The 121,896-nt window shown below is 39.6% G+C and overlaps 2 protein-coding genes across 4 annotated transcripts; one reads left to right on the plus strand and one right to left on the minus strand.

Moving 5' to 3' along the window:
- Positions 1-16,520: 16,520 nt before the first annotated feature.
- Positions 16,521-17,418, minus strand: RPRML (reprimo like). Its single transcript, XM_070726746.1, has one exon. The coding sequence runs from the start codon at positions 16,953-16,955 to the stop codon at positions 16,620-16,622; it is 336 nt and encodes a 111-aa protein (XP_070582847.1). The 5' UTR covers positions 16,956-17,418; the 3' UTR covers positions 16,521-16,619.
- Positions 17,419-22,839: 5,421 nt separating this feature from the next.
- On the plus strand, positions 22,840-116,578 carry ITGB3 (integrin subunit beta 3). 3 transcript variants are annotated; one of them, XM_070727991.1, is made up of 15 exons: positions 22,840-23,363; positions 49,202-49,287; positions 67,679-67,868; positions 69,177-69,429; positions 70,492-70,663; positions 71,844-72,005; positions 75,364-75,459; positions 75,737-75,826; positions 79,030-79,164; positions 83,803-84,232; positions 92,130-92,358; positions 101,933-102,033; positions 109,277-109,396; positions 112,662-112,828; positions 113,522-116,578. In XM_070727991.1, the coding sequence occupies exons 1-15, from the start codon at positions 23,297-23,299 to the stop codon at positions 113,588-113,590; spliced, it is 2,367 nt and encodes a 788-aa protein (XP_070584092.1). In that variant the 5' UTR covers positions 22,840-23,296; the 3' UTR covers positions 113,591-116,578. The 3 variants fall into 3 exon arrangements, 2 of the variants coding, with proteins under 2 accessions (XP_070584092.1, XP_070584093.1); XM_070727992.1 differs by lacking the exon at positions 22,840-23,363 and adding an exon at positions 48,969-48,992; XR_011556872.1 differs by lacking the exon at positions 101,933-102,033 and having other exon boundaries at positions 23,228-23,363.
- The last annotated feature ends 5,318 nt before the right edge of the window (positions 116,579-121,896 follow it).

Below are 121,896 nucleotides of genomic sequence, written 5' to 3' on the forward strand. Positions count from 1 at the left end.
TACTGAGGGTCCATTAGAAAATATTAGTGGTCCACAGAAATATTATTTGCATTTTTTATATTACGTTAAACCAGAAGTCCTTAAACTACGGCCCCTGGGCCAGATATGTGCAATGAATATTTGTGTTGAGAGTTTGTGTGGACCAGAGGCAGGGGAGAAATTCCAACTTGAGGTTTGCTTCAGCATCCTGGTGCAGGGTTTTGGGCAAAGGTTGGGGGGAAGTGCCACTGATGGCAAAGAGCCAGAGGGCCAAGTTCCAGTGGGACTACATCATGGCCTGGAACTGGCTGACCAACACACAGCCCGCTGAGCCTCTAGGCATTGGTACCTGGCCTTGCACTCCCACAGATCTTCCCTCTGCTTGGGAAGTATGATTGTCATAGTCTTCAGTGATGTGTTTCTGCTAAACCTCTTTCTTGATCATATCAAGCCAGCTGTTTTGCCAACTCTTTTTTGTGGCGGTTGCTTAGCTCCAATAATTGTTGAGGGCCTAAGGAGCCCAGACAGGCAGGAAAGGAGTGGGCGGAAGGGGCAAGTAGAGGCTGGCGAGGTACCCCTTGATGTGAGTGACATTGAGTTGGTCATGCCAACCCAGTCACCTAGCCATGCTCACCCAGCCAGTCATTAAGCTGATCATAATAGAGGTCTGCAGAATTTAAAATTATGAATTTAGTGGTCCCTGAGGTCCAAAAGGTTGGTGACCCCTGGTTTAGAATATAGATCCCATTATCCTAGCTAGCACAGCCAATGGACATAACAGCTCTGAACAAAAGAGAATTGGAATCCAGGACTTCTAGAGAGCAAATGTTTCTGAGATTCCTACTTATCAAGTGATAATCTAAAATTTCTAATTCTCTTCTCAGGCCTTTCAAGAAAAGAAACCTAGAATTTCAGAATTAGAGAAAAGAAATAAAAGGTAGGCTAAGACAACTCTATTTTATGCCTAATCTGGGAGGCCTTGCCATTTAATATGCAAACGCAGATAGTTGTGAATGAAACCATCAATCCAGCCAGCCAGGGTAGCCTAATTGACAATAGCTGCCCAGGGTTTCAAGCATGAAGATGCAAGGAATTCAAAGTCTTCTGCATATGAAGCTGGTACTGTACTACTGACTACAACCATGAGTGTAACAGAGTATGTATATGTGTGTATTGTATGTACACACATAGACACACAGTGTGTATCATCCATCCACCCACCCATCCAGTTTGAGGATATAGTAAAACAGGTAGTGGCAAAGGCAGGGGTGGGATGGCATGTCTAAATCCCACTAGCTGTCGACAGGTTTCGTAGTTAGGATGTGAACAAGGTCATTATATTCTTAAAACCCTGTAAATAAAATTGCTTTGATTTGACACTATAGATATAATTCATTCCTTATCTTGACTAATCCAAGATTGGGATGAATAAATACCCAGGCAACACCCAGATAATTAGCTAATCTCTCTCCCTCCCTCCCCCTCTCTCCATCCATCCATTCATCACCTACCTACCTACCTACCTACCTACCTACTGACCTACCTACCTACCTACCTATCTATAATTTATCTATGCCTTATTTCATAAAATGGATTTAGGTATATGTGCACATGTTATAGCTCCCTGTGATTACATTTTCGTTGTGCTAGAAGTGCAATTTTGTCTGCATCTCTGATAATGCTGCAATAATTGTGATTTTTCTAACCATTTTGTAGATGTAAAAATATTTGCAACCTAGGTTGTTCTGATGCTTCTGAAATTCTTTAGTCTTTGTTGATTTGTAACCTGTTTAACAAGAGCTTACTCTTCATTAAAGAATCTAGGTCTAATTTGTATGCCTATTTTTGGCTGACCTTTTCTCACTGTCTTGAGGGCTTTGTGGGAGACAGGAACCAATTATGCCAATCTGTCCCACAAGTTCTTTTTCAAGTGGACTTTCTTGTTTTTCCGTGAAGATGTTTCACTTCTCATTCAAGAAGCTTCTTCAGTTCTGACTGGATGCTGGGGATTGAAAGGGTATATATATTCCTTGCAGATAGCTGGTCATTTGCATCCTTTTATAGATTGAAGTCACTTGGAGGTTTCAGATTTACCCGAGGATAAACCTCCAATTGACTGCAATATCTATCTAAAAGAATGGAAATGACCAGCTGTCTGCAAGAAATATAAATCCTTCCATTCCCCACATCCAGTCAGAGCTGAAGAAGCTTCTTGAATGAGAAGTGAAACATATTCAAAGAAAAACAAGGAAGTCCAGTTGCCTCTTGAAAAAGCATCTTTGGGACAACCATGGCTTGGATGACTGAGAATCTCCATAGACATATACCAATCTATCTTTGCTGATAAATATAAGAGGCTTGTTTCTCTCTTCTATTTGGTTCCAATTTTATTTTATGAACCGTCAGGAATTTACCATCAGGTGTCTACAGGTTGCTATTTTGTTGGCATGAATTGCTCTTTTTTTTTTCTTCAGGGAGTTTTTGGTCCTTTCTTTTCTATCTCACAGAACAGCAATCAGTTCTAAAAAGTATTGCATTTGGTTTGACGACTCTTTGTCTTCTGCACATCCATCAGGGCCAAAATAACCATGTAATGAGAGAGATGACAGTTTCCTGGTGCGTTTAGATTTTGTCCAAATGAAAAAAAATGTTCTAAGTAAAAAGTTTTTTTTTTTAATGAAACCTGGAGTGGAGTGGAGTGGTATGGGGAGGGGAAGGGAAGGAAGGAGAGAAGAGAAGAGAAGAGAAGAGAAGAGAAGAGAAGAGAAGAGAAGAGAAGAGAAGAGAAGAGAAAATTAATTATTTCTACATGGACTCCTCTGATTATAAATCCTGCTTGTTGAGTTCAGATACTGAAAAGACAGAAGACTGGTAGTAAAACTTCAGCTCTTTATTAGTTATAGTGAGCAAACATCAGCCCCTACCTACTTTTGGCAGGGATTTAAATAGGGAACCCTTTTGGAAAGGAGCCAATCAGAATTTCCCTGCTCCACTTCCTTGTCGAACTGGAATGAAAATTTCTCAGCTTCTCAGGACATAACATCGTTTCCCCTTTAGTTCAGTGCATAAATTAGCATACATAATCATCTAAATACTAGGACATTTAACTGCTCTAGTTGATCTGCGCAGTTCAGTCGGGGTGTTGGCTGAAGCTGGAGAGGACTTGTCTTCCCTCTATGGCTCTCTGGAACCTTCTGGAACCACTCACCTCGGATTTGGCCAAGAAGGACTCTTTGTTGTCGCTGGTGCCTCCAGATGAAAAAATAAGTGCACCGGTTCTTTGGGAATTAGTTGTAGCTGTAGGCGGGTGGGCCTGTTTTCTGGTCGGCATTTAATGGCCGGTGGTCCCATAATTGGGCCACATGACGCCACCAGGTTCTGCCACCCCCAGGCCTATTATGCATGATTTTGGGCGTATTATTTCCAGGACTTTCCCAGGTAGCCACAGGGAACCCTTGGCAAAGTTACTTGCATATACTGGATCATTTATTTCAATTTTTTAAAATTTTCGCCATATTGAAATTTTCCTTCTCATTTGAGTTTCTTGGGTGTAACCTTTCAAGGACAGACTGGAGTTTCTGGCCCATTAGAAGTTCTGCAGGGCTTTTCCCTGTGGCTGTACTAGAAGTTATGTGTTGTGTCTCTGCAGGCCTGCCAATCTCTCAAACTGATTTGGCCTAGGGCCTCCTTGTTGGCCTTAACTGTGTATTCTGCTAGGCCATTGCTGCTTGGCTTGAAGTGAGCATTCAATATGTGTTTGATTCCCAGACTAGCTAGGAATTCTTTGAATGGTGTTAACATCAGTTAATGCAGTTAACATCAGTTAACTGCAGCCCATTGTCTGAAACTATTATATCCAGCAACCCATGTGTAGCAAATAATTTTCTTAGGACTCTAATGACCACTCTGATGTCGTGCAATGCATCCTTTCCACTTCCAATCATTTTGAATATACATCGACTACTATTAGAAATGTTTGCCCATGAAATGGACCCCCAAAATCCACGTGTATGTGTGACCAAGGAGCCTTGTGTTGTTCTCACTAGTAGACAGGGGACCTTGATGGAAAAGCTTTAGATTCCTGGCATGGCATATACCCTGCAACCCAGTCCTCTATGTGTTTGTCCATATTGGGCCATCACACATAGCTCCATGCCAGTGGCATCCACCCCAGAGTTCTTAAAGAACTCAGATCTGTCATTGCTACCCCCCTGACTGATTTGTTTAACCAATCCTTGTTAACAGGTGAAGTTCCTGAGGATTGGAGAATGGCCAGTGTTGTGCCTATCCACAAGAAGGGCAGTAGAGAAGAAGCTGGTAACTACAGGCCAGTTAGCTTGACATCAGTTGTAGATAAAATGATGGAGACTCTACTCAAAAAGAGGATAAATCAGCACCTAAAAAACAATAACTTATTGGACCCAAATCAGCATGGCTTTACTGAAGGCAAATCATGTCAGAACTAATCTCATTGATTTCTTTGACTATGTCACAAAGGTGTTGGATGAAGGTGGTGCCGTGGATATTGCCTATCTGGACTTCAGCAAAGCCTTTGATACTGTTCCACATAAGGAGCTGATAGATAAATTAGTGAAGATTGGACTTAATCCCTGGATAGTTCAATGGATTTGCAGCTGACTGAAGCGTAGACATCAGAGAGTTATTGTTAACGGCGAGTATTCTGAGCAGAGTCAGGTTACAAGCGGTGTGCCACAAGGGTCTGTTCTGGGTCCTATTCTTTTTAATATGTTTGTGAGTGACATAGGGGAAGGTTTGGTAGGGAAGGTTTGCCTATTTGCCGATGACTCTAAAGTGTGCAATAGGGTTGATATTCCTGGAGGCATCTGTAATATGGTAAATGATTTAGCTTTACTAGATAAATGGTCAAAGCAATGGAAACTGCAGTTTAATGTTTCCAAATGTAAAATAATGCACTTGGGGAAAAGGAATCCTCAATCTGAGTATTGTATTGGCAGTTCTGTGTTAGCAAATACTTCAGAAGAAAAGGATTTAGGGGTAGTAATTTCTGACAGTCTCAAAATGGGTGAACAGTGCAGTCAGGCGGTAGGGAAAGCAAGTAGGATGCTTGGCTGCATAGCTAGAGGTATAACAAGCAGGAAGAGGGAGATTATGATCCCGCTATATAGAATGCTGGTGAGACCACATTTGGAATACTGTGTTCAGTTCTGGAGACCTCACCTTCAAAAAGACATTGACAAAATTGAACGGGTCCAAAGACGGGCTACAAGAATGGTGGAAGGTCTTAAGCGTAAAACGTATCAGGAAAGACTTAATGAACTCAATCTGTATAGTCTGGGGGACAGAAGGAAAAGGGGAGACATGATCGAAACATTTAAATATATTAAAGGGTTAAATAAGGTCCAGGAGGGAAGTGTTTTTAATAGGAAAGTGAACACAAGAACAAGGGGACACAATCTGAAGTTAGTTGTGGGAAAGATCAAAAGCAACATGAGAAAATATTATTTTACTGAAAGAGTAGCAGATCCAGCAGACGTGGTAGATAAATCCACAGTAACTGAATTTAAACATGCCTGGGATAAACATATATCCATCCTAAGAGAAAATACAGAAAATAGTATAAGGGCAGACTAGATGGACCATGTGGTCTTTTTCTGCCGTCAGACTTCTATGTTTCTATGTTTCTAACTACCCCTGGGTCCCCCTTGTGTAATGCCCTTAGAATATCCTCTCGTAGTGACAAACGAGCAAGGACACAATCATCCCATAATTGGCACCTCCCTTGTACCACTATTTCATGTTGTCTTTTTGCATATGGTTGGAGGTCAGGTTTTACCAGCCCCTGTGGCAACCCCCTCCTCAGCCAGTTCAAAATAGTATGGAATTCCATGCCTTTGGTTGTTTCTGCTGCAATGTCTGCAGCCGTGATCTCCACCAGCCTGGCAGAGTCAATCAATAGGATTGGGATGCCCAGAGTGGGGTCGTCCACCAAGTCTGGTAAGGGGCAGTGGCTCAGGACATCTATGTTCTCCATGGCCCTGCCCGGTCAGTATTTTAGTGTATAAGAATAGGCAGCAAGAAATAAAGATTATCTCAGCATTCTTGGAGGAAGAGCATCTGGCATGGGTTTGTTCCCTGCTAGGACCTCTAATAAGGGCAAATGATCAGTGACCAGCTCAAAATGCCTCCTGTAAAGGTATTCATGGAAACCTTTTACCCCAGCTATAACAGCAAGGGCCTCCTAGTCAATTTGGCCATAATTTCTCTCACTGTTCGACAGAGTCCTGGAGAAATAGGCAATGGGGATATCATGGAAGTCTATGGCTCAGGACTGCCCCCACCCCCAAAACGTGATGGATTGCACACTAGGCCCACCGGCAATCTCATTAAATTGTATCAGGAAACCTTTTTCCAAGAGGAGATCCTTTACAGCGCCAGACCCCCAAACCATGTAGGTTTTTTTGGATAGCAGTTTGTGGTGGGGCTCTGCAATGGTAGCTTTATTTTTTAGAAAAATACTGTAGAAGTTTAGCAGTCCTAAAAAACGCTTGCAAATTGGATTTATTGGTGGGCACCAGAGCCTCCCTACTGGCCATAAGCTTGTCTTTAGTGGGGTGCAGTCTGGATCCATCTATCTGGTACCTCAAGAATTCTATCTCAGGAACTCCTATCTGGCACTTGATCACTTTAGCTAGCAGCTCTGCAGCTCGGAAACATGTTAGCACTTCTTGCAATTACTTCTTTAGCTGGGTGACATCCTTTGCCGTTATTAATATGTCATCAAAATACAGGACAACACCTGGCAATTTAATTAACATTCATTCATTTATTCCTTGGAAGATCCCTGGGGCCACGCTAACAGTGAATTGTAACTTGTTACATTTAATACCCCTGCAGTGGGTAACTATCATTTAGGCCTTTGCAATCTTGCAATCAACAGGAAGTTGCTGATACGCCTGTGCAAGGTCCAATTTTGCAAAAATGGCATCCAGGCCTATTATGTGTAATAGATGTTGGATTACAAGTACCAGGTATGCCTTATACAATGTGTATTTATAGTTGGCACATAAGTGCAGCGCTCTTTAATATTGGCACTATTGGGGTTTCCCATTTAGCATGATTGACCAGTTCTAAGAGTCTCTGAGCTATTAGCCCATCTAAATTTTTGTTGATCAATGGCTTAAGTACAAAAGTGCTGAGTTGAAGATATCCTGGAACTCCTCTAATAGGTTATCACAGGTTATCACAGCTGCCCATAACCATCACATTAATGGTCTTCTCATCTCGAGTCACCTTCATTCGGAGAGTTCTGAACCAATTTTGACTCAGTAGGCTTAGAATGTGATCATGGACATTTGTCAGCACAGGCTTGCTTTTCGGTCATCATATTTTATGGTCACTCTTTTTATTCCCAACACTGGGATTTGGTTTGCTGGGCAGTCTGAGATCCTCACTGGTTGAGTTCTTTGTTGTCCCAGGGTGAGGTTAGACATGGACCTCTTGGCAATTTCCCAGGGAACAATTGTTATCGATGAGCCATATCTATGTCTCACATGGGGAACCTTCCACTAACACTGTAATGCAGATCGGTGCACTGCTCTGACCCCTCACTTGGTTCACACTCATGTAATTTACCTCTGGTTGTGGAATGTGGCTGCTGACTCATCTCTTTGGGCCCCTCTCATCTCTCCTTGGCTCAGTCAGGTAGTAGTTTCCCCCAGAACCGCTTGACGGGAAATACAGTGCCTTGAAAACTCTCACTGTGTGTCCAAATTTCTCACATCTGCAGCAAATGGTGTCACGTAATGGCAATTTGCTCAGGGATGTTGCCTCCAAAACTAAAACAAGATATTGGCCCTGGATTCTGCGCCTCCCTTCTATGGCCCATCTGGTATATCTCTTTGTCATCTTCTTCATGTTTGGGTTGTTCAGTAGCAACATCCTTTTCTTGAATCTTGCAAACTTCAACATCCCCTTTAATTGGAGTGTTCCTTCAGAGCAATGTTTCAGCAGCCTTAATAGATGTCACTCCTGTCCTAGCTTCTTCCCTTTGCTAGGAGTGTTTTTTGTAACCCCATATAATGCTCCCCACGAATGAGCTGGAAGAGGAATGCTTCACCTAGATTCTGAAATTTGCAATGGATTGCAGCTTTTCTCAGTTCAGCCATGTAATCATTTATGTTTTCTCATTCCTGCTGCAAGCGTTCACTGAATTCATACTGGCTAATGAATTTTGAAGGGGCTGGATCATAGTGCCTCTTGAATACCCCCTGTAGCTTTGTCCATGTAACTGTTTCTATAGTTTTTGGCTCTGCTAACACTACAGCTCTATCAAAAACCTCAGGCCCACAATGGCTCAGGAACATGTCTCTCTAACTATTATCTGTAAGATTCATTAAATCATTAGCTCCCGGGAAACCGCAGAATCTTGCCATATAATCCCACGATTCATTTTCTCCATAAAATGGGGTCAATGGATTGTAGGATGACATCATGGTGCTCTAGTTGGTTGTTTCTTATTTTATTTTATTTTATTTTAAAATTTATTTTGTCAAGTACGTATTGATAATATATATAGATATAACAATGTTTATATACATGATACTAGCAAGAGAGAAACATTAGGACAGGGGACGGAAGGCACGCTGGTGCACTTATGCCCGCCCCTTACTAACCTTTTAGAAATCAGGAGAGGTCAACAGTGGATAGTCTAAGGGTAAAGTTTTTGGGGGTTAGGTGATGATACTACAGAGTCAGGTAGTGAGTTCCTTGCATTAACTACTCAGTTACTAAAGTCGTATTTCTTGCAGTCAAGTTTGGGGCGTTTGTATCTGTTGTGTGCTCATGTATTGTTGTGGTTGAAGCTGAAGTAGTCATTGACAGAAAGGACATTGTAGCAGATGATTTTATGGGCTATGCTTAGGTTGTGTTTAAGGCTATGTAATTCTAAGCTTTCTAAATCTAGAATTTTAAGTCTAGTTGCGTAGGGTATTCTGTTGCGAGTGGAGGAGTGGCGGGCTCTACTATTAAAGTATCTCTGGACATTTTCTAAAGCGTTTATGTCCGAAATGTGGTGTGGGTTCCAGACAGATGAGTTGTATTCAAGGACTGGTCTGGTGAAAGTTTTGTATGTTCTGGTTAGTAGTGTGAGATTAGCGGAGCAGATGCTACATAGGATTAATTTAACAACTCTTGAAGCCTTTTTGGCAATGTTGTTTGCGGTGGGCTTTGGCACTTTTGATCATTTGATATGAGTCTTCCAAAATCTTTTACGGAGTGAGGGTTGTCTGTAAGGTCTTGTTTGTTCAGCTTGCATCTGGTGTTCTGATTCTTTTTGCCAATGTGTAGGACACAGCATTCTTTGGTTGAAATTTGGAGTTGCCAGATGTTTGACCATTCAGACGCAAAGTCAAGATCTTTTTGGAGAGTAGCTGTGTTTTGGTGTTTTGAAAAGTTTTACATCGTCGGTGGAGATAATGCAGTTGCTTGTAATATGATTGCATAGGTCATTTATTTATTTATTATTTATTTATTATTTATTAATCAGATTTGTATGCCGCCCCTCTCCGCAGACTCGGGGCGGCTCACAGCAATAATAATACAATGTAAACAAATTTACATAGAGTATGAAGAGTGTTGGTCCAAGTACGCTGCCTTGGGGTATACCACTGTTAGCCGAAACAGGATTAGATATGGCCCTTCCTATTTTGACAACTTGTTGCCTGTTTGATAGGAATGCAGTTATCCAACCATGGAAGAATCCTGAGATGCCATAGGATTTGAGTTTTAGAATAGTTTGTCATGAACCACTGAGTCAAAGGCTTTACAGAGGTCAATATAAAATGTATCTATTGATTTCCCCTGATCGAGATGTGTAGTCCATATGTTTGATATGTTTGATATGTCCATATCAAAGTTCTTCTTTGACCAATTTGAATCTGGTGCCTTGTAGTCCGATGCTTCCATCCGGCCAAGCTGAATTGCCTTTGTTTAAAAATTCTCTTCAGTATTCCACCTTCATCGTCAATGTTGAGTTCAGATACTGAAGAGGAGGAGATTGGCAGTATAAGTTCAGCTCTTTAGTGGTTATAGTGAGCAAACATCAACCCCTGCCTGCTTTTGGGAGGGAATAGGGAGCCCTTTTGGGAAGGAGCCAATCAGAATTTCCCTGCTCCACTTCCTTGTCGGATTGGAGTGAAAATTTCCCAGCTTCTCAGGACATAATAAAAAAATCTGCTCTTGTGAAGGATCACGTGCCTACCTCTCTTTATTCTCTCTGGTAACAGAATGAAAAGTAAGCCCCGAGTCTTCGGAGAGGGGTGGCATACAAATCTAATATATTATGATTATGATGATGATGATGATGATGATGATGATGATGATGATGATGATGATGATGATTATTATTATTATTATTATTATTATTATTATTATTAAGCTGAGCTACACTTTTCCCCTCAGGAGAAGCAAAGGACAAATCAGTGTTTTGGAAATGCTGCTATCTCATAATAATAACTATAATATAATAACTATCTCACCCAGGAATTCCAACAATCCCTGTTTCTCTCTGGAAGTCTAAATGCAATGAACAGTGAAGATGAAGCTTTGAGGGGATGTGGCATAGTTAGCTTCTGATAACACTTGAGAGGAATACAGTAGACCAGTGATGGCGAACCTTTTTTTCCTCGGGTGCCGAAAGAGCGTGGGTGCACGCTATCGCATGTGCATGAATGCCCAAACCCATAATTCAATAACTGGAGAGAACAAAAATAGCTTTCCCCCACCCTCCATTGGTCCTCTGGAGGCTGGAAGTGGCCTGTTTCCCAACTTCTGGTGGGCCCCGTAGGCTCGTGTTTTGCCCTCCCCAGGCTCCAAAGGCTTCCCTTTCCCGAGTTGTTCCTTTCCCGAGACTTCAGAGAGGGGCTGCATACAAATCTAATAAATTGAATTGAATTGAATTCCCTGGAGACTGGGGAAGGTAAAAACACTTTCCCTCATCCCACTGGAGGCTCTCTGGAAACCAAAACCACCCTCCAAGAGCCTTTATGTGAGCCAAAAATCAGCTGACTGACACACATATGCACATTGCAGCTGACTAAGGCAACAGCTCGTGTGCCAGCAGATATGGCTCTGCATGCCACCTGTGGCACCCGTGCCATAGGTTCGCTATCACTGCAGTAGACCAAGGGTTTTCAACCCATGGTTTTGGGACCCTTCAGAGGCTGCAATGTCATCATAGGGGATCTGTGAAGCCTTGAAGAAATTTTATGGCTTAAATTTTATATTAAGTCGGTGTGTGTGTGGCCATGGTCTGTTGCCAAAAAAAAGATATTTAAAGAGGTCCGTAGTAAAGAACAGCTTGAGGCTGAGAACTACTGCAGTAGACAATTTAATGATTGAAACAAAAACTACCATGTTGCTGGTCAGGAAACAGTTTTGAGAGGAAACAAAATATTTAGAACTTTTGACTTGACTAGAATTAAATGACATGTTACATGCAGAAGCTGACAATGACCACTCATGGGGAACTGAGGCATCATCATACTATGTTTATAAGATTGTATAGCTACAAAACAATTTAAAAGCATCTGAAACCCTACAAAACAAACAGATCTTTAACAGTTAAAGGATACTATCAAATGCTAAGGTTTGTGGGTCAACAAGGGAATTGAGCACAGAAAGTAGTGTTTAGCAAAACAATTAAGCTTTTGTTGTCTACAGTATTATAATTAGAGATGAGAACCTTTAGGGAAACACAAAATACATAAATACAAATATTTTTCACAAATCATTGAAAACATACATCATCTAGTTATCACTAGATACCATCTCTAGGTATCCTCTACAATAATCCTCTACAATAATTACCCTGACTTTAGTTGATTTTTTAAAAAGGTCCCCCCCCATCATTGTAAAGAATTTTGTTTGTTCATATATTCATCATTGTAAATGTTTGCTGTAGAAAGACTTATGTAGAAAAATAGAAACAAACCATAGATTCTAAGTGTGAACTTCTTGTCTATTTTGACAGGTCCTTCCCAGTATCTTTCCTCTCCCTCTCCCTGACCCTCTCCCTCTTTGGAGAAACATTGCAAAGTGGGAATTGCAATATAATATAAATTAAAAGATTAAACATATTGAAGATGCATAATTTATACATCCAAAGCTAACTTTTATTGGCACAAAATTTAGATTCCTATAAATTATTGTAGTATCAACTACTATAAATGAATGACACTGATGTGAAAAGCCTCATGTGTTTTATGGAAATATTGTCAATTTGGCTACTGTGTTTTCTCTGGTGCCTCTTTCCTTTCTTTTCAAGCTATAAATGCAACGCAACAAGCCTGAATTTGTAATCCCTGCTGTTAACTAGCTAAAAATTACAGATGTCTTCTTGCATTTATTATCCTATCATCTATTAGCTCCAGCCCAGTTCAATAGTAATATCCTTTTTCTGTTTAATGAAAAAAAGACTCCTAAGTACAAAAACAATTTCCTCTTATTAGTTGAATATTGTCCTTTCTTATTTTGGAAATTAACCTCCTGACAATATATTTCTAATCACTTTTTTATTCGCATAAGGCTTACACATAAGATATTCTGTGTAATATCGTAATATAATATCATTGTTTGCTATGGGTGGAAAGGAACTCTGGGTCTAATGTACTTCTTTTATTAGAAGTATGCACTCCCCCCCCCCCCAGGGCAGAAGACGCTTGGATACATTGGCTTCTTTGGGTTCTCCCTTTATTTAAGCCATCTATTCTATCCCAAATATCTGGTATTGGAAGCAAAATTAGATGTTACATTAAGTAACACTGATTATACGTGTATTAAAATAGCCACTTATGGGGGAAAGGCAACCTTGTCTAATTCTTAGTCATAGCTTTATTCCTAATATAGATTATAGCTTTCTCACTGTACTCACTTTAAGTGGAGTTCTAGACCCCTATTTTAGTAAGGGTCTGGGAGGATATATTCCCTCGAAAAGTGATCTGAAGGAGAACCCAAACTAGATCAGGCTCTTGTATTTATGATTTCTTTTTCATATACTGAGATCTTTTTTTTTCTTTTTTTTTAAACTGCTCTGCTTGTAGTTCTGATATAGCCAGAAGTTCATATAGTCTACAGAGTTGCCAAAAATTGGCTATAATTATGCAATTAAAGCACCTTGCCTTTTTATATGTGTAACAACATGCACAGACACACACAAAAGGGAGGCAACTTTAGTTACATGGTCGGGGCTGCCATATTAATTTTTTAACCCCTTCCTGTAGATACATCTGGATGGCATTATACCTTCTAATGGCTGAATGTGTCATACATAACTTGTAATTATGAGTGCAATATTATAAGAACCATCAGTTTCTAATATATGTAGACCACACGAGACTGGCTTTTAATCAATTAAATAACTTGACTGGGTTCTATGGAACTTTCATTCTCTGACTGCGTAGTTCTTCAAAACCTAGACTGTGTACAGATTGCCATCAATTGTAACCATTTAGGCAACAGGAGAAAGGTGTTATTAAATTTCTGAAAAAGTTAACTATGATTTAGTTTTTAACTGGATTGGAAGCTATCAGGAAAACGCCTGGCCAAACCTTTGTGTGGGGAATAGAAAAATGTTCCTGAAGAAGAGAATGATAAACCTTTCTGTTACTTTCTGTTACATGGATCTGTTCATAAAATCATCAAGAATCAAGTTTGTCTCAAGGGAATAATACTAAATATTTTGATTTGTTAACATTCAATTTGGATTTAATCTTAATTTCAATTATATTTCAGTTTTTCTATCATCCAATTTCTGGCCAATAATACATCGCTTGAGAAAAATGCGGATTCTAGTTATCTAAGATGTTGGGCATCATTTAATCTTATGCTCTTGATTCCTCAGTTTATCTATATGCTAACTGAAGAAGGATGCCCTACTAATTCTTTAGGGAAGAGTTTAGATCTTGTGTTCTGAAATTCTATCTTGAAGATACAGGAGCTTTTGTTCCTCAGCCTGAAATGAAAGTATTTGAGATTAAATTAGTAAAGTTTCATGACAGGTTAAGAGTGTTCACCCTACATATTTATTCTTTGTGCTCACAAAATAGAGAGTAGACCTGGGATCTGAGCAATGTTGATAATGAGCAAGTCTGAGGTAAGGCCAGCTCTAAAGAGTAGATAAAAATCAACACAATTTAAATACAAACTGTTAATATGACAGTTTCTTAAGAATAGCATCTACCTTTGAATAATTTCTGCCTTCTGAAATTTTAGTTCAACATCAACCTTTGATGAAGCTACTGGGCTAAATATTTTAGATCTCATAGAAATTCATTTTTTATCTTGGAAAGAAATTAGAAGTGTAGCATGCAGTTCAGAAGAGCCTTGAAATAGGACTTGGGAATAGTTTAATTGGTGAGCTTGGAATAATGTTAATATCAATATATCAATAACCAAAGTTATGGCAACTCACTCTGATGATATCAAGAATGAACTTAACAATTCTAGTTAGGCTATGAGATTTGTGTAATCATACTTGAGATGGATAACATGGAAGAAGATTGTATAATCAGAAGACATAGTCAAGCAGGGTGAGGGAGGTGACACGTTAATAACACTGGAGAGAAAAAAATTCTTCAAAAAGTAGACAATTCAATTCAATTTCATGAAATGATAATATACCCATTACTTTTCTTTCCAGGAGCAGTACTGAGGTTCCACAGTCAATTTGTCAGATAGTTGAACTGAGATTTGCCTTATAACCCAATGCTCATGTCTTCTTAGAGATTAGTCTCATGGACCATAATTTATGTCCTTAGGAATTCAGAGTAAAAGTAAAGAGTTATAAGACTGTTCAATTAATTGTGAATGTATAAAAAAATAAAGGGCACTGAAATAAAATCTGTCTCAAACAATGTTCGATCAGAAATGTCAGACAATACTGCAATGTAAAACAAATATAAGAAAAGGCAAGGGTCCAGCTGATTGTATACCAAAATGAATGTAAATATTTTTTTTCTTCCAAAAATGAGATACAAAGACTCAAATTTCCACTTAAGAAGGGATGTCCAAAGAGATATGTTTGTTCATCATAGCTGAATGAAGTTTTCAATCTGACTTTTAATCAGTAAATCTCCACTTTAAGTTTAAAAAGCAAGTTTAGACAAATTGTTCTTCCTTTGTAATCGTTTACAAGGGTTTTAAGGCTACAGTGAATAGGTTCTTTTAAGCTTCTTAGACAAAGGGCAATATGCAAATACTAAAAAAAATGTAAATGTGATAATTTCACATTTCAAGGAGCTTTATACAAAAGAAAAGTCCAAAAGTGTAAAATATGCATCAGTAGGTGTTCCTCAAAAGAAGTGCCATTTCTTTTGTGTAGTGGGATGTGAACATATATCTCATTGTAAATACATGTTGAGCATATCTCACAATTTTGCAGCACCTATTTCTGTTTGGCAAAGGCTTAGTTCCTTCACTCTTTTTCCCCACCTTCTATCCCCACAATTATGTAACAACCAAAACATATATAATTTCCCCCCCCCCCATCCAACCACAATGCTAATATGGATGATAATATAAAAAGAGGCTAAGAGGCTTAATTTGCTATGTTCTATCATATCCTAAAACAATATTTTAAATCTGCAGCAAATTAAGTGGACTCTTCGTTTATCTCTTTACTTTCAGATACTTTTTGAATCTGATTAACTGAACTATCTCGTATTTCCTTTTAAAAATCAGAGGAAAACCATTTTAACAAGTTCATTAGGGCAATAAATAATAAATTTTTGAAAGGGTAAAATACCAAAAAAACCCAGCTGCTTTTAAAAACATATATTTTTTATACTAAATATCCCCACAACCACTTTTTCCTTATTGCAAGGCACTAACATAACATTGTATCTGAAAAAAGATCTTGTACCATAATATTTTTGAAAAACACATGCTATGACTATGGATGCTTCCAAACATGCAGTTCCTAGCATTATCGATCAAAGGCAATAATGTCCCTTGTAGATTTCTGAGATAAGAAAAATGAAGGAAGAGTTGAGTTACATTTAAAAGAAAACAATATTCGAATCCTCCAGTGATTTCCATAAATGAGACTGTATGTTGTTTCAGTAAAAAGCTTTCCCTGAAAGCACTCACTGAGCAGACAAAACAAAACATCACATTACTTATCACTTTAGGGAACTTAAGTGCGTCTTTGTCTTGCAGTCTTGACTTTAAATTTTGTATTTAGATATGAATATCCAGCTCATACAACAAAAGCTTATGTCCAGTCACTTATGATCTTATAAGCTCACGTCCAAGAGAAACAATGTAAAAGACTTGGACATCTTCACTTACTTATCTTTATACATAGACTAGTCATGCAAACAATATGACATTTCTACAGGCAGAAATTTAAAATTTGCACAAAACTTGCTGTAAGAATATTTCTTTTTTCTCCTCATTTACATCTGTAATACACACAGAGTTTTTTTTACTTTCTCTCCTCCCTTCCCCCTCCCTCCCACCCCCTTTCTTTTTTTGTAACTCCATCTAGTAACATGCCACCCCAGGTTCCCCTTTTTCTTGCCACAACAATATTTGCATCCTATACTTGCAGTGAGAAAGCTATTACTTGAGTCACCCACTGAGAAATGCTCCACAATCTTTGCTCAGTAGAGTCCCATGATTGCAATGCCAACATCTTTGGATGGTCTGCGGTCTTTGACCAAAAAGTTGATCATGCTCTCTGATTTGATGAGCAGGTTGCAGCCTAAAAAGAACACCCCAAAGATGACAGTCAATGAGAGGACACAAAGAACAGCAATCTGGACCACTCGGTTGATGAAGAGGTTCCTTTCATCTGGGAGCAGGACCGATGCCCCTCCATCGCTGGCCACCACTGTTCCTGTCCCATTGCAGCAGCCAATCAGAATCCCCAGATCTTGGGATCGATTGGAAAACATACCTTCTTCCAACAATGTTTGGTTAAATAAAGTCCCATTCATTGTATTTCAATCCAATGGAAGTTCCAGAAAAAAAAATGAGAAGAGTGAGCTTTCTTTTGCTGAGTGACCCTAAATGATATAAGAACTCCTCAGTAATCAGCAAGGCTGTCTCCTGCTTTTTGATCTTTTTGCACAAAGGCACTGTCAGCACAAGAAGGTAGACAGCTGTAAAAGGACAAGGAAACAGTCCCACCAACACCACACCATCCAATCTTTAAAAGAAACAAAGGCAATTCCAAACGTCAGATTTCCAAGCAGCTGGGAGCATGTGCTGTCAAACAGGCTGGAATCTCTAGAGATGCACGTTGTATTGTACGGCAAAGTCTCTAAGCAGGATGATAAAAACAACTTGCAGAAAAAAAACTCCACCCCAAACTGATCCTAAGCACCACCTTCATCCACCACTACAGGCAGAGAGCTGCCAGTCTGCTAACAGTCCTCTATCCAGGAGAAAACCCGTTCAGTAAGAAAGAGTTGATGTGCTGATATGATGCACAAGCATTACCAAACACATAGAAACCCTTTCTCCAAAGAGCTCCTGAAGTGCTGTGTTTAAATCCATTCTTTCCTGTATCTAAGCTTATCAGCTGCAACTCCAGATGACAACTGTTCTCCCTGAGATTAGCAAAGAATATCTCTCCTTACAGTTTTAAAGGGAAAGACCCTGTATGGGCTTTGAACCTGAGAAGTTTCTTTTTTCTCAGAGTTTCTGCTAATCACCTGATCAATCTTTTCCCAGTCTTTAAAAAATAAATAAATCTTTTTTCATAGCCTGATCTAGTTTTAGTACATCTTATTAGTGTAATTTCAAATGGATAGTTGCAAGCAATTTTCCTTGCTGTGAGACTGTAAAGGATAGGAAGCTAATTTGAGAATTCTTGCGTCAAAATTCACTGTAGATTATAAATGCAGTATGCAAAAAGTTTACCGTCATTTCTTCTGCATCATAAAATGTGTTTCCCCCCAATAGTGCTTATGATTAGAATGAGATTCAGGTACTTTTCCTAAGCTAGCACTACCTTTTTAGATTATCATGTTTGTTTTATTTAACTATTATGTTTATGGAAAGCTAACCTAAGAAAATTATTTTCTTGTCTATTTTTACCCTGGAGCATGCAACAGTTGTACTATAATAGCACAACTGATTAATGTGACTAAATCAGAGTAGTATTCTGGTAGACCAATAGTTGCAGAATAGGAATCAAGCTGTGTGCTGTCATATTTATATGCTGCTCTTGGACTTCCCAGAGACAAATGTGATCATTAGAAAAACAGAATATTATTTTATTTATTTATTTATTTTATTATTTATTTATTATTTGGATTTGTATGCCGCCCCTCTCCGAAGACTCGGGGCGGCTCACAACAAGTGAAAAACAATACAATACAATACAATTAATTAAAATATTATAAATTTAAGAAAATCCCCTATACTAACATACACACATACAAGCATACCATATATAACTTCAACGTGCCCAGGGGGAGATGTTTAGTTTCCCCATGCCTGACGGCAAAGGTGGGTTTTGAGGAGTTTACGGAAGGCAGGAAGAGTAGGGGCAGTTCTGATCTCCGGGGGGAGTTGGTTCCAGAGGGCCGGTGCCGCCACAGAGAAGGCTCTCCCCCTGGGGCCCGCCAACCGGCATTGTTTAGTTGACGGGACCCGGAGGAGGCCCACTCTGTGGGACCGAATCGGTCGCTGGGATTCGTGCGGCAGAAGGCGGTCTCGGAGATATTCTGGTCCAGTGCCATGAAGGGCTTTAAAGGTCATAACCAACACTTTGAATTGTGACCGGAAACTGATCGGCAGCCAATGCAGACTGCGGAGTGATGGTGAAACATGGGCATACCTGGGTAAGCCCATGACTGCTCTCGCAGCTGCATTCTGCACGATCTGAAGTTTCCGAACACTTTTCAAAGGTAGCCCCATGTAGAGAGCATTACAGTAGTCGAACCTTGAGGTGATGAGGGCATGAGTGACTGTGAGTAATGAGTCCCGGTCCAGATAGGGCCGCAACTGGTGCACCAGGCGAACCTGGGCAAACGCGATTGTGATCTGATCCAGGACCCACAGTTGTTCTTATACCCTTACAATGTAAAATTCTTAATATCATACAATAATGTGGGATATAAATGGGCTTTTTTGCAGAAAAAGTTCTTAGTAAAATTAAAGCAGTGACCAAGTATGCCCAGTCTTCAGAAAAGTATATATTGATGTTTTAAAGCATCAAACTGTTTTAAAATAACATTTTAGTATCTGTTATGGTTAGCTCTGGCCCAGCTCCTGCCCCAAGGAATGTGCAGGTGGATGTGGGGGAAACATCCACATGCCGCAGGCCTGTTTTGCTCCCGATGGAATCTGCCGACGTAGCCTCCTCTGACCAAGGAAGCATGAGTGACAGGAAAGAGGGGAGTTTGGCAGACAGCCCAGGAGGAGATCAATCTGTATCATCCCCAGATTCTGAATAAGAATTAATGACACATCCACGCATGTGTAGAGTGATGCATAGGAGACAACAACTGAAGGATTATTACAAGAGAAAATGAGGCCACCTGTGGTTGGGTGGGGCTGCTGTAATTAGTGCTACAGATAAAAGTTCAGCTTGGTGTTTTAGCCTCATGGCAGTTTATCTGATTCACTGTTTCGTCAAGATCGTGGTTTTTGTGCTGTTCAAGATTGTGTATGGACTCTCTGGACTTTAGAATTGGACTCAATTTCCCAGTTATTGGGTGAGCAATTGGATTGCATTTAACCTGTGCCTTGTGTGTACCAGAAAATCCCCTTGACATTTAAAAAGGGAGCTGTTTCTGTTTTTCTGTTTATAAAAACTTTTGGGTTTTCCTTTTATCATGTGGTGTGTGTCTTCCTGGACTAATTACCCTGTAATTACCGGCGGTTGAAACATGCCGGCAGAACAAGTATCAAAATTCCTAGCATGAATGCTGCAGGAAAGCATCTTCTAGGAAAGAAATACTACAATGATTATGTCACCACTAACTTGACTTTGCCTCTAATAATGGGTCTTTCATTTGCTGAGAAATCTGCAACAACTTCCTTAAAGGGGACCTCATAATTCAATATTATAAGTGAGAGAAAGCGATCCTTCAGAGCTTCTGGGATTAGTTGAAATGACCCTGAAATCTTAGAAAACAAAAGAAAAAGCTAAAGACAAACCTTTTCTCACCTGACAAGTCCCCTATGCATTGGACTAAATCTCATTCAAACCTCATTCTGCATTAGGAAATTGTTATATTGGGTAATTATAATGAAAAGCGTACTCCAACATATGTAATTCAGAGATGGACTTCGCATACTGTCACAACCAGTCCACCCAGCACTAGAAATGTGAGCACGTGCAGGGGCATGCTCATTTCTCTCATGGGTGCCTCATGCGTGCATGCGTGCAGCATCACAAAACATGCTGATTCTCTCACACGTGCCCGCTGCACATGCATGTGGCATCAAAAACTCAGCTATTTATATGGGATTTCACCCAAACTGGTTAGCATCGGCTGAATACCACCTCTGGAAAACTGGTGTAGACACATTTAGAATGTATAGTTGAAAATTATGCTAAATAATCGAGAGGTGAGAATCCTGTTGGATACTGGTCTGGATACATTTAGAATGTATAGTTGAAAATTATGCTAAATAATGGGGGGATGAGAATCCTGTTGGGCCAACATGCAATGGTCTTAGTTTCACTTTTTATAGGCTGCCGAGGTAGAAAAGAAGTTCTGAAGAAACAAATGCCCTCAAGGAAGGACAACGTCCTACCGGTCAATGACTATTTCAGCTTTAACCGCAACAACACAAGAGCACGCAACAGATTCAAACTTAATACGAACCGCTCCAAACCTGACTGTAAAAAATATGACTTTAACAATCGAGTTGTCGAAGCATGGAACTCATTACCGGACTCAATAGTGTCAACCCCTAACCCCCAACATTTCTCCCTTAGGCTATCCACGATTGACCTCTCCAGGTTCCTAAGAGGCCAGTAAGGGGCGTACATAAGTGGACTAGTGTGCCTTTCGTCCCCTGTCCAATCGTCTTTCCTTTATCTCATTTATCATGTATATTTTCTTCCTCTCATATATCTTCTCTTCTATTTTCTTTTATCCTTACATATATATATTACTTCATGTTTATTTTCTTCCTATGTATTTATGTACAGTATTGGATAAATAAACAAATAAATAAACAAACAAACAAACAAACAAACAAATAAATAAATAAATAAATATTCCAAGTGATCCTACTCACAAGGAGAACTGAAACTCTCAAGTAGCCCTTCGGCTCCCAAGAAGACTCCTATTTTGAAGGCCTTAGATTCATCTTGTTGCCAAAGATATTATACTATACAAGAGTATAGTAATAGAGTATAGAGATACTTATGAGAGTGTAAACAGGTTGAATTAAAAAAAACCTTTTTATTGCTTGGAGCTTGGTCCACTATAAGTAATCAAGTGATATGCCAACATGTTCTGGTTGGGAATTAGAATTGGAGGTGTTGGAACACCCACCACATTCAATTCAATTCTCAGTATCAGTTGCATGCTTAAAAAGAAGCTAAGAAAATGGCTTTGCCTGACTACAAGAATTTTATTTTTGCACGCAAGGGGGCAGCAAGACAACAGAGACCAAATGAGACTAAGGCAGGCTACATGTGATGGTGAAAACTCATCTGCATGTACATTGAAGAAGCCCAAGTGCTTTTAGTTTGTTTTGAAGTCCTTTACCAAGAGTTTCCAGACATACTATTTCCACATCCCATTATGCCTTCTTTCAATAATGTATTGAGTGTATCTTATTTAATTAAATAGGTAGCAAGCATCAGGAATGTTTTCTTGCATTCTGTTTTCCAGAGATAAGGCATTCAGATGAACATTTTGTAGGCTAAAAATATTCAGGATATCATCCAGAAAATAATGAAATATTAGCCCCCTCCCACTCCGCTTGTCTACATTCCAAGTTACATTTCTTTAGTCTTGGTTAACATCTAGTCCCTTTGCCTTGACTTGGAAAGTTGTGAAGAATGTCTGTTGAAACATCAGAAGGAGGGGATAAGGGACCAGTTGTTTCCGATGTTCAACACAACCAGAAGGAGCCAATAAAATTGTATAATTTGTTTATATTTTATTTACTTTATGTGGTTTATGTTGATAGAGGAATTTGGTTTTTCTAAATTAGAACTGCAGAATGCAATTTTTAAAGTAAGTTATACATACCATCTTACTTATTCTATGCTTTGTGAAGAATTAAACTTTCAACCATCACAAATTTCTGAATTTGTATGATACTTCTTGTTCTGTAATTATCTCTAGTGCAATGATTGCTATACAGATTCTTCGATAAATCAAGAGTTTTGAGAGGGTTGTGCAAAAACTCTAGGTGGATATACAAAATAACCCATCTAAAATACTGTAGTTTCAAAGAAGAGTGTTTATGTAAACATTTCTCCAAGGATTACATATTTTTATGAGATTTTTGCCATTTGTACATTTGTAAGGGATGATGGGAGATGATGCCAAGGTGGTATAAGTTGCTTGACTAAGGTATACTTTGTTTTCTCCAGGTAGGTAGTGGGTTTTTAAAAAAAAAATAGGAGGAAAATGCTATAGCTTCTCTCAACTTCCTCCTTGATCTACCTCGACCCCCAATGGACTACAGTTCCCATTTCCCAATGATCGAGGAGGAGGAGGAGGAGGAGAAGTAGTAGTAGTAGTAGTAGTAGTAGTAGTAGTAGTAGTAGTAGTTGTTCTTTGCGGTTAGGAATTGGCGCCAGTTTGAATAGGATAATTGCTGCTGTTTCTTTAAATTTGTCATTAAACCCAGAGGGTCAAAGAGGTTAAAAGGAGGGGGGGTTGTCTTTCTCTCGTTTGATTCGTGTAGTTTTCTTATAGTAGCTCTACTACAATACAATAATTAGATGCAGGAAGAATAGGGAGGTTCAGTTCAGGGTTTATTCCGCCACTATTAAAAAAAAGGTGGAGGGGAAAGTGGCCAATGAATTTAGGCACTGGGGGAGGAAATCTTTGCCAGGGATTAAGGGTATATAGCAGTGGCTGGCAGAGGTCGTCTCCTCCCCTGACAAGCCCCCCCCTCCGTCTTTCTGGGAGGGGTGGAGAAAAGGCTCATACGAAGTTGCGACCTCGGCCACCGGCGGGGGCATTCCGTGACTCCCATCTGACAGTTGTTTGCTCTGTCTGGCCGCGTCTGCCCGGTCTTCGGATCTCTCGGCTATAAAGTTTGCTAGAACTTGGCTGATCTTCGGGGCGGACCTTTCGGGAACAGACTGTTCCGCTCCGTTTCGCAGTTTTGATAAGTTGAGATCAGGATGGGCAAATCTGCCTCCCCTGCGCTTCTGGTCTTTAGCCTGCTTCTGGTCGCCGCCGGAGTCTGCGGTAAGTTGGGAAGACCCGCCGCTCCCCTCCAGGGTTCAGCTGTAGAGCGCTTTCGAAGGGCTGCTGATTTTCCGCTCCCTCCCCACTCCCCATACCCGGTTGAAAGAAAACGGGGAAGGTCTCTTTCCTTCGCGTTTGCTGGCTGCGAAAGGGAAGTTCAAAACTTAATGAAAAACCGCTCAGGCGTTACTTTCCTCTCTGCTTTCCAGGACAACTTGAGGCACGGTGCAATGTTATGCTTTCATACTCTGTCTACACAATACTCAAAAGAAAGCTTGTTTTGAGTTCAGTGGCCCCTTACGTTCCGGTCGGTGTGTGCCCACGATTGCTGTCTTATATCGAAAGGGGTGGGGATATTTTTACCTTTGGAAACAAAAGCCTGACTGTCAAACGTGATATTTAAAATATAATAGGACAAGTTTGTTTCCAAGTAAAATCTATATCTAGTTCCTTTCGTCCCAAATTTGATAATATACACTAACCATATACAATAATATATGATTATTTGATACTAATATACAATGACCTGTATACTGCACGAGTCAAAAAGAGGGCGCTCAAAATATTTACTGACCCCTCCCATCCTGGACACAAATTGTTTCAACTCCTACTCTCAAAACGTTGCTACAGAGCATTGCATACCAAGACAACTAGACACAGGAACAGTTTTTTCCCAAAACGCCATCACTCTACTGAAACAAATAATTCCCTCAACACTTTTTATTAAGTCTGCAAGTCTATTTCTACTAGTTTTCCCCTCATCATTCCTATCATCCTTTTCCTCCCACTTAGGACTGTATGACTGTAACTTGTTGCTTGTATCCTAAGATTTTTATTAATATTGATTATTTCTTCATTGCTTATTTGATCCCTATGACAATCATTAAGTGTTGTACCACATGATTCTTCACAAATGTATCTTTTTCTTTTATGTACACTGAGAGCATATGCACCAAGTGTATCCAATCATACTTGGCCAATAAAGATTCTTTCTTTCTTTCTTTCTTTCTTTCTTTCTTTCTTTCTTTCTTTCTTTCTTTCTTTCTCTTTCTTCCCATCTATCTATCTATCTATCTATCTATCTATCTATCTATCTATCTATCTATCTATCTATCTATCTATCTATCTATCTATCTATCTATCTTATCCATCTAACTATACAGTGTTCCCTTGATTTTTGCGGGTTCAAACTTCGCGGAACGTCTATACCACGGTTTTTCAAAAATATTAATTAAAAAATACTTTGCGGTTTCCCCCCCTATACCACGGTTTTTCCCGCCCGATGACGTCATATGTCATTGCCAAACTTTCGTCTCCCTTTAAAATAAACTTTAATAAATAAACATGGTGAGTAATAATCTAAATGGTTGCTAAGGGAATGGGAAATTGTAATTTAGGGGTTTAAAGTGTTAAGGGAAGGCTTGGGATACTGTTCATAGCCAAAAATAGTGTATTTACTTCCGCATTTCTACTTCGCGGAAATTCAACTTTCGCGGGCGGTCTTGGAACACATCCCCCGCGGAAATCGAGGGAACACTGTATATCTAACTATCTAACCAACTCAAATCCGAAGGCTTGGAAAAGATTCTCACCCTACCTAGCTTCATAATTCAAACTAGAACACTGCCCCACCCAGAGGTATACATAGATGGCAGGGTGGGAAACTACCATCCTCTAAAGAAGGTTGCTACATTTTTTCCCTACATTATTTAAATCCTAGTTTTATAACTATTAGAGCAGTTCTGGATAATTTTCCATTTTCCAGACTGATCCACCCACCCATCCTCTTAGCCATGAAGGTTAAAAAAAATACAGGATTGGCCTGTCCAAACTTGGGCTGGAGCCTGATGGAGGGCAATAATTAATAGAGTTATTTATTTATTTATTTATTTATTTATTTATTTATTTAATTAATTAATTAATTAATTAATTAATTAATTAATTAATTTGTATGCTGCCCCTCTCCATAGATTCGGGGCGGCTCACAACAGTGATAGAAAACAATATATAATACAAATCTAATAATTAAAACTAAAAACCCATAATTTTAAAAAAACATGCACACAATATACCATACATAAACAGTATAGGCCTGGGGAAGTTATCTCAGTTCCCCCATGCCTGATGGCAGAGGTGGGTTTTAAGGAGTTTACGAAAGGCAAGGAGGGTGGGGGCAGTTCTAATCTCAGGGGGGAGCTGGTTCCAGAGGGTTGGGGCCGCCACAGAGAAGGCTCTTCCCCTGGGACCCACCAAACGACATTGTTTACTTGACGGGACCCGGAGAATGCCAACTCTGTGGGACCTAATCGGTCGCTGGGATTCGTGCAGCAGAAGGCGGTCCCGGAGATATTGCCTCTATTCTTGCAGACAGATAGATATTCTGTAGATACTCTACAGCAAGTATGGACACAATGTGATCTTTAAGTTCCTTTAGTTTTATTCAAAATATATTAGGATTTAATCTCCAGAGTAACAATTGACAGAATTAGCCATAATTGGTTAGGTTCACACAGCAAATTAAGGCCAAAACCATGTGATCCATACCATGAAGTTTTTGGGGAATGGAAATAGAAACCTCTGTGGTTTATTTATTTTTTAATTTTATTTATTTAATTGGATTTGTATGCCGCCCCTCCCTGAGGACTCGGGGCAGCTCACAAAACAGAACCATAATATGAATCCAATTAATAATATATTAAAACAATCATTAAAATTCTAATTAAAAGAGAACCTATCAAACCAATCATTCAACAATCATACTGAAAACATTCATTGTTCAAGGGGGGAGATCTAAAAACCCCAAGCCTGGCGGCAAAGATGAGTTTTTAAGCTCTTTTGGAAGATGAGCAGTGTGGGGGAAATGCGAATCTCTGGGGGGAGCTGATTCCAGAGGGCCAGCTCCCCCACAGATAAGGCTCTTCCCCTAGATCCCACTATCCGACATTGTTTGTTCAATTGGATCCCAAGGAGATCAACTCTGTGGGACCTCACCGGTCACTGGGATTCGTGCGGCAGAAGGCGGTCTCGGAGATAGTCTGGTCTTATGCCATGTAGGGCTTTATAACCAGGACTTTGAATTGTGCCCGGAAACAGATCGGTAGCCAATGCAGTCCGCAGAGTGATGGTGAGATATGGGCATTTCTTGGAAAGCGCAAGACTGCTTGCCCAGCTGAATTTTTGATGAGCTGGAGTTTCCAAACATTCTTCAAAGGTAGCCCCATGTAGATAGCATTGCAGTAGCCAAACCTCGAGGTGATAAGGGCGTGAGTGACCTTTAGCAAAGACTCCCTGTCCAAGTAGGGTCGCAGGCCCACGCAGACGCCCCTCTCGCCACAGCCGAGAGATGGTGTTCTAAAGTTAGCTGTGGATCAAGGAAGCCCAAGTTGTAAACCCTCTCTGAAGGGGTCAATAATTCCTCCCCCCCAGGGTGATGGATGGACAGATGGACATGTCCTTGGGAGGCAGTACCCACAGCCACTCTGTCTTGTCTGGATTGAGTCTGAGCCTGTTGGCAGCCATCCAGGCCCTGATAGCCTCCAGACACCAGCACATTACTTCCACTGCTTCACTGAGAGGACATGGGGTGGAGATGTACTGAGTGTCGTCAGCGTACTGATGGTAACTCACCCCATGCCCTTGGATGATCTCACCCAGTGGTTTCATGTAGATATTAAACAGCAGAGAGAAACGACCCCTGAGGGACCCCACAAGGTCAAGGTCAACCTAGGAGTTGACCTCTGCCCCCCTGCTAACATCGACTGCGACTGACCAGAGAGGTAGGAGGGGAACCACTGTAAAACGGTGCGTCCCACTCCCAACCTCTCCAGTCAGTGCAGAAGGATACCGTGATCGATGGTATTGAAAGCTGCTGAGAGGTCAAGAAGCACCAGGACAGAGGATCCAGAGATCATCCATCAGCATGACCAAAGCAGTTTCCATGCTGTAGCCAGGTCTGAATCCTGACTGCTGAGGGCCTAGATAATCGGCTTCTTCCAAGGACCGCTGGAGATGGAGCAACACCACCTTCTCAACAACCTTCTCCATAAAGGGAAGGTTTATTTATTTATTTATTTATTATTTGGATTTGTATGCCACCCCTCTCCGAAGACTCGGGGCGGCTCACAACAAGTGAAACAAATCATAAGTAATCCAATTAATTAAAATATTTAAAGATTTAAAAAACCCCATATACTAACAGACACACACACAAGCATACCATGTATAAATTAAACGTGCCCGGGGGGAGATGTTTCAATTCCCCCATGCCTGACGGCAAAGGTGGGTTTTAAGGAGTTTACGGAAGGCAGGAAGAGTAGGGGCAGTTCTAATCTCTGGGGGGAGTTGGTTCCAGAGAGCCGGTGCCGCCACAGAGAAGGCTCTTCCCCTGGGGCCCGCCAACCAACATTGTTTAGTTGACGGGACCCGGAGAAGGCCCACTCTGTGGGACCTAATCGGTCGCTGGGATTCGTGCAGCAGGAGGCGGTCTCGGAGATATTCTGGTCCGATGCCATGAAGGGCTTTAAAGGTCATAACCAACACTTTGAATTGTGACCGGAAATTGATTGGCAGCCAATGCAGACTGCGGAGTGATGGTGAAACATGGGCATACCTAGGTAAGCCCATGACTGCTCTCGCAGCTGCATTCTGCACGATCTGAAGTTTCCGAACACTTTTCAAAGGTAGCCCCATGTAGAGAGCATTACAGTAGTCAAACATCGAGGTGATGAGGGCATGAGTGACTGTGAGTAATGAGTCCCGGTCCAGATAGGGTCGCAACTGGTGCACCAGGCGAACCTGGGCAAACGCCCCCCTCGCCACAGCTGAGAGATGGTTTTCTAATGTGAGCTGTGGATCGAGGAGGACGCCCAAGTTGCGGACCTTCTCTGAGGGGGTCAGTAATTTCCCCCCCCCAGGGTAATGGACGGACAGATGGGATTGTCCTTGGGAGGCAAAACCCACAGCCACTCCGTCTTATCCGGGTTGAGCTTGAGTCTGTTGACACCCATCCAGGCCCCAACAGCCTCCAGGCACCGGCACATCACTTCCACCGCTTCGTTGACTGGGCATGGGGTGGAGATGTAAAGCTGGGTATCATCGGCATATTGATGATACCTCACCCCATGTCCTTGGATGATCTCTCCCAGCGGTTTCATGTAGATGTTAAATAGCAAGGGGGAGAGGACCAACCCCTGAGGCACCCCACAAGGGAGAGACCTCGGAGCCGACCTCTGACCCCCCACTAACACCGACTGCGACCGGCCAGAGAGGTAGGAGGAGAACCACTGGAGAACAGTGCCTCCCACCCCCAACCCCTCCAACCGGTGCAGAAGGATACCATGGTCGATGGTATCGAAAGCCGCTGAGAGATCGAGGAGCACCAGGACAGAGGATAAACCCCTGTCCCAGGCCCGCCAGAGATCATCCATCAACGCGACCAAAGCGGTTTCCGTGCTGTAACCGGGCCTGAAACCCGACTGCTGGGAACCTAGATAATCGGCTTCTTCCAAGGACCGCTGGAGCTGGAGTGCCACCACCTTCTCAACAACCTTCCCCATAAAGGGAAGTTTGGAAACTGGACGATAGTTATTAAGTACAGCTGGGTCCAGGGAAGGCTTCTTGAGGAGGGGGCGCACGAGCGCTTCTTTATAGAGTGTTGGAAAAACTCCCCTCCCCAAGGAAGCGTTGGTAATCTCCTGGGCCCAGCTCCGTGTCACCTCCCTGCTGGCCGAGACCAACCAGGAGGGACACGGATCCAGTAAACAGGTGGCGGAACTCACAGCTCCAATGGCCTTGTCCACTTCATCAGGTGTCACCAGATCAAACTCTTCCCAGACAGGTGGACAAGTACGTGCCCCAGTCACCTCGACTGACTCATTGTCAGTCGACTCTGTTTTACAATTGGAGTCGAGGTCGGCCCGGATCTGAGCGACTTTATCAGCGAAAAACGTGTTAAAATCCTCGGCACTACTCTGCAAGGGCTCCCCAACTCCCCCCCTGGTTAAGAAGGGAGCGGGTCACCCTAAACAGAGCGGCCAGGCGGGATTCCGATGATGCAATCAAGGCGGCATGTTACGCGCATCTTGCCGCCTTGAGCGCCACTTTGTAAGTCTTAATAAAAGCTCTTACAAGTGTTCGATCAGATTCAGACCTACTCTTCCTCCATTGCTTCTCTAGACGTCTCTTTTGGCGTTTCAACTCCCGGAGCTCCTCGTTGAACCATGGGGCTCTACGGGGTCTAGCGCCACAGAGAGGTCGCAAAGGCGCAATCCAGTCAAGAGCCTCCGCAGCAGCCGTGTTCCAGGCTTCCGCAAGAGACTCCGCCGAACTGTGGATGAGTGCCTCTGGAATAACCCCAAGTGCCGTCTGAAAGCCCTCTGGGTCCATCAGGCGTCTGGGGCGGAACATCTTCATTGGTTCCGCCTCCCTGCGGGGAAGGATTGGAGCCAGGAAGTCAAGCCGTAGTAGAAAATGGTCTGACCATGACAAAGGCAATGCTTCTAAGCCCCTTAGTCTCAGACCATTTCTCAATTGCTCGGAAAGGAATACCATGTCAGGTGCGTGCCCTCCCTCGTGAGTCGGACCCTGTACTACTTGAGTCAGATCCATGGCTGTCATGGTGGCCATGAACTCCTGTGCCAGCCCAGAGGTTTCGCCGAGTGACGGCAGGTTGAAGTCCCCCAGGACAATAAGTCCCGGGAACTCCACCGCCAACCCAGCTACCTCCTCGAGTAGCACAGGCAGGGCTTTTGACACGCAGCTGGGAGGCAGGTACGTGAGAAATAAGCCCACCTGAACCCCTAAGTCCAACTTCAGCAAGAGAGACTCGCAACCTGCAATTTCCGGAGCAATGAGTCCACGCAGGCAAAGGCTCTCCCTGGCTATAATAGCCACTCCTCCCCCCCTTCCCTGGGGTCGAGGTTGATGCCATATCTGAAACCCAGCTGGGCAAATTTCGGAGAGAGGAACACCTCCCTCCGGGCCCAGCCAGGTTTCAGTAATACATGCCAGGTCGGCCTCCTCATCCAGGATCAAATCCCGGATGAGGAGAGCTTTATTTACCACCGACCTGGCATTAAGCAGCAGCAACCTGAGTCCAGGGCCAGAGTTACACTCATCACCAGTACCCAAGGTTGGGCTCACAGAGCCAGAACAAGGGACCGTTATTAGGCAATGGTCCCTCATTCCCCTGGAACGGCTAGATCTGTGGCCCCCGCCATATCTGCCTCTCCCCAGCAACACAGGGATATTCCGACCCTCTGCCACCCCAGAGATCGGTGCCCCTTCCTCTCCTGTCTCCCGAGCGTCAGGTGGGCCAAATCTATCATTCACACTACTATCAATCAACTCATCCATACCATAACCCCACCCACCCCCACCCACCCAATCATACCAATCATTCCATTCATATCCACAAGTATATTTATCCCAGTCATCCATTACTTAGCACCCCAATTATATTAAAAAACAATTAAATTAGTAACGGTATAAAATAGCAATTGATAAAAATTTAAAACACTCAAACCCCCAATGTTATTAAAAAATTAAATTAATAGTAGTTAAAACACCTATAAAATGTATCACAATAAATACACTAATAAAAAGATAATAGATACAAATAAAAAAAATAGAATATATAAAATATAGGTAATAATGCAGCAATTCAGTTGGTTAAAATAGATCCAGTCAGCAGCAAATGACAAAAGAGCCAATGTCTCAGGTGGTAAAGTCAAAAATTGTTCAGAGTCAAGAGTCATTCTATATCTACCTCCCTCCTCAAAGAAGGGGGGGTAGAGTGTCCTTATCCCAAGTATGCTGGTTGTTAAATCAATTTCCCTGTCTCTCAAACTCCTTGATGTCGATGTTTCCAGATCTTCCTTCTCTCTTGTCCCATCCACTCTTACAGTACCTCCAGACCTCCAGACATTCAGAGCCTCCATGCAGCCACAGTATGTTCCTTTGATGGTCATAATAGTATTCTCCTCCTTGACCTCTTTGTTTTCCCATAGTCCTCTGTCTCCTCTCTCTCCTCCTCCTGTAGCTCCCCACCTGGCTGGTCTTCTGACGCCGAACACCCCCACCATTCAGTGTTCCCGCATCTCAGGACAGTTAGTATGTGTGGTGGGTCTGGCTGGACGATAGTTGTTGAATATTGCTGGGTCCAGGGAAGGCTTCTTGAGGAGGGGGTGCACAAGTGCTTCCATGTACGGAGCCAGAAAGGACCCCTCCCTCAAAGAAACATTGGTAATCTCCTGGACCCAGCTCCATGTCACCTCTCTGCTGGCTGAGACCAGCCAGGAGGGACACGGGTCCAGCAAACAGGTGGCGTAACTCACAACTCCAATGGCCTTGTCCATCAGGTGTCACCAGGTCAGACTTGTTCCAAACAGATGGACTAAGACGGGCCCCTGTCGCCTCAACTGACATTGTCAGCCAACTCTGCACTCCAATTGGAGTCAAGGTCAGTCCGGATCTGTGCGATTTTGTCTGCAAAAAACTTATTAAAAACCTCGGCACTACCCTGCAAGGGCTCCCCTGCTCCCCCCTGATTAAGAAGGGAGCAAATCACCCTGAACAGATTCTGCAGATGCAATCAGGCCGACATTGTTGCTTACAGAGATGCACTCTTTGTCTTGGCCTTCCAAATTCTTGTATTCAGATTTCTATCCAAAACATCCATTCAGTTCTTCTAATTCACTTTCCTAGTTGGTAATACATCAAGTCACGGAAGTGAACAAAGGGGAAGGGACATAATGCCTTTGGGAAAATTAAGTGTGTGTGTGCGTGTTTGTGTGTGTGTGTGTGTGTGTGTGTGTATAAAAAGCCATAAAGAGGAGACAGAAAGGAGAGATTTATATTTCTCTCCTATTCCTACTCCCATTCCTACTCACCATGTATTTATTTAGTATGTTTCAAAACAATACATAGTCAAAGTCAATGGCCATACGATAAAACCAGAAGCATGTTAGGAAAAAAAAAAAGACAACCTAATAGATTAAATCTCTCTCAAACATGCATACACAAACACACGCAGACAGTCACTACTTCTAAAAATGTTTTTCGTCTCATGCCCAGTCTATGCCTAAAGAAGCTTAAAGTTGTTTTCAGCTCTTCTGATTTTCAAGTCATGTTTTACTTCTTGATCTACTACAAATATGTTCTGGCATATTTTACATCATTTGATAGATGATGCTGTAAAGTTTGGAATCCATCTGCTATACCTTCAGATATGACTCCCTAGGTCTGGTTGCTTGGCACAATTCTCTCTGCCCTCTGATGTGAAGTTGCAGATGTCAGCCCTTTGAGGTAGTCCATACAAGAAGTACCAGTATTAACACTACCTTTATAAGGCTATTTTCACACAGCCCATTACTGTACAGCAAGAGAGGCCAACAGTAGGATTCCACATAAGCCTTTGCCCATGTCATTCTTGTTCATTGTTTTCCATAACCTTTGTCAGGATTTACATTAGCCCTTTATAAACAAATCTTTAGTGCTTTGAACCTGTTTTTTTTAACACAGGATTTATTGTTGCTTTGAAAGAATGCTAGGCTTGTACTGCCAGAATATCACTTTAAATTAAGAAAGAAAGTTGGATGGTCCCCATTGTATGCTTCTAGTTCTGTCATCATTGGATTCGTTTCAGGTTTTCGGTTGCTTCTGCCAACAAAGGGATTTTTATGGTCGCTCTTTTTAATCCTTGTATTATTCTTAATTATCTCTGAGGAGGCAGCTAGAATGCTGAAAATTGTTAGCATTGCTGTCTCAGAGTCAGAAAAATGCAGATGTAGTCTTTCTCTCCACCCCCCTTCTGCCTCAGTAAGGGGGAAATAGACATCATTCCTTGCCACTTGTTGACAGCACCACCCTTCCCTTAGTGACGATGGATGGCTAGGCTTTCATTAATTGTTCCTTCCTGCTCCATCCTACGCACTCTTACACCTGTTATTTGTGGGTCAGCTATTTAATATTATTTTGGAAAATTGCTAAACCATCTTCAGAAATAGCCTAATGGGTAAGAGACATAGGACAAAAGTTGCACCATCTCAAAATACCATTATGATTTCTTTTTGCTTTATTATGTGTTCTCTGTTTTTGTCAGTCAAATGACTAAAGCTATCATGATATACCTTTCCAAATTTTCCCAATCGATGTTAGAGATTGGTGTTTATTTTCCTACAGATGGAATGTTTGGTGGGAGGAAAAATGAGTCCAATGTAATCTATTAATCCTTTGCAATAGTTAGAACTGTTCATTGGCCTTGTTAATGTTATGTGGCAACAGGGACTGATAGTAAGGAAATAGTATAAGGGCAGACTAGATGGACCATGAGGTCTTTTTCTGACGTCAATCTTCTATGTAAGGGTAACACAATTCATGCCAGCCTATTTTTCTCTTGGCTCAAGGAGGTCAATATTACACTGATTTGGACATGTGGAAGAGACCATTTGAGTTTGACTGGCAAGGAATGGAGGAAATAATTTGAAACCAGGTAGCTTGGCGTATATGAACTGAAGAAAGTTTACCTATTAGTTCAGTAAGTTTTCAGGTTGGAACATGGTACACAGACAGGAATGATTGTGCTTATGGACAATTTCTAAGGACATTGTGATATAGGAGGGTGACGGGACCTGGATTTCCTTGATATCTCAGCTGCTTTCAGTACCATTGACTGGGATCTTTGGGGATAAGGAATAGGAACCAGGAGTGGGGTTGGGGAAACTTTCCTTTCTCTTAAGTAAATTCCAGTTGGTGTTAGTGGGAGAGATCAAACCATTGGCTTTTACTCATGGGGGGCACTAGGGCTTGAAACTCTCACCTCTGTTTTAACATCTATATAAAATTGCTAAGTGAGATCAACAGCCAGCACAATGTCTGCTTCTTTGGTATGCTGATGATACTCAGCCATACATCTCAACCCTGAGCTGACCAAGTAATGTTGGTAATGTCATGTCCCAGCACTTTGAGACTTTGAAGATCTAGACCACTGGTTCTCAACCTGGGGTTGGGGCCTTTTTGGGGGTCGAATGACCGTTTCACAGGGGTCGCCTAGGACCATGGGAAAAGGCAAATTTCCCATGATGTTAGGAGCTAAAGCTTCTATTCTGGTGCCTTGGAACATATTTTTACAATCCAACCAATCAGGCGTTTACAGTGAGAGTGTCCCTCTGACCTTCCTGCCAATCAGCTTAAAGCTCTGTTGGGAGAACTGGAGCTAGACTTATGGTTGGGGGTCACCACAACATGAGGAATTGTATTAAGAGATCATGGCATTGGAAAGGTTGGGAACCACTGATCTAGACAGAGAGAAATAGGCTTTAATTTGATTGTACACAATGGAGAAGCTATGGATTTTTAGCTCTTCCAAGATCAGACATATCCCATTTTTGCTTCTGGGTGGTGTTGCACAGAACTCAGATATGCAATTTTAGAGTTCTCCTTGATTACCTGCTCCTGTTTAAAGAGCAAGTAACAGCTGTAACGAGGAAGACCTTAATCCAGATTCATCTATTGCTCCAGTTTTGTCCCTCCTGGACTGGGAATCTCTTCTCTCAGTCGTTCATACTTTAAACACTTCACATTTAGACTTTTTCAATACATCTATAAAGTGTTGCCTTTGAGAACCATTTGGAATCTGTGATTGGTTCAGAATGAGCCTTATATGACATGTATACTTTCTGAGCTGTGATGGATATTTGTGAGTTTTTGTGTGCAATTTGAGGTGCTGGTGGTGACATTTAAAACCCTTCTTGTATAGGATATGGCCAGGGGTAGGCTACTGCCCGTACAGGGAAGAACGCAGTAGGATAGTGAAAATGGAGCTCCCCCCAGATCATCCAATTCGCACTGAGAGATGTTGAAAGAAAATGCAGGGTGTCCTGCATAAGCCACGCCCAGTGTGGAAGTAAAAGTTTTGGTAGCCCTTCACTGGATATTGCTTACCCAGGGATCCACTTTCTCTCATTATCATTGACGACTGGCAGATCCAGCAAAGTGAGCATGTTTCTTGAAACAATATCTAAAGGATCCCAGGAGGCATGCCTTCCACAATGGTATAACCCCAGTAATTTGTGTGGCCCTGGCCTTGTCATTCTTTACATGAATTTGAAGTTCTGGCTTTCTTTCCCAGGCCACAGGATTAAAATATTCTTCCCATTGGTGCTTTTTCAAAAGGCAACTGGTCTTTCTGATTTTTTTAAAAAGACATTTCACTTCTAATGCAAGAGGCTTCTTCATCCATGACCTGGATAACTGAAAATCTCCATAGACATTCACACTGGATGATTTTTATTTTTGCAGAATCACTGGTGTTTGTTCTTTTTATTCTGGTTTGTCTGTCTCATTTTTTTAAAAAAGAAGTGTTTATTATAAGCTGCGCAGAGTTGGATGCATTAGGTAGTTTTATAAAGTTGTTTAAACAAGCATTCCAAGTCCCTTGATCCTGCTCTCCCCAGAGTAATATTTTCAAATGTAAAATAAACATATTTTCACTACACTGATCACATCTCTGTTCTGTTTAAATGACTTCTACTGGACAAGGGGCTGCTCACAGGGGGGTGAATTTGCTTTCTGTGTTCTATATATTTGCTGTAAATGCCTCATTAGGATTTCTAGTTATTTTTGGTAAGAAACTCCAGTACCCTGCCTAGTTGCATTTTCATTGCAGACTAGCAAAATGAGAAGGACACAAAAACATGTAAATAGATTCAAATGGCCTGTTTTCAGATAATGGAGAAACTGTTTGCAGCAACCACTTCCAAATGTGTTGGACTACAATATCCAGAATGCTCACTGGATATACTGAATTGAAATTTTGGGACCTATAGTCAACACCTCTTCTGTACAACACAGTACAGCATGCCACTTTGAGGAATTTTCTTATTTGTTCATTAATAACATTCAATATTTTACAAGACGTTGTAATATAACTGTCAAAATCTTTGCAATTATTGCATGGTATGTAGAGAGCATAATACATACCGTGTTTCCCCGAAAGTAAGACAGTGTCTTACTTTCTTTTTATCCCCAAAAGCCCCACTATGTCTTACTTTCGGGGTATGTCATATATTGGAAAAAAATTGTCGAATTTTTTGTTTTAACCATAAAATTAACATTTATTAACAACTTGAACAGTATTGTATTCACCACAAAACAGCAGATGATACCCCAGTATGCCAGTGTGTATGTTTTACTGATGTATGATTAATACTGTGTGCATTACCGTATTTTAAGCAGGAGGTGGCAGTGACAAGTGCAGGGGACGGCGCGGTGACGTATGGAGAGGGGGACGGCGCGGTGACGTATGGAGAGGGGGGCGGCGCGGAAGTGGGCAGGAGGTGGTGCTCATTTGGATAAGACGGAGAAGGCAGACGCGGTGATGTATGGAGGGGGGGCGGCGCGGAAGTGGGCAGGAGGCGGCGCTCATTAAGATCAGAGGGAGGTGGCAGATGCGGCGACGTATGGAGAGGGGGATGGTGTGGACGTGGGCAGGAGGCGGCGCGCAGCTAGATGAGAGGGAGGCGGCAATACCCCCGTGTTTCCCCGAAAGTAAGACATATGTCTTACTTTCGGGGTACGGCTTATATTAGCCGACCCCCCTGAAACCCCCGATACGTCTTACAATCGGGGGTGTCTTACTATCAGGGAAACAGGGTAGGAATCTAAATAATAAAATTATTGTTTCTCTTTAACAAGGAAAACAGGGTCAGAAACCCCCTAATTCCCCATTAATGATGTTCATCCATCATGTCTGAAGAGGACCTTGACATCTAACAGGTTGTGGGCTGTCCACGATGTGTCCGTAGCTTATCAGGTGGCTGGTACAAAATGTTACCTATACAGGTCCGAAATGTTCTGCCACATGTTGGGCAGACATGTGGGCACCATTGTCGCAGCATTTGCTGCTCTGCCTTTGTGGAGTGCTCACTTCTCTTCAGCTATGATTGTTCTTCTATCCTCAGATGTCTGGCAGCCTTGGTGGATCAGCATGTGCCAAGTTGATTGATCTTGTGCCAGGGTTTCCCAGGAGGTGATGTCGGACTTGAAGGAGGCTTTCAATGTGTCCCTATATCACTTCCTTTGTCCCCCATGCAATCATGTTTCTTTAGACAGCTCACTAGAATGGAACTGTTTAGGGTTGCGATGATCTGGCATCCTGGCAACATGGCCTGCCCAGCATGTCTGGGTTTTCATCAGCAGGGTGGGAATTGGTGGCAGGCCTGCTCTGGAGAGGACCTCAGTGTCAGGCACCTTATCCTGCCACCAGATCCTCAGAATTCTACAGAAGCTGGTCGTGTGGAATTCCCCTTTAATACAGTATATCTAAAGGTGTTCCCTGTCTAGTTGTGTCTGACTCTAGGATAAGGTGACCACATGTCCCATTTTTGGCGGGACAGTACTGCTTTTTAATAATTTGTCCCATGTTTTTTTTTAAAAAGTCCCGATTTTTCTTTCTCTGGACTGCCCAAAGCGTTTCCCTTCTCTGGGCACCAAGAGGAGGAAGCTGGGAGAAGTAATTTTTTTTTCAGATTTTTCAGTTGTCCGTCTCCCCCTCTCCCCAATGGTGTCTCGCTTTACCGAAGTTGTAATCTGGTAACTTTAGGAGGTAGTGCTCCTCTCCATTTCTTAGCCAAGGGACCCAGCATTGTCTGAAGATACCTCTGTGCTCATGTTGCCAGAATGACTATATGCCAAGGCACACAGAACACTGTTACTGCTATTGAAGTGGTATCTATTTATCTACTTGCAGTGTATGCTTTTGAACTGTTAAGTTGGCAGGAGCTGAAGCAAATAACCAAGGCTCACCCCATCACACCAAGCTCAGGTCTTGAACCTAGACTAGGAGTTTTCCAACTGACAAGCTCAGTATCTTTAACCACTGAGCCTTCGGTCCACTCTAAATTGCCAGTTTAGCTTTATTATTATTATTATTATTATTATTATTATTATTATTATTATTAATTAGATTTGTATGTCGCCCCTCTCCGGAGACTCGGAGCGGCTTGCAACAACAATACATAGTACAAATCTAATGGTTAAAAAGGACAGTTTAAAACCCTTATTATAAAAACAGTCATCCATCCCAGACAAACCATGCTTAAAATGAAACCGCCCAGGGAAATCAATTCCCCCATGCCTGATGGCAGAGGTGGGTTTTTAGGAGTTTGAGAAAGGCAAGGAGGGTTGCCTATGTTGTGCTACATGTCCTATAATGGACACAAATCCCTGTAACATGTTTTCCAAAGAGATATTGCATCTATCTGTCCTGGATTCTTTTCAGTATACTTAATTCAATGGGCTCCAAACACAAACAAGTCAATAACACAGTCACATATGCACACAAGTATATGCATATTGCACACTACTCACCCCTATTTGATTCTTGCTCACTGCTACTATTACTACTCCCTGTGAGTCCTACTACTCCTATTCCTTGTGAATTCTTCTAGGGAAAAAAAGATCTTTTTCTAGTTGCTTCAGGCTGCTTTCCTTCCTTTCCTATATATCTCCTTCCCTCTTCTAACTCTTACACACCAACACCATCACACCAGTTGTCTCTCAGCACAGATTTATAGTCACTTATAGGAGAGAGCTTGAAGAGACAGGGCAACAGCAGCACCTGTCTTAACAATTTTTTTCTCCTTTTTATGAGACCAATGCCATTTCTGTGTGTTTCTCATATTGCAGTAGGGAATCAGCTATGACATTTTGCTGTTCCACTATATATAAAATATTGAAACGACACATTTGCAATCTCAAATAAATGGCACAATTGCAATGTTAACTGGTACATTAACTGGTATCTTTCATTTGTTCCAGCCAGATGAGCAATTGGTGCTTGGATATTATAGTGAATCCCTGATCCCACAAATATACAGGCAAAACATTGATTGCCCATTTTAGTACACAAGCTTCTTATTCAATGGTACTAAACTTTGAGTTTTTGGGAGGAGTATATTTAAGAGGTAGATCACAGGATAGTCCACCCCTTCATGGTTTGGAGTAAGTACTGTGCTTGAGCCTATGTAAGATATGTCAAACAAACAAACAAACAAACAAACAAACAAACAAACAAACAAACAAACAAAGGATTGGGGAAAAATCTGGCCCTTTCAATATTGATTTCCCACATAATGGTTCCTGGCATAATTTAGATCAGTAGTCTCCAACCATGGCAGCTCTAAGCCTGGTGGACTTCAACTCCTAGAATTCTCCAGTCCTCCAAGCTTAAAGTTGCCATGGTTGGAGACCCCTGATTTAGACCACTGTATCTTGTAGGATTCTGCCTTTCTGGATAATCTATGGGGCTTTGATTTAGACCACTGTATCTTGTAGGATTCTGCCTTTCTGGATAATCTATGGGGCTTTGAACTACAGTAGAGAAATGAGGTATAAACCTTTGAAAATGTCCTATTAATCCATTGCTTTTAGGGTCTGGTTTTATTCTTTCTGTAAGATTCTGTGGATGATAAAGATTACTATGCACCCTTTATATTTTTAGGTCTGCATATAAATATTTAAGCGGCACTAATTGGGAATTGGATCCATGATAATCTCATTTGTTATTTCTACTTATTAAAGATCTTTATTAGCACTTCTGCTATTCTTTTGGCTGCTACATACCTTAATTGAACCACTTCTGGATACCAAGTTGCATAATCACAGATAACTAGGATATACTCTTTGTTTTAATAGATCGTGGCAAAGGGCCTACAATGTCCACATCTATTTTAGAAAAAGGAACTTTCTCTTCATAGGAACTTTATTGTGTTCCTCTTTTGGTTTTAGCAATTGACCCACAGGGCGGAATCTGCAGTAATGGACCACTTTTTTTTATAGAACCCTGGCCAGTAGCCAATTAAATCTATTCAAGATTCTATATGAATCCTGATGACTGGATCCCTTTAAGTCTACCAGTCCCCAAAAGACTTGTTCTTGCCCATCTTTCCTTTCTGTCTCCCTCCAAAGCCACCCCTTTCCTTTTTTAAAAAAAAGTTAAAGTCTTTCCTCTTGGTCTTGTTTTAACATTTCTGTGATATTGGCCAAGTACCTGAGCCTAGGCCTGTTTATAATCTGTTATCTTTTTCTTTGGTTTAACTGCAGCTGCAGGATGCATAAGCACGTCTAACCATCTTTTAAAGGAAGAATGTGTTTTCTAACTTTTCCATGTCTGTTTGGTTTAGGCTTTGGTAAAAGGTTTGATTTTTGCAGCCAGGATGTTGGCTATTTCCTGCAAAGTCTAGGTCTATGAAGGCCAAAGCCCTTTCTTTTCTGTTTTCTGTCCCTGGCATCTTTAATAAACTCATTGAATTTAATCCACCTTCATTTGTGTGGTAGCTACTCTGTGTTGATATCCCACCCAATTTTCAATACCTCACCTGGTTCCACCTGATACCACCACTTTGTCACAGATTCTTTCAGTATACTCAATTCATTGGGCTTCAAATAGAGGTGGATCTGCTATCATGGAACGGTGACATATGCTCATCCCCGTGGCTCTGAGTGCTAGCGGAGTCCAGCGCAATTCTGCTACTGCACCTGGGCAGGTAGCGAAATTGTGCGTGGACACACAGGTGCACCCATGGCACACTGTATATTTGTGCACGATTTCGTTACCTGCCCAGGTGCAGAATTGCGCTGGACTCCACTAGCATTCAGAGCCACGGGGGCGAGCACACATCACCGGTCCATCTTAGCAGCCCACCTCTGGCTCCAAACACAAATGACCCAACAACAACATCCCATTGTTACACAATACCGTGTTCTCTCTTCTTTTTCCTCCATATACCACCACAACATTCAGCTATCTCTTGGCACAGCTTTTATAGGCACAATTGCTATGCTGGCTGGGGAGAGGATTTAAAGAGACAGAACAACAGCAGTACAGATGTTGCCCATTTTCTGGGCAGCCTGCTCTCTCACAGTGTCAGATAAGTGTTCATCTGATTTATCAATCTTACAAAAACAAAAGTCTGCTGACGGTTAGCATTTCTGAGAAAGATTAATTTAAACAAGAATAATAGCCTGGTTCACATATTGTGTTTAGCTATGACTTATTGACTAAGTCACCACTGGCTAAGTTCACATATCACACCAAGTTATAACCAAAGTTTGGCTACAGCCACGCAATGTATTAAGTCACACAATGTATTAAGCCAATATTAAATAAATTATAGCCCAATGCCTGCATAAACACTTTCTGTCATCTTGAGGACTACCTAAAATTCATAGCACGTTGAGCCCACATTCCAAACACAGTTTAATTTTTTTCAAGAGATTTGGGATATGAAATATCTATATTATTTCTTGGCAATATTATTTTTCCTTTTTGGGTTATTTTGACCCTATCTTTCTTGTTCCAAGAAAAGGATGTTGCAGTCCTCCCATCACTTTGCCTAATATGATGTGTGGATTGAACCACAATTTCTTTAATAGGGATTTAATGCTTCTTAAAATTACTTGAATTGATCAACCTAGATGCCTTCAGACATGTTCAAACTGGACATATATTACAATCATGCAAACAAGATTGTGAAAATGAAATAAGACAAGTGGCGTAAGTAAAATAAGATATATGCCATTTGAATTCTCTAAAAAAAGAAAAAGGTCATGTATCACTATTTACTGTCAGTTCATATTCTTTTATATAAGCTATATATAAGTCTAAGTGCTATTGACATTGTGAAATTTTGGGATGGTATGTAATTACCATTAAGTAAAACATATTTATATTGTAAAAAAATATTTATACTAGTGTCTAGCAATGAACAAAGCATAAATAAATTTAATGTCATGCCATCAGAGAATTTACATTGTAAGAAAGGTACTAAATGTTAGAAGGTGATAAAATTGCACCACGATATTGCATTCTACAATGTATTACAGGGAATAAAAGGCCATGATAGCTCACAAGCTAACTACTAGAATATTGCTTTTTGATGACAATTATTTGGGAAGATGGATATAGATAAATAGATTTCTGATAATCCCCTATAACAGGGATCTCCAACCTTGGGAAGTTCAAGACTTGTGGACTTTAACTTCCAGAATCTTAAACTTCCCAAGGTTGGAGACTCTGCCCTATAGTAAAATTAGGATAGCTAACTTAGTCAGGTTTAAATAACTATAAAACCCTGGAGAAACAGCCTACATCTGAGGAATGCTGTTCCAGAAGCTGGGATCCATGGCACAGAAAACATGTTTACTCAGTCCTGTAAGATGACAACATTTTATAGAAGGGACACACTACCTGCCCGAATATACCAGGCAAGCAGAAACAGCGAAAGTAAAATTGTCTTTCAGATAACCAGGTTTTAAGACACAAATGGCTTTAATAACAGAGAGAAAAGGTAAACAATCAGTATCTTCAGTTGCATCTGGAAGGTAACTGGCAACTATTGTGGTTCAAGCAGCAATAGTGACATTGAACAAATCAAGATGTGCCAATTACCATTTATTTTGCGCCAGCTATTACTTCCAGATAATATTCAAGGGCACCCCTATGTAGAATGCTTTGCAGTAGTCAAATCATGAGGTGCCCATGCCGTGAATGACTATCAAATATGTCCTCATTCTTATTTATGAATGGTTTTCTGCTAGCAAAGTTGTTCTGTCAAGCATAAAAAGAAGCTCGGTTCCTATCTTCTGATAAGGCAAAAAGAGTCTCAACCATTTATCATCTCCTATGAGGAAAAAGATAGATGGGATGAGGATTGGGGGCAGGGATAGGACTTTGCCGAAACTGATGACCAACTTTTTTGCCAACCCACAAACACAAAAACATTCCAGAGAAGGTAGCTCCTAAACACAAGCCACCATCAAGTTAATAATAACCCAGGAAGGTTAATCAACAGTTTCTCAGAGCTTTTAGGAGCTACAAAAGCCGCAGCCTGTGAATCAGCAAACCAATGTGGTTATTAGAGGGGGTGCACTAGTAAGAGAGGAGAATAAATTATAGAGCTGCAGAAGGAGCTACAGCAACTCTAGATGGAAGGCTACCTCCCTCCCACATTAAAGTAGACTGAAACTTGTGTTGCTCATCATTGTAGGCAGTGTCCACTGGTGACAATAATGTATTATGCAGAAGTTCCTGGTAGTGCAATAATCACCTAAAACTACTAATGGCAGCAAAGCTACCATCTGCATTTTTTGCAGGGCTGACCTCTCAGGTCCTTAGATCTAATTTGAACCGAGGTGGCACAGTGGGTAGAGTGTAGTATTGCAGGCCACTAAAACTAACTGCTAGATCTGCAGGTCAGCAGTTCAAATCTCATTACTGGCTCACCTTCTGAGGTGGGTAAAATGAGGACCCAGATTGTGGGGGCAATATGCTGGCTCTGTTAAAAAGTGCTATTGCTAACATGTTGTAAGCTGCCCTGAGTCTAAGGAGAAGGGCGGCATAAAAATATGAATGAATGAATGAATGAATGAATGAATGAATGAATGAATGAATGAATGAATGATTTCTGTTCAAAAATAACATTTTCGTCCTCTATAAGGTGATGGTGCACTAGTTTTGCATCTAACCTCGGAATTGATGCTGTAGAGGTTGCTGGAGTCACAACAAAGAACGTTGCTGCTATTTTTAAAATTACTTTAAAAAATAATTACAGAATAAAATTTAAGGAAAAGGAATAAAATGAAAACTATGAGAGAAGAATAAATAAATAAAAGAAAAAAGAAAAAAGAAAAAATATAAAAGACATTTTACATGGAGCTACCCACGAAAAGTATCTGGAAGCTACTGCAGAATGCAGCTACACAAGCAAACTTAGGCACCCAAAAGACGGCACATGTAACACCTCTGTTACACAAGCTGCATTAGGTGCCAGTTTGCTTCTATGTCCAATGCACAGTATTGGCTATGATCTTTAAAACACTACATGGCATGGGGCCAGTGAAGGGCTATCAAAATTTTTACTACTGCACTGTGGCTGTCGCTTATGCAGGATGCCCTGCATTTTCTTTCAACATCTTTCAATGCAAAATGGGTGCTCTGGGGTGGAGCTCCATTTTTACTACCTCACTGCGCTCCCCCCCGCATCCGGGCAGCAGCCCACCCCTGCATGGGGCCAATTTACCTGTGTAGTCATGTTACCCTATTACATCAGCCCATCCCAGTCAGTAAGTCAGGTATGTTGCAGACCCAGTCAGTTGAATAATTCTGACTGCCCGAGTGTAGGAAGAGACCCTTCCCTGCCATTGCCCCCACCTTTTGGAATATGAGGATGCACTTTCCTGGCCTCTTATAAATGTCTAAAGACCTGGATATGTCAACTTGCTTGGGGCCTTCAGGGGATGCATGCAGCCATGGAACTGGTTAGCGCCTTGAAGCCCCTTCCCTGCCTTTTAAATTTTATTCTTATTTTTGACAGTTTTATAGTGAAATGCTTAAACATGGCCAGAATCACTCTATGATAAAACCTGTAGAAATAAATAACTAAAGAGACCATTCAATCATCCTCGCAGCAGTCATAAATGTATTCAAAACGTTAATGGTGCTTCTTTGTAAAAAAAAAAAAAGGTGTTCTGGTTTCAACATTTTTTCAAAACAATCTAGTCTTCTCTTGTGAACTTTATTTCTCTCTATCAAAAGTTACATATGAGGACCCAAACTCAAATAACAATGTAAAAGCTTTGTGCAAGGAAGTAGAATTTTTCTACACAGACTATTTGCTAAGTGAAAGAAGGCTGATTAGAGGGTTTGGTCATGTCTTGTCTTGCTATTTTTATCTCTTTGGGGGTGAGGACGGTCTCCTTCTAGCTTTGCAAATTTTCCACTGTATTAGATGAAAAACAGCCTGATCATATGTGAGAGAATCATATCAGTTATTCCCAACATTATCTTGTAGTACCAGATAGAATGTTGTATGTGCAGATTTTATTGGATTTAGGTTTTCTTGTATTCGTCTCTAGGGAAATACAGATAAAAGAGTGTAGGCACCTGGAGTTCCTGAAAAAGGAAGTGATTCATAGTTCAGCCTTCACAATGGCATCGGGCCATATTACTTGCAGAACCGCCTTCTGCCATATGAGTCGCAGTGACTGGTTAGGTCCCACAGGTCCCGTCAACTAGACAATGTCACTTGGCAGGGCCTATGAGAAGAGCCTTCGCTGTGTGTGGCGGGGGTGGCTCTCTGGATTCAGCTCCCCCCAAAGATTCGCACTACCCCCCACCCTCCTTGCCTTCCGCAAGAGTCTTAAGACTCATTTATGCTGCCTGGCTTGGGGCAATTAGACCTTAGCCCCCTGGCCCACTAATGTTATATATGGTTGTTGTCTGAGTGGGTATGATTGATTTTTAATATAATTAGGGATTTTAGACTAGTTTGTTTTAATTAATTGGATTTAGCCTACTGTATTTTATTGTTTCTTTTATATGTTGTAAGCCACCCTGAGTCCTCCGAGAAGGGCGGCATATAAATCCAATAAATAAATGAATAAATAAAAGTAGAGAGCGAACTAGAGAGCAGGAGGTAAGTTACAATGCAGAGACCAACTGTATTTAAAGCAGAAGCTGAATAAGCTCCAACTTCCTTTTGGACAAATAGAAATCAGGTGGTGAGGGGAACATTGCATGCTAGGCTTTGTTTAGTTTTAATACTATCACACACTTAAAATTAAAGTAACAAAAAGGGGAAAACCAGCCAATGTACACAATTCTGTATCCTATCACCTGTCTGCCATGACATTAGCGGCCAGTATCCAATAATCTGAGACAGCACAAATTTGGTTTAATTTTATTTTCATTCAGAGTGTTGCAACTGCCAGAGTGACATCATCATTTCCTTTATTTGGCATTCATACATAGGAGATAGAAACCCACACTTCCATTCATTCTTGTTAGCAGAGAATTATATAAGCAGGGTTCATTTGTCATCTGGCAATGTCACTGCTGAGAGCTAGTTGGGTACAGTGATCAAGGTATTGGATAAGGATTGAAAATCAGGAGATACTGCCTAGAAAAATGCCTAGATAATTGTCAGGAATCATAACTGACTCGAAGGTGTGTGTGTGCACGCACACAGGTCTTGGTGTATTTCTTTTTCCCCATTTACGATTGAGACAAGGTCACATTCACCATCTTTAGGCTGGTGTTTTTGGCTTTGTGCTAGTGCGAACAAAGCATGGTTGGAGCTGCCGTTTTTCTATAAATAGTGGTATGTGTGTACGTAGAATGCTGGCTTAGTTGCTGTAAGCTGGTTCGTTGGCAGTATTGTAAAATCTTGATTGGTTGATGGAATAACATCCTGATTAGTTGATGGAGTTGATGGATTTGTGGCTGTGATTCATTTGTTAACTAGGGCTAGTTCCCAGATGTCTGGTCGCCAAGATATTCTCAATCTTACATGGGAATATGTGTGCGTGCGCATGCGTGTGTGTGTAACATATTTTTGCTGATAATGAAAAGGAAGGGAGACTACTATATATCTATTTTGGGCTTATTTGCCTTTATCAGGTAGCCTCATCCTTACTGGGATTTGAATCTGGGACTCTGCCTTGTATGGCAGTGGCCCTAGCCTTTAGGCTACAGGCTCATCTCCTGTATCAGCTTGTACCAGGGAAGGGTTATGTGTGATTTTTTGTCGAGTCACCCAGGTATATTGAAGTAGCATCACAGCTTCCTTTTATATATATGTACACACACACACACACACACACACACACACACACACTGCTGGCATTTCCGGCTTCATGCTAGGGCGAACAAAGGGTGGCTGGAACTGCCATCTTTCTATAAATATTGGTGTGTGTGTGTGTGTGTGTAATGTTGGTTTAATTGCTGTAAGCAGTTTGGTTAGCTGTGTTGTAACATCTCGATTAGTTGATGGCGTAACACCTTGAGTAGTTAATGCAGTTAATGTTTGCATATTAGTTGATATTTGCAGATTAGGGGTGACATCCTGAGTAGTTGTTGTAGTTGATGTTTGCAGATTAGTCAGTTGTTTTGTGATGTATGTCTATGGTGTAACATCCTGGATTTTGGTTTGGCTCCGAGTTTATGGTCTGACTATGTGTCAATCTTATATGGGAAAAGACCTGAATACGGCCGCCCCGAGTCTACAGAGAGGGGCGGCATACAAATCAAATCAAATCAAATCAAATCAAATCAAATCAAATCAAATCAATAAACAAACAAATGAATCCTACCTACCTACCTACATAACACACACACACACACACGCATGCGAATGTACATTGTAAATGCATATGTAATTGTAATTGCATATTGTAATTGTGTACTAAGGGTAACATAGGTTTTAACCAATTTACTATATAAAATTATGTCCTAAACTATTTAACTATGTTCTTTAACTAAGAGAGATTAACAATGTTAATACATTTCATTTCTTTTGCATTGCTGTAAAGATATTGCTGATAATTCCTTAAGGAATGCAGGCATTAGCTATTCTGAAGTTCGGTGTAAATCTTCAGAAAGCAGCATTTAGCATTTTTGCCTTTAACCCTTACACATTTTTCCTAGATCAGTCTTGTAAAATGGAGGGGCAATGAAAAACACTGTCTGATTTAAGCATGTTATAGATTCAACTGTATATTTTTGTATTCGGTCAGAAATTAATATTTGGGGCACATTTTTCTATTTGGTATTTGGCAGTTGCAGAGTTTGACCAATTACTCACCAGTATCTAATAAAAATTATTCCTACCAGTGTATACTATATTCCTTATTTTATCACTGAGCAAAATCTTCTGGTACCATACTTCCACTTGTTTAAAAATAATTAGTATAATAAAAAGCATCTTTCAGAAAAACAAAACTTGTATACATTTTGATATAGATAGCTATGTGTGTGTTGAATTCAAGAGCCAGCTGTGACTTCAGAGGTTAATTCTACTGCCCAAAGAAATCTGCTCAGAAATAGAATTAGATGTACAGTGATCCCCCGGGTATTGCGACCCCGATCATTGCGAAATGGCTATATGGCGATTTTGCAACCCGGAAGTAAAAACACCATCTGCGCATGCGCGCCCTTTTTTCTATGGGCACGCATGCGTAGATGGTGCCGGGCAGATCAGCTGGTGGGCGGCTTCCCTAGGTCTTCCCCCTCTTGCTGGCGGGAGGGCGAGCGGCGGGCATCAGCGAGGAGTTTCCCCACCGCCCATGCAAACTCCTCGCTGCCGCCCGCCCTTCGTCCGCCCACGCCGTTCATTCTCGCCACTTCCCAGCTGAGTCCTGAAGCGAATTCGCTTCAGGACTCAGCTGGGAAGCGGCGAGAGCGAGCACGAGCGAACGGCTTGTCCGCCGCCCGCTCGCGCATCGCCCGCCCATGCCGTTCATTCTCGCCGCTTCCCAGCTGAGTCCTGAAGCGAATTACCTTTTTGAATTTGTCATTTTGTCAATTGAGGGGTATGAATAGACTTTCCCCCAATCCCTCAGTAAGATCAGCCTTACTTCAAAAGCAAGTACTGCAAAGTTTTCCAGGTTTGTCTCTCTGGATTCTGTCTGCTTATTCAGAGCACAGATTGCATAACGATCTGCATATTTCCTGTTTATGTTCATTTAAATGGGAAAAAGTATTTAGAACCAACAGCAAGCAGAGTTAATGAATCTCCACTAGTCACATGGAAAGAACAGATGTGAAGAACAAACACTGTATGTTACATTGGCTGTGTAGGTATCAGGCAAAAAAATTTTTTAACACCCTTTGAAAATCTAATGGCAAATTGTTGAAGGTATAATTAGGGCAGCCAATAGCAAATTGCCAGTAAATTTCAAAGAATTCCAAAACCAATGAACAGCTGTTTATGTCAGCTGTTTTGTTGTAACTAAGGAAAATGCTTTTGAGGCTTTGGGGGCAATTTATGTCTGTTATGTTTCAGGTAACAATATCTGTACCACAAGAGGAGCAAATTCATGTCAACAGTGCCTGGCTGTAAATCCACGTTGTGGTTGGTGCTTCCAAGTGGTGAGTCAAAACTAAATCTATACTATAATATAATAAGCACTTGTCGTGAAATACTTAAAGGACACTTCAAATGCAAGTGGTTTTTTTTGCTTGTTTGTTTTTTTGTACACAGAGCAAAACAGAGACGAGGGCTTCGAATTCTACCCTGGATGTTTCTCTTTTACTAGCATCATGAATATAAATATTATTATATCTTTGTATATCACCAACAGGTACTTGGCAAAACAAAATAATAAATAAAAATAAATAAATAAAAATGTTCTGATGCTACCAATAACAAAACAGATTATAGCCAAGTTTGAAAAATCCTGTCTTACTGCCTTTGCCTCAGATTCCTTTATGGGGGGGAAAATGTCCAAGAAAGAGTGGAGAAATATGAGTTACTGGTGAAATATTGCACCATCTAGACCTCTGATAAAAGTATGAGTTTCAGGCAGGTTGTTACACAATAAAAACCTTTTATGGAAGCATGCCCAGATTCAACAATCTGTAGTGAAATCTGCTGACTGATTGTGTAGTTAATTGTATTGGTAAATTTAAAAAACAGAGTAACGGATAAAACTCACAGGAAAGAGAAGCCAGATAAAAGCATTGGGCAGATTAAAATATTCAAATACTGTTGGAGAGTTGCCGTACAAGGATTTTGGCAGTATTTCTAAAGACAAAAAACTGACATCTCAGAAAGCTTTTATTTCAGATATTTAGAGTTTGTGGAAAAATGTATTTCATCATTATTGGTTCTGAATTAACTTTAATTGGTAGTCTTTGCTAATATTTTATTTTATTTTATTTTATTTTATTTATTAGATTTGTATGCCGCCCCTCTCCGCAGACTCGGGGTGGCTCACAACAACAATAAAACAATGTATGACAAATCTAATATTTAAGTAACTAAAAAACCCTTATTAAAAACCCTTATTAAAAAGCAAAACATACACACAAACATACCATGCATAACCTGGGGGGAGGGGATATCTCAATTCCCCCATGCCTGACAACAGAGGTGGGTTTTAAGAAGTTTACAAAAGGCAAAGAGGGTGGGGGCAATTCTGATCTCTGGGGGATCACTACTTGAATGGACTATTGTAATGCACTCTAAATGGGGCTGCCCTTGAAGAGTATCTGGAAGGTTCAACGGGTACAAAATGCAGCAGAGCAGACAGTCATGGATGCCCCTAAAGTGGCACAAGTCTGTGAACTGCATTGGTTGCTAGTTTGCTATTGAGTGCAATTCAAGATGCTGGTTTTGACATTTAAAGCTCAACATCACCCTAGAGCCATTATATTTGAGGGACAGCTTCTTCCTGATTATATACAGTGATCCCTCGATTTGCGCGTTCTCGATTAGCGCGAAACGCTGCAACGCGGTTTTTCAAAAAATATTAATTAAAAAATAAGTCCGCGTTTTTTTTTCCTACACCACGGTTTTTCCCGCCCGATGACGTCATACTGATTGCTGATTGGGTTTTATTCTGTCATTACACAGTACAGTACAGTTACAGTTTAAGTGCTTTTTGAGAAAGGAGGGAGAGAAGGGAAGGAGAGAAGGGAAGGAAGGAGGGAGGGAGGGAGAGAAGGGAAGGAGGGAGGGTTGCCATTGCCATTGCCGCCAGCGCTGCCCTGTGGGTAGCGGCGAGGAGCCCGGAAAAATCACCATTGCATTGCCAGCCTCCGAACTTGCGTCGCTCCACCTTCTGCGCATGTGCGGCCATGGAACAAAGGGCGCGCATGCGCAGATGGTGTTTTTACTTCCGCATCCAGTATAACGCGGAAATCGGTTAGCGCGGGAGGTCTTGGAACGTAATCCCCGCGCTAACCGAGGGATCACTGTATACCCATTCCATCAGGTCAGATAGAAAGAACGTGTTACATGTCCTATCTCGCTAAGGAATTCCATTTGATGGGACTCAGGATGCATGCCTTTTCTGACATGGCACCCATATTTTGGAACTTTACTCCCCCTCAAAGTCAAATTAGACCTTACAGATCAGTAGTGGGTTCTAAAACCCTTTACTACTGGCTCATGCATGCATGCGCACATGATGCTACCGTGCTTGCACAGAAGCGTCCCGGACAGGTGGGCGGAGCCTCCCACCGCCAGCACTACAGGTTCCTAGAACCGGGCAGAACCGAGAGCAACCCACTTCTGTTATAGATGTGGTTTTTCCAGGAGGATCCTTTGGGAAAAGGCACTCCATGAGATGGTTTTACTATGTTTGAATTTGTCTTATTTTTTGGGCTGATTTCAAGATGCATACTAATTGTATTGATTAATGTGAATCACATAGACCAGTGTTTCCAAAACTTTTGACATATGTGTACCCCTTCTATAATTTTTGTAATTCTTAGTACCCCTTGTCAAAAAAAATGGATGTATTTTAATAACAATCAAAATATATTTATATTTTATTTTTTTGGTACATAAACAAAATATTAATAATACATGAAAAATAAAATTATTCATAATAAAATATAAAAAGTTATATTATAAATAACATTTATTTGGATCAATGAGAAGGATGAAATTGTTTGTGCTGAGATGACAGATCGTCATAATTTGGTTCCCTGGTTAATTTTAATCTGAGATGTGGTTCCACGTCCAATAGTCTGTTCCTTTTTTTCAACTTAATGTCTACAAATGCTGAAAAAGCAACTTCACATAAATATGAAGTTGGAAAAGGCAAGATGTATTTCAGAACTTTTTCTGAACATGTACCCCCACCAAACTCTTCCTGTACCCCTGGGGGTACGCGTACCACACTTTGGGAAACACTGACCTAGACCAAAGATGACAAACCTTTCTTCCCTCGGGTGCCAAAAGTGTGCATGCAAGCACTGTCACATGTGCCTAAGTGGCCACACTCGTAATGCAATGCCTCTCCCATATGTTCCATCCCCTGCATATGCACGCAGGGGATGGAACACATGACATACCCTGTTTTGGCTTCACATCCCAAAACAGAGGTGGGAGGGAGGAGGCCTCCTTTCTCCGAATGGAGTTGGGAGGCGGGAAAAGTTTCCTTTCCCTAAACAAAGCCTGGAGAGGGGACGAAAACCTTATTTCCCCAAATGGAGCTGGGAGGGGAAGCCTTCTGTCCCCAAACAGAACTGGGAGGGGGGGAGCTTTCTTTCCCCAAGTGGATCTGAGGGAGCCTCCCATCCCCAAATGGAACTGTGTGTGTGGGGGGGAGCCTCCTTTCCCCAAACAGAGCTGGGGAGGGGAAGCCTCCGTCCCCAAGTGGAGCTAGAAAGGGAGGGGAAGCCTCCCGTCCCCAAACAGAGCTGTGAGGGGGGAAAGCCTCCTTTCCTCAAATGGAGTGCGGGGAATCAGATGATTTATGGGAGGCATACACACATGTGCAGTGGAGCTGAGCTGGTCAACGGCTTGCATGTCTACATAGAGGGCTCCACGTACTGCCAGTGGTATGTGTGCCATGGGTTCATCATCACGGACCTAGATTATACTTGTGATATGGATAGCTACATAAATTTGATAAATAAATAAATTCACCTGTAGAACCTAGCCATTTTACTTTCCATTGTAGCTTAGTTGTTATATATAGTGTTCTTACAATACTGGTCATTAGTTAGTGTTTCTATATTATTAATCAATCTGGAATGTACCATTTTACCAGCATCTTTCATTATTTTTCAGCTAAAACAGTAAAATATTATTTCAGCTATGCTTACCTTATATTCATACATTTGTGTGCTTGTGTACAGAAATTCCTGGTCTTTGCTCCATTTAGCAAACTTCTTGCTCTTTTGATTGAAATATTTTACAACCAAATGCAATATTTTCAAATCACCCAGGCGTCCTCGTTTTACCTTCCTTTTCCTTTCACCATGTCAATTTAACAAGCTACAATATTGACAGAATATTACAGAAAGCTACACTTGAAAAAATACAACAAATTAGTTGCCACTGACTTGTAGTTTGCAGTAGAAGAATTACGGTTGGTAGCTCTTAGAAATACATGGTAAAGGAAGGTGAAATGCTACATGTAAAAAATATAATAGGAAGAATGTGTTTTTTTAAATCATAAAAACCCAATTAATGGTGGAGTCCTCTTAAAGTATTTAAGCAATTATTTTCCATGGCTGTTAAATCTCAAGAAGCAAGGCTTTTTGGCTCCAATCTGCTAGGAATAGGAGATTATTTTAAAAGACAAACAAAATGCCCCTCTACCCATTTTTCTAGAGTGTTTTGATTCTGTTCCCAGAATTTTTTCAGTTTAAAAAACGTGTCTTCTCACTGAAAGTTTCTTTATTTCTTGAATAATTGTAAGTTGCTTTACCAAGCTCTGTTTTTATTTTCGACCCAAGATTAAACACCATGGAATAAAATCTCATTGATATTGTACAGAACACAGAGTTGGAAGAACACTTGGCAAGCATATCCCACTAGTGAGATATTAAAAGAATCGTACACAATGACCCCTAAAATGCATTCATTCTTTATGAGCAGGCCAGAAAACATAGGCAATTTTAGAAGCCACTAGTGAACTCCAAAGAGCTGTTTGGTACCATTTGGGAAGCAAAAATTGCATTTCTTCATCACTGAGAAGTAATCAGTCAACCTTGGTATTTACCATACAATTTTCCTTTCTGTGAATACGTGCATTTTCTGGTTCTATCTCCTGGGATAAGGCTTGATAAGTTACTAAATGATAACCCAAATAAAGAAGATTTATGGTCCTGTAATCTCTGGAAAATCTTTAAAGCTCCTTAAAGAGAAGATAACAAGGAGATTTCTAAAAAAAGCAATATCTGTGCCTGCTGATACATTTACAAAAGAAGACACCATCATTTTATATTAATAAGTACAATTGGTAGATTCCACAATTTTGAAATGTACTGCTGTCTGCCCTGGAGACCTCACAATTTAATTTTAAAACTAGAGGTTTCTGAATAATAAATGTGGAAATGAATTGCAATTTACTTCTGGATGGAGGATGCCAATATGTAAACCAAATATGCAGCGAGGAGTATGTGGCATCATTAATTAGGAGTCTAGCTAAAAGATAGGAGTTTTCCAGACCAAGATTGAGTCCAGGCTGCCATCTCTCAGACTTGCAGCAGATCTGAGGTTTTTGATACAGGCTGAATCATGTCTAAGAGTATATATAAAGGAATTCAGAAGTAATTTGGGGAAGTTATGAAAGAATCATTGAGGGGACTTGGAGGAGTGATTCAAATTCCAAAGACTGTGGCAAATGAGAGAAAGAATCTCAAAATAACCTCACCTTGATTTTGTTTAGTGTAAGATGAGACAGAAAAATTGTGTCAAGCTTTTAAAATTCTGTTATTATATATGGCAGCAATAAAATACTATCCCACTGTCTATTTGTTATCCTGGCCTATCTTGATAGCATGATAGTGCACGAGTTTCCTCAGCCTGGAAATATGATCTATGATTCGTCATCTTTTAGACAGAATAGCAGAATGAGAAACAAAAATGGTACCTTAATTTTATATTTATACCTTGTCCTTTTTTAGGTCCTAATATATTGAAAAATAAGACCACTGCATTCATCTCACCAACAATTTTAGAATTTAAATCTCTTTCTTGGGTTTAGTAGGAAAAGAAATAAAATCCAAAGATCATCACCTTTGTTTTGAAGCCCCAGTCTGATCTAGACTTTTCCTGATCATAGCATTCACTATAACAGGGTAGGGAATGATGGTCCTTTTATAACTTTGGATTTCAACTCTGGGAATTGAAGTCCACAAGTTATAAAACGACCATTATTTCCCACATCTGCTCTAAACGCTCAGCACAGCTAGCATCCATGGCCATAATGAGGCATATCTCTATCCATATCTGTCATCTAATTTTCTGTCTATGGAAATGAGCAACATATAAATTCAATAAATAAATAAATCCTCACTGTCCTGCTGCCCCGTTGAGGGAATGAACAAGGAAGCAGGAATGGATGCTGTTGCTCTGCACTCACATTCCTCATTGCAAAATTACTTCTAGGTGCATTTTCCAGCTGAAATTTTAAATTTCTCTTCTACTTTCCCTTATGTCACCTTGAATGTCCATCCATTTTTGTGATACACACTTTTTGTTAGAGACTATGCCCAGAAAAATCGCTGGCTACTTTTCAGAATTACTGGGAAATACTTACTTTAAATCTTACTTTAAAAGATTTATTTTAAAGTAAGATTTTTTTTATGTTTTATTAATGTGCATTTTGGTGGTTTAATTTTCATATACATAAATAAGTTTAACTTTGTACATTTGTGTATATATAAATAAATACAAATTATATTACTACTATAGTTTAAAATCATAGAAACATAGAAGTCTGACGGCAGAAAAAGACCTCGTGGTCCATCTAGTCTGCCCTTATACTATTTTCTCTATTTTATCTTAGGATGGATATATGTTTATCCCAGGCATGTTTAAATTCAGTTACTGTGGATTTATCTACCACGTCTGCTGGAAGTTTGTTCCAAGAATCTTCTACTCTTTCAGTAAAATAATATTTTCTCATGTTGCTTTTGATCTTTCACCCAACTAACTTCAGATTGTGTCTCCTTGTTCTTGTGTTCACTTTCCTATTAAAAACACTTTCCTCCTGGACCTTATTTAACCCTTTACTATATTTAAATGTTTTGATCATGTCCCCCCTTTTCCTTCTGTCCTCCAGACGGTCACCATCCTAAAATGATTATTTTAACATTTTCATACTGAAGTTCTCTTTTATTTATTTTTTCCTGACAGCACAGTTTCTTGGAAAACTCATTAATTCAGATTCATTATTAAAAACACACCTTGAAAAAATAGTATTGTATGAAGATTTACTATAAAACTCAAGTTGCTTTTATTTTATTTTATAGATACATCAATAAAAGCTTGCTTATTTATATTGGTGTTATATGTTACTATACTATATGTTTCTCTTTCCTTTATTTCGTACATGCTGGTTACAAACGGTTCAGGTATTTCCTCTTTTTTTCTGTGTCCAATTGTTATCTCTCCTACTTTTAATTCTTTTCTCTCCAGATTCTTCCAATTTCATGAGTCCTTTCCTTATAAGAAGCATCCAGTTAAGCTTTTATTTACTTTAACAGAGTACAAGTAGAAATTACATAATAAAGCATTCAGAAACAGAGTAGTCCAGAGACACTATTATGGTATTGAACTGGTTGTTTTCTGAAAATCAATGAAAGTGGTTCATGATGATCCAGATTTATTGTTCCCTATGAAAATATCAGACCATGTCTGGAATATCCTAGCAATTCAGAGGATTAATGTCTTAATAACGTCTGGATTAACCCCAGGAGCACTCAGTTCAGTGTGATCCAAAGGGGGAAAAAGAACATATTAGGATTTCCAGAATATCCTGTTTTTAAATTGTTGAGTTTTCTACATAACTATATTATTTCATCACAGCCACCTACTTAATAATGGCCTACCTTGAGGATCTTTCAGTTTTTAGATATACTGTACTCTAATTTCTAGAAAGTTATCCATCCAGTGCCTCCTCAAAGTGAGGATCAGGATTGGTACCACTCATATTGGAGCGGTCAAACATTTTCAAATTACTTACTAAAATCACCATTCCAAGGAAGACAGATAACTTCTTCACTGCTTGAGGAAGAAAATCTGTTTAATTCCAAGAACACAACCTTGATGTGATTGTCCATCTGTGTGAGAAGCAGCCTTGTGAAATCCTGTTTATAATCCATAGCTACATTTTTCACAAGTCAAGAATTCTTTCTACAGTCAAGGATTGGTAAAGTGGGGAAGATATATATCTACATATATTTATACAAGGGATTAACTAAATAGTGTAGAGGGGAGGTTCCTAAATAATATTAATCTGATAAAATTATTTACCTCAGTTTTATATTTCATGGATTGGGTATAATAAAATAAAAATATTGTTGCTAAAACCAGGCTGGATTTAAAAAGGAAGGATTAACACTAAATCATTTTTTTGGTTATTTACCGCCCAGCAAAAAAGTACTGTGTGCATGCACCCTATCAAGACTCCCTTATTGGTTTTAAATCAGCTTTTGATTTAATACCAAAGCAGAGACTGTGGGACAGTCTGAAAAGCGAAAAGCTGTTTGTGTTTATCCAGTCTCTCTATTTCAAGAATTCTCTGAAAAATAGATGTGCTCTGTGAGGATATCTATAAAAACAGCTCCAAGATGTATAAAAGAAAGTTGTATATTAATCCCATTACTCTTCAATTCATGTCTAAATCCAAGAATTCAAGCACTCACTGTTCCAGCCCACCGTTCACCCATCCATGCAACTACTGTATATCAGGTTCTGACAGGTTCTGGAGAACCGGTAGTGGAAATTTCGAGTAGTTCAGAGAACTAGCAAATACCACCTCTGGCTGGCCCAGAGTGGGGAGGGAATGGAGATTTTGCAATATCCTTCTCCTAGGAATGGGGTGGGAATGTGGATTTTGCAGTATCCTTTCCTTGCTACACCCACCAAGTCACGCCCACAGAACCAGTAGGGAAATTTTTTGAATTTAAACCAGTGAAGGGCTACCAAACTTTTTACTACCACAATGTGGGCATGGCTTATGCATGATGCCCTGCCTTTTCTTTCAACATATTTCAGTACAAATTGGGTGCTCTGGGGTGGAGCTCCATTTTTGCTACTCCACTGCGTTTCCCCCCCCCCCCCATCTGAATTGAATTGAATTGAATTTATTAGATTTGTATGCCGGCCCTCTCCAAAGACTCGGGGCGGCTCACAACAAAGCAGCAATACAATACAATACAAATCTAACATTAAAATTTAAAACTAAATTAAAATACTGCTGCCCATCTGGGCAGCAGCCCACCCGACTTCACCCCTGCTGTATACTAATGATGTTCTAATTATGTCAATTTCATAGGTGGAAATAAGTAAAACAATTAGAGCATTAGCTTTTTTCCTGCAGAGTACAAAAAGTATTAACAAATTATTAAAAAATCAAAGTCATAATTTTTGCCCGACTGCATCATAAAATCTACTAATGCAAAATAAATGAAATTCTGGGGAACAGATGCATACTTTTAAGTACCTTGGTGTGCAATTTCATACTTCCTTACACTGGAATGTTCTTTAAAAAAAATATTTTAAGATGTTACCATTCAAAAGGTATTATATTCCTGCAGCCTGCAAGGCCTTCCAAGAGAATCCCAGAGTTTCTCTACAGCTCCCAAATGTGTTCCCCTGCAAACCTCAACATTATCAAAACAATTCAAAATATGTTTATTGGATCCATTTTGATGGTTTAAAATATTATTAACCAGAAACAAGCATAGTTTCAATGGTACCAGGGCATGCTTTCTTCTTCTTAACTTCTGAGTAAAGTAAATTTTATTCCATATAGGTTTGGCCCCTTTAATATTTAGAGATCATTTTAAACATTCATGGCTTTAAAAGCCTTAGGAAAAATTGGTTGCTGGACTTCTTTATGGAAAGTCTATGTACATTAGACTTTAATAATGCTAGGACTGCCCTTAGGCAATGAATCTGAAATACAGATCTTGAAACAGGCCTAAGTAAAGTATCACACCTCAGTATTTATTATTTGCTTGCAAAAGGGTCCTTTCCACTACATGATTATCATCCTTTCCAATTTTAAAATTTCATAAAGCTAGCATTTTAGCAAGGTATAATTTTTATTAGAAGTCCTTGGATATTTTAAGTTATTCGTATGCATCTTTGATTATGTTCATGTGGTAATAGTTCAATAGAATCTCTAGACTGTTATCTATAGAACTGTTATGTATATAACTCTAGAAAGGCCTTTATATATCCTATTTTAAAAAAATTTCCAGGTAGGGAGTGTGATTTAATGCTCTTACTCTCAGATGATATGAAAATATCCTCTTACACCGCCAAGTTCTATGCCACTATTTGTATAATATGCCATAACATTATTTAGGATAAGAACTTCTTATAATAATATTTCATTTGGATTTATTTTAATTTCTGTATTTTCAATTATTATTAAACATTATTATGAATATTAGTTTTCTCATAAACACATACTGTACATATATCATATATAGAAGGATATAGTACTTTTTAAATTCAAGATCCTGAATAATAAATTCAAATTTATTTATTACAGCCCTGAATAATACATTTATTATTTATTATTCAGCCCTGGAATAAATAAATATTGAATTTGAGCATCTGATGGGTTTAATAGAGTTTATGAGACATCCTGGCTGTTGTTCACATGAGGAGATATTTGTGGGTTTGGGATGGCTGGACCGCAAGACTTTATATCAGAATTACTTGCCAGTTTTCTATATAACACGTTGGATACGTTTTGGTTTTTTAAAAATTGACTAACTGGCCAAATACATCAACAGTTCTGCCTACTCTGCCAGCTGCTTCAGTTTCTCATCTTCCTAGACAGCAGCTATAGCTACAGAATTGTTTTATCTCTGAGAAAGCTTCCAAAAATGGCGATACTCTTCCGGTGGGGCCTTGAGACACAGTTCACTGAAGTGAGGTGAGAATTAGCAGAGGAAATCTCCTGCTTCTTGCCAAAAACTAGGCCCTCTGAGTGCAAAACCTATTAGCCAAGCAATTTCCTAACATGTTGCTTTAATTTAACAAATGAGATTTCCCCTTCATTGTGTTCTCTATCCTCCTGTCTTGTTTCAAACTTGGACCCTTCCTTGTTTCCATATTTTTTCCTAATAACATCGCTCCAGTGAAAAATACTATTCCCAACGTTTGAGAGGAAGAATGAGCGGAACAGGATTTTCTGCTCTCCTTTTTACTTTACAAATGCACATTTTCTCAAACGTTAGAATTAAACATTAATAACAATAACAACAACAACAACAACAACAATAACAATAACAATAACAATAATAATAATAATAATAATAATAATAATAATAATAATAATAATAATAATAATAATAATAATAATAGAGGGAAATAACAGTGGGATAATTTAATTTACAAGATCCTAGTGTAAATTCTGAATTCTGGGAACAAATGCTTTGTAAGATAAACAACAGGGAATTACCTCTTTTTCCAAAGGCTATGCACATACTACAACAGAGACCACAGAAAAATAAATTCTCTCCTGGAAAGCTTTCCAACTGTAATTGATCTGGGAAGACTAAATAACAACAAGATCTGACAATGAATCCTGGATTTCATGAGATATCTGGGAACACTCAATTTACTTGCAAGCATGTTCCTCAGTGGCAGACAAGAAACGGGCTATTTAGCTCTGAATAGCTTTGTTTGCAATGTTCAGTTGCACGAAAGTGTTTCCAGATGATAATTTTCCTGTGTAATTGTCTGCTGTTGCTCACTAGATTTTACAGGGGAAGTTGACCATATTCTTTTTCCATTTGTAATTCTCCTGTAGTTCCCTGGAACACCTATTTTCTTTTGCTATTAAAAAAAATAAAAATAAAATAATGTAATGATATTAGGAGCCCTTTGGAAATACACAAAGCATATTCTGTTGCATTCTCAATTTATGCAGAGGCGTAGTGAAGTCCCACAATGCATTTTGTGGCTAAGATATGCAGAAACTTGAGTGATATGCTAAGGCATTTTTTTAATTGAGGCCTAAAAATGTAAAGGAAATAGCAGTCTAACGTTTGAAAAACTTGGCTTTACAAAATAATGAAATAGCAATTGTAGAAAAATATATAAAACAAAAAGAAAACTAAAATGCATGGAGAGGAAAAAAAGGCAAGGGAAAAAATAAAGAAAAAAGATATATAAAGAAACAACTTTTCCCTTCAACCATTCACAAACAATTTCAGTAACTTATTACCTTCCAGTCAGTTTCCTTCATCCCCTATCTTGTCTTTTATCTATTAACAAATAAACCCTCACCAATTAATCTTAATCACCAAAAGTCCATTGAAAGAAATACACATACATTAACACATGTATGTGTAAGATACAAGTATGTGTTCACACCTAAACATACATATACACATCTAAATCAATTTCATATTCTTTTATTTTACACAATAGCTTATCATTTTCTCTAGAACAAGAGGAAGTCCATTCTTTCCATCTCTTATCTCATATCTATAAATAAATCTTTAAAACTTCATTCAAACTTAATCAAGAAAAATTGTATTAGAGCTATTAGAAACAATATATTGAAAATCTCAACTTTAATAGCCCTTCAAATAGTATCCCACAAGTTAATTTCTTATCATGTTCTCTTCATTTCCTCTCAGAAATTCCTTTGCATGATTAACATTTATTTTAGTTTCAACGTCACAGCTTATCACTTTCTCTAAAAATATAACAACAAAATTTATTTTTTCTCATATCTTGCTTAGAAACAATTTTGTTTTGTTTTTTAATTTTCATGCCGCCCAACTCAACATGGACTCTGAGTGGCTTACAATAAAAACAACAATTAAAAGACAGTTTAAGAATACATTAATAGCCCTTAATAAAATCATGCATATCTTTCAGTCACTCATGCCAGATCAAAACAGTCACCTCCTTCGATCAATGGCCCCAGGCCTGCTGGAAAAGCCAGGTCATAACCAGTAGGGTGGGAGTAGTACGGATCTCCGGAGCCAGTTGTTTCCAGAGCATCAGAGCTGCCACAGACAAGGCCCTTCGCCACAACCCTGCCAGCCGACACTGTTTGGTAGACGGGATCTGGAGAAGGGACCTGAGAGCTATGCGGGACAAGGCAATCCCAAAAATAGTCTGATCCTAAGCCATGTAAGCTTTAAAGGTGATAACCAACACCTTGAATTGCGTCTGGAGACTGACTGGAAGCCAGTGCAGTTCGCAGAGAATTGGAATGATGTGGGTGTTCCTCAGTACACCCACAATAGCTCATGCAGCTGCATTCTGGATCAATTGAAGTATCTGAATGCTTTTCAAGGGTTGCCCCATGTAGAGCGCATTGCAATAGTCAAGGCATGAGGTGATAAGGTCATGAGTGACCATGAGAAGAGCCTCCTGATCTAGGTAGGGTCGCAACTGGTGCATTAGGTGAACCTGTGCAAAGGTCCCCCTAACCACAGCTGAGAGATGCTAATCTAGTCTCAGCTGGGGGTGTCCAAGTTGTGAACCCAATCTGAGGGGTTTTTTCCTTCCCCCCAAAACCAAAGACGGACTGGTGGTATAGCCCTTTGGTGGGTTCCTTCAGAACTCACAACCACTCAGTCTTGTTGGGATTAAGCTTGAGCCTCTTTACTCCCATTCAGACCCTTACAGCTTCCAGCCACTGTCACATTACATCTACTGCTGTACATTGTACATCTTACTATCTATTCCCAGGAAACCCTTCATTAAATATCACACATCACTTTTGTAAATGCAAAATAAAAAAGATATACAAGTAAATCTTCTGTGTTGAAATCTACATATTCAAGTCACTTATTTTTAAATCCATATCCAAAACACTTCGATTCTCAGTTCTATCCTCTTCTATCTCCTTTTCAAAACCCATTTTACAGTAGCAAATGATCTTAGGAGTGTCAAACTCAATTTCATTGAGGGCCACATCAGGCTTGTGTTTGACTTTGTGGGGGTTAGGGTGGGCATGGCCAGTGGGACCTCACTCGTATTGGAGTTGCCTGTGGTGGTCCAAGCGATCTACCAGTGAAAAAGGGCACCTGAACTCCATTGTAAGCTGTGACAGCATCCTGCAACCCTCTGCCAGTGAAAAAGGAACTTGGGAGGGCTACCCACAGCCATCGCAAGCTCCATTTTTGCCTGTGACTGTCTCCTGTAACCCTCTGCCAGCAAAAATGGAGTTGACAGAGGCCGTGCCGGCCAGTGAGATCTTCCATCTCACTCATAAACTTCAAATGTCAACATCACATAAATATCTTTATGAATATGTTTACACAAAAAATAATTTTTTATCTCTTGTGCAGGAAGAAAAGCTGAGGCAGTAGAGATTACAGTTACAGTTAGCAGAAACTTGGCTATACATTAAAAAGGCATTACATTAAAAATCTTACTTCATGCATCATATTTCATGGGGTTGTATCTAGAAATCCAGTTATGACGGCAATGAAACAGAGAGCACTGTAGCACTATTTCATATTTTCCTCTTTAATGGAGTTCTTTTCATGAGAAAAATTGCCATGTTACTTTTTTTCAGTGTCGTACATCTTACTATCTATTCCCAGGAAACCCTGGGAAACCCACCGAAGGACTATACCATCTGTCCATCTTTGGTTTTGGGGGGGAAGGAAAAAAACCCTCAATTGGGTTCACAACTTGGGCATCCCCAGCTGAGACTAGATCAGCATCTCTCAGCTGTGGTTAGGGGGACCTTTGCACAGGTTCACCTAGTGCACCACTAAATGAATGGTTGTAAGTCAAGGATTACCTATCTTCAGGTAGAGTAAAAGAATAACCTTTTCTGAATGAAGGAATATCAGGTGGTTGCCCAACTTTTGCTGAACAGTCACAGAAATGGCTAGGATACAGTTCTCAGTTCACACCCACAGCCATTGTCTACATGAACTTATGAGGAAAGATAAGAGCGAAGTTTGCCTCCTCCCATCCCCTAGCAGCAATCTTGACCAATTTTGCCTGGAGGGATCATGGGGTAAAAAAGGAATGTCCCCACCATAATTCAGTCTGGCTCATTCTTCCTGCTTTGAGCTCCGTCAGTTCCTAGCGCTCAAGTGAAATCTACAAAATGTACCAAGATGTTTATTTCTTTTAAAACTAAATATGGTGATTCAAAACCTATTTTAGCGTAAGTCTATTTTTCTTTTCAAAAATATCATTCAAAACCCAAACGATCTTTTCTTTTTTTCCTATAGAACCACACAAATATCTCTAAGTCTCAGGATGATGTTGTATTTCCTTTCCATGTCCTCCGCTTTTCTGCTTTCCTTTCCATAGTATCTGCCTTGTTACATTCTGGTGCTTATTCCTTTTTTGGTCTTATGCTCTGTCCCTTGTGTGCTGGAGGAAATGATAAGTCTTTGGGAGAGACAGTTCTTTGTTTCCAGGCAGTTTTTTTGGAAAGGTGACTAAGCACTACCATATACAGGTTTAGGGAATTTTGCCTCCTAAAAAAACAAAATGTCCTGGCAGTTTTTCAGAGGTTAATAGATTGCAGCAAGCCAGTACAGTTTATTAAAGCCTGCCAAAAAAAAGAGGGGGATGGAGTTACAAAATGTTTATGATCCCTTTTTGGAGAGTTTTGCCTTTATAATAAGAGCACAGAGACACATGTGATGATGATGCTGGTAGAATTTTGCATTCGGATATCTTTCAGACAGTCCTAAATTTCACCTTTTTATGACTTTATACATGCAGAAATGGCCATTTTTAATCTCAAAATAAATTGATTTTAATCAAATTAATGTGTGAATTTTCTTCTAATACTGGTTTTTCCATTCCTGGAAAGAATAATTTTAAATCATCCCAAAATAATCTATGGTCATGAACTCAGTGTTGATGATAGTTGGAAATTCCTCCTACAAAGATTCATTTATTTCAAAATGTGTCATGAAGATACGCAAAGTCTGCTTAGTTCTCGTTTCCCTGATCTTGTGTTACAGTGTGGATTGGACTGGTACTGTATTTTTCAGATGTGTGGGACTACAACCCTTATTACTTTCTATCCTATATTCAGAATGGATAAAGTTGTGAAACACATCTGAAACATATAGATAATCCTTGACTTGCTACTGATTATTAAACAACTCTTGGAATTGCAATGAGTTTAGAAAAAGATGTTTTATAGCCCATAAATCATTTTTGGCCATTGTAAAATGTCATTCTACACCCCACACCACCACCACATGACCATATTTTAGACACTAGGCAACCAGATTACATTTATGACTGGTTACAGCATTATATGGTCATATTATGATCTTTTTTGCCGGACAAAAAACACTGATTCAGGAGAATGAATTTGGATTTGTGATTGTATGATTCACTTAGTGAACGCCATAAAAACAATAATAAAATTGGGTCCAGTCACATGGATGCCTTGATTTACAACAAGTCATGACTTTTGAGTAAAATTCCAGTTCCAACTGCAGTAATAAGTTAATGATTATTTGGTTATACTCATTTGTATTAGATGCACCATTGAAGATTGGTTAAAAGGTTAGCTGGTGACATCACCATTATCTATGGGATCCCCATGGTGGCTCCTTTCATGTTCCTGTCAAGGAGCCAAAATTAATAACAGGAGCTCTCTCTGCCATGTAACAGCACTTGGGTCTCAAATGTGGGCATACAAATATCCAACCCAGGAGCCTAACCACATGAACCACTGCTCTCCTTATCAAGTGTAAGACCTTGTTTTAGAACCCGATGCACAAAGAATATAATTATTATGATACAAGTATTTCCAAATTCTCCTTAATTAAAGAAATTCTCTTAATTAAGGTTGAAATTAAGTTGGTTGCCTTTTCATCCCAGTGTAAATTATTGGGGCCGAATGTCTAGTACAGAAAATGATCCTTTGAAAATTAGAACAGCATTCACTTAATGATAATAACATATTCATCACTTATAGACAATTCAGTTTCAAATTCATTCTTGCAATATTCAAAACCTAAGGTTCTTTTTATCTTCTTTAAAGCTTTCTAATAATAATACCTAAGAAAAGTATTGACATGACATGTATATCCTTCTTATGATCCAATCTTCTCCTGATTTTATCTGATCTCTCCCTAAGGAATTATTAATATGTTATTATAAATAACTATATTTAATTTTCACTTCTATAATATGTTTCATGTAATGAAACCACTTTTTGGATTTATATCTATTCCATTTTCTAAATACAGCATATCTAACAAAGTGATATTTAGAAACTACATTAACTTTAGCGTACCACAAATACCATATTTTCGGTGTATAAGACGCACCTTTTTACCTCAAAAAAGTGTGTCCTTGGCGGGAGGCCAGCAGCTCATTAATTTTCTCATTAATAATTCAGTCCCTTCAAAGTATTTTCCAAAACCAGCATTAAATAACTCTCTAATTGTATCTTTTTAAATTATTATTTATTTTTATATCCATTTTCTTATGCGCTTTCATTGTGTCTTATATTTCCATTTAAAATTTCAAAAATCAAAATAAACAGAAAAGGAAACAGGACAACATTGTGTGGTTTCTGTTAGGTATAAATGGATTTTATTCATTTTATAAAATTATTTCCAAATCCATGTCTTCCAAAACTTTAAATAAATTGTCAAAATCTTTCTTTTCATGTACAAAAATTAATGCAGCTTGTTTTTCATTATGCAATTCCAAATGTTCTATAATGTCCATCACTTTTCTGGCATTATTTTTAACTTTCTTTTATGTTTTAAAAAAAATACAATTTCAGGGTTCCAAGTAATAATCCCACATCAAGCAAAACTCCAAGGCAGATGAAGTCCTCAAAGAATAACTTTATTGGAAATATCATATTGGCGCAGATCTGGTGAAAGCTGACTCTAAAAGTTCCCACGGTTTTCATTTAATTAAAAGTGAAAGTTCATCACTCCCTCCAAACTTTCAGTCACATGGTCCAATCAGCATACTGTCGAGTTGCTAGATGACCTCAGTCTTCTCCTTCTGGACACCTACCTAAATGTCCTTGATTCCCAAGGAAGAGCATTTTGTTTTAGCTATAGTACCCCAGCTATCTCCAATATGTGTCAGGACTGAAGCAGGAAAATAAAAATTGGTCTCAGTTCTCCCAACTTCAGGTTGACATACACATTGATCTTCATTAATAACTTATTCAGAATTATTTACTATCTAAGACATTGTAAATAACACATTGTTAACAACTTATAATTCACCATTCTATAGTGATATTGGTCTAAAATTTCTTGTTGAAGTTAAATTTTGCCCCTCTTTAGATCTTCCTTCCTTCCTTCCTTCCTTCCTTCCTTCCTTTCTTTCTTTCTTTCTTTCTGTGTGCTGCTTATCTCACAGTTCAATGCAACTCTCAGAAATTAAGTGTCTGCATCAACTATCTCCAGCTCAGAGCTAATCCTTCAGGGTCCCATGGCAGCTGGTATAGCCATGTTTTAAAGCTTTTTCTGGAGGCCAGAAGAAAAGGGGCGGCTCTCAATACCAGTGGCAAAATATTCCAAAGGAAAAAGGTCAAGGCAGAAAAGGCTCTTCTCCTAGATTCCAGGAGCCAAAATTCCTTGGCTTATGGGATCTGCAGTAGGCCTCCTCTGCCAGAATGATTGGGGAATGATCCCATTGGGAGAAGATGATTCCTCAGATATCCTATAGAGCTATGGACCAATTCTATAGAGGACTTTAAATTCAATACTTCAAATTGGACCTGAAAGCTGACAGATTTAATTTAATTTAATTTTAGCAATAACTTTATTAGATTGGGAGAAGATTTGAAAACTTCCCAGTTCCAAAAACTTATTGTTCTTTCTGTTTTCCTTCCAACAGGATATGCCCAAATCTTTTTCTCGCTGTGACTTAATAGAAAATCTCCTTCAGAGTGGCTGCACAAAGGATTATATAGAGTATCCAATCAGCAAGACCTTCATACTGGAGGCCAGACCTCTCAGTGCCAAAGGATCAGGGAGTGACATCACCCAAATGACTCCACAGAAGATTGAACTCTACCTACGTCCAGGTAAAACCAGATATACTATTTGATTTATCCACAGAAAGCCTTGTATTTGTTCCTCACCATCTACAGTAAGAAATAGAGAAGAAAACATCTACGCAAGTGTTTGAAGGACTGCTTCACTTGAACTAATAATGCTGTAAACATGGTCCAATAGTCTGGGGCAATACGATGATAGCTTGATAGTTTTAGAGCTATCCTATGATAATTTCAGAACTACATTGACTTGACTATTAGCTGTCTATTCAGAATGGACGTTACTTTCCGGCAATGGTAGTCAACTTTTGAGATCTTGTAGGCATATTGAGAAACTGCAGCAACTGTTCACAAAATGCCCATCATTTTTGGCATATCCAATCTTTCAACCTTCATTTACTAGAAAGGCCTGCTACCATTTAGCTTTTTGAGATCAAAAAGTAGGTTTAAACAAGCTTGCTGTTGTTGTTATTGTTAAGAATGTGTGCATAATTTTTTCCCATGAATATAAGGCCTATCTTGTGTTTAGAACCATTCTTGGAAATAAATATTGCTGCTTTGCCTTGTTATATGTTTTTTATTTGTAATTATATATTTGAATATTGTAAGCCACCCAAAATCATCTGGAGTGGATGCAGGGGTGGGTACCAACTTACCTCGCTGCTGGTTCGCTTCCTCCAGCATTGTAGCAGCCGTATCTTGTTGGTGCACACACACATGCACAGTGTAAATTCCACAATTTTTTTTAAAGCTGAAAACAAAATGGTGATGCATGCACAGTCCCAGAAACTCGGCTTCTATGCATGCAGAGAAGGGGTTTTTTTCCCAAAAAAACAAAAAAATAAGATGGGGCCCATGAACCGGCACTGACCGATCCAGTTTGGTGATGTCATCATGACATCACCAGCATGTCACTACCAGTTTGGACAAAAAGGTCTGAATAAGGAGAAACCCACGTCTGACTGGATGACTGTAATAAGACATAATAATGTAAATTTGTACTGCTTCATATCAATCTATTGCTTATTGATTTTTATTAAAATGTAAAGATGGAGATGTAAAGATGGAGATGTAAAGAAGTTTAGCAGTGACCAAAGGAGATGTCTACAGATGTGTTTGTGCTTGGTCATCACATGGTTTGGAATATTGATCTCGTATGGCAAGAAATATCAATCAGGGGGGAAAGAATGGCATATGTTTGGGTTAATTTACGATAGCATGAGTCTATAATAATATGAGTTAGTAAATCAAACATTTGGAAAGAATAAGTGAGGTTGAAATTTTTGGGAAAATATTCATCTTTAATCTTTCAGCCCTTATCCAATTTTGCTATTTTAGATGATTCCCAAACTTTCTCAATACAAGTGCGCCAGGTAGAAGATTATCCCGTGGACATCTACTATCTAATGGATTTGTCTAACTCCATGAAGGATGACCTCCATAATATCCAGAACTTAGGTACCAATCTTGCCATGGAAATGCGTAAAGTGACCAGCAACCTGAGGATTGGCTTTGGTGCTTTTGTGGACAAACCTTTGTCCCCTTACATGTACATTTCTCCTCCAGAGGCCATCGAAAACCCATGCTTTGAGTAAGTTCCTTAGTCAGAAGAAACACTGATGATTCTATCTTTGTTAAACGAGCCCAAATTCCCCAGCTGCAATTGAGATTAGCTCCCATCACCTTTTGCCAAATTGCCCAAAAATCAGGGGTGAAGGGTGTTGCAGCATAGAAGCATTTTAAACATCTCAGATTCCCTATGTCTAAAGCTACAATTTATAATCTGTAGTTAATGTGGATTCCCATTCCCTCTTTATCTTAAATATGTGCAGACAAAATGAAAATATTTCATTCTTAATATCAGGTAAAATATCAGGGGATTTTATGAGTTTCATTTTATCCATTTGCATAGCTGCCCATCTTAACAAGCAACTCTAGGGAGCAAAAAAATATATATATATTAAAGAAAAAAACAAAAAACAAGCAGCCAAAGGAAAAAAGCGTAGTCTATACAGCTAGGAGATAATAATAATAATTTAATAATAATTTATTAGATTTGTATGCCGCCCCTCTCCGCAGACTCGGATTCCTTCACATACTTAGAATGGATTCCTTCACATAGTTAGGAATCTAGATCCAGGCACTGAATTCAGAGCCTTATGAAAAGCCAGGAAGGTCGGGGCCTTCTTGTCTCCAGTTTCATAAGGTGAGCACCATCCTGCCAGACTGGATCAGACAGCCGGAACAACAAGGATGAGATGATCCCTCAAGTAACCCATTCTCAAACATTGAAGGTGTCAACCAGCCCCTTTAGGTATACCTGGAACAACACTGGCTCACCAAGTTCTATAGGTGTAGTAACTCTAGGAGTAAGTAGTAGCTAGGTTCCTCTTTAGCTGTTTCAATTACTTATTTTTTACTCTCATGGGAATAACAGCTATGGTGTCTAATGTGTTTTTGGGAATTACTGTGAGAGAGGGGAAGAGCTGGGTTAAGGACCCTTTAATTGAGCTCAGGAGAAATTGGTTGGATTGTTTAGCTTGGAGGGTGTGTAATGTGAAGCCAATGGCTTATGGCTGTGCTAAATTCTGTGGACTTCCTTGAGTTTTCAGTTTCCTGTTTCCTTTTCTAAGCTTAATATGCTATCTTTTAGCTTGAAACCACCAAATGATCACTGCCTACCAATGTTTGGCTACAAGCATGTCCTAGCTCTCACAGATGAGGTCAAACGTTTCAATGAGGAGGTGAAAAAACAAAGTGTGTCCAAGAATCGAGATGCACCTGAAGGAGGATTTGATGCCATCATCCAAGCAGTTGTCTGTGATGTAAGAGGCAATCTCTATTATCGGGGATTCAGAGATTCTATAAAAATATCATTTCTTTGGTGCCAATTAAATGGGCAAAAATGTATGGGTTGAGTTCCCCTTTGGGGGCCAGAGACATTTGGTTTTCTAAATATTGGTCACCTCTATGTTTTTATAAGTCAACCATACTTAGGTTGTCATATATAGTCATTGAAGGGATAGAAGGAGCATCCCCAACTTCAAGATGCCGCCCCGAGTCTTCGGAGAGGGGCGGCATACAAATCCAAATAATAAATAAAAAATAAATAAATAAAGAGTCAATTAGCCTGCCTACTTGGAGTTTTTTTTCTCTCTCTATCAAATATGGGAGTGGGTGACCTATTGGATGAGCTTTTTCTTCTTCTTCTTTTCTCCCACTTAGAATAGAATAGAATAGAATAGATTAATAGAGACTTTGGAGGTCTTCTAGTCCAGCCCTCTGCTCAAGCAGGAGAACCATACAATTTCAGATAAATTACTATCTAGTTTCTTTTTAAAAACCAAGCTATTCCAGTGGTTAATTGCCCTCACTGTTAGGAAGTTTCTCCTTAATTCTAGGTTGCTTGTCTCTTTGGTTAGTTTCTAACCATTGCTTTTTGTCCTGCCCTCTGGTGCATAGTAGAATAATTTGATCCTCTCTTCTTTATTGCAGCCCCTCAAATACTGGAATACTGCTATCATGCCATCCCTAATTCTTCTTTTCTTCAGACTAGCCAAATCCAAATCCTGCAGCCGTTCTTGTTTTAGTCTCCAGACCTTTGATCATCTTAATTGCTCCTCTCTGTAGTTTTTCCAAGGTTTTATCATCTTTTTTGTAGTATGGTGACCAAAATTGGTTGCAGCATTCCAGGTGTGGACTTAGTAAGGTTTTATAAAGTGGGACTAGTAATATGTATCTGTGTTGCTACTTTGCATTGTAACTGTTTACATTTTGTTTTATTATATGATCCTTACTGATTTTTATTATTGAATCTAATAATGATTTTTTTTAATTAAAAAAAAGCATGAAGCAGCCCCATAAACCACTTCTTTTCCACCATTTATGTTTCAGTCTTAAAGAGTTAACTAAATTTCCTCAGATTGGTGTTGTGAATATCTTTGTGGATTTCTTTGTGAGGGTTTCCTTTTGTTTTGAACATATCATGGAATTATTTTCTTACAGGACAAAATTGGGTGGAGACCTGATGCTTCCCACTTGTTGGTCTTCACTACAGATGCCAAGACACACATTGCTTTAGATGGGAGACTGGCCGGAATTGTAATACCCAATGATGGAAATTGCCACATGAACAGCAATAACTACTATGAAGCTTCCACCACACTGGTGAGCATATTTCATTTCATAGCCACAGGATTGGAATTAATATAGCTACAAAAATTGTTCCATTGTAGCAGATGATACATTTGGCTGGAATTCCATAAACTTTACGTTTACTTCCTCTATATTATCTAAGCTAAAAGTTAATTAGGCCTCCCCTAGCCTGGTCTCCTCCAGATAGACTTTGAGTAATGGAATTTGCAGTCAATGAGGCTATCTCCCAATTTTTTCCCTGAATTTATTTCGGGGTGTTCTCTTCTTCTGCACATGTGTAAAAGCTGAGTTTCTGGCACTGTGCCAGAACTTGTTTTCAGCTTTAAAAAATTCTTTTGGATTTTTTGCCACTATGCATTTGTGTGGGAGGAGCAGCGTGGGAGGAAGCGAACCAGCAGTGAGGTAAGTTAGAACGCACCCCTGGCTATCTGTATACTAATCACTAGGACTATGAACAATAATGTGACTCTATTTTGTCCATGTGCTCATCCCTGATTTAAAAAATGGGGCTTTTGCCATGTTAATTTAACTTTCAGCCAAACTATCTGATTTTTCAGATAGAATGATCTTATTTATGAGTGAAGCAGCATATAAATTAGATAGATAGATAGATAGATAGATAGATAGATAGATAGATAGATAGATAGATATTTTCTTGCTCAATAAAGGCTGTTTCTCCTTTATTAGCTAACCCAAAGTGGTGGTACTTATTCCTGTAGCTTTTTTCCCCTTCCCAGTGATAATAAAGAAAAGTTGGTCTTTGGGCTTTCAGAAGGAAAACAGCATTACTGAAGGACAGGAAGATGAATAGAAGGATGGCTTAGGTAGCTGGTAGGACTTTCTTGCAGATGTTTTATTACCCAAACTAGGAAACATCATTAGTGCTAGTTTGCTCCCAGTTTATATTCTAATGAGCAGAAGCCCCACTCCTTACTATCTCTGACGATGTTACTTAATTTGGGCAATGAAATGTCCACAAGAAAACTACCAAGCCAGTGGTGGATTCCTACCGGTAGGGTGCAACGGCATAATGTAGAAACCAACTACATTATTATCCATCAATTAAAATTCATTATTTGTATCAAACTTCAAAAATTCATCATCTTTAAATTACTAAATCCAATTTTTAATTAAGTGCTTTTAGGGCTAAAGAAAAACAGACAAAATACAAAAACAATCAGTGATATAATAGTCCCCCTCATCCATTTTCCTTCAATTTTTCAACTTTATCCTTTGTATATTTGTATTTTTTCCATCCCCAGAATCTTAACTCGTTATCTTTTCTCCTTTTCTTTTCTTTTTTCTTGTCTATTTTTCTGCTCTTTTTGTCTCTCTGACTGCTCTTTCCCCTTATTTCTTTTCCCCTTCTTTGATCATTACTAGTAAACTTATTAATCCCATCTTTTTTGGTATCTTCTTTTCCCCCTTGTTTCAATATATTCATACTTTTCAAAATAACAATCATCATAGTATTCATTAAAATAGTCCTTAATCTTTATTTCATTTCCAACAGTCTTTTCTTCTTCCTCCTCATATATCTCAATAATTCCCTCAGTTAACTCCTCTTCTATAGACTCCTCTTTTATTTTTAGTTCCGCTTGGATTTCATTTCTGGTCTTTACTTTTATTTCTATCCCCCAACTTCTTCTCCAGTCATTTAATAAGACAATAAACATTTCTATCACTTCCGCCTGATAATTTATTCTATGTTTATTGGATCCCAGTCAGCCAATCTTACTATTTCAACGCAGTCCACTTCTAATACAAGGTCTGCTCCCCACAAATCACCAAGTCTTTCATGCATGCCACAAAAATAACAAATCCTCTATTTTAAATGGTTCAGCTGCTACACGAAAAACTCCACAGCCTTGATTTCTCCACCCATCAAATGGCACTTCTGAGTTCAGTTTTTTCCTTTGTTTCCCAATTAAAAGATAAATCCAACTCACCAAAAAAGTTTTCTTCAACTTATTGACTTAGATGCTTATGTCTCCATCCAGTCTTTTATTGTAAAATTCCCAAATCTTGGGCTTTAGTTACAGTTCTTTTATGATTTTAACTCCCTGGTTTTTGTTTGCTATTTTAGCCGCTACTTCATTTCCAATCCCTTTGTTTCCCCCCTTTAAAATTTTAAATTGCTTTTAAAAGTTTCTTCTTTCAACCGATGGACTTACCAACCTTACTGTATTTCCTCCTCCTCTGTTTCTCCCACACAATATTTTGATCTTCTTTCCAGATGATGACCACCACATAAAAAACAATCAATTATTTTGTTATGTGGTTGCTGTGGCTTGGATGGCTTGATCTCAAGCTGATCTTCACCACTGCTGGACGAGGGCTCTAGTTCAGGTTCCTGTGGGGTATGCAGACCTCAAACAGGTCCCCGACAGTGTCCCTCTTCTTCCCTGTCCCTACAGGGCAGTTCTGGGTCAGTTACATAAGAACCGGACCCCCTCCCTGGGCAGCGGGAATTCGGGGTTCCCATGGAGTGCGGTGAAATCCGTACCACCATGGTGCCTGGCCACTGCCCTCTCTTGCTCTGGTCTGTATTTGCTGGTCTGTGCGCACTGCCATTTTTTAAAATATTTTTTTGCAATTTTTGGCTCTCTGAACATGCCCAGAAGCAAAATAGCACTGGGGTTGTGCACATGCACACCCAAAACATCACATTGCACACACAGCGCACTGGTAGGAAACGGTAAGCAAACCCGCTCCTGAACCAAGTTGAGACTGCATTAAAGGCTCCTAATACTCTGTTCAAAGTGCGATGCTGGTCCAGTGCTGGTGTAGGTTGTCAGCAAATTCTGAACAATGTTATAGTCTGAAGCTTTTTTCTTAAAGGTATATAATGTGCAGAGATATACTGCACCCTCAGTTATAATCCTGTAATTGAGACCAGACTACTCATTGTCCCATGAAGAAATCAGGTTTTGCCCTAACTTTAATAATTTCCCATATGGAATAAATTGCAGTTTTACACTGATCTGGGGAAATCCAAGATGGTGTACCTAAAATCTATGCTGGATGTAGTTTATTTACTTTCTGCTCCTAGAAATTCTTCCCAGTGACTTTGCTCTCTAACATTTTCATTCCTATAGTGCCATTCTAGATTATCTATCTTGCTCACAATAAAAAGTGACTGTAGATTAGAAAGAGTTTTGACTTTATCAGTTTTAGCATGATAATATGTTTACTGTAAATGTTTTGAAGATTTGGAAGAAAGGTGAGATACCAATGTTTCAATTAGATACATTACCTAGCTAATAAATGACATATTTCTATGTTCAACCATTTCCAAGCTATGATACCCACCCACCTCCCTATGTGCAAGCAAATTATTCATCTGACTCTCTTCATTTTTCTTTTCAAGGATTACCCATCCCTAGGTCTGTTGACAGATAAACTCTCACAGAAAAACATTAACTTGATTTTTGCAGTGACTCAGAACATAGTTGGTCTTTACCAGGTAAGAAAAAACATTGATCCACATTATGGTTAGGATATATTGTGGGACTGAAAAGTCAAAACAAGAAAAAGTTTGTTGGGTTGCTGTTCCCTTTTTTTTGTTGTTCTTCATTAGAAAAAAGAAACCAGAAGATTATATAAAAGATAGAAGAGGGTAATGCTACTTACTCCCTTTTAAAACTTTTAAAAAAAATCAGTCTGACATAGAAAAACTGTATCTCAATTTTCTTAGCTTGTATTTGTCCATTTAAGGGAAATCTCTGATGTTTTCTTTTCAGAACTACAGCGAGCTACTCCCAGGCACTACTGTGGGGACCTTGTCAAGGGACTCAAGCAATGTTTTACAGCTCATTTTGGATTCCTATGGGGTGAGTCTATGAATAGGAATGTCTAAAGGTTTCACTGGGTTATTGTCAAGATCTTTCTGACACTAGTCAAAAAAGGTAAATTCTCTAGATGTTAAAATACCAAGCTGGTGGGATGGGGTGATAAAAACATGCCTATGGGGTAGGAGCACAACTGTATAACTGAAACCCTGCTTTTTAAATGAATATTGTAATTGTGACATACATGAGAAAGAATGTAACTTTGATCACATGGTCACAGATTCCATTTTGACATTTTTTACTTCATCCAAATATGTTTCTTATCCATAACTAAATATTTAAAGCTCATACTTCCCAGCCATCTGCTTGATTAATATTTGTCATGTACCAAAGATAAACACAGAGTCTTCTAATTTAGGAGATGAATGGAGATACAAATAGGGAGTTAATTTCTAATGAACTCAGTAATTTTATTTGGAATTTAGGCATTTTTTTAAAGAAAAGTCAGATAAAATAATGGATAAATCACTGCACACAAATAAAATTATCTGATATATTGAACTTTAGTGGCGCAGTGGTTAGAATGCAGTACTGCAAGCTACTTTTGCTGATCACCAGCTGCCAGCAGTTTGGCAGATCGAATCTCAGTAGGCTCTAGGATTCTATCCTTCCAGATTATTGGGGGCAATATATGTTGACTCTGTAAACTGCTTAGTGTGTGTTGTAAAGCACTGTGAAGTGGTATATAAATCTAAATGCTATTGATATTGATATGAAGTCCTGTTGGATTGTTTTCCTTCACCTTAAAACTTCTGGCATTGCCTTCTTTTGAGTATGGCAGCAGAATGGATATACATTTATGTAGGCAGATATGAATCTAAATGCATAAATGTAGATAGCATGAAGCCCCAATTTCACATTAAAAATGCCATAGAAAAGTTGCTCTTTGTATTTCTTTTCTTTTCTATTAGCACTGAATCCATCTCCTGTTTTGGAGAGTGTCTTTGAATCCATTTGGACTCCTGGCAATGGCTTGGCATGTCTATGCAGTTTTCTTGGCAAGATTTCAGAAGTGGCTTGGCTTTTGCCTTCTTCTAGGTTGAGATAGTGTGTGTGTGTGACTGGTACAAGATCACCCAACTGGCTTTGTTCCTATGGCAGGACTAGAACTCATAGTTTCACGAGTTCTATTTGATGCCTTAACCATGGCCTTTTTTGTTTTATGTCGACTGAATCACTGAACAGTTTCTTTTAATAGTTAAGATTCCTATCTCTGGTGGTCGGCTGATAGATGCTTACACAAATCTACATTAGGAACTTTATAGCTGAGCAATCCTTGATTTCATAACAACATAGAACTGGAAGGAGCCATTTAAGTAATGAATCCAATCCCTACTTAGTACAGGAATTCAAAGCATCCTAGCAATCTATTTCATCATATCTAGTAAAGAGCAATCCAGCATGTCTTTGGATAAATTGGTTCAATGCTTAAGTATTTTTATTGGTAGAAAGTTTTTCCTTACATTCAAATGTAATCTGCATCCCTGGTAATATAAATCTTTTATTCATTATTCTATGCTCTGAGCAGACTTTTCAACATTCGTCTTTGAAATCCTTTAAGGCCTTTGAAGAATGTTATCATATATCTCCTCAACCTTCTCGTCTCAAGGTTATACATCCCCATTTACTTCCATCTCTTTTAATGAGACTTAGTTCTTAGACCCCTGACAATCCCTCAGTGCTTTTCACTTCATCCATTCCAGTTTGTCTGAATCATAAAGCTTTACTATTAGCCAAGATGGCCACAAAATGATAACATACTGTTAAGGAGTGTGCAGAACTCTTGAGTTATCAAGGACATGCACAGAGGAAAATGTGGGATTCCAGCAGATATCCAGGGCATAAGAGTAATTATTCAGTCATACAAAACAGATATATTAAAGTGTATAAAATAGTGTTTACTTTAGAAATAGCACATTCAAGTTAAACAGTCCAGTCATACACATTCAAATCAATACAGTAATATTATTACAAGCCTGTCTTTGTTTTACATATCAGATAGACATTGCAGCTTACAAATACATCAAACTATCGACGAATACGCAGAGCTTACTACATAAGTCACAATGAATCAACAGAAACTACAGAGAGAGCAGAGAGAGAGAGAATCATGCTTTCTGGCTCCCTCTTATGGCAATTTGCAACACTACCTCTTAAAGGTATAATATTTCAATACAAACAAACATTCATTGATAGCTTGTTTATGTATTGCAAATCCAATTGTTTTGTACATAGTACTAACACATAATGCATCAGAACAGAGCAAAGGTGACAATAATGTGATTGTGTCATCATGTTATTCTCTCTGATTGCAAGTAGGTGTCACATCATTTGCATTAAAACATGGTACACATGTCATTTGGCTTTCCTTGCCCCATATGCTACATATTCACCCCCCTGGTCCCAATCCCGCTTCAGCTATTCAGAATGGAACTATGCATTGAGGGTCTGATTAGCATCGGTTAAGGGAAAGCTATTGTCTGCTGTAATTTTGAAATATTCCTTCTGTTAATGCAGCCTTAAATTGCAGTTGCCTTTTTTCTTTTTTTTGCAGCAATGTTACATTGCTGACACATTTTCAGTGTGTAAACAACTTCTATTCCAAGATGTTTTTTACTGAACCAAAATAGTAGTTGAGTAGCTCTGCCTTTTCTTTGCTGTTTGTTAACATTTTGCCATCTTTACAGAGCAGCTGTTGCACTAATTCTTTTCTTGTGAGTATATCGAAGAAGCTCTTTTTGTTATTCTTAGCATCCTTTGCCAACATCCTGCTGAGCTTTAATCTCCCCATGTCCATGTCTACAGTTCTGGGCTACTTAGATGCCTCTCTTGTTTTCCATTATTTACCATACCAGACTTTCCCAATATTTTTCTCACTGGAATTGTTACTACCTTATTTTAGAAATTCCCATTCATATTTAATTGCTTTTCCCATTAGCTCCCCTGTCATGGAATGCTATTAATTTTTTTTTTCTTAGACTTAAGCTCAATTGAACATTCTTCCCAACTGATCTACATCAACTCTAACTAATTTAGGTAGATTGAAGGAGATACTTGAACCATGATTTAAAAAAAAAAAAAAAAGGTTTAGAGCCTGACAAATTTAAATTGGAAAGATTAGTTGGGTTTTTCGATGAGGTCCACAACTGTATGGAGGCTGATTTTATCTTTCTGTCCTTCCTCAGAAAATCCGTTCCAAGGTTGAACTAGAAGTCCGTAATCTCCCAGAGGAATTGTCCCTCTCGTTTAATGCCACCTGCCTTAATAATGAAGTCATTCCTGGAGTTAAATCTTGCGTTGGACTCAAGATCGGCGATACAGTAAGTTATGGGTGCACCATATTAAATGGCAGAAATAATTGTAGAGAGTTGCAATTAAAGCTACAATTAAGATGGTGATTTTTACATCACTTTTAAGAGGAATGTCATGCTCTGCTATCAATACCACAAACATGCTATAGGGTTAACTATTAACCCCATAAGAGCTCTTACAAACATTTATTGTAAGCTTTACTCCAAGATATTTAAAGGAATATTTCCTGAATAGAACATGCATCTTTCCATTATCAAGTTGGGGTTTTGTCTCTGTTTCCTGTCACCAATCTGGAAACGACCACTTGATATCAGTCCTATTTTAACAAATGTCATCTTGAAAAAAAGGCTATCATTGTTTTTAAATGCAAAGCTATGATGAATCTGAATTAATTTTAATTAAATTTAGAAACATAAATTCCTGCAATAGATAGGTAGATTTTCTGGTCAAAAAGCTGTTCAATTTTAAAATTGTTCTCTGCATTGTAGCAAAACAAAAACTCAAACATAAGATTTATGTTTTTCTAGTATCTGCATCCAGGCAGCAAATGTTTCACTCTAATATACTGCTATCACAAGAACCACCACTTCAGCCCTTGCAGTCACATAAAATAGCCAACCACAAGGAAGAAGCAAAAAATAGAGATAAGTGCCAAGGAAACGTGGGTCAAAAAGACCTCAATTATAGGACAGTACATTTTTTTTATTGCAACAATTACAATAAACCTGCTTCCCTCCTTCTTTATGAACAACCTGTTTGTAAAGAACCTATAACACTTTGACATTTCTAAAGTTTTGCAAGACGGTACACGAGGCAGCTTTTTAAACACAGAGATTTCCGAGGAGCATAATTAGATCCACAATATATTTATTTCTGGAAAGGTTGTACACAAAATAGACCGCAAACCTGGGAAATTTAAAACTTACTTTGAATATGTTTATGAGAGCTCATCCTCACATGTTCCTAGTTGCAACACGAAATTCAGACTTAGGGATCATTTTTATGTAATGCTTTTTCAAAACATTGCCTTCAACTCCTCTCCCTCCCAGTCACGGCAGCTTAAAGTAATATGTAGCTATTTTAGCTTTAAAGCAATTTCTCTCTTCTCCTAAAACAATGTTTTTGGAGAATGAATGTAGACTGTTTCATTGACCAATACACCGATGGCCACCTGTGATTTGACTAGCTCCTGTTGGTTACTTTAAGCTACCTTCTATATACTAGTACTGCCCCCCATGGATATTTTGGCACGGGCAGCCAAATAATTTATTTCTACAAAGACTCTTGCCTGTGTAATAGTCAAATGATTAAGTATTTGTTATTTGAATGAGCTATATGAACCTTAAGTCTACGGAGAGGGGCGGCATACAAATCTAATAAATAAAATAAATAAAAATAAATAAAATAAATTTCTAGACACGTTCTCTCCTCTTCCCAGGATGAATGCACATTTTAAAAATCCAATTTTTTTCCTGTTAGAGAGGTTGAATTATAGTAAAGAAAAAACATTCACTTGTGTCAGTAGCATGCCATGCCAGGGCATACAAATCCAATAAATGAAATAAATGAATGAATGAATGAATAAATAAATAAATAAATCTTAGTCTCTCCTTTAGTATGTGGCTTTTGCCTTGGTAGACCTGTGAGACACAAAGTGAGAGAAAAAGATTGGGTAGATAGTGAAGAGAAAATGTTTTTCTGCAAATTCAGAAATTTTGTTCATTGTCTGTCTGAATTGTGCTAGGCAAGGATGACAGTAACAGTAGCAAAAGAAAAGCAATGATTTCATGTTACTCAGCATATATAATATAGATTGTGACAATCATGGCTAGAAGGCCCTTCTCTCAGTCTTTATATCCTGGCAATTTCCTACATGGACTACTGCAAGGCATTCTACATGAGACCGATACTTGAAGACTATCTGGAAGCTGCAGCTGGTGCAGAATATGGGCACATTAATGATTTTGCACATTCTGAAGATTGTCTCTATAATACTTCTGCTGTTTGAGTGCCAGATTGGTTCCAGGTTTGATTAAAAATATTGAATTTCAAGCCCTTCATGGCATGGGATCAGATTACTTGAGAAACTGTATTTAGATTTCTTAGATTTGTATGCCGCCCCTCTGCGAAGACTCGTATTATCCCAATTACATTGATCCATCCTACCCAGTCCAGCAGGGAAAGTATGTACAGGCAATGCTGATGAAATAATTTCAGTTGGCATCATCTAGGAAAAAAAGAAAGCTGCTGCCCCACCATCATTCCTCTCAAGGTAAGATCTGCCACCACCTCTTGGCATTCTGGAAAGACCTTAAAACCTGCCTCTGCTGATGGATTAAGAAGAAGATTCATCTCTACCCCATTCTGTATTGGTTCCCATCTTAGCTAATTTTTGTTAAGTTAAATTTTAATATTTATCACACTGTAAATTACTCAGAATTGTTCGATAGTGAGCTGGACAGTATATACATTTAATTAATTAATATCTTGCTCCCAAAAATGAGCCCCCTCCCCCACCTTTTTTGGAAGAACATGATTAGATTAGTTTAGATTTATTGGATTTATATGCCGCCCCTCTCTGCAAACTCGGGGTGGCATATAAATGATAGCTTTGGCTCTGTCAATTGATGCAATAACTAAGGAACTAAAGAATAGCAGGCAAACTAGGAGTTGGTTGCTGACCTGAGGATGCTCTCTCCATCTTTTAACTTAGTTAAACTTAACTTTTTTAACTCTGTTCTTTGCTCGATTTTAATTTTGTTTTTAATTAAGTCACTTTTAATTGGTTTTATGGTTTGTATTTGTAAACAATCCATGGTCACTTGGATGGTGAGATGGATGGTGTCTAAATTTGATAATAAAATTACAAAATAAAATAAATCAATGGTTACTAGAGGAATAGAAATATTTAAAGTAAGTAATACTTTTTTGTTTCAGTTTTTTGCTGTCCACTACATAATCTTGCACTTAAGACAGTTTTCTCATTATCTCAGCCCAGCTTATTTATGATCTTGGAGACCAACTTAGAGGAAAAAGTAAAAAATAAGATGAAAATGATTTGAGGAAGGGATATGAAGATGAACAACAATTAAACCTTTTTCTTCCATTCACAAATTTTCCTTCTGAAATTATCTTCCCCTTTTTATTAGGGGAAGATGGATGGATATATATGTAGATTTATATATGTAGATTGTTCTGAGTTCAGGTTTTGCCCCGTGTAATATTTTGAGTGTCTATGCGACGTTTTGGTGAAATCACATTCACCATCATCAGGCTGAAGTTATAAGCTTCGTGCTGCTGTAAATATAGAATGTTTGCAACTGCCATTTGTTCCTTATATATAGTGTTGGGGGTGGAGATTTGGTTTGAATGTAGCAAATAGATTGGGTGACTATGTTTTAATGATTTTATTGGTTGGTGGAATCACATTTAGTTGAAGGATTGACATGGTGATGATTATGATATGTTTTTTTGTTTAAGGCTGGTTTCCAAATCTCTGGTAGGCGGGACGTGTCATCTCTTTTGTTCATGCTGAGGGGGTGCTTTTCTATCTCTATGGCTTCCATAATTATTCTTCTGTATACATTTTCTGTTTTGGAAAGTAATTTAGTTTTTTCAAAGTCAATTTCGTGCCCTGTGTTTTTAATGTGCTGGACAAGGGAGGAAGTTTTTTCTTCTTTTTTGACTGCATTCTTATGTTCTGCAATGCGTGCGTTTACTCTTTGATTAGTTTGTCCAATGTTATTATATATATAGTTATTAGATTTGTATGCCATCCCTCTCCGAGGATTCGGAGCGGCTCACAACAAAAGATGAACAGTACAAATCCAATATTTAAAAACAGTTTTAAAACCCTTAACATAAAAACAATCATACATCTCATGCAGACCATACATAAAGTGGAAACAGCCCAGGGGAATCAATTTCTCCATGGCTGATGAGAGAGGTGGGTTTTAAGGAATTTACAAAAGGCAAGGAGGGTGGGGGCAATCCTAATCTCCAGGAGGAGTTGGCCAGATGACATTGTTTCGTCGACAGGACCCAGAGAAGGCCAACTCTGTGGGACCTAACCGCTCGGATTTGTGGGGCAGAAGGCGGTCCCGGAGATATTCTGGTCCAATGCCATGAAGGTCATTTATAGGTCATAACCAACACTTTGAATTGTGACCAGAAACTGATCAGCAACCAATTCAGACTCTGGAGTGTTGGTGTAACTTGGGCAAACCTAGGGAAGCCCATGATTGCTCTAGCAGCTGCATTCTAACATTCTTCAGAGTATTATATCCATCTTTGCAATTGTGTGGAATTGGTTTCTCAAGGTTTTGTTGTTGTTTCTGAACTTTACTGCACAGTCAGCAGTCCTGGATTTTTTGTGAGTGGTTCATTAAGATACATTATAGGTTTAACCCTACACAGATCATCCAAGCTGGTATGTTCTACTGCCTGCTGCAGATACATTAGCATTACAAGGAAACTATCCCCATGCTGATTTTGCAACCAGCAAAATTATCCAAACCATTATACATTATTCTGATTGGTTTTTCTTTCTTTTTCTCCATGTATATACAGTATCTGAACTGAATGCAACATATTTAGGATATTTTCTTAACCTGAGTAATAATGCTTCTTCTTAAACCTCTTCCCAGGTGAGCTTCAGCATTGAAGCGAAGGTCCGCGGTTGCCCAAAGGAACAGCAGACCTCTTTCACTATTAAGCCAGTGGGTTTTGAAGACAGCCTGACAGTTCTGTTGAACTTTAATTGTGACTGTGCTTGCCAGAAGTTTGCCGAACCTTACAGCAAGACCTGTAACAATGGGAATGGCACTTTTGAATGTGGGATGTGCCGTTGCCACCCAGGCCGGCTGGGTTCCCTCTGCGAGTGCTCTGAGGAAGAATATGGCCCATCCCAGCAGGACAATTGCAGCCCCGGTCAGGGGCAACCACTTTGCAACCAGCGGGGAGAATGTATCTGTGGCCAATGTGTTTGCTACAGCAGTGACTTTGGCAGGATATCTGGCAAATACTGTGAATGTGATGACTTTTCCTGTGTGCGCTTCAAAGGGGAACTATGCTCAGGTGAGTGGAATCAGCCTGAGGGAGTTGGATGGGCTTCTAAGAGCTGTAACTTCCTGGAAAGAAGAATGATTTTTCCTATAGAGTCGCCTTTCTGTCTTAAAAAAACCCCACTAGAATGTTTAAATACAATAGTAATATAACAATGCAGGTACTCTTAGAGCCCAAAATTTCGGTGGTTAAATAAGCCATACCTTTCTTGCTATACTTGTTAAGTGAATCACTGCAGTTGGTAAGTTAGCAACCCAGTTGTTAAGCAAATCTGGCTTTCCCAATGACCTGCTTGTGAGAAGGTCACAAGACCTTGATACACAGTGATGATCATAGATATGAACCAGTTGTCAAGCTTCTGAATTTTGATTTCACGATCACATGAATGTTGCAATGGTCATAACTGCGGTGGGCTGCTGCCTGGATGGGGAGGGAACGCAGTGGGGTAGCGAAAATGGAGCTCCACCCCAGAGCACCCAATTTGTACTGAAAGATGTTGAAAGAAAATGCAGGGCGTCCTGCATAAGCCACGCCCACAGTGTAGTAGTAAAACGTTTGGTAGCCCTTCACTGGTCATAACTGTGAAAAGAAGTCATAAGTCACTTTTTTCAGTGATATAACTTTGAACAGTTACTAAACAAAGTCAAGAACTACCTGTATAATTCGATTAGAACTGACACGGGGGGAAAAAATCATGCATGTGTTTATACTGTGGGAAGCTGCAGTATTCTCAAAACACAGCTTTACAAATGTAAATGTAACAAATGTAACTGTGTTCAGTTCTGGAGACCTCACCTACAAAAAGATATTGACAAAATTGAACGGGTCCAAAGACGGGCTACAAGAATGGTGGAAGGTCTTAAGCATAAAACGTATCAGGAAAGACTTAATGAACTCAATCTGTATAGTCTGGAGGACAGAAGGAAAAGGGGGGACATGATCGAAACATTTAAATATATTAAAGGGTTAAATAAGGTCCAGGAGGGAAGTGTTTTTAATAGGAAAGTGAACACAAGAATAAGGGGACACAATCTGAAGTTAGTTGGGGGAAAGATCAAAAGCAACATGAGAAAATATTATTTTACTGAAAGAGTAGTAGATCCTTGGAACAAACTTCCAGCAGACGTGGTAGATAAATCCACAGTAACTGAATTTAAACATGCCTGGGATAAACATATATCCATCCTAAGATAAAATACAGGAAATAGTATAAGGGCAGACTAGATGGACCAGGAGGTCTTTTTCTGCCGTCAGACTTCTATGTTTCTATGTAAACTCTTTAGAAAACACTTCATAATTAATCATCATAAATAGGATCAAATAGGATCAAAAACATCTGCAAGGATGGGGACAAATAACAAAAAAAATGCTGCTCTATCACAATGCATTCGTACTAAGCTTACAGTTTAAGACTTGTGGACTACAATTCCCAGAATTCCTCCTGGGGGGCAAAAAGATGCATCTTATACTGGTATTTAGCATTTGCTATACCTTCCCAATACATTTTACATTTTTACATTTTTATTAAGGAACAGCAGTCTCTCACAGCACCCTCAGCAGCTCTTATAACCAGTTCATAACAATGGCTGAGAGGGATAATACAACAGCATTTGGAGAACTAGAGTGCCACAATTCTGGGGTATATTTCAGGTTTTGATGACATAACCATATGTGGTTTGAAAAACAATAGAAGGTGCTATTTTTTTATTTCTCTATTTTTGTCTAGGCTGTGAGCAAGTGCAAGAGTGTAAATATATCACAGATTATTCATTATCCTTCTAGCTAAAGGATAACTCAGATATTTAATTAACATTGGAATTGTAAACCTACAGATGCGAGTTTATTTATGTTTGCCAGAACAAGTAGGAATAACTATAAACTCATTTGTCAAACTTGTGCTTTATTAAATTGTTTGAGAAAGAACTGAAAAATCTGTTCCTTAAGAAAGAATTAAACCACAGCCTTGGTATAGTAGGAGTTAGCAAAAAGCATTTGTGTTTGTATGCCTCCAAAAGTAAGCTAAAATTGCTGCTTAAGAAGAAAAAAACCCAGTAAGTGTTCCCTCGATTTTCGCGGGGGATGCGTTCCGAGGCCGCCCGCGAAAGTCGAATTTCCGCAAAGTAGAGATGCGGAAGTAAATACACTATTTTTGGCTATGAACAGTATCCCAAGCCTTCCCTTAACACTTTAAACCCCTGAATTACAATTTCCCATTCCCTTAGCAACCATTCAGATTATTACTCACCATGTTTATTTATTAAAGTTTATTTTAAAAAAATGTTTTTTAAAGGCAGACGAAAGTTTGGCAATGACATATGACATCATCGGGCGGGAAAAACCGTGGCATAGGGAGGAAAAAACACGAAGTATTTTTTAATTAATATTTTTGAAAAACCGTGGTATAGACGTTTTGTGAAGTTCGAACCCGCGAAAATCGAGGGAACACTGTACAACACTGTTTCCTATAATATAACCATTAACTTGGTGATCCAGATAGGACCCAATTTGCTTTCATGAAGGAGGGGGAAAGTGTTAGAAGTAGCTATCTCTTTGGAACTCATGACTGCTTTGTGTATGTGACTCAGTGTTAAAGGAAAGAATTGCTGTGATTTGATTATAAGAAGTGTAGGGATTTTACATGTTTGTGTCTAGAACAACAACTCATTCTATTTCATGGAAGTTTCCGTGCGTGCTATAAAATGCAACTATTGTGCAATGCGAGATGTCAGGATGTTCCTCAAACATTGCTAAAATAGGCTGGCAAGGTACACTTCACACAATTTAATCACCCTGTTTTTTCCCCCAGAAACTTATTGTGCTGTAACTTTTTTGCTAAGAGCTGGAGTTGCATAGAAACATAGAAACATAGAAGACTGACGGCAGAAAAAGACCTCATGGTCCATCTAGTCTGCCCTTATACTATTTCCTGCATTTTATCTTACAATGGATATATGTTTATCCCAGGCATGTTTAAATTCAGTTACTGTGGATTTACCAACCACGCCTGCTGGAAGTTTGTTCCAAGGATCTACTACTCTTTCAGTAAAATAATATTTTCTCACGTTGCTTTTGATCTTTCCCCCAACTAACTTCAGATTGTGACCCCTGGTTCTTGTGTTCACTTTCCTATTAAAAACACTTCCCTCCTGAACCTTATTTAACCCTTTAACATATTTAAATGTTTTGATCATGTCCCCCCTAGTGGTTAGAATGCAGCATTACAGGATACTTCCGCTAAGTGCTTGCTATAGTTCAGCAGTTCAAATCTCACCACCGGCTCAAAGTTGACTCAGTCTTCCATCCTTCCAGGGGGGGTAAAATGAGGGCCCAGATTGTTGAGGGCAATATGCTGATCAGGGGTGGGCTACTGCCTGGACGAGGGGGGGAACGCAGTGGAGTAGCGAAAATGGAGCTCCGCCCCAGAGCACCCAATTTACACTGAAAGGTGTTGAAAGAAAATCCAGGGCATCCTGCATAAGCCACGCCCACAGTGTGATAGTAAATATTTTGGTAGCCTTTCACTGGTGCTATTTCTGTAAACTCCTTAGAGAGGGCTGTAAAAGCACTATGAAGAGTATATAAGTCTTTATGCTACTGCTATTGTTTTTTAAAATTGTTTTTACGTCTGTTCAATGGCTACCAGAACAGTTAGAAATGACTTGGGCTGCAAAGTCTCATTTGGTCCTAATTTTCCACTTGAAGAACATAGCCATGGCTTCTGCTTAAGAAGAAGCTGCAAGGCACAGTTTTGTACACAGTAATCTCAGGATTGCAATTTGGTACTACAAGGGGAAGGAAGGTGCTTGATTTTCTCAATAACCCTTTGTGCAACCATTTCTAACTTGCTCTGAGAAAGATGCTAATTGCCTTAGAAATATGATAAAAAATGAATGTGAGGTTCTTAATGATCCTGGAGCTTGGTTGTTTTCCTGAAGATGTTTCGCTATCAAACTATATAACATCACCAGTACTAGCAGGGAATGGAGTTGCAGCGAAGATGGAATGACACATGGACATGAGCTGTGGATTATATGGGTCACTTTATTAATTTAATTAAATAACACAAACACCTGCAGAGATGAAACCAGAGGGGTGGAAATTCTCTGTCAATAACATTTCTTTGCAACTAATGGGCGAAAGCTCCTTGCAAGGGAAGGGGATGGTCCCCACCATTCCCTTGACCCTTTGCCACACCAGCTTTGGTGTGTGGGAAGGCTCACCCCCAGTCCCTGGGAGGCCCTGGCCAGTGAGCCTCAAAGGCATCCCCCCTCCATTACTCAGGTGGAATCTGCCTAGAGTTCTTGGCGAGAGGTAGTGTATCACCATCTAAACGGTGCCCAAAAGGAGATAACACAGTTGCTACTAATGCCCCTTTTCCGCCTCTACCTGTCAAAGTGACTAAACTAGAAACATAGAAACATAGAAGTCTGACGGCAGAAAAAGACCTCATGGTCCATCTAGTCTGCCCTTATACTACTTTCTGTATTTTATCTTAGGATGGATATATGTTTATCCCAGGCATGTTTAAATTCAGTTACTGTGGATTTATCTACCACATCTGCTGGAAGTTTGTTCCAAGGATCTACTACTCTTTCAGTAAAATAATATTTTCTCATGTTGCTTTTGATCTTTCCCCCAACTAACTTCAGATTGTGTCCCCTTGTTCTTGTGTTCACTTTCCTATTAAAAACACTTCCCTCCTGGACCTTATTTAACCCTTTAATATATTTAAATGTTTCGATCATGTCCCCCCTTTTCCTTCTGTCCTCCAGACTATACAGATTGAGTTCATGAAGTCTTTCCTGATACGTTTTATGCTTAAGACCTTCCACCATTCTTGTAGCCCGTCTTTGGACCCGTTCAATTTTGTCAATATCTTTTTGTAGGTGAGGTCTCCAGAACTGAACACAGTATTCCAAATGTGGTCTCACCATCATTCTATATAGTGGGATCATAATCTCCCTCTTCCTGCTTGTTATACCTCTAGCTATGCAGCCAAGCATCCTACTTGCTTTCCCTACCGCCTGACTGCACTGTTCACCCATTTTGAGACTGTCAGAAATCACTACCCCTAAATCCTTTTCTTTTGAAGTATTTGCCAACACTGAACTGCCAATACAATACTCAGATTGAGGATTCCTTTTCCCCAAGTGCATTATTTTACATTTGGAAACATTAAACTGCAGTTTCCATTGCTTAGACCATTTATCTAGTAAAGCTAAATCATTTACCATATTACAGAACTAAAAAGTCAATTATAAGGCCCTTAACCATTCCCATCCCTTTTTCACAATGTGGAGTAGGTGAAAAAACGGTCTTGCTATAATGAGGCCAAACCGCAAAAAACTCCTACTCAGCCACATGGGTGACCAATTTAATCATACTGAAAAGAGGGAAGGTCGCTGGGAAAAGAAAGGAGCAGCGAGCGGGGCGGCCTTAAAAACCCCTCGCTGGCCCAGCCTCTCCCAGCGGCCCCTTGGGTGCACGTTCGCGCCAGGCATTGTGGCCGATCTCACGAGCACTCATGAGACCGCCCACCTTGGAAGGAAGCCACCCGATCATGGCGGCCTCCGTGTTGCCTCCTCCTCGCTGCAAAGGCCACTGGAGGTGATTTCTGCCGGCAGGCAATTTGCTCAAACCTGAATGTGAATTCTGAATGGTTTTGCCATATCCCCTAGTGGCCCTGATATTACTATATACTTCCAAGGCCAATCTGTCATCCAGAAGAAGATGTTACTCAGCAAGGAACTGGGAAAGATTTCCCTTCCATACTACACGCCTTTGTTTAATTAATCTTGTGTATGTTGCAAATCTGATTCTGAGTTACGGAGTTTAGCAGGAAAATCCAAAATCTAATCAGACATCTGTAATCGTTCCAAGAAAAATTTCTATTTTTGCTATTCTACTTTCCAACCCTCCCCTTCAATATATTTTGATGAAGCCGTTGTCTCTTGATTTATTCCAGACAAGTAATTATTTCTTAGCTATGTGACAAACTCATAGTCTGTTCCTAATATTGTATACATTTTCCTGGTACTGCTAGAAATTTTGTTCCAGCCAGCTGCTCATTCAGCTCAATTTCCCCATGATTCACTGGAATTTCTCATTAACTAATCTTCATTATCATTGCCCTCTGTGGAGATAGTTGCTGTCTGTGTGGCTGTTTGTCTGGCTGCCTGTATATCTGTCTGCCCCTTTCTCCCTCCCTCCATTCATGAATTTATATTAATAGGTAGGTGAATATTATATATAAAAAAATACTTTCGCTGGTTATTTTTATGGCAGCTTTTGATGGAGGCCTCTAAGCTTTCCTCTCATGATGCAATAATGTTCCGATTCTAATGACTTCTCTGCTTCAGTAGTTTCAAAGGGTCAATGCACAGCTGAACAAAGTGTATGCAAGGGCAAGACCCAGTTATTTGGCTACTATTAAGAGTAGACACTTTGTTGCCTTTAGCTTTCCTTATCCTAGAGCAGTGTTCTGGCTGAGGAATTCTAGGATTTGAAGTCCCCACATTTTAAAATTGCCAAGAAGACTGAGAAATTCTTCTAGAGACACAATGCAATGGTTAAATTAACAATTATATTTCCATCTTTCTGGGATTATTTATTATTTATTTATGTAGTTATGTAGTTATGTATGTATGTATGTATGTATGTATGTATGTATGTATGTATGTATGTATGTATGTATTTACTTACTTACTTACTTACTTACTTACTTACTTACTTACTTACTTATTAGATTTGTATGCCGCCCCTCTCCACAGACTCAGGGCAGCTCACAACAATAATAAAAAACAATGTATCACAAATCTAATATTAAAAATTATCTAAAAACCCCTTATTTAAAAAAACAAGACACACACACAAACATACCATGCATAAATTATATAGGCCCGGGGGAGATGTCTCAATTCCCCAATGCCTGACGGCAGAGGTGGGTTTTAAGAAGTTTGCGAAAGGCAAGGAGGGTGGGGGCAATCCTAATCTCTGGGGGGAGCTGGTTCCAGAGGGTCAGGGCCACCACAGAGAAGGCTCTTCCCCTGGGTCCCGCCAGATGACATTGTTTAGTCGACGGGACCCGGAGAAGGCCAACTCTGTGGGACCTAATCGGTCGCTGGGATTCGTGCGGCAGAAGGCGATCCCGGAGATATTCTGGTCCGATGCCATTATATCAGAGCTGTTGTACCATTACAGATGTTTTGGTGGGTAGAAGCAGGTGATCTCAAATGAGATAGACAAAAAGGTCCCCTTTACAGGGTTTTGATCCCTTACAGATGTCTTAGCAGATGTTTTACAGATGTCTTACAGATCCCTTAAGAATCTGACTTTTCAGTCCTTTTGTACTTTTAATTAATTGTGTGTGTGTGAGCGCGCGTGTAGAGAGAGAGAGAGAGAGAGAGAGAACTGCATCCTGAGGTATGACTCAGCCCTAACTGTATGCATAAAATTGTGAAATATCAGAAGTCTTTTTCCAGAACTCTGGGAAACTAGTTCAGTCCTGCTTGGAATGTCTGAAGGGAATCCTAACAGACATGGAAGCCAATCTTGGGAAGAAGCCTTTGGAGTTTGGAGGAAATAGGGAGAAATTGTCTATAATAAAGTAATAAAAATAAGAAACTTTTCCAGTTACTAACATTTGTATGACAAAAGAAAAGAAGATCAGGAAATAAGAACCACTTCCCTAAAACCAGTCAATGTTCTCCAGAAAGTATGTTATCTGTTTAATTTTTATATTGGTTTTCCGTGTGTTTGAGGAGAGAGGTTGGGAAGTAGAAGGGAACTGACTCTTTAATGCTAAAATTGAGAATTTAAGATTTTTTTTTTTAAAGCTTTCTGAGAAATATCCCTTCCCTTCCAATGGCTTCCAATACAGACCCATTTTCATGTGATTGTTTGCCTATAGGACATGGGAAATGCGTCTGTGGAGACTGTGCCTGCAACCCCGACTGGACTGGAACGTACTGCAATTGTACAACTCGGACAGACACCTGTATGTCCAGCAATGGGCTAATGTGCAGTGGGCAAGGCCGTGGATATTGCTCCTGCGGGAAATGTGTCTGTACTCAGCCCGGCTCTTACGGAGATACATGTGAGAAGTGCCCAACCTGTCCCGACGCTTGCACCATCAAAAAGTGAGTGCCAAATTCTCATGGGAAATAAACCAGTGCTTAAGGTTTGAGCCTTAGGACCTACCAATTACAGTGATACCTCATCTTACGAACTTAATTGGTTCCAGGACGAGGTTCGTAAGGTGAAACGTTCGTGAGACGAAACAATGTTTCCCATAGGAATCAATGGAAAAGCGATTAATGCGTGCCAGCCCAAAATTCACCCCTTTTGCCAGCCAAAGTGCCCGTTTTTGCGCTGGTGGGATTCCCCTGAGGCTCCCCTCCATGGGGAAACCCCACCTCCGGATTTTGTGATGCTGCAGGGGAATCCCAGCAGGGGAATCCCACCAGCACGAAAACGAGCGCTTCGGCTGGCAACAGAAGTCCAGAGGTGGGGTTTCCCAGTGAGGGAAGCCTCAGCAATATCGCAGCATTTGCGAAAATAGTTTGGAAGAAGAGGCAAAAAAATCTTAAACCTCGGGTTCGTATCTCGAAGTTCATATGACGAGGGGTTTCTAAGACGAGTTATCAATGTACTCATAATCCTAGGTAATGGTACCTACATTCCTCAGGAAAGAAATTGATTTTTATTCAGGCCCAAAAGCCACTCCTGACCTAATTTCAAGATTGCTTACTTGTTTGTTTGGATTTCTAGGCCGCCCTCCTCCAGTGGACTCAGAGTGGCTTACACAATAAAATCAATACAAAAAATACAAAATGTGAGAGACCCAATATAAAATCTAGTATAAAAACCCAACAATTAAGACCATTCAACTAAAAACCAGTCCCACTCGTTCACTCATACTGTCAGCTGAAGCTGGTGGCAATGCTGGTGGCCCTAGGATTGCCAGCGTGTTATTAGAGCCTTATGAAAGGCCAGGAGGGTGAGGATGGTGCGAATTTCTGGGCGGAGGTGATTCCAGAGGGTCAGAGCTCTGAACTGAATTTTAAAATCACTTTGGAACTTTAGAGTTCTGACCAAATTAACTTGGTCACCTCAATAGCAAAAAAACACTAAGGAGGCTGCCTGTGATATTGTCTGTAGCCCTTAGAAGATGGCCCCATACATGAAACACAGATCAAGTTTGGCATACGTTGGTTCTCAAATAGTTCCAAGCTTTCAGATGCATTATATTTTAGCTGTAAGGCTGCTTTTCTCTAATACCAGTCTGAAATTCAGGATATTTAGAAGTACTAATCTCGGTTCACTTGTGCCTGTCGATCATCAGAGAGCCAGTCACGAAGGGAGAACGAAGCTCCGCCCACCCACGTGGATGCCGCCATTTGGGTTCCTTTACCCTCTGCACATGTGCAGAATGCTTTGCGCACGTACAAAGTGTAAAAGAATCCAAATGGCGGTGTCCAGGCAGATGGGCAGAGGTTTGCACTCCCTTCGTGACCAGCTCTCTGATGACTGACAGGCATGAGTGAGCTGGGAGCATTTCACCCCTGGTACTAATGGTTTGGGTTTTCAAACTCAATGAGCACACAATATAGTCAAACCTTCCTCACTTTTTCCCCTCTCCACTGAGATTTCAAACTGAGGAAGGGAGAGATCCAATGGCAGTGATATAAGTGATGATATACAGCCACCAAAATTCCTTGAAATTCAAATGCCTACATGTGCTATAGTTACAAACATAGAAGTCCTAAATATTCTGTATTGTCTGATGAGCTGTGTGTTACAAACCTGTTCATTTTATTTTAGTATATATGCTGCTGAAGTGAGCACAGAAAACTTCATTCTGATCATTTGGCAATGATTTTTTTTTCAGAATCAGGGACATTGAAGTCCCCTCCCATTAGTAATATCAGCATTTAATAGGATCAAGGACCTTCTAGGGCAGTGTTTCCCAACCTTTTTTGAGCCGCGGCACATTATTCACATTTTCAAAATCCTGGGGAACATTGAGGGGGGGGGGGCGCAAAAAAGTTTGGACAAAAAAAATCTCTCTTTCTCCCTTTCGCTCTATTTCTCTCTCCCTCCCTCTTTCTCTCCCTCCCTCTTTCTTTCTCTCTCTTTCCATCCCTTTCTTTCTCCCTTCCTTCCTCTCTCTTTTGCTCTTTCTCTCTCCCTCCTTCCCCCCTCTTGCTGTCTTTCTTTCTTTCCTTTCTTTCTCTCTCTCATTCTGTCTCTCTTGCTATCTCTTTCTTTCTCTCTTCCTTCCTCTCTCTTTTGCTCTTTCTCTCTCCCTCCTTCCCCCCTCTTGCTGTCTCTTTCTTTCTTTCTTTCTTTCTCTTTTTCTCTCTCTCTCATTCTGTCTCTCTTGCTATCTCTTTCTTTCTTTCTCTCTTCCTTCCTTCCTCTCTCTTTGGCTCTCTTTCTCTCTCCCTCCTTCCCCCCTCTTGCTGTCTCTTTCTTTCTTTCTCTTTCTCTCTCTCTCTCATTCTGTCTCTCTTGCTATCTCTTTCTCTCTCTTCCTTTCTTTCTCTCTCTTGTTCTCTCTCTTCCTTCTCTGCGGAGGCCGGCAAAGCTTTTCCGGGTAGACTGGCTGGGGGATAGGGCACGCGCGTGCACGCACCCCCGACGTTCCAAAGAACCTTCTCCGACCTCCGCTGTGAGGTTTTCTCCGAGCGCTCGCCGGAGGAGCTGGAGAAAGGGGCAGATCGAGCGGGAGGGCGGGCGGGAGGGCGTCAGCGGCGAGAAGCCAGGGGCGTGAGGGGAACGGAGGCACTGGGGGGTGGGGGCAGCCACGGCGCTGGCCTCCGCACTTTCATCGCTCCCCACCCCAAACTCCAACGCCCAGCTCCTTGCGCGGCACTGGAAAAGGGTGCTGCATTGCCGGCTTCTACCTGGTGCTGCCAGGGAATCTCCAGCTGGGCAGGGCTCTCCTTAAGCTCTCCTTTTTCCCTAGGAGCTTGGCGGCACACCTGGCTATGTCTCGCGGCACACTAGTGTGCCGCGGCACACCGGTTGGGAAACGCTGTTCTAGGGTAACCATGATAAGTTAATAAATGTCTTTGAAGATTGCACCTGATTTTCAAAGATATACTGTATTGACACATGGAATCTGTAGGATCTTGCTGCTCTTGTCAAAATGAGGAACGTGATATTGCACAACTAGGCTGCAAGTTAAACCTTTTCATATCTAGGTGAAACCATGTGTGAGGAAAAAAGTAGCCTTTGCACTGCAATGACACAATGCTCCCTTCATTTGCTCTTCCTGTAAATATGGCAATAGTGGGTTAAATGCATAAATGATGATAAGTTGTGGAGACTTTTTAAAAACTGTTCTGCTAAAAGATTATGTTCATGCCTCTCCCTAAATTGGTAGTATGATGGCCTGGAATGAAGCTCTCTGCCTATACTTGACAGGGCAATAGGAATAAAGTCTGTAGAATCATCCCTTAGATCTTTTTAAAACATTGACTGTTATTTCGAAATCACTGGGGATCTTGCCATGCTTGCGAATGTCAATATTTGTGAACAGCAAGAACAAATTGGAGGGCACTTTTTGAATTGTTTTTTATCTGCTCAAATCGGGTTAGATCATATCCTCGGAGCCTTCTAAAGTCTTAACAATCTTAATCAAATTCCTAGCCTGTGATGACATTGTTAATGGCCACTCAGGTAAGTTATCTACATCCCAATCATAGCTTTCATAAGTCAGTATCTTCTTGTAGAATTAACTGAAATGTCTTTCTCAGGTTTCTGGTAAAAAAATATAATATTTTATTAATTTAATATTAATATTTTTGTTGTTCACTATAAAATGACTATATAACATTAAAACTGTATGTATCATCTATAACTCATTTTTACCCTGACGTATTAAATTAGGGCTGGGAATTTTGTCTGGCTTGTCTGAATAAGTTCTGTGTCAATTGTCTTTCATAGTATTTCTTTCCTAGCAAGGAAGGAATTTCTTTTAAAAAAAGTGTTTTATTTAAAAAGATTCTAAGCAGGTAGCATATTATTCTTGTGTTCTTTCCATATGCATAATAGCTATGGTGACCATGTTTTCTTGGCAAAAAAAGAAAAGGAAAAAACCCCAGAAAATCTGAAAGCATCAAATTTTTAAACTGTTTGTAATTGTGCTTTCTTTTAAAGAAAATTCTGGAAAAAGACCAAGAAAAAATACAAAAATGCTTACTCTAAACTCAGGCAGTATAGGTAAATTTATTTTTAAAAGACAATTCAATTTTCATATTTTTTAAATGAATGTGAAAGAATGTGCATTGTAGTACCAATTCTACTGTACAAGTTAAATGACCAAAATAAAGGACAAATGTAAAGGTTTTTTGGGGGGGGAAGGGGGGTGATGTGTGTGAAGTAAGGTCACTATAATTACAGCTGTCAAAAAAACTTTTTTTGTTTTTTGCTTTTCTATTTTTGCTTCAACACATTTAGTGTTGAACCCACAATTTAGAGTAAGCTAATGTGAACTAACAATGTTAGGTTAAATAGGTTAAATTTTATTTTAATCCTTTCACTGTCTTGCTACATATGGAAACAGGAAGTTCTGCTGAAAGCAAAGAAAGATATGAAGTGATGGAAATGTCCTGCAATAATACAATCTGCAATTACTTTGTCCATATGGAGGACAACCTTCTTTTTCTGCTGGAAAAAAAAAGTTGATAAAATATTTCAGCATTAATCTGAGTCTCATGGTTCAAACTGTCTGGCTTTTATTCTCTCTCTCTCTTTCTCTTTCTCTTTCTCTTTCTATTTCTCTCTCTCTCTCTCTCTCATAGCTGCCTATCCTATAACCAATTCTGGATGGTTTCCAATAAACTATACAATGATCTGCATTGCTTCTCTTTTAAAGACTTCATATCCCTATTGTTGCTATCTACAAAGCTGAACAGAGTTCAAACTATCTTTTCCAATTTTCTATTTGTATTACATCAGAGCCTTTACTGTTCAGGTCACTTTTTCTATTTGCCTCTTTCTGGCTGGTTTGCTTTTATTCCTGGCCTTTTGGGTTTCTGTTTATTCTGTTTAAAGACTCTGTTTATTCTGCCTGATCATTCTGTGAAGGGGCTATCAAACTCTAAAATAGAAATCTTGTCCCCACCCCTCCCAGGTTCTGCTGCTTGATAGGCCGCTGGGCTGTCCAGATGCTAGTGGAGGGGCTGGGAAGAGGCGAGCAGTGGCAGTCTTATCTCTCCTCAATCAACTATTTTGTTTTTTATTGACCAAAGCGTGGTGTGGGGGGAATTGTTTGCATAAATGAAATCATTATCAGAAATAAAAATATCTCACTGTTGTTCTGCCGGACTCTCTGGTAGGAGCCTCCCAAAAATTCAAAGGTACAAATTTCAGACACACATACGTTTGAAAATTCAAAACAATGTTCTTTATCACAAAATTCAAAATAAACTAAGCACACTTTTTGTATTGCAAAGAGCACTCGTCCCAAAACAACCTGGTAGTTTGTACAAGTCCCTTATAAGTTCGTAACTACTTAGCTTGCAGCTGTGAAGAAAGTCAGAGCCCTTCTTCTTCCACAAAGTGAAACACGCTTTGGTTTCAAAGTGGTGAAAAGTCAACAAACAAAGGCCGGAGTCAGCAAGACATTCATGAAACACAACGATCTGATAATTCTCTACAACGGTCAAACCCACATGCTACTTTTTATAGCAGCAGCACTAATTACAGCAGCCCCACCCAACCACAGGTGGCCTCATTTTCTCTTGTAATAATCCTTTAGTTGTTGCTTCCAATGCATCACTCTACGCATGCGTGGATGTGTCATTAATTCTTGTTCAGAATCCAGAGATGATACAGATGATTGATCTCTTCCTGGGCTGTCTGCCAAACTCTCCTCCTCCCTGTCACTCAGGCCTCCTTAGTCAGAGGAGACTTCGTCGGCAGATTCCACTGGGAGCAAAACAGGCCTGCAGTATGTGGATGTCTTCCCCACATCCACCTGCACATTCCTTGGGGCAGGAGCTGGGCCAGAGTTAACCACAACAACTGTAATGCTGCTCCTTGTATGACAAAGAACCTTTTCTGGTGTTAACTATAACATCTTTATGGTTCATCTCTAGATTTAGGTTTAAAAAGTTTAAATCTGTATGTTACATGTGTCAGCTGTAACTTAAACAATGTTTGGCTTGATTGCTGGTCATGTGGCTGCCACAGTGCTTCAGTAGGCACACTAGTAAACTGCATTCTTGTCATCTTGGTTAGGATTGTCTCTTAGGCTTTATTGTTCCTTGCGTGCAGGTAAATCCATTGGTGGGATTCAGCCAGTTCACACCACCAACTGGAGAACTGCTTGTTAACTTTCTGTTTGGCGAACTAGTTGTTAACCAGTTCAGTTCAGTGAACTGGTTGTTGGAAGAAGTCATTAGGCCAGAGAATCGGTTTTAAATTGTTTGACTCCCACCATAGCTTACTACCACATCTACTGACCTTGCATAAGACTTGAGCTGACAGCCAGATTATGTGAGAAAAGGGTTTTGATCACCTGATTCTTACTTTGGGTTTTCCCATCTCTTAATTATGCCTGCTGAATCAGAATCATTATCTTATGAGCACTTGTAGACATGTATTCATTTTTTAAAATGTCTGTTTATCCTCTGGATGAATCTGAATGCTCATTATTTTCTCTTTCTGTTTCCTGTTCCATGTCTACCGGCCTGTGTCACGTTCCCCACTGGATTACATTTGGCTCTTTTTAATTGATAGGAAACCGTATTCTGCACACTGATTCACAGCTTTAATAATCACTGGGTGCTGAATGTTGTCACTTGTTTATTTCTTGTTGGTACAAAATTTTTAGAGTAATTCTGTTGCAGTTACAACTGGAGTCAGCATAGTTTTTTAGTGCCCCTATTCATGAAGATTTTGTATTATTCTTTCTGTTCAAAGTGGGAAATAATTTTTAATTCTGCTTCTTCTTTCCACTCCCTTTTATGCACAGGTTTCTATTTATATGACCTCGAGGCTGACTGTAGCCCATGCCTTAACTGAAACTGATAACTTATCACTTCCTGTTCCATATGTCATCTCCACTGGGCTCATGCTTCAGCACAATAAAGTATATAGCCATTTGTTTCCTCAGGAAACAAAGAGTTTCAGTGGCAGAGCAGGATATTTAAAAGTCAATATGATTCTTTAATGACTGCTATGGGGAGTCAAGTCATTTCTCGCAGATTACTATGGCAAATTTGGCATCAACGAAGATGGGCAAGTGCATACACATAGTCTTCAGACACAATCATAAAAGTCTTATGACCTTAATGCTACAGTGATTAAGCAAACCATTCACAATTATTAAGTGAGACATCCTATGAAAAAGACTTATGCCTTTCAGACTGCTTCTCCATTGACTGCCGTTCAGAAGCCATCTGTGAAAAGCGCAAACAGTATCTACAGCTCCTTAGAGGTGCTGCAATTGTCCATTTAGATGACTCTAAAGTGTGCAATAGGGTTGATATTCCTGGAGGGGTCTGTAATATGGTAAATGATTTAGCTTTACTAGATAAATGGTCAAAGCAATGGAAACTGCAGTTTAATGTTTCTGTTTCCAAATGTAAAATAATGCACTTGGGGCAAAGGAATCCTCAATCTGAGTATTGCATTGGCAGTTCTGTGTTAGCAAAAACTTCAGAAGAGATGGATTTAGGGGTAGTGATTTTTGACAGTCTCAAAATGGGTGAGCAGTGTGGTCAGGCAGTAAGAAAAGCAAGTAGGATGCTTGGCTGCATAGTTAGAGGTATAACAAGCAGGAAGAGGGAGATTGTGATCCCCTTATATAGAGCGCTGGTGAGACCACATTTGGAATACTGTGTTCAGTTCTGGAGACCTCACCTACAAAAAGATATTGACAAAATTTAACGGGTCCAAAGACGGGCTACAAGTATGGTGGAAGGTCTTAAGCATAAAACGTATCAGGAAAGACTTCATGAACTCAATCTGTATAGTCTGGAGGACAGAAGGAAAAGGGGGGACATGATCGAAACATTTAAATATGTTAAAGGGTTAAATAAGCTTCAGGAGGGAAGTGTTTTTAATAGGAAAGTGAACACAAGAACAAGGGGACACAATCTGAAGTTAGTTGGGGGAAAGATCAAAAGCAACGTGAGAAAATATTATTTTACTGAAAGAGTAGTAGATCCTTGGAACAAACTTCCAGCAGACGTGGTTGGTAAATCCACAGTAACTGAATTTAAACATACCTGGGATAAACATATATCCATTGTAAGATAAAATACAGGAAATAGTATAAGGGCAGACTAGATGGACCATGAGGTCTTTTTCTGCCGTCAGTCTTCTATGTTTCTATGTTTCTAATAACTAGTTGTAAAATTTAAGCAGCATCCTAACTTTGCAGGATCACTAAAGAGGGCTTATGTTAAATGAGGACCACCTATTAATGCAAATTTATAATGCCATTTACCCCAAATTAATACCTGAAATTTGACTATCTGTAGTTTGACGCTGTTCAAGTGCAGCATTTTCATTTTATTCTGAAATTTGCATGCTTATTTCAGGAACGTGAATTGCCATTTTTGAGTACCAGAAGAGACAACGAGGGAATAACTCTTTTCATTCTTTATTGCTAACCTTTTTTTTATTCCCAACCTAGATTTCTCTGACCCAGACCTTTTCATTGTATTTGCTATAATTCTCATTCTCCTATAAGCTATCCTTCCATTATGTTTTTTCCCCCCATAAGCTCATCTATTTTGTTAATGGTGTTTATGGGTTGGGGGGAAAGTGAGATAATAATGTCAGTAAACAATGTTAAGCCATAAAGGTGAACTGGATATTGTTTTCCTTTGAAAACAATGGATATTGTTTTCCTTTGTTGCTCTTAATTCTTCAGGAATCATGGCTTTTCACCACCCCAGTCCAATAGTACAAATTGTTCTAGAATTTTAAAAAAAGTTGCAACTCACTTGTAAATCTAAAATGAAACAATTCATCTGTTCGAAGTGGTTCAGAGCTTCCGGTTCTGAGCTTTCTCTTCTATAATTCTTTTTGAACTTGGTAGCCATTCTCTACATGCCTATTGCATTTCACATCTTCATTTCAATACACTGCTTCTCTCCCAGGTTTTCTATGATAAAACTAATAAAGCAATAAAATGAAGCAAGTATGGCAGGAACTCTACTGTATTTTAATTACTGTAACTATTGCATGAGATATCACAATTTTTCAATTGGGTTGCTTTCAATTATTCCAACCAAGAGCCTAGGACTCATGGAACAACAGCAGCAGCAAAAACAACAATTTGAACTATATATTATGGTGCACATTTAGAAGTAATAACTTAACTGTACCTTAGGGATATCTAACCATACAGAGAAGGAGGAAAATTGTGTTTACTGCTGTGCAAATGCTATTGCGATGTAATACACAGATTTCGTATGTTCTTTCAAAACGTTCTGTGATCAGGTTTGCTTAGGTAGCCCTTCAAAGAAAGCGTGCATCCTCAGTAAAACAAAATGCATGCTCCATCTAGTCATATGCAACCAGGAAACTAACAGGTAACAGAGTAAGACATCATAGGCATGTGAGAGCAGGAGGAGACCTAGGCTAGAGAGAAGACCTCAATTTCCTGGTTTTATAGGGATGGGACATGGCAGCAATAATAACTATTGCTCCCTGTTCTCCTTGCTCATGACTCTTTCTTCCACACAGGGAATGTGTGGAATGCAAGAAGTTTGAGAGAGGAATCCTGATAGAACAAGACACCTGCAACCGCATTTGCCGGGATGAGATTGAGTTGGTGCAGGAACTTGGTATGTAAAAATTATGGCAGGGTGGGGTTTTTTTTTGCAAAAACCATTGTTTTCTTCTAAATTCCTTTTCTCTTCCTCCTCCTCCCTTTTCAGAAAATTTCCAGATGATTCAGTTGCTAAGTTAAAGGAAGGTACTTGTACCAGGGAGAGGATTTAGATCTCCAATGGCAAAGCCAAAGTTAAGCTGGGAATATTACCTGTTTGAGATATAGGAAGTCCTTGACTTAACAATCATTTGTTTAGCGACTGTGCAAAATTACGGTTTTGCACACTTGAGGTTGAAAAAAGTGAGTTATGACTAGTGATGGGCGAACCCAACGGTGTTCGGGTTCGGCAAGTTCAGACAAACTTTACGCAAAATTTAGCTGAACCCGAACCAAACCCGAACGGGGAATCCCTCCCACAAAGAGATTCCGGGGGTGGAGATTTGACGTCACCGGCAGGTTGCTAAGGACACCAAGGTGATCACTTCCTAGATTCCATGGAATCCGGGAAGTGATCACCTTGACGTCCTTAGCAACCTGCCGGTGACGTCAAAGCTCTGAACGCCGAACACAACCCTGAACTTTGCCCAAAGTTTGAAAAAGTTCGGGTTCATGTTCGGCATACCGAACAGCACAAAATTCGGTACAGACCTGAATTGTGCGGGTTTAGTTCGCTCATCACTAGTTATGACCTGCCTTTGGACATACAACTGACACAGTGTCCCCATGATGACACTATTGCAATCCAGGTGCTTGGTAGGTAGCAGATATTTATGGGGTCACGGTGTCCCAAGATCTTATGATTGCCATTTTTTACTTTCCCAGCTAGTTTCTCACAAGCAAAGTCATTGGAGTGGGTGGAGGAGCCAGACTTGCTTAACAACCAAATTATTAGTTTAATCACTATGGCAAAAAAAAAGGTTGTAAAATTAGGCATGGTCACATGAGGTCTTACTTAAAAGTCACATCGCATAGCAATGGAAATTTAACCTCAGTTATGGTTGTATATTTCATGTTTTATCTGTTTTACTTATGTAACATTTGATTTTCATCAAAGAATATGTATCCTGGGTACAATTATGTTTAGATAGTCACATTTATATATCTTTGTTTAGTTAGGTCATCACCATCATATTGATACTACAATAACAATGATATGGTAAAATTCATAATTAATATATAACATCATCTTCTTTAGCAGCTCTCCTTTATACCATTTCCTCCATTTATATCTCCTCCTTTCTAACTTCTGTTTCTATTATCTAGACATTGATAAAATATGTCCCATATCAAAAAATATTGTTTCTTCTGTATTCTTAATAGCAACTGTTAATCTATCCATTTCTGCACAATCTAGTAATACATTCCCTTCAGCCAGGATCTCATCACTTTTCACACATTGTTGTGCGAATACAATTCTAGTTGCATTTAGTGTATGCAGAATCAAATATGCAGTCTTTTAATCATATTTTTCTGGTAGTATTGCATACATAATATGCTACTCAAAATTTACATGCTGCTTGTTGATTGGCCAGCCGCAAGTGGCAGTTTTGAATGGCTATCAGAAGTCAGCCTCCTCCAAGGTAAGTTCTTAAAAGTGGCTTGCTTGGAGACTACAGTGGAGGTACAATAAAGCCTTTAATTGCTACTGAACTCAAATCTCCTTTTGTTATGCAAATCTAACAGGTAGAATGCCCAACAAAAATATATTTGGTTTCAGGTCATTATGTTTTGTCATTTTCCCCCCAGCCATTTGTGTAAGTTATGGTTGTATGGTGAAGACTGCCTGTGATGTTGAACTCAGTTTCAGTCCCAGCTACCTAAATAATAAACCATGCCTATTCAGGGCTTCTGCCTTATGAGAATTGTATATACCGTGTTTCCCCGAAAGTAAGACAGTGTCTTACTTTCTTTTTACCCCCAAAAGCCCCACTACGTCTTACTTTCGGGGTATGTCTTACATTGGAAAAAAATTGAAAGGGTCGCGTTCCCGAAGGCATCTCCCCAGAGTCCAGAAGGGCAGCCACGGGACAGGTGCCTCATGAGCCCTTTTCCAAGTTCAACCTCAGGGCTCCAAGCGGCGGGCACGCGTGGAGCCGCAGACGCGTGTCGGGGAAGCGTGTGTCTGGAGGGGAGGAGCCGCTCTGCGCAGTTGGGCAGCCCCACCTGCCTGCCGGAAAGAAGGCAGGCGAAGGAGGGCGCAGCTCCGGCCACTCGCCTCGGAGCCGGTCGGCCTCGCTGGCCACTTGCAGCCGAGCCTCGGCAGGACTCGGTTGCTGGGACGAGCGCCTTCGCTGCAAGCCGCCGCCCACTCGGCTCGCTTTGGACCAGCGCCGTCCTTCGCTTTGCCAAGCCGGGGAAGAGGCGGTGGCACCGCGGCGAGGCGAAGGGCGCGCGGGGAGCTTGGAAGCGACGTCATCGGGCTCCCCCCCCAGCAATACCCCCGTGTTTCCCCGAAAGTAAGACATATGTCTTACTTTCGGGGTACGGCTTATATTAGCCGACCCCCCTGAAACCCCCGATACGTCTTACAATCGGGGGTGTCTTACTATCGGGGAAACAGGGTATATACGTAAACACACACACACACATACACACAAATTGTTTCCCCATAAATAAGACTCTGTCTTCTATTTTTTAGCTTGTTTGGGCTTATTATCAGGGGATGTCTTAGTTTGGGGAAAACAGGATATGCATATACAAATACACACGTGTGTGTGTGTGTGTGTGTGTGTGTGTGTGTGTGTAATTCCATTTCCAAATGATAGGATATTAAACGTTTGGTCCTTGCATACTGGGCTGGAAGCAGTTAATCTTAGAGTATTCAACATTATAAAAAAAATAAGGTTTTAACACAATAATTCAAGCAAGAACTCTGTTTTAAAGGAGACACCTATAAATAGACAAACTCTCTTAGCAGAGCTCTGTTTCTCTTTGATTTTTTACATAATAGCGAAAAATTTCGTCTTTTTCATCAAGGAGGGGCATTTTGCATATGTAGCTTGTTTTGGGCAATTACTATTTCTTTTTTTAATATTAGAAAACTCTCACCAGCATATCTTGTTCATAATTAAGGAAAAATAGAACACTGCTGTCACATCAATTCCCCCTATAGATGTTAAATTGCAGCAGAAATAAGAATTTAAAACTTTTTTTAAAATAAAGGATCTTGTAGCCTTTTATCTTTGGATTTCATAGCTAGGTCACTGTTCCATCAATTTCCACCTCCAGAAACTATTTTGAAAGATAACATAATATAATAATAATAATAATAATAATAATAATAATAATAATAATAACAACAACAACAACAACAACAACAACAACAACAACAACAACAACAACAACAACTCAGTTGGAAAATACCTTGGAGACCTAGTCCAACTCCCTGCTTGGGCAGGAGACCCTACACTACTTTAGACAAATGGTTATCCAACATCTTTAAAACTTCCAGTGTTGGAGCATTCACAACTTCTGGAGGCAAGCTGTTCCACTGATCAATTGTTGTGTCAGGAATTTTCTCCTTAGTTCTAAGTTGCTTCTCTCCTTCTCACCCATTGCTTCTTGCCCTACCCTCAGGTGCTTTGGAGAATAGCCTGACTCCCTTTTCTTTGTGGCAACCCCTGAGATATTGGAACACTGCTATCATGTCTCCCCTGGTCCTTCTTTTCATTAAACTAGACATACCCAGTTCTTGCAACCATTCTTCAAATATTTTAACCTCCAGTCCCCTAATCATCTTTGTTGCTCTTCTCTGCATTCTTTCTAGTGTCCCTATATACTACAAATTACTGAAAATTGATCTGGTGCCACAGGAGGTATTATTTAAATAATAATAATCAAAAGATTTGTAAAGTTGCCTTTCTTATAATTTGTAGCTTTGGATGACATCCAAAATATACTTCTTTTTTTAAAAAAAGAATAAATACAGAGATAGCCTGCCACAAACAACAAAATCAAAAATATAAGCCCATAATTGAGGTCAAACAATAAAATTATGCTCACGCGTTACAGAATAGTTTCATTTGCCACCCTGGCCCAAATGCACAGGCGAGCAGGTCTTAACAGAAATACTGGAGACCAAAAGACTCAGGACTCTTAGAACCCTTGGTGAAGCTCATTCCAAAGATCAGGTGTCACAGCAGAGAAAATATGCCTCCTTGGTCAGAGAAGGAAGCAGAACTTGCCAACCCTGTGCAGCCTCATGTGATGGACAGAATTGATGGCAGAGATGGCTCCCCAAATTATTCATTTATTTGATTGATTGATTAATAGGCTGCCTAACACTCAGAGCAACTTTATCTGAATTATTTATTTATTTATTTATTCATTCATTCATTTATTCATTCATTCATTCCATTATTTCTCCTTAGACTCAGGGTGGCTTACAACATGTTAGCAATAGCACTTTTTTAACAAAGCCGGAATATTACGCCCACAATACGGGTCCTCATTTTACCCACCTTGGAAGGATGGAAGGCTGAGTCAACCTTGACCCTGTGATTTGAACCACTGACCTACAGATCTACGGTCAGCTTTAGTGGTCTGCAGTGCTATACTCTACCTGCTATGCCACCTCAGCTCAATATCTGGAATAGATCTCACAATGGCTTTGTAGGTGCTTCCTATTTAGGGGCAGGCTTCAAAATTTTTAGCAAGGGGTTCTCTGCCTGGTAACTGGATGGGAATGGCCATGGGGAGCATGGCCTACTCAATCTCCTGCACTATGGTGGTAGCATGTTCTGGTAGGCCTATTTTTCACCCTGCCTGAGTCTTCATGTGTGCCCTGCCCTTACCTGGACTGTATGGGGATTTCTAGGAGAGCTAGGGAGGGTGGGGCCAGCCAGGAGTAGGATTTGGGGATTCTCTGTATTGCACAGAAACATATTTATTTTTATTTATTTAGTTGTCAAAAGGTGTACAAGATGATAGGCGTTTGTTTGTTTGTTTGTTTGTTTGTTTGTTTGTTTGTTTGTTTGTTGGACTTATATGCCACCCCTCTCTTTGGACTCAGGGTGGCTTACAACATTTCAATAAAAATACAAATACTGTACTGTACTTCTAAATCTAATTAACAAAACAATTGATTTAAAATATTTTTAAAAAGCTAAATATTTAAAAGTCAAACATTCAAAAGCATTCTACAGCGTAGGTCTGGTATAAACATAAATAAAACCATGTAGGTATTAGCCACTCAGTCCATTTGGAGTGAGCGGCATATATATACACACACACTGTTCACCCTAGCACAAGGACAAAAGCACCAGCCTGAAGACGCCGAGTGGGATCTTGTTGAAACATTGCCAGAAATGTCTGACACTTACACGGGAAGAAACCCGAATATGCCAAGATCTTCATATGTTTATATATACAGTATATATATATTTACATATATATATGCAAATTTGGACAACAGGATAGTAAGACAGGGATAGTAGGCACAATGGTGGGCTTATGCACGCTGGAGATTATCCTGAACTCTTGCAAATCACATGTAGTCCACCTCTGTTTCTACTCTCCTACTCCCTTCTTTCCTAACAATCAGTTGGTCACTTAAATAAGATCACCAGCCAATAATGTGTGAAAACAATAAGGGCGAATAAATATTTAGTTTCACTGTTTCCATTGTCATGAAACAATCAATAAAGGCTTTTCTCTCTTCTTTCACACTCTGTGGGCAAGGGAGGGAGGGATGTACTTTAGGTCATGCAAGATAATGTTAATATAGTTTTACAAATATAATTAGCTCTTCTGACTGCATTTCCTGTCTGGTCTGCCCCTCAAAGCTGACAATACCTGATGCCATACCCAAACCTAGGTGGGCACATTTCAGAGAAGAATACCCCAACTCCCCATGCCCAAAAAACAAATCTTGATTGAACATATCAAGTTGGCTCCCTTCCATGATTAAGTTGTGAATAGCCTTTAATACAAGCTGTCTTGGCTTTAAAAAGCAGAACCACCTAAAATCCAATGACTGGATACCAGAGCAGTACGTAGGAGGCTGGAAATGGAACTGGCAGCCATCCAAATACATTGGTTGTTATCTCCAACAAAAGGTTATTCATTAAAGCAGCTCCGGCAACTTCCATGCTAGAAACCAGCCTGAAACCAACTGGTAATGGATCCAGATAAATGGTCTAGTCTACAAGAAAATGCCTGAGAAGCCTGCTAAAAATAAAACAGTACTAATTAGCTGATAAAGATTAAAATAAAAGGAGGCTGTATCAAGAAGTAAATTTACAAGCATTTTAACTGCCTGTAGGAAGCAGTCAATCAGTCCCCTTCAGCTACATGTTAATTAGTCAAGAAAGGTTTTAAAAGTTAGGAATTAGACCACAGTGCTACAGCAATTAAGAAAAAAAATAACCTCACCAAGAGTGAAATGTTTATGTTCTGGTTATATTCCTGGATTAAATAAATAACGGTGTAACATTTGCTTGTGGCTGATATGCATGGCTTTTTCTTCTTCAGGTATATCACCCCCCACATATTGAACGTTTCTTAATAATGTCTTACTCTATCTATTTTTATTTATTTATTTATTTTGTTAAGCCTGTATAAGAATACAAAGTGTAAACATTAATATATATATAAAATATAAAATATTACTGTATAAAATTAAAATGTTGATGAAGCATCCACAATTATTGCTGCTAGAAAGTACACTGTATAACAAATATAATTTCCTAAGAATTTTGCTCTGCTCTTAACTTTTTTCATTTTTAGCCTGCTTATTGGAAAACCAGAAAGCTAGCCTAGCTTTCCAGAACAGAAGAAAAAATTGAGGCTGATCCTATTAAGTCAGCTTCATATTTTGCAGCAAAACTGGAATCCTTGATGTTAGTACGGTACCAACCATATCGGCTATTCTAATAGCACACAGGAATATATTTGAATTTAATTGGACCATAGGCTAAGCACCCTAATGGGCCCATCACTTTGGGAGAAGTGAATGATGGCTGAAGATCTGCAACTTGAGAAGAGATTTTTAAAAAAAATATATTTTATATTTTTACACTTCTTTTGAGGAAAAAAGCATTTTATATTTTCACACTTCTTTTGAGAATAGCAGATACAAAATGTGATGTGCCACATGGATCAATGATAATGGGCAAAACAGTCTTTACATAGCTGGTGAGATGTGTCAAAGTCACCCTGTTTCTTTAATGACTAGCGACATCTCTAGATCTAAATGCTAACAATTTCTTGAATAGTGTCAGGAAACTAAATGTTCTTTCCTTTGTTTTCTTCTGCAGGAGACAAGGGGAAAGATGCTGTGAATTGTACATACAAGGATGAGAAAGATTGTGTAGTGTACTTCCAATATTACGAGGATTCAAGTGGCAAATCTATCCTCTATGTCATTGAGGAACCAGGTGAGGGCCAAGGGCCACTAAAATAAGTCTTCATTTTGGAGTTAATACTTTGTAGCAGGGGTGGGCTACTGCCCGGATGGGGTGTAGGGGGTTAGGGAAAATGGAGCTCCACTCCAGAGTGCCCACATTTGCACCGAAAGATGTTGAAAGAAAATGCAGGGCATCCTGCATAAGCCATGCCCACAGTTGGGTAGTAAAAATTTTGGTAGCCCTTCACTGCTTTGCAGGATGAGAATGCCAGAACTCAGCTTGGTATTCCATATTAATTTGGAGTATGTGAGAGAGATTATTATAGTGACAATCATAGTTCCCTCTAAGCTGAGCAGTGAGCAATCGCTCACTTAGAAATCATCATCAACTCAGAGTTTTCCAAACCTGCCCAGAAGCCGAGAGGGAAAGAGGGAGAGGGAAGGAGAGAGAGAGGAAGAGAGGAAGAGAGAGAAACAGATAGAAAAAAGAGAGGAAGGAAAAGAGAAAGAAAAAGAATGGGAGTAAGGAAGAGAGAAAGAAAATCAAAATCTAGTTTGAAACTAGCTCAACTATTTAAGTGGCATTTTGATATTGATAGAGTTGCCCTATTATGAGCTCACTGTTATAGACACACAGTACAATATTTTATTTTGAAATTATCTGAGGCAAAACAGGGTGGGTTTTTTATTTGTTTGTTTGTTTGTTTGTTTGTTTGTTCGTTCATTCATTCATTCATTTATTCTTTCTGTGCCGCCCAGTCCCAAAGGGTCTGCCGCTCAGACACTATACTTTTCCGTCCACCCCCCCCAAAAAATTAGAGGGAACACTGGTGACAAGTGAGCTTCTTAAATTCATGCTTAGAGGTACTTTATTTGAGAACAAAATATGGCTATGGAAAAACCTAGATTCTGTCTGAGACATGGGATGAAATAATTTGGTTTTCAGTGTATTAAATACCTTTAAAACTGACTATGGACATAACTGTACAATCTCAACATGAATTAAAAAAAGCAAAAGTGGTTCATATTATAATAAGATAAGAAGTAGTTGACATCCTACCTTCCTTTTTGCAGCCCCAGCTTTCCCCATCCCCATTTTCACTGGAATTTTTTAAAGATGAAAGGCATCAATGGGCAGTTATTTCTTTATAAAATTAGTTTTTTCCCAACTTTTTCCTTCCAAAAGCAGGGAGGAAAGATCCTTGATATCTCTTTAGAAATTAATAAACTCACAATTTTCCATTCAGGTTACTTTTTTTGACAGGTACACAATCATGTGAAAACAATACATAGGAATGGTTCATATATTAACATATGCAGAACGAAAGGATTAGGAGGAGACAGATCCAATCATTAATTGTGGCCAATCAATTCAGAAAGAGATTAATCACTAGAAATTTTTGGATGGGCCTATTTCTCCTTACCTTAGGACAGCAAGGTAGATCATTCTCATTCTCATTCTCCAACCTGAACTCATATTGGGGGGAAAAATATATGAATTATGAGATACTTTTTTAAAAAATTACCTAAGCAGTATGTCTGATTTCAATAATTTATAAAGATGGCAGGATTCTACATTGTTATTGCAACACTATTTTAGTTAAACATGAATATAAAGAGCAGTGTTTCAATCTCGCAACTTTCAGTTCAGAATTAAAAACATCATCTGTCATTCACAGTTGAAAATGTTTTTTTTTTAAGCCAGCTGCTGGATTTGTCTGCTTTGATATTTGGCTTAAGTGACTAAATGTGAGTCCTGTCTCTGCTTGCTGAGAGATGAGCAAACAGGATCACAGACACTGACTCTGCCAGAAACTCCAATAAGACAATATCTCTTTCTGCGTGCTTGCAAGCATGAAGGGGACACTAGAAACCTTCAAGGAGTGTGTTCCAAACCCAAAGAGGGTGATAAAGCTTTCATTAGTTGCCAAAAGCATGCAATAAATGATATACCCTCACCACAGGGTATTAACTTGGCGAATGACTCAGACTGCACTTAGAAGGTTGACAACGATGGAGTCTCAAGGCAGATTTTGAAGGAGCTTAGCCAGACCTCCTCGGACAGCCATATGAATCCAGCTAATATCTCATGGGGAAACCACAAAAGCTGCCGCACTTCCTATCATAGCCTGGGGCCTTTAAACCTTCTCTTTCCTTTAAGTGGATATTTAAAAGAATGGTGTAGTTAGGAGGAGAGTAGGAGATATTTCAGAAACTAGAAAAATTTCTGGAAATGAAATGATGGAAGAAATTGATTTGTCAAAACTGGCTTGATAGGATGCAAGCTGTTGGGACCTGCGGTTTTCCTGGCTCCTTGAAAATAAATGATTTCCCTGATTCCGCTTTAAATTCTCACAGGAAATATGTGCTTCTGTCATCTTGGACATATTTTTTTTCTTTTCTATTGACTTTACTGTCAGAAAGTATTTGCTAATATCAAAGTTGGATGTTTAGAAGATCAGATCAAAGATATGCTTTCTTTTTTGTCAAACTACTCTATAATGATCCCTTTAGGCTGAAGAGCAGATGGCTCCAGAATAACATTTTGTAAAATTGATATATTTGAATCATACGTCAGGCTAAATCCTGAATAATTATGCAGCTATTTGAAAGCCACTGATGGGTTATTTATTCCTATTAGCTACCACTTAGCATGAAGGAAAGGCTGACATGTAAGCTGAGCACAAAGAGTTTTTATAAATGGTTCATTCTTGCTACAAAACATCCATCTTTCCCACCATAACAATTATGTGTCAGGTATTCATGGCACAGAATTAGAGAACAAGCACTCCAAAAGACGCAAAATAAGTCTTGCAGTAGTTTTTGACTAGTTATATATTCATAAATCCAACAGCTTGGCATAACAGCTTGATCAAATGCATGGATTTGTTTGTTTGTCTGATTTGTAGTCTCTGAAGACTCAGGACGGCTTTCAGCATATAATATAAAATGATAAAATACAAAGAAAAATCTAATTAATTAAAACTACATAAAAGTAAAACTACATAAAAATCCCAATATATTAAAAATCAATCATACAGATTCAGTTCTCAACCATACATCATGTTCATTTGCCAGGGGGCCATGACCTAATTGCCCCAAGCCTGGTGACATGAAGTGAGTTTTAAGACTCTTGCGAAAGGCGAGGAGGGTAGGGGCAGTGCGAATCTCTGGGGGGAGCTGATTCCAGAGGCTGGGGCCCCCCAGGGAAGGCTCTTTAGGTGAACTAAAGTTAAGCAGTTAATGGTAATTTATACTTTTGCAATTGTGTTTTATGATACAAATGTTTTCTACAGATTGTCCCAAGGGACCTGATGTCTTGGTAGTTCTCCTTTCTGTAACCGGAGCCATTTTACTTATTGGCTTGGCTGCTTTGCTCATCTGGAAACTGCTTATTACCATCCATGACAGACGAGAATTCGCCAAATTTGAAGAAGAGCGTGCCAGGGCTAGATGGGACACGGTAAGAAATACCAGAAGAGTGTAAAGGGACAGAGAGAAAATATTTTGCTTCATCGTAAGAGGAGGGAAAGTTGCAATGATTTATTATTTTATTTCCCTGACATAGCAGTCTACTGTTGATTCTGAATCATCCACACTGCAATATATATCAGTTTTATTGTACCTTGAGGGTATTTTGTTAGCATTCTCTCAATAGTACGTATGTTGTAGGGAAAAAACGGATGCCTGAATGTCATTGCATCAGCATTTCCTGCCCTCTCCTTTGTTTTATTGGTTAATGGTTGCGCAGAAGTGATTATGAAAATGCACACACACACACACACACTATGGAGCAATACCCCCCCCCCCCTTTTTAACATCTTTCTAGGACATATACAATTTCACCATAGACCTATATGCTTGTTGCAACTTCTTAAATAATTTTGGAGTTATGGCTTTTGAGAGCACCAGGAATCACCTCACCCTATTAAAGAATCTTATTTTAAGTTACTAGGATGACTTGGCAACTGATAATCAGTTGCCAAGTATTTATTTATTATTATTATTTTATTAATTGGATTTCTATGCCGCCCCTGTACGGCTCACAACATATGTAGAAAACATAGTAATACAAATTATCCAATTAATACAATTTAAAAACTTAAAAATATATAAAAGTATATATTTCTCAACATGTATCTGTTTTGTCTTTTAGGCCAACAATCCCCTGTACAAAGGAGCTACCTCCACCTTTACCAACATTACATACCGTGGGAATTCGTGAGATTACAGTCTTCCAAGGTCTTCTCCACTCATGTTTACAGAACTGTCTCTGTTATGGGTGTGGGAAACAAACAAACAAACAAAACAGCCATTGCTCAAGAGCCTTCATTGTTCTGCTGTCACAAGAAAGTATCTGCACTGTGATTCTTCCAAGACTCTCTTTTTTTTACCTCAGCTTGCCCAAGGCTATGGCCTGGACTCGTGTACTGAAGAAGAAAGCAGGACTTGCTCTTCAGTATGAACAGCACTGCATAAATCCAGGGTTAAGAGAAGATTATATCTGAACAAAATCAGGGGTCGTGATTATTGAGCTTTATAAGATAAACTAGTGAAATTTAGGGTAGAGGAGCTCCATGATATGTAAATCCATTGCAAGCTGAACCCAAAGTCCCTCAACCAGGCAACGTTTCCAGGGGTTCAGCTGGTTGCTTGTGCTGTTGCTACTGCCCCTTTCCTTTACCTTTCCAAACATTCAAGACACTGATTGGGTTGGCCAAGACAGTAGTGTGCTCAAAGTCCTCCATTACACTTTGAACACTGCTGTCTAACAGAGAACATGCAAGGAATCAGGGTTTCCTTCAAAAATCCTTGCTCCTAATAGACATAGCGTAGGGGGAGGGAATACAGCAGGGTTGTCAAACTGGATTTTTGTGAGGGCCAGCAGGAGGAGCAAGGGGAGATAGGATGGATGCCTCCTGCAGTACCCTGACAGCCAAAACAGGGTGAGGGGCCGCACCAGGATTCCTGTGCCCCATTTTGGCTGCCAGAGGTACCGCGGGGCTGATGTTTTGCTATTTCCAGGCCAGTCCCACAGGCCAGATTTTGACACCCAAGGAAAGGGAGTTCATTGTGAGACTTAGGGACCTGTCCACTTCTATTTTGCTGTCAATGCAATTGCAAACCTGAGCTTCCAAATGAATTCAGAAATAAGACATGTTCTATTGGAGGCTTAAAGAAAAATACATTTTCAAATACATATGGCATCAGAGTTCCAATATTGTTAGACTATTCTTTTTGTTACCCTTATTCCAAAACTATGATATAATAATTTCCTTGCTTTTAATTTTTAGAAAGAAACAGTTCCTGGTACTATAGATTATTTGCTTTCTCCAATGAGAAAAAAAGCAATCTGCATTAATTCCTTTTTGTATGCTGACTTCCTATATTTCTAGGTCTCTGGCTCAGATTATATTCCTCCTAAATAATATTTCACACAACATTAGTATCTTAGCAGGGTTCACACATGATAAGTTCTAATGTGGAATTCTTGTTATTGGCTTAGCATCATGTACAAATTCATTCACAGTATTGATATTGTATATAAACCGAGTTACTGCAATTTGGTATTTTCTGTAGAAATAGCACTGGGATATGGAGTTGCACTAGATGATGCCCAAAGGGCCTTTCACATCTTACAGCCTATGATTCTAGTCAACAAACTGTAATTTTAAAATCCTTAATGCAATGTATATACACCAACACCTAAGTACATAAGTATATAACTACTTGATCTTCATGGGGGAGGTTTGGGAAGAAAATGTAGCTCATGTATAGAACATGTTTCACATACCAGACATCCCATATTTAATCATCAGTATGTCAGTTTAGAAATCTGTTATCCAACAAGAGTGAGCCGTTTAAACATTGCTGCCTAGCTGTACAATACAAGATAGCTACATACGTTCATATCATCCACCATATAAAGCCAGAAATTTCCTCATCAGTAAATGACATATTAGATAGGATTTGCCACTTGCTTCACATAAAGCATTGGGATAAGTTCTCCTCAGGTCCTGCTTTTCACTCAGGGAATCAATACTCACCTAGGTGAGTGTCCTAGATCAGAGGTCGGCAAAGTTGGCTCTTCTATGACTTGTGGACTTCAACTCCCAGAATTCCTGAGCCAATCATGCCTACCCCTGTCCTAGATGATCAGAAAATTCTCCCTCAAGTTTTTCTGAAGCAGGTGGGGGGGGGGGTGGACTTGCTGAAACAACCTAGCTAACTTCTTGGGGCCTTTTGCATCATAGAGTCTCTAATATAGGTAAAGCATTAAAGATATTTGGTAGAACGAAGTGTTGGCTTTCCATCTAGAGCAGTGGTTCTCAACCTTTCTAATCCTGTGACCCCTTAATACATTTTCTCATGTGGTGACCCCAACCATAAGTCTAGCACCAATTCTCCCAATAGAGCTTTAAGCTGATTGGCAGGAAGGTCAGAGGGACATCCCCAATGTAAATGCCTGATTGGTCAGATTGTAAAAATATGTTCCAAGGCGCCAAAATAGAAGCTTTAGTTCTTAATACCATGGGAAATTTGTCTTTTTCCATGGTCTTAAGCGACCCCTGTGAAAAAGTTGTTCAACCCCCAAAGTGGTCCCGACCCTCAGGTTGAGAATCACTGATCTAAAGACTCATGGCCATATTGAAACTTGGGAGCATAATAATATAAATGTGCCTTTCCTTTTCTCTTTTGTTTTCTACACCTGCATTAGCACCTTTGCTGCTCTAACACTTCCTATAAATATACGTAGCATTTATGGATCTCTGTGTCTGAAGACTAGCACCTTTCCATGAGAAATAGCTGCTTCTGTAATTAGGAAAATGAGAATTCATTCTCCTATTAAAAAGTGTTGAAAACCTTGTTACTAGAAATACTAGAAAGATTTCCATAAAAAGATTTTCTCTGGGATGGTAACTTGCACTGAAACAACTTAGAGGTATATCTCTTATGATTTCCCACAGTCATTCTTCTAGATCCCTTATCCCAAAGTCAACGTTTTCTCATTTTCAAAATTGTGGAATCTTAAGTGTGTGTGTTATTAAAAAGAAAAGGAAAGCAGCTAAGAAGTGAGGCTGCTTTTTCCTGAACTGAGATCAAAATGAAGGGCAGAATTATTTTGAGTAGTGTTGGTTAAAAGTAAGGCCAATGTGGCCATTTGTATAAGAGTGCCTGTGGCACACATAAATAAAGAGTTTCAATTCACTAATTTATTTGACCTGTCTAATCAATCTTTGTCCATTTTATTTTTATTGCCTTTGTTTATTGTAAAATGATAGAAGTTCTTTTTTAGTTCAGTTAAAATACAAGAACTATATAAGTCATAGGAGAAATTATTTAAATAATACAGAAACCAACACAGAGAATAGCACAGCATTTTCAATATGAAATCATCATTAATAGCAGCGGTCATTTGCTTTTAAAGTTCCTAGTGGTATCATCACCAAAAAGCCGACCCTCCTTTTTTGTAACCATTCAAGAGGAGATTGAATCATTGCCTCTGCTGAAAATTTCAGAGTCTAAGTAGGATAATATCTCAGGAGATGTTCTTTCAGTGTCCTTTTGCCAAGTTATTTGTGTTTCATAGACTGAACACATATTTTAAATTAGGCCTGGAACTGGTCCGATAGCCTGTGTAGATGCCAAAGAGTTGGCTTAATACAACTTGATTGGTGAAACCCTATGGTCTGTCTGTCTATTGTGAACTGCTGGAATTTCCCAATCATTTTCCAAAGGAGCAATTTGTCTAATTCTTTACAGTAATCCATCATTCTGGGAGACTATCAGTAAAGGAACTTAGGGTTGACCTTGGGGATGGACTGAGAATCATGGGGAGTAGTGCAATAGGCAGTGATCCGTTAAGGAGGGGCTGAAAGAAGTGTGAAAAACAAACTCTAAATATGCCTTGATTTTATTTACGGTACTATAAAAATGTGACAGAGGACAAAAAAACTGAGCAGCTTTCAAGATTCTCATATTCTACAACAAAAAAGGCAGCATTTCTGGAATCCCTGTGATCTGGTCTATTTCGAAGTGCAGACATCAATCTTGGGGGGGGGGGAGGTTAAAAAACCTTTTCATGTTTTCTTTATATATTCCATCTTGTACCAAGAACAACAAAAATCAGGATGGGATTAGTTTGTCTCTCAGGCTTTCTTCTACCTCTGAATTTGTTCAAGCATATGTTACAGAGGTCTTCAAACTTGGCAATTTTAAGACTTGTGGACTTCAACTCCCAGAATTCTATGCTGGCTGGATTTTTCCCAAGATGAGTTCTAAATTTCTTTACCAGAGCATGAGTAATGGTCATAGAGCTACGTTTGTCCAGGTAAGGTCAGCTTAAGCATTCAGCAAGGCCTCTTAATTTTCTAGGGCTAGTTTCGTGTTAGCATCCCTCTTGTGGAAGGAGGAATGTACCCCCTTCCACAACAGAACAGACACTACTGAGTTGGATAGATGAGCCTTACATAGGCAATATCTCTGCCTTCTCTGGACTGAGCTTCAATTTAGCTTTCTTCCCATCTATTATCTCTCTAGAACAAGGGGCTCCAAAGTTGGCAACTTTAAGATTTATAGACTTCAACTCACAGACTGCTCAGGGGATGTAATTGGCTGAGGAATTTTGGGACATGAAGTCAACAAGTCTTACAACTTGCCAAGTTTGGAGATCTCTGAGCTAGACGATTCAAACCCCCCAGAGTCCGCAAGAAGTTGGATGGCTTAAAAGTCTAATAAATTAAATTAAATTAAATTAAGATTGTCTTATTAGAAGAAAATGAGAAATAAAGCCTGAACCCATGCATATCACATTATATTTATTTATTTTATAAAATAAATTATATTATAATTTATTTATGTTTATAATTTTTTATAATTTATAATTTATTTATCTTTATAATTTTTTTTTACATGAAATAGAGACACCCCTAGCTGAAATGAGAAAATAATCTCATATTATTGCTTACGTGGAAGAGTTAGCCAGCTACAGAAAGAGAACGGAATCCTTTGCATGTTATAGCTGTCTAGGAGAAGATATTTTATGAAATACAGTGTATTTTTTCCCCTTCTCTCCTTGCTATGGTGCTCCAACCAAATCATTTCTTTCAGCAGGATGATTAAAGGTGACAAGAATGTACCATGTATGTCTATGTACTGCTTTGTCTTTCCTATGATTTCCCTGTGCTGTATTATAAAACTACAAAAAAAAATAATCTGAACTGCTTCCACACAATGCACAACCCATGTTCTCCCAGGCAGTCATAAAGTGTGTGAAGATCATCATGAAACTTAACTCATTTCTCACATGCTGCTCTTTTTTTTTCATTAGCATTTCAGATGCCTTTTTTTTAGCAAGCCCGTTTATTAGCTTGAGGCCCTTAGCTGAAGCCAGACAGAATCTAGTGTTGGGTGGATAGTGACATCTAGAGGCCTTTTGTAGGACTACATCAGAAATATAGGCAGCTACCCCAGCTTATGGGAAACATCAAAAAGCTAGAGCAGTGATGGCAACCCTTTTCCCCATCAGGTGCTGAAAGAGTGTCAGCATGTGCTATCACACATGCACGAGTGGTCACACCAATAATTCAATGCATGGGGAGGGTGAAAACAGCTTCCCCCCACCCTCTGGAGGCCAGAAGCAGCCTGTTTCCCAACTTCTGATGGGCCCAGTACAGTGGTGGGCTCAGGAACGCAGTACCAGTAGCAAAATTTTGGAGCTCCACCCCAGAGCACCCAATTTGCATTGAAAGATGTTGAAACAAAATGCATAAGCAAATCCCTGGATAGTTCAATGGATTTGCAGCTGGCTGAAGCATAGACATCAGAGAGTTATTGTTAATGGTGAGTATTCTGAGCAGAGACAGGTTACAAGCGGTGTGCCACAAGGGTCTGTTCTGGGTCTTATTCTTTTTAATATGTTTCTGAGTGACATAGGGGAAGGTTTGGTAGGGAAGGTTTGCCTATTTGCCGATGACTCTAAAGTATGCAATAGGGTTGATATTCCTGGAGGCGTCTGTAATATGGTAAATGATTTAGTTTTACTAGATAAATGGTCAAAGCAATGGAAAACTGCAGTTTAATGTTTCCAAATGTAAAATAATGCACTTGGGGAAAAGAAATCCTCAATCTGAGTATAGCTAGAGGTATAACAAGCAGGAAGAAGGAGATTGTGATCCCGCTATATAGAGTGCTGGTGAGACCACATTTGGAATACTGTGTTCCGTTCTGGAGACCTCACCTACAAAAAGATATTGACAAAATTGAACGGGTCCAAAGACGGGCTACAAGAATGGTAGAAGGTCTTAAGCATAAAACCTATCAGGAAAGACTTAATGAACTCAATCTGTATAGTCTGGAGGACAGAAGGAAAAGGGGGGACATGATCGAAACATTTAAATATGTCAAAGGGTTAAATAAGGTCCAGGAGGGAAGTGTTTTTAATAGAAAAGTGAACACAAGAACAAGGGGACACAATCTGAAGTTAGTTGGGGGAAAGATCAAAAGCAACATGAGAAAATATTATTTTACTGAAAGAGTAGTAGATCCTTGGAACAAACATCCAGCAGACGTGGTAGATAAATCCACAGTAACTGAATTTAAACATGCCTGGGTTAAACATATATCCATCCTAAGATAAAATACAGAAAATAGTATAAGTGCAGACTAGATGGACCATGAGGTCTTTTTCTACCGTCAGACTTCTATGTTTCTATAAGCCATGTCCACAGTGTGGTAGTAAAAATTATGGTAGCCCATCACTGGTCCAGTAGCTCATGTTTCGCCCTCCCCAGGTTCCAACTGCTTCCCTAGAACCAGGTGAGGGTAAAAATGTCCTCCCCCATCCCCTGGAGGCTCTCTAGAAGCCAAAGGTGCCCTCCCAGAGCCTCTGTGCAAGCCAAATATCAGTGGCCGGTACACATGTGCATATTGGAGCTAAGCTAGGGCAAAGGCTCGTGCATGTGGCTCCACGTGCCACCTGTGGCACCCGTGCCATAGGTTCACCATCAATGAGCTAGAGCATCATACTTGTAGGGTACCAGCAATGACCATAATGTCTATAAAATGGAAAACCTAAGAAAAGTGGAAGTGCAGTAATCTGCGTAACATGAAAATGCAATACAAAGGTGAGCGTTAAAGAACTAAAGATCAGATTCAGGATATAGAAGATACATTACATGATCAATACTAAACAAAAATATATGTAGGTGGGCATGCTATATACATGCATGGTAATAAATGGTCCCAAAATGGTTGGGATGCCAAGATCCATGACTTTTTAGCAGGAAATGAAAAAGGGAAACCTAGGCTGAAGTTGGATCATTACAGAAATGAACCATGTAGTTTTAGTTTGGGCACTTGAACAAATATAATGATTGAAGAACCATCATACATAAAGCATCCAATTATATATGCAGAGTTTTCCCAAACTGTTGACCTCGTGTAAGTTGGAACCTATACCCTTCCTAGATTTGTTAGCTAAGGGTGATGGATGCTGTAGTCTTAGCATATACAACTTTAGCAACAGAATGGTCAGTGCCTAGAATGCTCTACCCGACTCCATTGTTGTCCCCAAACCCTCACAGCTTCAACCTTAAACTGTCTACCGTGGACCTCACGCCATTCCTAAGAGGTCCATAAAGGGGGCGTGCGTAAGCGCACCAGCGTGCCTACCCTCCCTGTTCTACTGTACCCATTTATTTATATTCATTTCCTTCGCCCATGTCCATGTTCATATTTATACCTGTTAACTGGTACATTTTATGACCTATAAAGCCCTTCATGGCACCGGACCAGATTATCTCAGGGACCGCCTTCTGCTGCACGAATCCCAGCGACCAGTTAGGTCCCACAGAGTGGGACTTGTCTGGGTCCCGTCAACTAAACAATGTCGTTTGGCGGGACCCAGGGGAAGAGCCTTCTCTGTGGCAGCCCCGGCCCTCTGGAACCAACTCCCCCCAGAGATTAGAATTGCCCCCACCCTCCTTGCCTTTCGTAAGCTGCTTAAAACCTACCTCTGCCACCAGGCATGGGGGAATTGAGATACTCTTTCCCCTTAGGCCCTTACAATTTTATGCATGGTATGTCTGGTCCTTTTTAACTGTTTTTAGTATTGGATTATTATTATATGCTGTTTTATTATTGTTGTTAGCCGCCCCGAGTCTGTGGAGAGGGGCGGCATACAAATCCAATAAACAAACAAACAAACACACAAACACACAAACAAACAAAAGTCCTAAACTAGAGAAAGCTAAATTGCTGTTTTCTGCTGCCTAATTTCATGACAGATAGGGGAGGGGAGCTTGTAGAGGACATTCAAATCACAGTTGCAGATACATTTTGTTTTCTGACCCAAGTCTCTTAAATGCCATGTTGCAGTTAGTCATACATCCATGTGACATGTACAGTATATTACTCTGTTTATCCCTGACTGAACTTTAGTCACAGTTACAATAATGGTCATTGCCAGAAGTTTCACTGGGTTGCAGCCTTCAAAGTAATCCAGAGCAACATTCTTTGTAAATTAAATGA

This window comes from Erythrolamprus reginae, chromosome Z (genome assembly GCF_031021105.1).
Source record: "Erythrolamprus reginae isolate rEryReg1 chromosome Z, rEryReg1.hap1, whole genome shotgun sequence".
Taxonomy (NCBI): domain Eukaryota; kingdom Metazoa; phylum Chordata; class Lepidosauria; order Squamata; family Dipsadidae; genus Erythrolamprus; species Erythrolamprus reginae.

What these genes read in the sequence shown, in the direction of transcription:
- RPRML (XM_070726746.1), bottom strand. Translation starts at nt 16,955, where the DNA reads ATGAATGGGACTTTATTTAACCAAACATTGTTGGAAGAAGGTATGTTT.
- ITGB3 (XM_070727991.1), top strand. Translation starts at nt 23,297, where the DNA reads ATGGGCAAATCTGCCTCCCCTGCGCTTCTGGTCTTTAGCCTGCTTCTG. An exon ending in CAAAGGGGAACTATGCTCAG is followed by an intron (nt 84,233 to 92,129) that starts GTGAGTGGAATC and finishes GTTTGCCTATAG; the next exon opens with GACATGGGAAATGCGTCTGT. An exon ending in CCAGGGCTAGATGGGACACG is followed by an intron (nt 112,829 to 113,521) that starts GTAAGAAATACC and finishes TTTGTCTTTTAG; the next exon opens with GCCAACAATCCCCTGTACAA.